This window comes from Thermobia domestica, chromosome 4 (assembly GCF_964235325.1).
Source record: "Thermobia domestica chromosome 4, izTheDome1.hap1.1, whole genome shotgun sequence".
In the NCBI taxonomy this organism is placed as follows: Eukaryota; Metazoa; Arthropoda; class Insecta; order Zygentoma; family Lepismatidae; genus Thermobia; species Thermobia domestica.
In genome coordinates, this window is record NC_137457.1 from 224,474,760 (window position 1) to 224,596,655 (window position 121,896).

General features: G+C 35.9%; 1 protein-coding gene across 3 annotated transcripts; it reads right to left on the bottom strand.

The window, feature by feature from the left end:
- Positions 1-16,283: 16,283 nt before the first annotated feature.
- On the bottom strand, positions 16,284-121,458 carry LOC145683875 (solute carrier family 25 member 32). Of its 3 annotated transcripts, none has more exons than XM_081755501.1 (7): positions 121,036-121,457; positions 113,493-113,646; positions 67,295-67,432; positions 66,178-66,298; positions 58,482-58,595; positions 54,074-54,219; positions 16,284-17,262 (listed from the first exon to the last, which is right to left on the bottom strand). In XM_081755501.1, the coding sequence occupies exons 1-7, from the start codon at positions 121,187-121,189 to the stop codon at positions 17,118-17,120; spliced, it is 972 nt and encodes a 323-aa protein (XP_081611627.1). In that variant the 5' UTR covers positions 121,190-121,457; the 3' UTR covers positions 16,284-17,117. The 3 variants fall into 3 exon arrangements, with proteins under 3 accessions (XP_081611627.1, XP_081611628.1, XP_081611629.1); XM_081755502.1 differs by lacking the exon at positions 121,036-121,457 and adding an exon at positions 117,287-117,524; XM_081755503.1 differs by lacking the exon at positions 16,284-17,262 and adding an exon at positions 42,388-52,708 and having other exon boundaries at positions 121,036-121,458.
- Between the last annotated feature and the right edge of the window lie 438 nt (positions 121,459-121,896).

Here is a 121,896-nt window from a genome sequence, read left to right on the forward strand (position 1 = left end):
TAAATGAGCAAATCCAAAAGATTGACCGTCTTTTAAAAGATCTGCGACAAGATTTCGAACTAATATTGCAAGCGATTATAAATGCTCAAAAGGGAATTCTTCAACCCCATATAATAACTCCTGCTGAGATATTTCGCCAATTGAGGCGAGTGCCACTAGTTTACCCACTGGACTAAGTTTATCTTTTCCAACTAATTTGGCATATGGATACTTACTCCTTAAAGTCATGTCTTTAGATGTTTTCATTCATGATAATATATTGGGTTATGTAATTAGTTTACCCTTAACTGAACACTTGCAATTCGATATGTATCACATCATTCCTTTGCCTATTAGAATACAAAATACTACCAATAAATATATTTATGTACAACCTACCAAGGAATATCTGTTACTTGATAACACCCAGCAGTACTATGCTAAGTTAAGTGAAGTAGAATTCTCTAAATCTAAAATGTTGCAAACCAACCAATATGTATGTAAACAAAGTTTTCCAATTATGTCAACCCATTTACATGAAGAATGTGAAGTAAATTATTACAATATACTAGAGAATTACCTGAAAATTGTAATCGAAGAATTGTTCACCTTGAACAAACATTGTGGACACAATTAGATAAAAACGAATGGTTGTTTATTAGTCCCGACAAAGAGAAAATAACAATTCTGTGTCCAAATCAAGAACCTTATGACCTTATTATTACTAATTTAGGTAAGCTCATATTAGAACTAAATTGTAAAGGTTATGGAAAACAAATAATGATCCAGGCACATAGTATTTATGAATCCAATATTACGTCTAAGGAATTAATACCAAAATTGAATCTTACCTATGATTGTTATGATGTACATGGACAAATAATAAGTTTGGACGAGATACAATTAAATGTACCAATTAAGCATGTAATTAACAATTTTAATGATCTAAGATACGCTTCTCGTAAGATTGATAATATTGAGCAGGCTATAACTGAACAGGAATGGAAACTTGCGTATTCTTCTAAAATATCTAAGATATCAATCTTTGCTTACATTATTTCTATTATAGTGTTTTTTATTATGATATTTTGTTGTTGTAAATATTGTAAATGTTACAAGTTGTACACTAGGTGGACTAAAGATAATAGTTGTTACAGGGCATTGTGTTGTTTCAAGCCAACCATAATAAATAAAATTCAAACTGACCCACATAAGGCAACTGTAACCCCAATTGCGTTCTCTGACCTTAATAAAAGCGAGTCAGAATTGTTAGAGTTAAGGGAAGTTGAGGATGCATCACGCAATATTTCCCAGACGAGCAATCCAATGGGAACTGTATCTAGGTTGTCCAGCAGAAAGGCACTACCTAGAACAAAGAGTCGCTGATCTCCTTTCAGCTCAGCCATTTCTCAAGTAGTCTCAATATTTTTATGGTATAAAATAAAGATGGTGTGTCTATGTATCTAATTAAAAAGAAATATATGTATATGGCATATAATAAAAAAAGCGTTAATGTAACACTTTTTTTATTATCTTAAGGGGGGATGTGTCGTACCTTGGCACCTTTACCTACCTTTTGGGTGTATCATCTTTTTCTTTTATTTTGTTTTCTTAATTTTCTTTTTTCACTGATAAGTGATTTATACATGACATGTAAATGAGTCCACTAGTGTCAATAACTTTCATGACAGAGACATTGGAGAACGTAATATTCTCATTAAAAGATAAGGAAAAGTCGCATCATAGAGCAACAACCTGATTATGAAGAAGCAACGACATTAGATGTATGTATGGTTAGTACTATTGACCGATGTATGCGAAAACATTGTGAAGGACTCAAAGATAAAAGGTGCAATGTTCTTAAATTTCTTTGTTAAAGTTAATACAAAAAAGATGGCAATGACATGTATCAAAATCATGTGATGTACGAACACTGGACTCTCACATGAGGCTTACGTCAATGATATCAAACTGGAGAGTATAAAACCTCCAGAAGGGACCACTTTTGTCACCCCTTCTCTCTACACTGAATCTCGGCTCGTCAACTTCGTAAATTTCACTTCATTAGAAGAGGTCCGGTCTGTCATCTGCGGTTGTGTCTAGTTGGACTTAGGCTGTCAAACGTTGTACTATTCACGTATTTCTCTTAGTGAGAGTCTGCGTTCAATCAGTCTGTGTATTTTCTTGTGAATCTTTATTTCTCTGAACTGTACATCTTCTTCAACTAATAAATTCCGACTACAAACAAGTTCTTATCTACGTTTCATTCCTCTGGAACACTGTGGTACTCTACCTGAGAGTCGAACTAGCGATCGTCAGCCGACGCCAGAAGAGACGCCGCCCAAACCGCTCGGGGCGCTACAATACAAATCTCAGAACGAGTTCAATATTTTCTTCATCTCTTCCACTTCGTGGTCGTCCGCTTCGCGGTAGATCATATACAAAACCTTAGCTTCGAATTGTTACTTCAGGTTTCCAATGGCTTCATCTGATGGTTTCTTACCTGTAAATCTGAGGTCTGCTCTCACCACATTTGTGATTTTGTTGCGTTTCCACCAAGCTTGTAGCACGAAAATACGTTATTCCATTAGTAACTTGCCATTCATCTCAGCATCATGAACAACCTAACTCCTATGAACAACCTAACTTATTAAATAATTCTTAAACAAAACACTACGAAAACATGGTTACCAGTCCCAGCCACACTAAGAGACACAATAGTACCAGTTCAAGTACCAAAAAACGCTCGCAATTGTTTGCTTATTTACTTACTTGTTTTGGGAAAAACGACTTTATGCCCCCTCCCTTGTATATCTGGTAACTTGGCCTCTATTATCGTCTTGTTATTTATAAGCTGTAAAATAAGCTTGCTAGTGTGCTGGTGCAGTTGCCGCGAGATGTTATATCAATAAGAATAATGAAGTATAGTGAATCTTGAAATCGACAGAAATTTCCATTAAATTCCAGGAATACAAGATAATCGTATGTGAAAATTTGGAGTTGATTAGTCCTGGCCCAAAACATCAGATCTGAGAAACAATAACCTTTCTTTTCCAATCAGAATTCAGCAAATGATGATAAAGAGGAAATGCGACGTCATAATACTCAAAATTTCAAGAGGGAATTAAGGTCATCCCCCAAAATCTAGTTTCAAGGGTACATTAACCTTAAGATGCCCTTTTCTTCCTCTCAAAATAATGATATGAATGTTCTGTCAAAATCACCAATTAGTTTACTAATCTTGACCTTTGAACCTTCAAAAATGATCAAATTCATACATCTGACAATAAATCTTTACCTTAGAGATTAGGAAAACCAACAAAATTTCTATATTTTATAATTTTATAGTCACTAAAGAGAACGAGAGGTGATCAAATGTCAAAAAATAGACGGGTTAGTTCAGGGTCATGACCCTATTGTCAAACAATTGACCTCGATCTTTTGACCCCAAAATTTAATCTGGTTAATGCCAAAATTTGACCTTGACCTTTGACCTCCAAACTTTGGCCTGGTGTCTTGTATCTATTCATATGACCACATAACATATAAACTATCATCAAAGAGGTGGATAATTGAGATCAATAACCTATCATTTCGGCATTTTTTTTATCCATAAACAGGAACGAGATGGATCACTCAAACCTACAGAGGTACAGTCCGCAGCAAAAAAACTGCAACATGAGCATGTAAGTTTATTGTGAAACGACGAAGTCTTTTGCTCCAAAATAAGCGTGCAGGGAAGGACAGTGAAGAACCTCCTGGCGTGATTCACGCCACTTAGACGTTATTTTGATTCCCTGCGCTGTTATGCGTAGTTTCACAATAAAGTTACATGCTCATGTTGCAGGTTTTTTGCTGTGGACGTTGTAGACTGTACATATTATAGTTCTATACTACCATATCAAATTTTAAAATTTTCAAAATTTAAGAATATGCACAACCCTCGAAATTTTAAAGGTGTGCTAACGTATGGACATCCTATAAAAATAATGGGACCCTATACTCATTCATACTACCGTGTAACATTCTCAATCTTCATTAAAGAGGTTGCATGAGGTCAAAAGCTTTCCAAATTTATATTTTTGGCAATTTCTTCCAAATGAAAGGGACAAAATACGTCACCCAAATTTATGGACGTACACATCATAGCCCTATACTTCCACATTTGCAATTTTCAATATTTAAGGGTAGAGCCGATATATTCCTCTCAATAATTCTCTTGTCCTGGACTCCTACACTCATTCATAACATAATAAACCAACACTAAGGAAGATACATGCGGTTAGAAACCTCTAAAACGGAACGAGATGGACCCCCAAATATCTAGAGGTATAAGTTCTGTCCTATACATACCTTTTGAGGTGGTCCTATAAACATGGCCCTTGAGCCAAGTGAGGTGTGGTCTAAAACCATGTGACTCATGACGGCATATCACGCGACTAGGCGGCGGATTAATTTTGAATTTCCCGTGGTGGCGTGGCCTAAGACCACGTGATCTCTTATAACCAATCAGATTCGTCACGCGATCAAATCTGCCAAACAAAGTGAAATAAACCATAAACCTGTCAACTACTTATTTTGTTTTGCTTTATGGATAACATTAACAGAGATTAAACCTATTCCTGGGACGGCTGAATCGATTGCGAACAGCCGCTTCTCGATATCTCTTACCGTTTTGACTCTGGTACTTGTTGAGAGACTGACAAAGTTGTTCTTTCAGGTTATCTAAAAAGTGTTGAGCCTTTGAAGATCAAAATCAGGAACACATTTATTGTCATTTGAAAATAACATTATAAAACCAAATGTACATTAACTATAGAACTTACACGTGGTTTCTGTCACAAAATTGTGACATGTAGAGTTCACCGGCTTCTTTTGAAACTAACGCAATTCAGGAAGATCCTGAAGAGACCAAAACAAATGATCAGTTCCACATTATACGGTGGACGGATTAAAATTTCCCCGCCAAGTTCTCAATTTCTGACTTCTATAAAGATGTATACGGTGACATTATGTCAACGTAGTATACGACACCCTTTTTGTTCACCAATTCCCGGAGTTTCTCTTGAATTGCTCGGTGCACTCGCTCTGATTGTTGACAGTACAGGTACTAATCTATCCTTCTGCCCAGTGGCAGCAGCTCGTGATGCGCGATCCTCTATCAATTATAGCAAATGCACAGAATAATTCTTTATCTTCAGCGTGGGCTTCGCCATAGGCTGTGAAATTTCTGCTTGCTTCGACCACGACCTTCGCCCATTGTTGTTGTAGGTTATCTGTTTTTTATCGCTTGCGATTAGGCGCTTCAGAAATGGTTCGGGTTTGTTAGAGATTCAGAGACAGAAATTCGGTGGAGTAAATGCTTTTGAGTCAGATCATGTGATATCGAACTATCCAGCTTCACTTTGTATCCACCTTTCTCCAAATGGTTTAACACTAGTTAGTGATGGATGTTTAGAATACTGCCTATGTCATGATTGCTTACATCCTGATCTTACTCTACTTTTTCTGATTGGTCCCTGCTCTGAGGAGCATCTTAGACATCGAAATTTTCAGAACAAAAGCGACTGAACATCTTTTGGGTGTTGTTTCTGATAAGGTATCTTGCCCATAAACAGCACTAATTTCTTCATAAGTCTGTGCAGTATTTGGGCCTTATTCGGCGTGAATTCAGATAATTCAATGCAGAGATGGCGGAAAGGATTCTATCTTTAGCATGGGTTGTTGGTGCCTGAACCGGTTCAAAAGCGGGTCAGAGTCGGTTATTTTTCCACCCCTGTAATCAGCTGTGGTAGTGCAATTCAGCGAAGCGGCCGGTGTCAATCGTAGTTGCTTACCACGCATTTTATCGGCTGCATCTATTTGTGGACCTTAGAGGCTATCCAATGTTCTTTTTTCTTCTACTCACTTTTTAAATTGAGATGGATGTTAATCTAATTGTTAATCAAAATGTTTGTTTGTTAAATGTTGACATGACACAAAAAATGAGTGGTCACTGAAGGGATCCAATAAAAGTAAGGGAGCGTTAAAATGAACAGGAAAGAAGTAAATGATGTCAGCATTCGCTCTCACTTGGATACATTTCTGTATCATACTCTTTAGAATTCCATTCAATGCATTCTGCATAGGCAGAAAATGTATGAGGGGAGGCCAGATTACCCTCACCATGATAAGATGTGCTAGTAATATAAAAATGTATACAATGATAGGAGTAGTAATCGCGGCACCTGAGGACACTTTTTGGCCCCTGGGTCTCTGCCTCAGGACCCATGGTCCCTGGCCGGGGTCAATGACCTAGGGGTACATAGGACCACCCCCTCTAAATTTTGGCAGGGGTACCTTGGCCCACCCCCTAAATTTTGGCAGGGGTACGTAGGACCACCCCCCTTAAATTTTGGAAATTGCCAAATCTAAAAATTTGGTATGGTAGGGTAGGACCATAGTATGTACCTCTATCAGTATTGGGGGTCTATGTCGTTCCCTTTCATGGGTAAAAAATTGCCAAAAAGTCAAAATTTCGGGTGTTTTTGACCTAATTTATCCCCTTGGATGAGGTGTTATTATCCTATATGGTTATATGGGCGTATACAGGGGTCCATTCCCTTTCATAAGACATGGGTATATTAATGCACCCCTTGAAAAATTTCGGAGGGGTACCTTGGCCCACCCCTTAAATTTTGGAAATTGCCAAATCTAAAAATTTGGTATGGTAGCCTAGGACCACAGTATGTACCTCTATCAGTATTGGGGGTCAATGTCGTTCCCTTTCATGGGTAAAAAATTCCCAAAAATTCACATTTCGGAGGTTTTTGACCTAATTTATCCCCTTGGATGAGGTGTTATTACCCTATATAGTTATATGGGCGTATACAGGGGTCCATTACCTTTCATAAGACATGGGTATATTAATGCACCCATTGAAAAATTTGGGAGGGGTACCTTGGCCCACCCCTTAAATTTTGGAAATTGCCCAATTTCAACATTGGGTATTATAGTATAGGACCCTAATATGTATTATGATAAATTTGGATGGTCCACCTCGTTCCCTTTTAGGGGTACCAAATTGCCAAAATATAAACGTAAGCAATACGTAGTACCACGTGTTTGGTTTTGACCTAATTTATCCCCTTGGATGAGGTCCTATTACCTTATATGTTTATATGAGCGTATACAGGAGTCTATTACCTTTCATAAGACATGGATATATTGGTGCACCCCCGGGAGGGGTACCTTGGCCCACCCCTTCAATTTTAGAAATTGCCCAATTTAAACATTTGGTATAATAGTATAGAGCCCTAGTATGTATCACTATAAATTTGGGTGGTCCACCTTGTTCCCTTTCATGGGTACACAATTGCCAAATTTTAGTACAACCACGTGTTTGGTCTTTTGACCTAATTTATCACCTTTGATGAGGTGTTATTATCCTATATCGTTATATGGGCGTATACAGGGGTTCATTACCTTTCATAAGATATGGGTATATTAATGCACCCCCAGGAGGGGTACCTTGGACCACCCTTTAATTTTGGAAATTGCCCAATTTAAACATTCGGTATAATAGTATAGGACCCTAATATATATTAATGTAATTTCGTTCCCTTTTAGGGGTACAAAATTGCCAAAATATAAATGTAAGCAATACGTTGTACCACGTGTTTTGTTTTTTTACCTAATCTATTCCATTGGACGAGGTCCTATTACCTTATACGTTATATGGTCACGTATGGGGATTCATTTCCTATCATAAGACATAGGTACTTTTGTGCACCCGGGAGGGGTACTTTGACCCACCCCTTTAATTTTGGAAATTGTCCCTTTTATATGTTTGGTATTATAGTATAGGACCCTAATATAAATTACTATAAATTTTGGTGGTCCACCTCGTTCCCTTTCATGGGTACACAATTGCCAAATTTTAGTACAACCACGTGTTTGGTTTTGGCTCAATTTATCCCCTTGGATGAGGTCCTATTACCTTATATGGTTATATGGGCGTATACAGAGGTCCATTTCCTATTATAAGACATGGGTACATTGATGCACCCCGGGAGGGGTACCATGGCCAACCCCTTAAATTTTGGAAATTTTCCAATTTGAGCATTCGGTATCATAGTACATGCCTCAACATGTATCATGATAAATTTGGGTGGTCCACCTCGTTCCCTTTTAGGGGTACAAAATTGCCAAAAATATAAACGTAAGCAATACGTTGTACCACGTGTTTGGTTTTTGGCCCAATTTCTCCCCTTTGATGAGGCTCTATTACCTTATATGGTTATATGGTCATGTATATGGGTTCATTTCCTATCATAAGACATGGGTACATTGACGCACCCTTTAAAAATTTGGGAGGGGTATCTTGGCTCATCCACTCGGTTTTAGAATTTTTTTAATATAAGCATTTGGTATCATAGTACAGGACTTCAATATGTACCACTATAAATTTGGATGGTCCACATCGTTCCCTTTCATGGGTAAAGAACTACCAAAAATCAAATTTCGGAGGTTATTGACCCCTATTTAGCACGGTATATGGGTATGTACAGAGGTTTATTACCTTTATATGTTTATGTTCCCTTTTAAATTAAATAACAAAATTCGGTAAACGTTTTCTAGGACCCATTGGTGTTCCTCTTATGACCAAATATTCAAAATTTAAAGGTTATTGACCGGCTTTATTATTGAATAAGTACAGGATTTATTACTTTTTCATAAGACACAGGTGTATTTGTGTACCAATCTTAAATTTTGGGAGGAGGTACATTTCTTATTGTCATATCAATAATTGTTAATTGGATAGTATCTCATTCATTGGGTAAATCATTATGATCACGTGATCAGTTATTAACCTATGATGGAATTAGGAGTCCAGAACATTGGTACATTGAAACTTTGTAGGATAATTTGAGAATGCGTCATTGGTTTTGATTATTCCCGCCAAATATAAACGTAAGCAAGACGTTGTACCACGTGATTGTCCTTGATGAGGTAGTGTACAGGGATTCATTTCCTTTGTTGTGGTACTTCTTAAGTTTGAGTACACACACACTTCTAGAAAACAGTTGGTTCTACTCAGGTAAACAATTGACGGACATTATTGATCTTATTGAACATATAATGATATGATTAACTCTAAGACTTAGGTATATCAAGAGAAGTATTCTTTAAATTTGGGAATGGTGATAAACAGAATTTTAATATAAGGTGCGAAATTTGAAACAATACATTGAACTTTAGTCACAGCTCATAGTCTAAGATCATTGGTGGTGATTGATTTGACCTTGAGCTTTAGAAATCTGATAGCTAACCTTATTGAATCTTATGACTCATAGACGAAAGGCAATACATGCTACAACAGTTTGAAATTTAATCATAAGGTGATGTAATCTGACACTAGCAAAGTTATTGTTAATGCAATTTGATTGGATGATCACTATCTTTCCTGCAATCTGATTGGTTGATCACTATCTTTCGTGCAATCTGATAGGTTGATGAGTTTTAAATCTTTTTCTGCATTCAGTTTTGTTTTTGCAATCTGATAGGTTGATGAGTTTTAAATCTTTTTCTGCATTCAGTTTTGTTTTAACATTTAAAAAGTTTTTGAATTTTTTTTTTGTTTGAAACTTTGGTTTGAAATTTTTCGTTTTAAAAATTTTTTGTTTGAAAATTTTCAAAATTTTGTTTGGGATTTTTTCGTTTGAAATTTTTTTGAAAATTTTTGTTCGAAAATTTTGTTTAACATTTTTTTGTTTGAAATTTTTCGTTTCCAAATTTTTTGTTTGAAATTTTTTGTTTCAAAATTTTGTTTGAAAATTTTTTCGCTTCAAAATTTTGTTTGAATTTTTTTCGTTTCAAAATTTTGTTTCAAAGATTTTTTTGTTCTAAATTTTTGTTTCAAAGTTTGGTTTGACATTTTTAAAAGTTTGTGCACCCATTAGTAAAGAACCAGAACTGTTTAGAGCAAAAACCTCTGACAACATTGTGGTGCAATAGTACACATCAGAATATGGGGTTGTACTTGAAATGAAAAAAAAAACACAATTCATTGAAATGGATCATTTTATTACACTCCACATACATCCATACCAGATAGTGGTTCTGGATATTGTCGATACAATGTATTTTGAACTTCTTCCACTAGTTTGTCTTTAGCGTATAATTTTAATTCCAGTTGAAGTCTTTTAAGGTCTATTGCAATATCAATTGGTGGGAACTCAATGTCCATTTGATCACAAATAAACTGTTTATCAATACAGTTATGCACCCACGAACGATGTTGACAACCATCACAATATCTAGATACATGTTGTACAATATGCATAACACATTTTTCAAAATAGTACTTTTTCAGGAATATACTAGTTTTGTTGCACACTTCCACTGCATGTTTCACACACTGAAATACGCCGATGAATTTGTTCCATTACGTTTGTGTTAGATGCGAGGGACATGGAATGTACTCTTTTTACGTAACAGCACCATCTTCTCTTCGAGGACTGTACGCAGCACCACTTCAAGATTTGAGCCTAATGATTTGACTATGGTCACATTTAGCTCATCATGAAAATAATCGTTCATTTGGTCGATTCGTGAACATAATATTTGCCATTCTTCACAGGTCAGTTGTACACCAAATTGTTCTGCTTTGCCCAATCGAATCACAGGTTCAAATGTTCTAGCACTGATACCAATCATCACATGTTTTGTTTGAAATATATTTATTGGATAATAGCTTGCGAAGATGAACTCTTTATCGTTAGAAGTACACATCTTTCCTCCTGAAAAGCACTTGCTCAAATGATTTCGTGGGATGACACTGTATTTGCTGGTTTATAGTTATTGCTGACGTCATTGGTAAGGAATGTGCTGACATTTGAATTCATGATTTCATCACAGTTACTGACGTCATGCCGACCAACCAAATTCATACAACTACGTCTGACGTAAAGGAATGTGCTGACGTTTGAATTCATGATTTCATCACAATTGCTGACGAATCTGGCTGTGTACTAAATTCAAGTTGATGTCTTCGACCCAAGAATCCTTTGTAACATAAAGATACAGATCCAGAATTTAAGAAACGCAGCAGTTCTTGTTTTGATGCTTCCATGGGTAAATATCTTGCTGGTAAAATTATATTCTTATCATTTTCAAGCTTCACTACGATTCTTAATCCAAACTTTGTAGGGATCATTTGGCTAGCTAAGATTCTATAAGGTACATTCTGTTGTAAATCAGTAATCTTGGTAAATGATTTCATCACATCACGCGTGTTTAGAAACTGCAGACAAGTAGCCATGATGATGTTATCATGAATACGAACTCGAACGATACTTATATATGATGAAAAACTGATGACGTTGCATTATCATGTTCTGACGTGTACTATTGCACCACAATGTTGTCAAAGGTTTTTGCTCTAAACAGTTCCGGTTCTTTACTAATGGGTGCACAAACTTTTAAAAATGTCAAACCAAACTTTGAAACAAAAATTTAGAACAAAAATCTTTGAAACAAAATTTTGAAACGAAAAAAAATTCAAACAAAAAATTTCAAACGAAAAAAATTCAAACAAAATTTTGAAGCGAAAAAATTTTCAAACAAAATTTTGAAACAAAAAATTTGGAAACGAAAAATTTCAAACAAAAAAATGTTAAACAAAATTTTCGAACAAAAATTTTCAAACAAAAAATTTCAAACGAAAAAAATTTTCAAACGAAAAAATCCCAAACAAAATTTTGAAAATTTTCAAACAAAAAATTTTTAAAACGAAAAATTTCAAACCAAAGTTTCAAACAAAAAAAATTCAAAAACTTTTTAAATGTTAAAACAAAACTGAATGCAGAAAAAGATTTAAACTCATCAACCTATCAGATTGCACGAAAGATAGTGATCAACCAATCAGATTTCAGGAAAGATAGTGATCATCCAATCAAATTGCATTAACAATAACTTTGCCAGTGTTGTAGCATGTATTGCCTTTCGTCTATGAGTCATAAGATTCAATAAGGTTAGCTATCAGATTTCAAATCAATCACCACCAATGATCTTAGACTATGAGCTGTGACTAAAGTTCAATGTATTGTTTCAAATTTCGCACCTTATGTTAAAATTCTGTTTATCACCATTCCCAAATTTAAAGAATACTTCTCTTGATATACCTAAGTCTTAGAGTTAATCATATCATTATATGTTCAATAAGGTCAATAATGTCCGTCAATTGTTTACCTGAGTAGAACCAACTGTTTTCTAGAAGTGTGTGTGTACTCAAACTTAAGAAGTACCACAACAAAGGAAATGAATCCCTGTACACTACCTCATCAAGGACAATCACGTGGTACAACGTCTTGCTTACGTTTATATTTGGCGGGAATAATCAAAACCAATGACGCATTCTCAAATTATCCTACAAAGTTTCAATGTACCAATGTTCTGGACTCCTAATCCCATCATAGGTTAATAACTGATCACGTGATCATAATGATTTACCCAATGAATGAGATACTATCCAATTAACAATTATTGATATGACAATAAGAAATGTACCTCCTCCCAAAATTTAAGATTGGTACACAAATACACCTGTGTCTTATGAAAAAGTAATAAATCCTGTACTTATTCAATAATAAAGCCGGTCAATAACCTTTAAATTTTGAATATTTGGTCATAAGAGGAACACCAATGGGTCCTAGAAAACGTTTACCGAATTTTGTTATTTGATAATTCCCAAATTTAAAAGGGAACATAAACATATAAAGGTAATAAACCATATAACATGCTAAATAGGTGTCAATAAGCTCCGAAATTTGATTTTTTGGTAGTTCTTTACCCATGAAAGGGAACGATGTGGACCATCCAAATTTATAGTGGTACATATTGAAGTCCTGTACTATGATACCAAATGCTTATATTAAAAAAATTCTAAAACCGAGTGGATGAGCCAAGATACCCCTCCCAAATTTTTAAAGGGTGCGTCAATGTACCCATGTCTTATGATAGGAAATGAACCCATATACATGACCATATAACCATATAAGGTAATAGAACCTCATCAAAGGGGAGAAATTGGGCCAAAAACCAAACACGTGGTACAACGTATTGCTTACGTTTATATTTTGGCAATTTTGTACCCCTAAAAGGGAACGAGGTGGACCACCCAAATTTATCATGATACATGTTGAGGCATGTACTATGATACCGAATGCTCAAATTGGAAAATTTCCAAAATTTAAGGGGTTGGCCTGGTACCCCTCCCGGGGCGCATCAATGTACCCATGTCTTATAATAGGAAATGGACCAATATATACATGACCATATAACCATATAAGGTAATAGGACCTCATCCAAGGGGATAAATTGAGCCAAAACCAAACACGTGGTTGTACTAAAATTTGGCAATTGTGTACCCATGAAAGGAAACGAGGTGGACCACCAAAATTTATAGTAATTTATATTAGGGTCCTATACTATAATACCAAACATATAAAAGGGACAATTTCCAAAATTAAAGGAGGGGTCAAAGTACCCCTCCCGGGTGCACAAATGTACCTATGTCTTATGATAGGAAATGAATCCCCATACGTGACCATATAACGTATAAGGTAATAGGACCTCGTCCAATGGAATAGATTAGGTAAAAAAACGAAACACGTGGTACAACGTATTGCTTACATTTATATTTTGGCAATTTTGTACCCCTAAAAGGGAACGAAATTACATTAATATATATTAGGGTCCTATACTATTATACCGAATGTTTAAATTGGGCAATTTCCAAAATTAAAGGGTGGTCCAAGGTACCCCTCCTGGGGGTGCATTAATATACCCATATCTTATGAAAGGTAATGAACCCCTGTATACGCCCATATAACGATATAGGATAATAACACCTCATCAAAGGTGATAAATTAGGTCAAAAGACCAAACACGTGGTTGTACTAAAATTTGGCAATTGTGTACCCATGAAAGGGAACAAGGTGGACCACCCAAATTTATAGTGATACATACTAGGGCTCTATACTATTATACCAAATGTTTAAATTGGGCAATTTCTAAAATTGAAGGGGTGGGCCAAGGTACCCTTCCCGGGGGTGCACCAATATATCCATGTCTTATGAAAGGTAATAGACTCCTGTATACGCTCATATAAACATATAAGGTAATAGGACCTCATCCAAGGGGATAAATTAGGTCAAAACCAAACACGTGGTACTACGTATTGCTTACGTTTATATTTTGGCAATTTGGTACCCCTAAAAGGGAACGAGGTGGACCATCCAAATTTATCATAATACATATTAGGGTCCTATACTATAATACCCAATGTTGAAATTGGGCAATTTCCAAAATTTAAGGGGTGGGCCAAGGTACCCCTCCCAAATTTTTCAATGGGTGCATTAATATACCCATGTCTTATGAAAGGTAATGGACCCCTGTATACGCCCATATAACTATATAGGGTAATAACACCTCATCCAAGGGGATAAATTAGGTCAAAAACCTCCGAAATGTGAATTTTTGGGAATTTTTTACCCATGAAAGGGAACGACATTGACCCCCAATACTGATAGAGGTACATACTGTGGTCCTAGGCTACCATACCAAATTTTTAGATTTGGCAATTTCCAAAATTTAAGGGGTGGGCCAAGGTACCCCTCCGAAATTTTTCAAGGGGTGCATTAATATACCCATGTCTTATGAAAGGGAATGGACCCCTGTATACGCCCATATAACCATATAGGATAATAACACCTCATCCAAGGGGATAAATTAGGTCAAAAACACCCGAAATTTTGACTTTTTGGCAATTTTTTACCCATGAAAGGGAACGACATAGACCCCCAATACTGATAGAGGTACATACTATGGTCCTACCCTACCATACCAAATTTTTAGATTTGGCAATTTCCAAAATTTAAGGGGGGTGGTCCTACGTACCCCTGCCAAAATTTAGGGGGTGGGCCAAGGTACCCCTGCCAAAATTTAGAGGGGGTGGTCCTATGTATCCCTAGGTCATTGACCCCGGCCAGGGACCATGGGTCCTGAGGCAGGGACCCAGGGGCCAAAAAGTGTCCTCAGGTGCCGCGATTACTACTATAGGTTGGCATTTCACTAACACATGTACTAATTTGTGTCTTTACATGCACAGTTGGATTGATGTTAGTAAAAAAAAACCTAGATGGGGGGCCTCATATTCAACATAATCGGGCATCGAGTTGTGATTAGTTCACCAATCTTCCAGGAAAATCGACAAAAATGATACACGAAAAGATGGCGTGGGGAATGCCTATCTTACGACAAAGTGAAACGCTGTAAGAGAAAATTCAAATGTGACCGCACAAGTCTACAGAACGACGTAAAGAAGGCTGTCGCTCAATGGCTACGGACTCAAGAGCGGTAGTAAAAGTTGAGCAGCTAGTACTTCAAGATAGACGTGTAACTATTATTTTGTCTGGAAGGTGAATAGCTGTAGAGTGTCCTTTCACACAATATTATATGGCATTCTGCGTATGAGCAAGGTGGCGGCAAGATGAGTTCTTCAATTGTAGACAACTTTTCAAAACAGCAACGTATACAATGTGCATAAAGCATTTTGGACCTATGCTAAGGATGTTTTTGTCAACATATTTGTGATTATGGATGAATGCTGAATATTATCTACTTAAACCTGAAACTAGGGAAATGAAGACGACAAGGAAACATCCCCTACTTTAAAAGAAAGAAAATAAGTAAATTCATTCAGCAAAATTATGTCCATGTTTTAGGATCATAAAACTGTGGAGTTTAACTGATTACCGGTATTTACAAAATGGAACTACGATCACATGAATACATTACAGGAACGAGGAACCTGCTGCAAAAGTTACAGAGTACTATGAAAGCAGAAAGAAAGGCATGTTGCTGTTGGCGAACTGACACACCAAGGAGCAGAAACACTCACTTTTGTGCGCCATTATAGCTACGAATCTTTGCCCCATCCACTATATTCACCTAATCTGACTTCATCAGATTACTTTCTCTTTACAAATATGAAGAAACATTTGCGTCGGAGGCGTTTTGTGGATGATGAGGAGGCCATTACTGCGGTGGAAACTTAGTTTGCCTCCAATTCCGGACTTCTTTTTTTTTTTTCTTTTTCAGATGGCATTAACCATAGAAATAAGAAACGTAAAAACACGAAACTGCAGATTCTTCGCTTTACCACAGTGAGGGTGAGAACTCTCTGGCTTCACCCCATAGAAGTTAATTTTCAATCACTTCTCTCATATCTAAAGGCACAGGTTGTTTTGCACTAAAATGCATTTCATTGTGAATATATTTATTACCACTGTTCAAAAGAATGTCCAACTAATACATCGTTCAGATTGTGCACCTGTGTATGCGCGGTTTAGGCTAAATGATATACCCAAATTTTAAATTCCACTGCTTTTTAGAATCTTTACTACATAGAACGAGACTTAGACTGGATTAATACAAAGGCTTCTTTTGTACACCTAATTAGTTCATCATGTAATACATATTACAATTGACAGTAAGTAATGTTTAAATATTTCGGATGTGTATACATAAAGAAATTATAAAAATCAAAATTAGAAATGGGTGGGTACTTAAGTATATTAATAACCTACTGTATAAATGTGCTTAATTTCATTCTGAGATCCATCCCTTGTATCCACTATTTTATTGGAACTTAAAATATTGACTAACAACAATCTGACTGTGTACTGTAACATAATAATTAAATTCTAACAAATTATCCTCATAATATATGTCTATAACTAAAACATAAAACAGTACTCTCCAAATAACAAAAAGTTTCTTTTAACAATTTGCCCATATCACAAAAAATACTATATATGTACATGACTATCACAGTTTTAATTCAACAGGAAAAAATAGTATAAAGCTACATATGGCACACATATAAAGATGAAATTTGAACTTCATATTCCTCATGTATTATTAATTTCATCTGCATACACATTCTTTGTGCAAACACACATAAATGTACACAACATAACTGTAATATTGTACTTAAGAATACTCAATGCTCAAGCAATAACATTTTGTTTCAACCACATAATATATGAAGCCATCCATCATAGATCTCTTTGCCTAACAACGTACTAACAGAATTAACCTGGTTTCGCTTCAGGTGTGCCAAGACTTAACAGAGAATGTGATAAGTGTTCATACACAGAGATAGTGATGGCTGTAGCAGGTGTAACTTTCAGCAAATTGGGGGCAAGACCTTTGTAAAATCCTCGAACTCCTTCAAACCTAAAATATAAACAAACATGAAAGAATATTATTTCATCAAGAAAATCACAAACTTATTTTCTAGGTGTAAGCTTATAACTAAATATTGAGGAATGGATCGTGCAACCATTTCGGAATATCGATAGTTTCAGGTTATACAAGTATATATGTACCTAGGTAATATCTGAGGGGAGCAATTTAAAATTCCGGATAACCTTTCGCAAAATTAAATACCCCAAACAATTGTTGAATAATGTAATGTGTAAAGAACTGAATATGATGTATGGCCAAATACGATGTCATGACCTTAGATAAAAAGCAAGTCTTTTTCTTGGAAGCATAGACAAATTGGAATAAAACAATAGAAAAACGTTACAGCTCCAGTGATATGAACATAACCAAAAAAAAAAAAAAAAAGAAGTTTCGAACGAGTAAAATAACCTTCAGCATCCGTCGCAGATGCAGATATTCTTGGTCCTCAAAAGCTAATTGGCACTCTCGAACATGTATGCCTGTGTGATGTTTCAGTCAAGAATATCCAATATATCTTGCGGAAGACTTCATATTTCTGTACGGCAGTCTCTATGAACTGTCGATTTGGTTGGTTTGGGTGAACGGCGAGAGCTTCCTTCAGGTGTCCATACATTGTCAATACAATTGAGTTCAGCTGAATATGTGATTATGGTTATCCAATGAATTTTACGCCTCTGTAGAACATGTCTGATGATTAAGCAGTGAAGATGGACGTTTATCATTCACCGGTGTGTACGTCAGCGGAGCTAGTCAAGAATTTCATCACTGTATCTCTGGAACGTACCCCCACACGAATTCTGTTGCTGTGTGCTGGAGAAACTGCAAAGCAAGATAATGTACAATCCTACTGATGTGTGTCCAATTCCTATCTAGTTGTGTTCATGTGACCAACCTGTAAGATTATGCTTAATAAGAGCCACCATTATGAGAGACCTCCTTCATTATGCATTCCAGAAATCAATTAGGAGCAATGTATCGAAACATTTACTCCTGATACATGTACGAGTTCTTGGTCCAGGTGCGTAGCATTGAGTTTCAGATTGTATCAAGCCGTCAACAGCATATTGTATTGATCCTATTGCCTGTTGCCTTATTTTTTGGCCTTTTAAGGATAGACATCCACAGAACATGTCGCACGTCCCTTTTATAATCTTAGAGACATCGCTCCAGTCCACAAGCCTGGAGAGTCATCCAGAGTTGCCTAGTCGAGGCTAATCTATAATCGTAAAACGATTTTGGCTGTTTCATCTCGAGTTAATAGTTTTTAAATGTATGCAAATGAGTGAAATGGCTTAATATATGTCTGACAATTTCTGAAAAGGTGAAAAAACAGCGACTGTTCTCGACTCATACTTAAAAGCAATCAATCAAAAAAAAAAAAAAGACTGAAATAATTAAGCTATACATTGAGAAAAGCATTGATTGTACATCCATTAGCAAAAGTTCGTTTCCGGTTTCATAAAACTGTAGAAGCTGATAAGACAACTTCGCAAAAGCAAATAGTATCTATAAAAACGAAACCGGCTTTTAAATTAAACTTACGATATCGAATGCACGAGTGGACGTGGAATGAAAAGTAAACAGATTAACGGAGGGCTCGAACTGCGAGGGCTATTTATTTAATCAACCTCCGTTACGTGAAATGACGAAACGGAGATAAGACAAATTATTTATTGGACTCGCCCATCCCCACCCTGACAGATAGACTCAATTATCCAATCACTACAGAGTAGCGAGCGTGTAAATATATGTAAAATCGAAGCGCACGCCAAGTGTTAACTACGTGACGCTAAACTAAAATCAACTCAACAACTCAAAGTGTTCTTTATTTTTTATTTATTTATCTGTGTTTTTGCAATTTTACAAAGGCCACGTTGCAATATCTACAAGTACAGATCAAAAAACGGTATGACGAAATAAACCATTTCTTAGCTTTGAGACGAAATTGTAACTGTTTTGTTTTTCTTTCCCTGTTTCAATTAAATAGCTCTCATAAAAAGAACCGGTCTGTAAGTTTATTTTAGAATTATCCGTTATTTGAAGGTGGTTAACTTAACGAGTATTTAAATATATGGTCTCATATACAGTATGTGCAAGGTAGTTATGAGAACAAGAGTAGTATGGGATGATTTATGGCTCCTTGGCATTGATTGGTTAAGAAACATCAGGTAACCTTATCCCGTTGTGTGCTGTCATAGGGGATCAATGCCCTCTTGATTTTGACATAGGTACCTTGGCCACTTCCTCAATTTTAAAAAGGGGTACATAGGTCACCCCTTAAATTTTGCAAACTACCAAATTTAAAAATTTAGTATGATAGTATTAGGACGGGTTAGTTAGTTATATGTTGGTCCATCTTGTCCCCTTTCATGGGTACAAATTTGTCAAAAATGTAAATTTTGGAAGATCTGGCCTATTTTATCCTCTGATTAGACTATATCAAGTTCATGGTTATAGGGGAGAGGGATTGGGACATTGCTGCGATTTTTACTTACCCGAGATTTTAGAACTTATCGTCAGCTTGAGAAACATGATTTTTTTTCTACTTAAACTGTGATTTTTTAGCTACATTTATAATGTACAATATTGTTTCTACTAATGTCCTACTTGGAGTAAATTACATTTTACGAAAGGTATGCAATCTGTACCAATCTTCCCCATGTGGGGGCAGATTGGTACTTGTTTGGGGCAGATTGGTACGAACAAAGTGAAATATCACACAGACTTTTTGATAATAGAGATAACGTAATTTTTTTGTTTTATTTTTCCATGAAATATTTTGAGACATAATATTCAATTAAACTTCCACAAACTCAAGTATTTTAACAACAGATTTGACTACAACTGCAAAATTGCAAAATAAAATCATGTTTCATAAAAAGAATGTGAAGATTTGTCAGAATCTTTAGTAATTTAATAGATCTAGTTCAACCTGTTACAAAAACAATAAAATAAAATAAAATAAAAGACCAATGCTTGCTTGTATCATCAAAATTTAAAAGTTCCGCACACGGGCGTAAATAAGGGCCCCGCAGACCCCGCATTGTGGGAGGACGCCAAGACATCCGGGGGCCCCAAATCGTAAAGTAGGACGTAGAGAAGGGGCCCCACCCCACGCTGTCTGCAGGAGGGCCCTCAAGCCTTTAGTTACGCCACTGGTTCCACAAGCTATTTACAAAGATAAAAACGTACTATAAACGAGGTTCTGTCTCAATAAGGAAAAGTAGAAGTAAATAGTCCAAGGGCTACCTACAGTTTACAAAATTTTGAAATCTATCATACCTCAACTACTAACTGGAAAAGATGTTATAATTTTGGTTCGAGCGTCCCCTTGTCTCCAAAGGAGGCAGAGCTTTGTTATTATAAAGGTAACCAAGAAAGTTCTGTCGCTTTTTCACCTACAACCTTCGAACATCGATATGTCACCTAAGACGTACCTAGAAGATCAAAAATAGTCCCACCCGCATCGACGATCTTCTGCCAACGTTCTGGAAGGCCATGGATTCCATCGCGGTAGAACAGGTGGTAATCGGATGGTGCAAGATCCGGGGAGTATGGAGGATGCATTAGTTTCCCATAAAAGGCATAGAATGGTGTCCCGGGTCATCCTAGCCACGTGGGGCTTAAAGTTGTCCTGTAACAGGAAGACCCCTTTAAGATTCAGAAGTGGTGGCTCCAGAGTTTTGAGTTTTTCTTGGACACGGCTCAAGTGCTGACAGGACACAGTTGCATTGATGCTCTGACCAGCTGGTAGCAGTTCCCAATGCACGATGCCACGAGCATTCCACCAAACACACCAAACACACCAAACACACAGGAGGACCTTCTTTTGGTGCAATATTGGTTTTGGCAGTTTTTGCTTTGGAGCTTCGTACAGGACCCAATTCTTATCATATGTTAACACCCTTCCAGAAATTTCTCCTTCCTCAGACAGCAAAGAAACAAAAAGTATCTGCTCGCGTTGCGTTCTGGCCCAGATCTAATCATGTGGAACCCATCGACCCAACTAGTAGTGCTTCCCAAGTTGATGGAGGTGCTGCCGAACGGTTTCTTCACTCACACTGAATTGTAGTCTCAGTTCCCCACATGTCTGGCAACTGTTCGCCTTAATTGCTCCCTGAAGATCTTCATTTTGTACATGTGTTGGTCTTCCGGCACGTGGTGCGTCTTCCAGTGTTTCGTCACCGTTTTTAAACTTGTTAAACCGCCGTTGCACTGTCCGCTTAGTCACTACAGACTCACAAAAGACCTGGCATATCTTCTCCCTTGCTACAGCGGCGTTTGACTCCAGTTTGAACTCGTACACCACTCGCCCTTAGGGCTCTTTGTGGAGGTCTCATGTTCACTCTGTTCTTACGCAAGTTCACTGTAACTGAACTGCCAAAATCAGGTAGTATGTTTGGTATATCCACACCAACAATTGACCTTTGCCTTATCTCTATTCGCATTCAACTCACAGTGTGAGGGCCAATTGAACACAGATCTCCACGAAAAGCGACCAAACTTTCATGGTTACCTTTATAATATAAAGTTTCAAGAACTTCGCCGAATAACTTTCAAATAGGTTGCTGAAAGTCGAATAAATATGTCGCTTACTATACGCTGTCTTTTAGCGTCCATGTACAAATATATATTTGAGGCTGATTTTGTTCGACATGTGCCTATTAAAATCACTCGTATATTATGATCTGGGGAAAAGGATCTTAAAATTTTCGTATCATGGCTCCTAAATGGTTAAACAATCTTTCATTCGAAAGTTTGTGTACCTATCAGCTATACCTATAGATCCAAAAAGTCGGAAATATAATAATAGGAAAGTTTTCCATATTATTTTGGTTAATTTATTTTTATGCTTTGATTATGGAAATCAAGCGATCACACAAGAGATAGCCTATATTATTAGTAACTTTTTCTACTTGATGTTAATCACAATGAAAACTGTAATACACGGGAAATGCACAAAGAGTAGTCCACTCTTATAATTACAAATGGAAGGGGTAGATGGGTACAGAACAGTGGGGGCACATTGGTCCGTGCCAATCCACCCCACATGCATATGTATTAATGTGCCCCAATCGAATTTTAGGATCATTAATTCCTATAACTGAAAAATTGCTCCACGCATGGCAATTTTTGAACATAAAGGAAATTATTTATAAAGAAATACACTTTCATGCAACATACATAAGTTTTCAAAAGTCCAGTGCTTATTACAAATATAAGCTTGCAAAGACATAAGCGGAAACTTACTTTTGTTGTAAGAAATCAAGTATTTTTCTGCACAGAGAAAAGAACGCTGCGTCCATCCATCAACTGTGCCTCACGATGTTCGTTTGTCACCAATGTTGCCAACACCAAACTGTTGTCCATTTACCTCTTCACAGTGATAAAATATCTACTTCGTACATATGTGCCCCGTGTAAAAATGTCCCCCTCTCTCACCTACAGTGGAGTACAGGGTCCACCCTCTTTCGTAAGATACAGGTACATAGATATGCTCCCTTCTCAAAATTTGGCAGAGGTACACACCTATGCTCATTAAATCTTGCACGTATACTGTAGAGCACGATTTTTCGCATTTACTACATTCTCTTTCGCCTTTGACTAAAGATGAACGATTAGTAGGTGGAGATGATAGAAAGCGTTCCTTGTATAAAAAGATTTCCAAGATATATTGGAAAACAATAAAAAAAATATAAACAAAAAACAAATTTATGATCAATTGAGTGAATCGTCGAGGCAATCGTCTTACTGCGGGATTTATGTATTTCCGAAGGAAAATTCACAAATTTTCGGTAAAGGATATTTTTAACCACCTTTTGAAAGATAATAAAATTTTGAATCTGTTTAAACCCAGTATCTATAGTGTCTGCCAAACATATATTAGCTTCTGTAATCAAGATTTCATACGTGAATATAGAAACAGAAAAACTATTCTCTTGAGCCTCAAACCAATGTTGGATAAAAAAGTTCAATGTTTGGCATAAAGTGGAAACAAAGTCCCCATGGATGAGTGGGTCGAGTAAAAAACTATACTCTCAAAGCATTTTGACATCAGATAGAATCCCATCCCTTCTTTCTTGTCTTTTTTTTTTCTTTAATTTTATTTCATTTATTTATTTTTTCATTTCTTTTAGGATAGAAAGATACCTGTAAGATTTTCATATGAACTGACACTACATACTAAGTAACTGTTAAGTTTTTCCTTTGCTTAATGTTTACTCAGAGGCAGATTTTATCGGTAATAGCTCTTGTATACTTCCTCCTCCCACCCTTTCCCTTCGTTGCATAGCAGACAGATCTATTTCGATCTCAGATAAACAGACAAAGAAAGTGAGACATAGACACGTCGCAGTCGTACTACCGAGAATTAAAAAGAAAAAGTTGTAGTCATCAAACCAGCCGATGGGAAATTAATCCATCTAAGCTTCTGAACACTTCAGCATGTTTTTTAATTTTTTTTTCTTTCTTTGTGAGGGTGTACTAAGCAAGAAGTGTAATCATATTCAAGTTTGGCTACGGAGTAAAAGATAATTTTTTAATTAATAAATAAATTCTATAAGTTTTGATGAGTGAAATAAGAGTACTCCGAAAGAATAGCATGCATATGAATCAAAATTATGCTGTTCTAAAACAAAAAAGAGTGAAATACTGATATTGAAATACTACAAAGAAAGGTGTTAGCAACCTTTCCTTTCTAGCGTGAGAACATAATAACAATGTTCCATTATTATTATTATTATTATTATTATTATTATTATTATTATTATTATTATTATTTATTTTCTTTTTTTGAGTAACGAATTATCAACTTCGTGTTGGTGTGTATTTTTTGTTTCAACACATTTTTAAAGTTTACTCTTATTCACAACATTGCTGACCAAACTGAAACGAAAAAGTTCGATGTGGCTCCTTGTGGCCAGGTGGATAAAGAGTATGGTCCCGGATTTAATTCACCGTCGGCGTTAATATTGCGGCGTAAGAAAGGAGTATTAAACGAACAAAATCGAACCAGTCAAACAAACAAAAACATCGTTACGAGCATATATTATAAAAATACTGTTGATGTGACTGAAATGTCCTGTTGACATGTGCAACTTTCAAAAGTGAAAAAATAGAAAACTACAATACCAAGTTAGTGAATAATCTCAAGCTAGAGCTACACATTTTTCTCATCTCTCAACCACAAATCGGATTCCATGAGGAAAGAAATCTGAAGTCTGCAATGCGAACAAGTAGTGAACCATATGTTACACCGTCTAGTCATCAGGGAAGTTTTTTTCCAAACAAAAAATGATCGAAATACCGAACGATGTAGTCGATGGGAGAAACGTCAGGAGAATACTGTGGTTAAAGATGGATCTTATACTGCAGGTCATGGGCAGTTTGCCCCGTCCATTGAGGGCGTGCATTGAAGTTAAACTTAGAACATTGTATCTGTTGACCATTATTGTTGTTTGCTTGCGGACAGGTGTACAGTGCATTACACGGAGTTCAATATTGTAACGATCCCCAGTGATGATTTCATTTCGAATGAGAGGGACATGATGCTACTATAGATTACGATACGAAACGAAACCTTTGCTTGGAGGGATAGTTATGGAATTATCCTGGACATTAATCACGATCCAGAAACTGTCCTATTCTTTTACGATTGTCGTAAAAGATCCATTTTCATCAGAAATGACAGTATAGACAGTAAACCTTTCCGGTTATTCCGTATTCCGATACTCAGAGAATTTCACACCTTCAAATGGTGGTCCTGTATAGCTAATATCAACTCATGTGACAAGCATGAGCCCTACGTTTCCATCTGCGGAAATTCCTTTTCAGTAACAAAGAAAACCTGGCAAATATGATAAATTATCACTTACTGAACATCCAGATAACCGTTTCGCAGAACTATGATAACTAGTTTGGAAATGGCTAATACAAGATTTTGTTTTTGTTTCAACTTGTGTAAGGTGAGGGTAGGTCTTCCATCTAAAATAATCTCACATTACCATAAAATTCAGTGAACCTAAAGGACATAATTTCACTTGGTCAATCATACACTAACTGGCTTATTTCTAAGCAAGAAGAAAATTCCGAGTTCATGAATCTGGTACGGCTAGTACTCACCTTTTCTACTGTCGTCTTATTTGCAAAGATTTAACTAGGAGTATGGAAACCTAAGCCTTTAATTTTTCAGAAAAGTAATATAATGTCACACATACGGTTGTACCAAAGAATGAACAACTAGCTTTATTATTTAACGAATTAAAATGAAAATACGTAAACTGGAACATTATCACTATGTTCAGTACACTGGATGAAACAGTTTGAAGACACAGCTTCCTCTGGTTTATTCGCTAGATTGATATCGGATTTATCAGAAGAGCACACAGCTCTCACCACCGACAATACTTGAATGTTTAATGGCGTTACAGAGCAGTCGACGAAGGTGATCACGGTGCTTGCCTGCAGCTAGGCAGCAAATTGACTCCCCTCCCCCATAAAAGTGAAGTTTTAGAAAACGCAACTCTTACTTAGCGAGGTATAAAAGGGAGAGAATGGCTGTTCCGTCTGCTCCATGGAGAAATCTCCACTGACAACGAGGTGATATCAGACATGGATCAATGGAACCACCGGAAATCAAACCCGAGATCTCGTGTATCAAAGAAGCCACTAGACCAAGGAAGGCAGTAGGTAATGTACAGTAGAACGGTACTGCGTGAGAAAATTCAGGATAGATAATTCTAAGTTTTTTTCTGAGGATATTTTGCTTGACTGAATTGACTGCGAATGAGACTGAGAGAAGGTTTAATTAATTTATTTACTTGTTTGATTATTAGTCCCACGATTTAGTCATGGCAAAATGAGACACCAAGAAATCAATTGTGAAAAGACAATACATAACGCATATATACTGAGCGCGACGAGCAGACTGATCTTGCGATCGCCAGCCTAACGTCTTATACCTCTCGACTACACTGACCGGTGTTAAAATTAGGTGTATCTGTTTGTGAAGAGCTGACATGATCTTGAGGTGCTGTTAATGGACTATGTGGTGAAACATATACGAACAGCCAAGGTATATGACAGGAAACGTTTGAGGTGGTGAAGGTAAAGATCTCTTGAAATACAGATATTGTATACTTTTGGTAGGTTTGATTGTATGTTAGTCTCGAGTCATCCATTTTGAGACCTGATGTAACTAAAGATAATGGAATAATTGGGGAACAATCACATTAATCTGAGCACTTGTCATTAGGATACTATAGGAACGGTTCCAGTAGTAGTAAATCGCAGGTTCGTATTAACGGAATGTCTAGGAATCGAAGCCAGAAGAAAGGCTGGAGTGATTACGAGCGGACAATTCGTTGTTTCAGGCATCCAAAGGATAGATCGTTATACGACAGAGTCATGTGAATGTAAATGTTAAATGTTATTGTCAAATGTTAAAACGCACATGATTAGAACAAGCTGAGTTAACTAGATTAGGAATTGCGTGCTGGGCTTCTGACGTTTGGGGTGTGTATTTGGGAATCCTTCATGGGCACTGAGACTTTGGGTGAGAAGTATATTGGTGTATGAGGTAGCACGTGCTAAATGTTGGAGCATATAATGTATAAGTGGTTTGTATTTGATTCGTATTTGTATTTGTATTTGAGTTGTGATGGAAGAGCTAGACGTGAGGTTGTACGTAGTAGTCAAAGAAAACGAAGACGTCTGGTTTAACGCCTCTGTATGATTCCAAGGCTATACAGACAGGACCTACAGCTTTATATCGAATCAGAATCAGAATAAAATTAAATCCTTCCTCACATGCTGAAGGCGCCTCCGGTGAGGCTGCCAATATTGAAACAACCGATCTTAATCGGTTCTTGGGTTTTAGGTAATCGGTGGCTTTGGAGTAAGGTATGAGATCTTAGTTTGTCGCGTGAAATATAGATGGTTAGGTAAGACTTGAGTTTTAGTGAGATCATAGATGATTAGAAGAAAGAGATCTAGAAGCAGGTAAGGAAAACGAAAATAAAAACTAGAGAATATTAAAAACATTATCACACAACACTTAGTAAGAATATTAAAAACATCTCTGTACATGTATGCTGCTTCAATATGGTATTGCTATTCATATCTATCCAAATACGTTGACAAATATAGCCGAAAAGAAGGAACAAAGATAGAATGCTAACAAATTTGACTACAAAGGAGTGACAATCCCCAAGCAAGTTTGGTTTGATTTGAATTTAACGCCACTTTCAGCAGCGAGGCTATATAAGATGTGGGCCTACAGCTTAACGTGAGATCTGAACCACATGAGCTCCAACGGGATTCGAAACGTGTCCAGTGCCAAAGGCGCGTGCGCTAACCGTTTAACCACAAGGGAGCTCTGGTGTGAGCAAATACAGTATATATAAAATGTTGCCTGCCATTAAACCTCAAAATAATTTACTTTGGTTGTCAGACTGATTAATCTAGTCCGCTTAATGCGCAGAAATAAGGTACATTAACGGCAACTACAATCTAATATCAATTTGTTTTATTTTGTATTGCAGTTGTCAATAGTTCTTAATAATTTCCATGTCTGCTCTCAAGTTAGCTTAGAAATATTATATGTTATTACAATCAGTGTTTTCAAAGAATAATCATAACCTGCCTATGACATATAAAGAGTGGTTCTTATTTTTCGAGTCTCGAGGTTTGTCTCATTTCCTAAAATGGTTCCATATCAGGCCCGTGACAAAAATTAGATCAATTGAATAATATTAAATGGCGATCTCACATTTTGAATGCATTTATAATATACAATAACAGGCACAGATACATTGTAAGTTTGGAAAAACAATTGTAAGTTAATAATGAAGGTAATAACTATTAAATAATTGTAAGTTAATAATGAAGGTAATAACTATTAAATAATTAAAGATAACTTGGAAATTATGTTAGATGTGTCTATCTGCAGTGCAAAAAATTCCAAAACGATATGTCACATGACCCTTCCTATTACAAATTTTGGGACTGAATCGAACATGGTGGAATTCAAGACAGCTGCATGATGGTACTATATAGTAACAGATGTGGTTCTATCACCATTACTCCTATTCAAGATATGGTATCACTCCCTCTAGCCCTTGCTTCATATTGTATAGTGCAATATCCCGTCATATTGGTGGTGAACACCAAATGTCTCATATTGATAAACAAATTCACGTGCATTACTAGCAGACGATGTATATCATCGTCACCGACGGGACACTAATAGGACCCACTTCGACACCCCTTCACGAACACCGCCAAGGATCTCTGAAGATTGGACATATACGAACGTTCCAAGGCAGAAGACATCAGTTTTCAACTGGTCACTCCTCACCTAATATCTCTAGCTACAACGGGCAAGAGATACTCCTTTCTCTCCACGCTGCAATGGGTGGGAGTCTTTTCCAATCCTATCTCCGTGCTACAATGGTCAGAGTTACGCAGTAAAAAGTTTTTCTTTAGCCCTAGTGATAAATAATTTATTTTCTGTTCTTCAGTTGCTTGAGGCAAAACTTGCCGAATAACTCTCAGTTTCCTAAGAAAATACGCATCTATTGGCTCGTTTTCACCTTGTTGGACTTGAAAAATTTCAAATTCCGCCCGATATGCCGATAATTTTGGTCTACTCAAGTCAACTAATTTATCTTTTAATTGTTCATAATTCAGCGCATCTAACTGGTTCTGGGCCTTTAACTGTAGGACTAAATCAAGTGCTACGTCTTGTACGTACATAGGTAATAGTTCTTTCTTTTCCTGTTCATTCCACGAATGCAACAATGCAATGGTCGAAAAGCATAAAAAATCTATCAGAATCCTCCGTAACGTGTCCCGAATACTTAGTGAGCTGTGGTATATTAAAAGAAGGGCGCGAATTTTGCTCCATATTTGTACCGTCCTCTGGGAAAGTGTTCTTTCCTGTTCTACTTTGATGCATGCACTAAATAAAGTCAAGTCCGATTCACTAATTGAACACTTAAGAAAATCACATCCTTAAAAAAAGAGTTAACTTTCAAGTTAATAAAAATACTGTCCGGTAGGGGAGTATTTAGACAAAAACTGAGCCGGTCAAAGCCTCTACCATGTAAAACTTTGTCTCATATAGGTTGTAGGTAGAGCATTTAATAAAAAGAGCGTCCGGAATCGACTCCCACTACCAGTTTTATTATAAAAGCTTCCACTATAAAAGTATTTTCACAAAATACTATACAAAATAATCTCTCTAATATGAAAGGTTAGAAATAGGTCGTCTTTAACCGTAAGGTCGCAGACAGGATCACCACAGGGCCCCGTAGCAGGCTAAGCAGAGAGGAATTAAGGAACCAATGCTCCGTAGCAAGCAGAGGCAGGTTAAGTGGCCAACAGAGCCCCGTAGCGGGCTCAGCCAGGAGATAGGATAGGCGTAGTCCCGTAGCAGACTAGAGGAGGGTCACCAGAAAACTGGCACTGAATTGCCTTTGTCCATTCAATTTATACGGTTCCTTGGGTGGCGGTGGCGCTGCTGCTCTGATGTCGTCTTCTGCTCCGTGGGAGGGGCCAGATGCCGTCGTCTGTATGTGACTGTAGATCCATCTGGTGGGAGATCCTCTTGCCGAACCACGTGGTGGTGTTCGTAAACACTGATGCGTGAAACTGTTTGTTTACAACTTCACATAGGCTATTACAATATATATATATATATATATATATATATATATATATATATAGAGAGAGAGAGAGAGAGAGAGAGAGAGAGGGAGAAAGGAAGAGGGAGAGAGAGGAGGCGGAGCGTCCAGAAATTTTACACAGCAGTATTCATAAATACTGCTTTACTGAATAACACAATATCCAGTAATACGAATTATGTGGACGATCAGGTTTTCTAATATATATATATATATATATATATATATATATATATATATATATATATATATATATATATAAAATAAAAGTATAAAAAACAGTTAACGTTTAGATCATAGTCAAATCAGGCAAAAATGGCATTCTTTAATTTCTAACAGCTGATGAGAAATTGAATTAATAATGATGTTACTACAAAATAATTTATCAAATAAGCTGATAAATACTAGTTATTAACATTACTAATAGCTTACACAACTAACATCAGCATGACTTCCATCTGTACAACCTTTATTGTAAAATTTCTAGTATTTTTTATTTAAGAAAATCCACTTAATGCATTTAATACTGTAAATTGTACTATTACTAGAAAAAATGACGCAATATTTATAAATCCTTTCCTTAATTAACTTTCCTTAATAATATTTAGAAATCCAAGAGTAATCAAGCATATGTCAGCATAATGATAGAATACAGTCGAGCAAGGAATATTTTGTTTTCCATTCATACTTCATGTATTTTTAGTACATATTGGTTTGTTGTTATATGTAACTCTAGTAGCTGTACTTAGTAATTTTCGTTCATTTCTACACTTTTTATTATATACTGAATTGCTAATCAAATTAAATTTTCTTTGAAAAATGGGAAAATAGTAGTAAGAGTAAAAATTTCCATATTTATTTTAATACTTATTAAGCTACGGATGCGAAAACTGATACAATGAATATCAGTAGACTTGAAAACATAAAAGCAAAGCAAGCAAGCTTTGAAAACGAACAATTTCTGATAGAAAAGAGGAAGCCTAATATGACAGATGGTCAAGTACCGAAAAGTATTAAAATGAAAATTTGCATGTAGAAGAAAAGAAAAAAAGAAAGAAAAAAAGAATCCAGATAATAAGACACTTTTCTTGCCAGAAGTCTACTTCCGAGTCGGGGTACATAAGTATCGATGACACCAATATCTCTCGTACCAATTGTATCAAAAATTATTGAACATTGCATGAAAGAACAACTAAGTCTGTACTTTGAAAATAACAATCTCATTAACTGTGCACAATATGGGTTTCGGAAAGGTATGTCCACAATTAAAGCCGTTGAAAAAGTTGTATCTGAGATAATTGATCCCTTTGAAAACAATTCATTCGCTTGCGCTTTTAGATTTAAGTAAGGCTTTTGATACTGTTGCACACGTAATATTCATTCAGAAATTACAGTATTATGGGGTGAGAGGAACTGAGCTCTTATTGATCAGGTTCTATCTAGAAAGTAGAAAACAAGTTGTGTGTGTACAAAATAAACAGTCAAACATTCTTGAAATATTAACAGGAGTGCCACAGAGAAGTGTCATTGGACCTTTCCTATTTCTGGTATATATTAACGATTTACCTGACTACTTATTAGAAACCACTGTTATGTATGCCGATGACACTACATTTATAACGAAAGATAATAATATCAATGCAATACACACGAAAAAGAATGAAGCAATAGATAAATCTACTATTTGACTGTTCCACAATAAATTACATTTGAATAACAATGAAACAGAGAAGTTATACTTTCATCTCAGCTGCTCCAGAACTGATACAGAAGAATGCTCCTCAGTTAATCTATTAGGGATATACTTAGATACGAAATTAAACTGGAATGTGCATACTATGTAACTACGCAAATTAAAAATATCTGTAAGTAAAAGTCTATTAATCACTGTATATTATGCTTTCTTTCATCTGTCGTATGGCATATTATTATGGGGTCATTCTTCCGGGACACAAACAGTACTTAAGTAGCAAAAAGAGCGATAAGAACGATAGCAGGAATTTCAGAGAGAGAATCTTGTAGACATTTTTTCAAAGATTTTGAAATAATGACCATCCCGTCCTTGTACATATTATTGTGCCTTATGTATATCAAAGAAAACTGTACAAATTATGTTACTCGAAGTAATGTTCACTCACACAATACAAGGCGCAAAAATGAAATAGATATTCCCCATGTGCCGTTGTGCAAAACGCAATGTAGTTATAAATATATAGGGATGAAATTTTATAACATATTGCCATTTGTATAGATTAATTATAATTGTAAATATTATATGTACGCAAACTTAAATTTTGACGTTGTCTATTACATCATGCTGTTTAACGACAATAAATAATTCTCATTCATCACGAACTGAAATACAGCTCAAAAATGTTCGAATACAACAGATTGCAGTGACCATTTACTGAGCGTCTATTATTTTGGCACGAAAATTTGGCTGCCTTATGTCAGAGGTGCCCCCGTTGAAAGCATAAAATTTGGCAACAGTTAGATCGGGATCTGAAATATACTCCAGATGATATACTTAATTATAAATCTTAAAATGGACACACACACACACACACAAAGAAAAAAGAAAAGAAAAAAAGAAAAAGAAATTTGTAATAGATATTGCATCATATAAACAAGAGTGTGGAAGTTAAGGTAATACTTAGGTTTGCTTGAAAAATGTATACATACGGGATCAATGTCATGACAGGAATTCGAAGGAAATTATTCGAATTGGCAGTTCTATATATCTTGTTGATATGTAACGTTTTAATGCTAGAAATGTCATATTTTGAAAAGTATTTACGATGGCTTAGTATGCTTTATTTTTGCTCGTTGAAATAGCTATGAGCTTAAATATACACTTACACTGAGTGACAATTGAACACAGAACGCCGTACACAGGCCGTCGTAAACACTTTTCAAAAATACGGTACTTTTGACTGTTTAAACGTTAACATATTAACAATGTATAAAGAACAACAAAGCATGTAAAACTTGTTTTCCTTCCGAATTTCTGTCACTGCATTGACCTCGTCTTTCAAGCAAAAATAATGTTATCTTATTTCCCGTGCTTTCTTTCATACTATGCTATGCATATATCAAGTTGTCTTTTGTGTGTTCATTTTAAGAATTACAGTTAGATATATCATTTGGAGTATATCTCAGATTCTGATTCAACTGTCGCCAAATTTTATGCTTTACACAGGGGTACCTCTGACAAATGGTAGAAAAGTTCTCGTGTCAAAATAGGTGCACAGTAGATGATCACTCCAATCCGGATGTTCGAAAACTTTTGACCTGTAGTGTCAACGTTTAAAGATCTCAATAGGATTCAAAATTGAGAATTACATTTCTATATTTGGATAATTTCATTTAAGCTTGCATTATTCAATAACTTAATTAAAATTTCATGGAATATGAAAGTAAACGCAAAAATTGAATGGTATTCCAGTACACATACTTTGATGAAGTGTTTGCTTCATTTTTTTCCTGTACAGCTGCGTATTTTTCTAACCATAACTTCTACTACTACCAACTCGAACTCGCAGATTGAGCTGAGCTGTAAGCGCGTAAACATGACTGGTTCAATTGATGCTCTCGCCAAGTGTGAACTGTGCAGTATTAATCACTTTCTTCAAACAGAAAGGGACAGTAGTACAGCAGAAACTCACCGAAGAATGAGCTTAGTATATCATGATGACTTAGTGATGGTGTGCGTGAATAGGTAGAAAATTTAAATACAAGCAAACGACATGAACGATAAAGGGGAGCAAGGATGCAAATATGTTGCAACTGACTGTTTAACGAGTTACCGAAGTGGTTCGAGAGAAACAAAGGTTTACCATAAGAGAATTGTGTGAATTTCCTGAAGTGTCGAGATAATCTCTTTACGCGATCTTCACTGATCACCTACGATACAGGAAGAAAAAAACTGTGTATTCGATGGGTTCCAGACCAATGAGAAGCTTTAAAAACAGCTTTCCAGACCATCTCACATCACTAGCTGCAACATTCTTGAAGAGGGGATCGAAAAGCAAGTCCACCGCCACGATAAATATCTGAATTTTCACGGTGATTATGTAGAAATGTAATCATGTTTGTACATAACTTTCGTATTATAAAATCATTTTGATCTTTGCTCGATTTTTTTTTTCGGTCATCGGAAGCTGAAGAAAACGGCCCTCGTACTTAAAACTAGCCCATGATTGCAGCATTAATGTGCTCGTTCTAAAGTTGTCTATGCAATGGTGCAAGGCTCACTCATCGATTCCGAAAGGAAGGAATAGGATACGCCCATTTGCGAGATATAGCTCATCTCCCAGCTATATCTACTGATGTAGGAAACTATCACAGCAAGTAGGAGTCGACTGAGATCACCAGTGTCGTAATTGGATAATCACAAACTCACATTTTTCTTCTGGTGTCAGAAGGCGCCTCAACACCGCTAGGTACTGAATCCCCTCTGCGTGACCACAACCTAGCAGGTTCTAATCTATCGCCAAGACCTTGGAAATGAAGGAGGCATTACTGTTCCAGAGCTGCCCATCGCAGATTACAACACAGGTAATAGTGCACTGATCCAATGAGTAGATGTAGATGACAGCAAGAGATCTCTCTTGTTAATAGAATGTGCTTCCTGGACCGTACAAAGTAAGGCGAGAAATGCATCTACATCAGCTAAAGAACAAACAGCAACAAGGAGTAGCAATAATGCCCACTGTCTCAATGCATCCATTTCCACCATCTACAGCAAGAGCACCTGTGGTCAAAATGTCACATGAAACCAGTAAAACTGCGAAGCCTCCATCGCAACTTTAAAATACACTGAAAATTAGATAACATATGAAGAATGGAAGCGACACTTATCGGATGCAGAAGTTTAATGCCGCAGTTGATGATAGAGTACAACATAGACGAAGAAACAATATATAGTTCAAATGATCATATGACGCAAATTCATACACATAGGTGCAACGATGAACGTTTCTTCAGACAATCTCCTCTCGTGTACACTGAAGAAAGCAAAGAAGACTATTCTGGAGCCAAAATAAATTAAACATTACATGACCGAAAAAAAAAACATGTTGATCTTATGCGGAAAGATATTGAACGAGTGCTGCAGACTCTCATGTTGTATTTAAGATAGCAAAAAGCGATGACTCGACATAAAATACATCTTTGTCAACAGGTGAAGGCAGTGGATTAATTTTGTCAATGGTTTGAATGTGAATTTAGCTTGCATGAGTTGATCTTGCGACATTTTAGCGCACACACGTGTTGTTAATAATCCAAACGGCGACTAGTTTTGGAAGTTGACACTGAACCATGAGTTTCCAAGCGAGCTAACCTTTAAAAGTTCTACTTTTAATAGGAGGTCACTTGAAGAAGTGCTCGAGTAATTAGAAAGTTAACCTTTTAAAAAAAATAATTTTTAATGGAAGATCACTTTCTACAAACAGTACAACAGAATCGTCGATCGTAAATAATATTTACAATAACTGCAATTGATCCCCTTCCCAGTAATCTAGTGGTTAACTCGAGAACCCAAGTTCAATTCTCAGTAGAAAGCCTTGAAATTTGAACGCATTACTGTGGTTCGAATTTCATTTTCAACTGTTGGTTCAGGTCTCGTATAACCTCGGTGCTGAAAGAGACGTAACGCTGCAATCCAATTAAATCATACGATTTTTTCCTTTGTTTTAGATCTTCGAGTTTTCCAGTAATACGATATTTCTTCCAACTTTGCATAAATTCGCTATTATTATTATTTCCTCTTTAGTGTTTTTGTATTCTTTATATTTGTACTATCTTCCTAACATTAGTATGTACTTACCTTACGTAGCTGGAAATAATATCAGATGAAGGTAATTAAAAGAATAACTAATAAGGAGTTGCTCAATTGAAAATGAAATGAAATCTTTGCGTTTTACGTCCCACGGTTATGTCGGTTAGGCTAAAGGAGACGGTGATGATAAGTAATGAAGGAAATGGTGGAATGAAGAAAGTGGGAGGAAATGGGAGAACCCCGAGAAAACCCACGCACACGGTGTTTGTCCACCACAAAGTTCACTTGGCGGGGGCAAGTTGCTCAACTGAAGTATTCGATAGAGCGTAGGTTAGAAAGATAATCACCAACCAGACTAGCCTAAGGACATTACAAATATTCCCATATTAATACCTTCCGTCTATTATCCAACCAACCCATTAGTAAGTGTACAGGGTGGCCAGAGTCTCTTAACACTTGCACTTATTTTATCCCTACATTAATAATACTTAAGTCATTTATGCAAAAGGTTTGTATTTGCACCTCTATTATCCATGCACAGCTTAATATGCCTCCATTTCCTCCTACTCATCCGCTTTAGCAGCTGCGGCATCACAAGCTGGAAGGCCTCAAATACAGTTGCCTGCGAAGTATCACTGTCCATGTACCGCTTCTTCCTGACGTGTAATTTGTGATACTCCACAGGGCATTGTCTGGTGTCGTAAGGTTCGGACTTCGAGGCAGCCAATGATAAGGGACTCGTGAATTTGGAGATCCACGTCATATCCACTGGCCAGGGAAGAGTGCGTTCAGGCATTCACGAACAGCAAATGCGAAGTGAATGGGTGCTCCATCGTGTTGCTAAACAACTGTGTTCTTGATGCCTAGATTCTGCAGCTGTGGAAGAAATCAGTCATTCAATATATATTCAGGTAAGTAATCTGGGTCACAAAACCCTCCAGAAAGTACAGACAAAAGATGTGTTGTTCAGTCATTCACACCTAAAGCATGTCGTGCGGAGAACTGTCAATTTTTTGATTAATATATATTATATATATATATATATATATGGGTTTTCCTTTGTCCATATGAAGACGTTCCTATCCCGCGACTGATAAATAGTATATTCATCAGAGGAAAGAACACACTTCCGAGTAGGACTGATGGAGAAGGCCTCTACCAAGGTCCTACGTGCTTCCTGTCGGCGGTTTAAGTAATCGTCGGTTAGTTCATTGATGGCCATTGGCCGGAAAGCGTGTAAGCCTAAGTCCATTTTCTTCTGGTCAACTTGTAGGGTCAACGCATCACTGACGCACTAACTTCTGTACACGAACGAGGAGCATTCGTAACATTTCCCAGGTGAAAAACTTTCTTCCCCCATGTGATCAAAGTCTGACGACTTGGTCGCTCCTTACCGAACCGTTCACGAAACCTATCCATCACCTGCGACATAGAAGTAACCAAGAAAGTTTTGTCGCTTTTTATGGTCTGTGTTCAATTGGCCCTCATACCGTGAGTTGAATGCGAATGGAAATAAGGCGAAAGTCAAACTGCTGGTATGGGTATATCCAACATACTACCTTATGGCAGTTCAGTTACACCGTGAACTTGCGTACGGACAGAGAGAATATAGGACCTCCACAGAGCGTTAAGGGCATGTATTATATGCTGTACAAGTTCAAAACTGGGGTCAAACACCACTGTAGCGGGGCGGATGATATGCCAGGTTTTTGGTGAAGGTCTCGTGACGACGCGGGCAGTGCAGCGGTGGTTTATAAAGTTTAAGGACGGTGACGAAACAATCGAAAACGCACCACGCGCCGGAAGACAAACACACACACAAAATGAAGATCTTCAGACAGCAATTGAGGCGAACAGTGGCTAGACACGTGAGGAACTGAAACTACAATTCAGTGTGAATGGAGAAAGCATTCTGAAACACCTCCATCAACTTGGGAAGCACTACAAGTTGGGTCGATGGGTTCCACATGATTTGAGGGTTTGACTTATGAGAAGTGGGTCCTGTACAAAGCTCCACGGCGCCGTCATCTTTGGGTAGCATCCCATGAACTGGTTTCAAAACAGACGAAACCAGCACTGCACAAGATGGTGGTCCTATGTTTCGTGGATTGCTCACATCATCGTACATCGGGAACTGCTACCAGCTGGTCAGAGCATCAATGTAACTGTGTACTGTCACCAGTTGAGCCGTGTTCAAGAAAAACTCAAAACCGTGGAGCCAGCACTTCTAAATCGCAAAGGGGTCTTTCTGTTATAGGACAACGCTTAGCTCTATGTGACTAGGATGACCCTGGACAAGATTCTACGCCTTGGATGGGAAACACTATTGTGTCATCCAACATACTCCCCGGTCATTGCATCGTCCAATTATCACCTGTTCCATTCCTTGGGCAATCACTTTAGAGGACGCCAGTTCAAATCCCTAGTAGAGGTGAAAAATGCACTTGATACCTTCTTCGCTTCACGGGTCCACCAAGTTCTACCGCGATGGAATCCATAGCCTTCCAGAACGTTGGCAGGTGGTCGATGCTGACTATTTTTAATCTTTCAGATACGTGTTAGGTGACATATTGATATTCGAAGGTGGTGGGTGAAGAAGCGACAGAACTTTGTTGGTTTATATTTTCCTTGTTGTTTTTCTTCATAGACCCACATACTTGCCAATAAGCGCTCCTCCAAAGTGAAGTCACTGGTATCTGCCATTGTTGTTCAAACACGGAAAGGCGACACAATGAACTAGTCAGCGTATAGACTTTATTCTCCTCCATCCATGGATAGTCACGCTGCAGTACCCGGCAATCAATTCACGTGAGGAAAACTGTTGCCATATCAATGATCAGAATGGAAGATTCAAACTTTAAATACCTTAACAGCTCACATTTCTAGTTCGGATATAAAGTAATTTTCTGGTAAGTTTGTGTTACTGTTGTTAAGCAAAGCTGAGTCAAACTGGAGCAATGACAATTAGCAGACATATATATCCATTTAATTTATTTGTTTTTGCTCTCTGGATTTGTAGTAGATTAAGACTAAGTTTAGAAAATATACAATTACTGAATCACCATACGTGAAGACGAAGAGGCTAGCGAAAGACCGTGGAGCACGCAAGCTTCTCAGTTGTGGAAAGTGACCTGCCTTTGCAGAATACCTATGATAAGAAAAAAACTTATGCACGAAGGAGGATTCATGCAATAGCAGGTACATTAGTTGCTATACACTATACTAGTTATTGACGTTTCGAAATCCTCAATAAAATTTGAAAGTTAGGCATATTCTATGTGAATGAACATTGATCAATCATGTTAGGCATCTAGAATTATGCAGTTTACTCATTCTTAGGAATAATCGAACAGTTTCCTGAATTTTCTATGAAGTTTCTTGCGTCGAATTTTCAAAACTTAAAAAAGTTCGCTGCAACAATTGTACAAAAAAAGCTTTAGAAGAGAGACAATTGTACGACAGTGATAGAACTTCTGCAGTTTGTCCAAAATACTCCAACAGATATGTTCATAGAAGTTCAGATGCAATCTACAGCTCGGGCTTTACAGTTGTACAGTTGGAACAACACTAATTACTGTACAGTTATACAGTTGGAATTGAACAACAGGAATCGACTTGTCCTATAGCGCCTGGCATATTCAATCAAGACTGTGTTATCATATTCAGGGTGTCTACTAAAATTTCAAAATGAAATTTCGTGACTTTTCCTTTTAAAAACCATAAAATTTTGTAACATTCTCAAGAGTGAGTTTGGGTGCAAATTAGGCCGAATTTTCATAAACGTGATAGAAGCATGCTTTGCTTGCGATTTGGTAGCGTCTATAGCCGCCGATAGACATTTTTGGCGGTGAATTTTGCCGTTTTATATAACAAAATTTTCCAGTCTGTACTTATATTTATACAGATAAAAAAAATCGTGACCCAAAAGCTAAATTTCGTGACTTTTTCTCGACTTCCACGACCCTTTTCTGATTTCGTGACTTTTTCATGACTTTCGTGACCAATAGACACCCTGATATTACACAATAAGGCACTTCAAAATCTCGTGCAAATAGATTTACAAGAAAGTCTTATGGAACTCTACAAGGATGTAGACAATTAAGGGAATGTAGTTTTTCCTACAAGTTCAGTTTTCCTTCGAAATGTACGGAACAATGATTCAAACTGGTTTATTTTGAAATAAAGGAACGTATCGAAAGAGAGGAATCCCAGGACAGTAAAAATTTTTGATTGTGTATATGGAATACGGCAGTAAGACGAAGTGATACATCAAAATGTATGCTGGCTGTAATATAAATTGTAGAAAACAGGCCTTATTGGTAATGGATTAAATCACTGTATGTCGCACTGCAACTTCGTCTGCCATACATAACATTACGGAGGAGCTGAATATCCATCTCTTAGGGGAATGTTGGTCATGCCCCGTCAATGGGCAAAGTTCACTGCCGCTGACTATGACTTGTTTCATCGAGTTTTAAATATGATTGATTCCAGAAAGGTTATTTTAGCTGCACTTGCCATAAAAGCTGGCAAAAATTATATAGAACACGTTATATCTCACTTGTTATACCACAATGGAAGCTTCTCATATGCTGGAAAAGCATTTCCTCCATATCGTGTTCCATGATTAGACATATGCAGCAGCAGTCTATTTCTTGTCATGAACACAAAATGAAAGTGAATCACAGGCACTGAAACCTTAATAGTCTTGAATAAGCAACCACTATTTGCTGTTTGAGGTTATAGCAATTACTTACTTCATACATCTTGCAAATCATTATTTAAAAAAGCACTTAAATATTGTGAAAATACTCCTGTTGAAAGAATTATTTTGTGTTATGTCATAAAGATATAATATGAAGTCAGTTTTAAGAGTCCATGCTTAACTGTCAATGCAAATACATCACTATTTATTATTGTAGTGCATTAATGTTAGTACTACTAGGAATGAATAAAGAAAAGAGTGCCTCCTTCCCTTAGTAGTGAATATTGGTTCGCCTAGTAAGATTCGCAAGTAGCGAGTATTTATCGGAACGTTAAATGAAGAAATTTAAACTCAGTTTGTGCAACTATTGGCTTTCACAGTTTTCGTGAACATTACTTGCACCACCTACAACTTGTAAACAAGGAGTTTTCTGGCTAATGTATACGCTGCTTTTATATATCTTTTCTTCTGTTTTGAAAATCCTAACCCAAAACACTTTCGTACAGGTTTATTATTATCAATATTATTCATTTAAAATACATAACAGAAGATACCATCAAATGTGTATCTCGAGTTAAAGGTAAGGATTGGTAAGGCCCATTTTTGCCTATGATAGACTTTTTTTCGAATACTCTTGATATATTTTTAGTAATTGCAGGATATATGCTGTATAATTGTATAAGAATATTTGTGTTAACACGTTAATAGTGTAAGTTAACTTTTTCTGTTTATACATGATTTACGCGCGAGATTGTATGTGTTAATTTCTTGTTTGTAGAGAATATATTTTTAAAAGTAAGTTTTGATACGCGAATTCAAAGCATGAAAAAAAAAAAAAAAAAAAAACTATTGGATACAACACCGCTGCACGTAAGTTTGATCTAAATGTAAGAATGACTTTCATGTTTTAGTATGCCCACATTAAAACAGTCTTTAGTAAAATGGATGTCTGAGTATGTTTGCTGTCAATCAGCAATATAGCACGAGTATGCAATAAAGTTTTTTTTTTTTATGATGAACTTCATAAGCAGATAAAATTTACCTTCATTAGTAATAAATATCCTAATAATTATACAGGGTGTTTCAAAACAACATCGACAACGTTTGGGAGGTGATTCTTGACACCAAGATAAGACAAAAAGTATAGACCAACCTGGATGCAGAAATATTTCATTTCAGAATTAGAGGATGCCGAAAACATGGAAAGATGAACTTCAACGGTCCATAGCTCCAGAACTACGGGACCTACCGTTGTCGGGTCAAGACTTCACTTAGGAACTAATATGTGCTCTATAAAAAATTCATGTTTCAGAATTCTAAGGTACTCACGCAACAATTTATAGAGGAAATTTAGTTACGGGAATATGATTTGAAGTACTCACCAACTCTCTCTATAAAAATTGTTGCGGAAGTACCGCAGGATTCTGAAACATGGCTATTTGGATAGGGAACATGCTAGTTCCTAAGTGAAGTCTTGACACGACTATGTTAGTTCCCATATTATGGGAACTAAGGACCTTTAAAGTTCATTTTTATTTTATGTTTTCGGCAGCCTATAAGTACGAAATGACGGATTTTTGCACCCAGATTGGTCTACACTTTTTATTTTCGTGTCAGGAATCACCTCCCAAACGTTGTCGGTATTTTTTGAAACACTCTGTATAATTGTATTCCAATTATGTAAGTATATACTCCCTATTTGCTAAAAATATATCGAAATCATTCCAAAAATGATTATATATACACACACACATCGTCCCATACGCGAAAAATGAGCCTTATCAAACATCATCCTTTCATTGTTGAATTTAAAGTAACTTCAACTGAATTTAAAAACATTGTTGGCACTCGTAAATGATTCTCGAACCCCAGTTGGATTGCTGAATCTCGTAATGTGCAAGGAGTATACAGTACACAGGCATTGCTAATGTTGAAAAAATGAGAGATTAATGCTTCTATACAGCAAACTGGAAGAAATATTTATTTGAAACTATTTTTCAAGAACACCATGAAACACGTGTCACTTACAATTCACTGACACACATACACAAAAGCAACAGACCAACTAAAATTTTGAATTTTTTTCGAGAATTTTTAATTTCGCTACTACATAATTGTGCTGAAAGATGCGTAACATAAATCTAGGTAAATTCACCAAAAGGGAATCTACATACACATATTTCTCATCGTTATAAATTCACAAGACATTAAAGAACAAAGCACATGTTCTTCCAAAAGATTTAAGTAGCGAATAGAGAATTCTCACGATTACGCAACAAAAAAATGTTAACTATTAATGTACAGGAGTGACCTTTAATTCAATTACACTAAATAATAAAAGAAACACGACTTGAGATCATTCTCGGGTTTTTCACTTACCAATACTACGATTCAGAATATATTATTTCATAACAATAAAACTATAAATATAACATCACAGTTTTCGCCTTGAACCAGCAAGGCACTTTAAAATTAACCCTTACTATGCCAAATATGCACTACCAATCACTATCGACCTCTTCACACACTCTTATTTTAAAGATATTTCGATTTTAAGCAAACAGAAAAAAAGCAAAATTATTTATCTCATAAATTATCTTAATTACGAGAAAAGGACTAATTTTTCTGGCAGCTCGACAGCCTACTTAAATAACTAAACATTTAAATGTACATCAAAAATAGTTTCCTTTGACACTGTTCACAATATACTTTAATGTTACGCTTCGCAAAAATTTCAATTACCAGGCTAGTCAAATAAATCTGCAATATATCCATACACAAAGAAGTTTTAACTAGTAGAAAACTTTCAATGGCAAATAGCATACAAGAGATAAGACACTGCATACTCAAGAGATTTATCAAACGCATCGTTTCCTAATCATATTATAATTTTAAAAATCAAACCTACTGAAGAACATATGAACATCAAGTGTTGAACATACACTTTGCACTGGAATTACGACAGCAATACCTCTATTCCGCTATTTCTACTCGTCAACAAGATTCGAAGGATTTCATTTCATTCTCCACATTCAATTGTGTGTATTATAAATATGTAGGAAAGTTTTTCAGAAAATAAAATACAAATATTATTTTAATAGCAAAAGATGAATGGTTGAAGTACAGACTCAATATAAATATACTTCGATAAAAACACTACAACAAATAACTTGCAGTGCAAATAGTGTGCAATAACTTATTACATTACTTAAAATTTTCATGCATTTAACAATTTACAAAAGCAGACACTGTAATTATTTCTAAAACTCCAAAAATTTACGCACTCAAATTCACATTAAATGTCTCATGAGAGAAAAAGTGCAGCTTTTACTGACGTTATTGACTGCATGAGAGGAAATTATCCCAGATACATTTTTGTCCCAAAAGGAAAAAAAAAAACTTATTTTGGTATCTAAATGAATTCTACGTCCTTATGTCACTTTGTGACTCCATTCAAGCTAAAAAATACTACGACACGAAATCAGTTTCCTCCCATGTAACTACAACGAGTTCAATGGGTTAAATATCTTTTTCTTGCTTTCTTGGAATAGTCCTCTTTCTTTCACTACTGACAGTTCACAGATTATGTCTAATTCCTTCCCCAAATCATACGTTTAATGTTAACACACTACAGTTTATGAATCTTACGAAATTGCTACAGCGATTTGAAGGGAAAAAGGGCTTAAAATACTATATAAACTTTAAAAAAATATCAATTCAAACCATCTTAAAGCACATGGCATAGTAAGGGCAAGTTCAAATTATTCAACATAAAAATAAAAACACTTAATAATGTATTTATATCACAATAGTCACGATACTTCTGGAAACTTCAGATAATATCAATCAATATTACACACACCAGGCAGTATACATTTACTCAACTGTTATTTTCAATGCAAAGTAGTCTGCGACTAAGAGGTTAAAACAGTATTTGAAGGAAGTCCGAGGCTGTCTAGTATACGAAACTATAAATCATTACTGACATCCTACGATAATTTGTATATAACATACGCAATAAACCAGAATTTAACGACTTGTTTCATACTAATATATTACTTATGTTGTATTCCTTATTCTATTATATATTTCAACTATGCAGTCATCGACTGACAACATAAAACGGAAAAAAACAAATATCTGAAAAATGACAGAAGGAAATTTCCAGCGAATTATGCACTGAAAATGCTTTTGAAAAATTTAAAGGAGACAATAACATATACTTTTCCTTGTCGTATTCAAATAGAACTTTCAAGATTAAATGCAAATTAGAGAGGAAAGTTACCAACTTTTCTTCCAACAGCTTATAAAAAGCTCATATCCTTCGAAAATATTCACGATACTCGTGTATCTGCATTTATTGAGTCAGTACCTTATTAATAAAGCCATTGTCAGGAAAATAGTTATAGTAATTAAATGGTATAGTCATTAGTGCTGTGCCTGTATTACTACATGTACTGCGCCAGCGAGTATGCTATTTATTTACTATGCCAGACACACTCATTATTATATTAATAAAATTACGTTCATGAATTTGTGAAAGACAAATATGTCAAGTAGAGCAAGGAAACAAATTCCAAATGATATACAGAAATTATAATACATGTAGAAAGAAATCCTAAATTGCTTTCCAGAATTTTCTAGAATTAGAGACTTTTTCAATGTTAATGTTATTAATTATTCTGTGTTAAAGCCTTCAGATAAGTTTTCACACACGTACATAGCTTCATACACACAAAAGAACTACACGTTTTTCTTCCTTTTTTGGCAAATTACATACTCTTTGTTAATGTTACTCCGTATAATTTAATATTAGATTTTGATTAATTGAAATAAGAGTATTCCAAATTCAGAAGTACAGATATAGCTTGTGCAAACTTAACAAAACCTACGCCAAATAAATAAGTAATAAAAATGTCAAAAATTTCCATCTCATTAATATGAACTCATCCCTCGATGCCATTCTCCTAAGTGAAAATATTATAAACTGAAACCAAATACTGACACAATGTAACTATGAAATAAGAACTGAGGACCCCCTGAAACAGACAGGAGCACATAGTCTTCTAAAACATTATGCTCATGCAATGGGTTTGCATCAAAAGAGCAGAAACATTTATCCGGAATACTTAAATTTTAACACTGCTAAACGTACTATGAAAGTGAACCAAATTAAATATAACATTTGATCTTTCATATTTTGATACAACTTTGAATTTTAAGTTATGATTTAAGTCTCACTTAAAATGAAAAAAAAAAAAAAAAGTTCTGTAAACGTTCTGATTTTGTGTTTACAAAATATCTTGGTTTTGTTAGACTCAATATTTTATCTTCTCTGAATACAAATTATTAAAATTACCTTCCTAAAATTGCTTATGGAAAAACAGTTATATTTGGTCAGAAGTCTTTATCGTAACGGAGACAGATTGCCACGCTGCTGACGTCTCCATTAACCCCCCCCCCCCTTCCCACTCAATCAACCAACATCGTTATATTTATTTACGGGAACGTTTTCGACAGGCTCCCCTGTCCTCTTCAGCAGTGTTATTCAAAATATCAACCACTAGATTTCACTAAACTTTGCTATTGGGTATTTAGTTGAAAACTCAAAACCTTAGGGGTACAAGGTAAGATTACTAGATTTCACCCTTATCTCTACTGCTAACACAGATTCAAGTATACTTCTACACTTTTACATGTACTAATCAGATGTGCTGAACCGTTATCACCTTGGTGAATGAAAAATGGCAGTACGGCAAAATACGGCAGTAAGAAAAACCAATCCTGAATTATCTGAAAATTCAAAATGACGTAGAATTTTGTGAGGAATCTGAATTTCACTGAAATTTTTCTTATGCTAGAGAAGCAGTTCATAATACGAACAGAAATTTTTATTAATCTTAATTTTTGAAATTTTTAAGTCTATATTGAATATTTTGAACTTCATATCGTGGTAAAAGTAATTATTTGACGCTGCATATGAGTTAAAATTAACAGTTACTGTTTTAAATAACATTGATAATAATAACATGGAAGCGTATCGAAAACGTTCCAGTAAATAAATACCGCGACGCATTACAAGGTAAGTTATAGCCAATGCTTTCTTCAAAATTTCAGTTAAATTTAATCTGAAAAATCCAATCAAAACGTATTTAAATGCGGTATCTATTTTCTGTAATTTATATAAGGTTTGTTTTCTACAATTACATACAATTCTGTAGAAAAATGTCATTAAAATACTAATTAATTCCAATTTCTATATTTTAATCATATGAAATCATGCGATTCATGTACTTTTGACACTTTTATAATTTTGTGGATTTGTGAACAAGCATAACACACAACACAACAAACAGTATGTAAAATTACCAAATAAGAAATTTATCTCTCCTGTAACATATTTCTCCCTATCACAGAGCAAAGCAGTGCATTCTAGTGCAGTTGTTGGAGTCTTACTAATTCAGTTCTATGTAATATTTTGAACAGCATGATCATCATTTTAAGAACCACATATCATGAACAAGACCAAAAAAAAAAAGCCAACATTAGAACAACATATAATGAACAAGATCTAAAAAGTCAACATTATATGACATAATTTACAGTTTTCTAAAATTTACTGTACAGACAAACGAAAATGTGATGTAGTCATAAAGGTGACGTTTTATAACTAATGTTTTCGGAATGAACTGATGATGATAGTAGATTTTTTAAACTTCAAAATTACGATCGGAGACTAAAGCGAGACGGTGATGGTGATAATGAACAAAATAGTAGAATGAAGAAAGTAAAAGGAACGGAAGACCGCCGAAGAACGCCACATGCACAATATTTTCTCCATCACAAAGCTCACTTGGCGCAAGATGGGTTAATTCGAATGTCGCTTTGTCAGCAAGGAGAAGAATGTGTTTTGTAGGTCATACAGAACACAATTTACTCAATTTTATCGCTTCACTTAATCTGAATGTAAATTCTCAAAATCTTGACTATACCATTCCCACTGAGTCTAAAACTCTACAGAAGTGATGAGCAAACTTCTTTCAGGAGAGGGCCAAAGAAATGAGGAAAAAAAAAAAAAAATCAGACAGGCCACAGGCCAATATAATTTATTAAATTGAACTTGGTAATCTACTTATTCTCAGAAGTGAAGTTAAATGCTCATCTGTCAGTCTGTTTCTGATACAACTCTTTCGAAGTAACCCGATTCTTCTTTACATTCGTCACATTAGGAATGATGTCAAGGCCAGACAGAACATTTTACTTGCAGCATCTGGCCTGCAGGCTATAGTTTGCCCATCACTATCTATAATATGCATCAGTGAATGACATTTTACTACCTTTTACCAAGGTTAACACCAATAATATTGCTTTCTACTTCACTATGTGAATTTCTAGGAAGGAAACCAATTAATTTTAGTGTGCTAAGTACGCTACACATAAACTGTGAAAATGCCATAATTTTACTGTAATTGCTAAGAGTATCAAAACTGAGTAACTCGTATGTTTAAAAACTGAAAATCAGTAAGTGGGATTTTAAGTGAAATTTCTAGAATGATTTATGAAAAACTATGAAGCACAGTTCCAAATCACCGCCATGCCTCTCGATGGTCTGTATCATGTGTGCCTTTGATATCTCTAAATATCTGATTTCAGGCAAACATACACTGAATTTCTCATCTCCTTTAGCATGTAAAGTACACTCTTTCAGTAATCTGTGTACTCTTCACTAGCCTGTCACGCCTCCTTCGAAAGGGGACATCCTCAGTTTGGAAACCAACTACATTTTAATCTATTCTGAGATTAACTTTAGATGACTAGGTGACAAAATATGTTATCAAAATAAACTTCATTTATTCAAACTAGAATAATTTCCATATTCTATGGGAATGCATATGTAACTCTCAATCTTATATGGGTTCTCTGTAATAATTCTTTTATTTAATCACAAACTAAAATGTTACAAGTGATTGCAAATATGTTGTTTCATAGAGTTAATAAGTAACTCAATTTTACTGTAATCATAATTTAATAGATTACCAAAAAATGGTACCCTTGAAAGAAAAGTAAGCTAAGCCTTTGAAGTGCACAATATAGTTGTGTATCATATAAAGAGCATACGACTATGTACATGTACCAGGGTTAAATTCGTCTAGAAATTATCGCCCAACATTAAGGCAAACGTTGCAATGGTTTGATAGTTTTTCGATAATGCCTGCAAAGTTGCACACTACTGTTGGAACAACCGTTTGACAGTATCTTTCACTCCCTGATTTTAGCTAAACCGATGTTCCTTCAATCGGTGAAAAAAAAAAAAGTCACAGGGAAACCGTAACCTGTAACGTAGTACTGTACTTCCAGCTTCCTTAAACAATCTGTGCAAAGTATTTTGTATAATGGTCTGCGGACTGGATTTAAATTTGATTCCGAGCACACGTACATAGTAGGTCTCGTCCTTCATAACCTTGATGCTGCATACGGATATCCCAGTATTGTATGGCCAGTCTATGTTTAATTTAATTGAATATATATTTTGTTACTGCTACTCAGATATCAAAAATACTGAATTAATTCTATCGTGGAAATACGCAACGCCAAATTGAATTTTGAAGAAAATGGAACAATGCTGTGAATTTTCAATGTGCTTGGGAGAAAAAGACTTCGGAAGTGAAAATTAAATTCATTCTTCAATTTCGGTGAGCATTTGCGAAGCCCCTTTTAATTTGAGAATCAAAATTTGCTAATGTTCGAACTGTGGACAGTGACAACGTATATTAACGACGAGGTTTATGAATAAAATCATCCCACATTAACTCACCCTGAAGAGAAGCCTAAATATTCCATTTCTTCAACATTAATATAAGACTCACCAATGAACAATATCACATTACACAGACGCTAGTGTAGAAGTAACAAGTACAGAGAAAATTTCCTTCCTATCAATGACAGGTTTAGCGGGCACGAGTTAATCCAGAATTTTTTTACTAGCGTCTTTTTTTCTTTTTCTTCTTCTTCTTCATAATAGATCCACTTAACGCAATTGTTTGCTTCAAGCTCACTCAGCTCAATTTTGACGACTTCCAATTCCAGACTAGTTTTACTTTCCGTATTTCTCTTCTTAGCACAGTAGCTACAGACATGAGAAACTCGCACATTATTATGGTAATTCAACCTACACAGAGACAACACGATCTCCTTTAATATCAAATTACAGATGCCAGACCGCTATACATTTCATTTAAGGGAACGTAAGATATTGCTGTCGGGATATTACTAATGGTGAATTATATTTATCTTGCAATTATAAGAAGTAGAACTAAATCACAGAAGAAAAATTGAAGTACTGAAAAAAAAAAATTGATATGGTTGAAGTGACGTGCACTTCGCACGTGAAAAAATGAACTAATAAAAATCGTTAATATTAAAATACGTTAATAGCCTGTAGGACGTAACTTGTAAAATCAGAAAAAGAGAAAAAGCGTGAAAGTCCCTAGAAAACCCGCAATGTTGCATCGTCTGGGATATTAGATACAATTTCGCGAACAAGTGAGCGATCTACAACTAAGCACTCATGCTTGCCAAGTTTCGGCAAAGTTCAAAATATCTCTATGTGTAGTTCATATTTAAGGAATATATTTTGTTCATATATGTTTATAATACTTAATTTAATTCGTTCTATACAATTGATTATTAATTTAAATTAGACAAAAATATTTACTGAAAGTCACAGTATGTCGAAACGCGAATGTAGCTGTACAAACTACACTACGAACAGTGTGATCGTCAATTCGCATTGATATTTTTATGTACTATCATTTAAAATAGAAAAGAAGTCCACAACAACTATTTTAAATAACAGTATTTTGGCATGCACTGGACAAACTATGGAAGGTCTCTGCTACTAGTAGAAGTTTAGCTTCCTTTTCAGCATCAAGGCTACATGAAACGTGCTTTCCCCACCAGGGATAGAATCCAGGACCATATGAACCAAAAGCTCACGTGCTAGCAATAGACCAATGGGTAGGGCTGGGAAGGCTTTTCTCGGTTTTAAATGACACAAAAATATTTTAAAAGTAGATCAATAAACGCTTCGTTTAGTAGCTAGTTTAAGAGATTTATATACGAGGTAGTTTATTTAATACCCACATATACATAAATATGTATTTTATCTGGATAAGTGGTCATTCAATACTGCTAGAGTACATGGCAATAACAACAAGGTGGATGTGATGGATGTGACAGACGCGATAGTGTAAAGGTGCCATCGGCTAGTCCCATCGAGTAGTGACATGAAATGTATCAACAGCGAATCAGCATTCATTCTGTGTCCAACTTGGTAAGACATCCTTACAAACAACTTACTGGCTGGCATAATCTTTGTTGTACGATTACAGCTATGGGATAAAAAGAATTTGTCACAATAAAAGAAACTGATCTCTCCGAGACCAAAGGAGACTAAGGAGGATTGTTCGAATAAATGGCTCATTGATTGTCTTTGTTAGTACGTACTGTCCTTTATGTACAACGAATTACCACCACTCAGGGGAACTTGTAACAATAAAAATAACTGAAGTATTTCAGCCAGCGTCTCTAGGAAAAATTTCGCTATTTAAAAAACTGTAAGCAAGAAACTGCAAATAAAAAAAAAATTACCAGAGCACTAGCAAATACTTGCATCAACGCTAGCGATTTCAATCTTGTGATCTCTCCATCCACTGATTTTGGCTTCTGTGATTTCTATTTCTTAAACTGAAAAACTCAGTTTTCCGGTAACTCAGGAGAAAGGAACACGAAATGATCTTTAGATCATTCAATTTCTTTCTTTTTCTCTTCCTTTTTTTAGCTTAACATCCCTCGATTATGCATCGAAACTGAAGGAAAACTATTATGAGACAGATGATAATAGTGGAATGAAGAAAGTGGAAAGAATCCGAGGAAACTCATACACTCACGGTGTTTGTCTACCACGAAGCCCACTTGACGTAAACTGAGATCCGACCGGGAACCATGAAAGAAAAATATCCAATATGCCATTCTTCAGTGGAAGCAACTTTGGACTAACTGGTAAGATGCAGGAGAAAGGAACAGTTACAACACTGACACTATTCAAAACACCCAAGATTTTTCTAAGAGTATTTAGTATCTGAATTGAATTAACTGCCTCGTATATACACGCAAACAAGAACAGTGGACATACGAAATGAAATACAAATCACTCGATTAACTTTCTCGAGGATGACATTAAAGCTTTTAAATCTGCAAAACCCATCCCCCATTCGTAATAAAACATGAAAACAAGGAGTATAAAAACGTAAGGAGAATGTCTCTTATATAAGAATAGTCTTTCCCAATAATAAATATTATCCAATAGCTTGATTAAGTAAACTGTATTTAACTTTACACTACTTTTAAAGACCATAACATGATTTCTTACAACTAAAAGAATACGAATCAGAAATTAACGAAGAAATTGAGTAAAAAAAAGTTGTTATATATATATATATATATATATATATATATATATATTAGTGAATCTTTAAAGTTTTAACTGATCATTATATCACTCTTTGAATTTGAAGCCCTTAGCTCAGGGTTCGCATATGATTCGACAGTACAGTGCATATATATTACTAGAGAAAAAAATCATGCAAAGTCCAACTACAAGACAGCTATAACGAAAAATGAAAACGCTGCTACACACACTTAAAATGATGGGATTTTCGTTTGGTTTGGGAGCGGAAATATGGAATGGCATAGAAGGAATGATCACAGATATACGAACTTAAGGTTAAGAAGGAGTAGCCATATTATAGACACGATTTTAAGAAAGAGTAATATCTCTCAAAGAGGTAACTAAATAAACTAGCTCTTATTCAAGACTTCTTTATTCAAAATGACATGTTCACCTACTACAATGTTTTTTATTTTTTCTGTTTCTTTCTCTCTCTCTCTCTCTCGCTCTCTCTCTTAGAACATCCATTCAAACTTTTAGATTTATTCATGGTCATGTCGCAGTCTCACTCTATTAAGACAAATCATTTCGAAGATTCAACATCGAATTTACACTTTACTTCACATTTCCTCTTTATCTCTATGTGTGTATGCTTATGATACGACTCACTCACTGATAACTGTCATATAATGAACAGTATAGATCCGCTATCACAGTATACTTTTTTTTCTTCTTTTTTGATAACAAAGAGAATGTTTCCAGATCTGTAGTGCTTCAATGTTTGTACTGTACAATAAAAATGCAGCGCGGTTCACCAGCTGGCAGTAAAATGTCAATATATTAGAGAGAATTAATCAAAGAACAGATTGTTTCATGATTTTCTAAGCATTATAATAATAAAAATATATTAATCCTTCCACGTATTATATGAGCTTCTAACGCTGTATATTGTCTAAAATGTGTACCAATGGAAGTCAATGCTGAGGTTTATCTTTGCACTACGAACTAAATAATTCACTAAATACTAACGTATGAGAAACTAACAGGTTACACGTTGTTAGTATGACGAGATGAAAAGGAACTGAACCTCAAACAAACATAGTAACGATGAAATGTTGTGGGCACACAATGTAAATTTAAAAAAATTAAAAAAGTGCAATGTTATCTGCTTTGTCACCTCCACCTAGTTACGTTTACATTATGCACCAATGCGTTGGGAAATAAACTATGACAAAACCACCATCACTAAAATTTCTTACAGATATGATTAGTATATCACACCACTAAAAATAAATACATATATAATAAACACAAAATGGTTTCTTTCAGCTTGCTAATCTCATGTTTATCCAGTCTTGAATAATGAGAGCCAAAAAATAAATAAATAAATAAATAAAATAAAATAAAATAAAAGCATTAAACTGGAAATAATGACAACGGTTAGATGATCTTCCATTCAACGAAGCCTTGTGAAACTACGAGATAGACAAAACTTTCGTAACTGAATGGCTTCGTACTACTACATTTAATCTCATAAAATTGTACTAGCTATAGTAGTATTGCATACAGATGGCAAAAATGCTTGTTACTTAAGAAAGCAAAAATTAAGTGTCAACTTCGTACTAATTAAAGTGTTAAGATTTAGGACTGTTTTCTTACCTACGCATTAAGTTCACTGCCCATTATTAAAATGTTTGTACTGTTGCGAACTTCACTGTTAGTTACTCCTTTAGAAATTCAAAATATCTAACTTCGAGAATTGATTTCATAACGAAGATTTGAAGCTGATTTACATGAATATTCAACTTTAACATCACCTTTACTATGTACGAGGTTCTACCTTTCCTTCCATCATATAATAACTTATGTCCACTTCAAGAAAATATTACACTGAGAAGAATTTTTTTTAATAAATAAATAAATGGATATTCCACGACAAAGTAAGCGAATCACAAGAGCACACAGAAAGAATAATGCAATTCTGGATGCAGTGCTCTGTTCTGTGCTAGGGAGAAAACAAAAACAATAAAACAATGTCCATTCTTCAATAAGCCTAAGAATCAGAATTACATCAACTATAACCTGTAAATTTCTCATAAATAAGAAGAACAAGACAAATATTTGGAGTCACGTGAAGCAGATAAGGAACTAATCCTTTGTAGAAACCTTTTACACTTTCGTACCTCCATGTCCTCTCAATACAGTCATATACTCCCTTGTAATCTTGATGTTGGTCTTGTAGTCGTGCTCGAACCACCTGATACGGATATGTGGCTGCAGCTGCAATGAGCTTCGACAGTGCTGCAAAAACGAGATACTCCATCGTTCCCTATAATTAAAACAAAATATTTATTAAATTGAAAGCACATGTTATTTGCCTTTATATTGAAATATCGTTTCATTTCTTTTAAGCATATTTCAATCATATGAAGAAGCTTATCGTCGGCGGCAATTCAAAACCTGCTATGTGCATTTTGCAGGAGAAGCGAAAAACAGTATCCTGGTTAGCTTTTTGGCTTTAGAAAAGTGATGTTATAAGTAATATTTGATGCTGCACGTAACTGGTACCTTCTCAAGTAACTTGAGAAGGTACCAGTTACGTGCAGCATCAAATATTACTTATAACATCACTTTTCTAAAGCCAAAAAGCTAACCAGGACACTGTTTTTCGCTTCTCCTGCAAAATGCACATAGCAGGTTTTGAATTGCCGCCGACGTTATGACGAATAAATATAATCATACGTAAATTATTACCTTCATTATTCTAACTACTTATTTTATGTTGTTTAATATTTATTATTAACATTTTGTTTACTCTTCCAGCTAAAGCTCTATATCTGAAAGATTATCAGTTGGTAATGGAAGATTTTCTAGAAGGAAGAAGTCAGACAAAATATAATAAAATATCATTCCAGGATTTGCTGAAGGAATTGCGGAAAATCTTTCAGAATGGCCAGTTTTATTTTTAAGTTAACGTCCGATGATTATGCACCGAGATTAACTCTTTGAGGTACGGGAGCCAGCGTTATTTTGTACCCCTTGATGAACGAAAAAAATTTCTTTTAAATTTTTTAAATTTTTCATTAATTCACATTTAGACAATCTCAAAACACACCAAATAAATTTAATTTTATTTTTTAGTTAATAATTGGACGAAAAAAAATGAATATCAAAGGTGGTAAGCACAACTTCCCACCGTGCCTCAAAGAGTTGAGAGAGATGGCATGATGAGATGAATAATAGTGGAATGACGGAAATGGGAACAAAACCCACGCACACCGTACCTGTCCACCATAAACCCACCTGGCGGGAGCTGGGAGGCCACGGGATCCTAGCATACTTGAGAGAGCTAATCGTTCATCTGTCAAACTAGTTTTTGCTGGTATTTGCATTTTTATATCAGCACAACAGAAATAACCAAACGAAAGATCGGTGTTCGAGTCCCCGCTAGTCCAACAGTTAGATTTTTCTGTTTTTGATAGGTTTGAAATTTCCCTTCTGTGATATGACTTTTGGATTCCAATAATTACATTAGAAAATGAAAGATATAAAACTATTAACATTTTTTTCTTACAATGTAACATTCAAAAGTCGTAGGTCCCTTTGCAACAAATGAAAAGCATAACAGGCTTAATCGGGCACTCCCATTTATTGACCATAATTGCAGCTACATTTATAATGATCTAAATGTACCTATACTTCCACACGTGTACTTATACAGAAGGCTTATGGTAGTGAAGTACAGATCCGTGCCCTAGGGCGTAAAACCCCGTTTTCAAGAGCGATCATGTTCGATGTGAGAGCCCCGCTGATGTACGATTGCACGACATCGTAGTTTCCACTGAAGAAGACCCCTATTGAGCACTGCCTGATCCAATTTCGCCCACTCCTCCTTGCACACTTTCCAAAGGCCACCAAGTGTAGTTGGACGACGCTTATTGAAGTTCCGTTTAAGGAGGCCGAAAGCACAGAAGTCCATAGGGGATGCATATGGTGACTTGACGGGGATGTCTCGAAATGGGATAGCCTTTACATCTGCCTCCTGTTCCATACGTGTCATGTAGGCCACGTTTGTTTGGTAGTATGGCTGTTGGCCTTGTCCTGATGGATGAACACTGTCAGTGTCATTGCCATACAAAGCCGGGGCATGTTGGCGATAGATGGGTTCCAGTACATGCTCGATATAATACGCTGCATTCACCTTGACATTTGATGACACCCGGTGTATTGGAAGCTTTCCTTTTGCACAGAAACCGGTCACTACCATAAATCCCTTTGGAAAACTCTCCTTGCAGGAGCGAACCCACTTTGCATGATCGGTTCCATCACTGCGGCGGTAGTAAATCGCACGCATCTGCTGGGACCCTGTCAAATAGACAAATGCTTCATCTAAGGTGATCACATAATACCATTTGTCACCTGCCAGGTAACCTTCATACAGCCTTTTGCATGCCCCCCGCCGTTCTGCGATGTGCGTTGGCTTCAGAACATGGACCCGCCGCTTGTGTGCACTTCTGAGTCCCAAATTGTCGCGTATGATTCGGTGTACAGTTGAAGCTGACCGTCCAACACGCCTCGCTATGTCATGTTGGGTGGGTGGATTCTCCTGGGTCACAAACCGGCGGACCTTGGCAATGACGTCTTGACTGCGTTGTGGAGCCGGTTGCTTCTTTTACCCCTTTTGACGACGCATGGCAATGGTTTGCTCTGGGTTTGCATTGCGATGGATGTCTGCATTAATTCCCTTATCAGACACTGTGAAACCTTTCTTCTTGCACTGTGTTTTTATTCGGCTATAGCTGCAGCCTATATCAGAAAGTGCTACGATGTAGTCCTCCCAAAAAGGGTCGATTTTCGGCGACATTCTGTTCACACACGCCTCTTCTCTGCAAGGCTTATACACAAATGTCTGGCTACTCCGTATTGCGTGCGTCACGTTGCTGACGCGAAACTAGCGCCTCTGGTGGCGACTGCAAATTGCTACCATAAGGATGAAACAGCCTTCTGTAATACAAATTAACATTTAACACACGAACTTTTATCTATACCCTGCTTATTACATAACATTATATCAACTTTTTACTAACATTTGAACCAAACAACCATTAGTCAATTAGTGGTTGAAATGTCGTTTGAACCACCACTACTAACTGGGAATGTTCATATTTCAATACATACTAAAAACATTATTCAAGAATCCCTGTAGTATACCCCTACAGCTGGTAACTTTTTCTTTACCATACTGTACCTAGTGCAATTTCCTATATTTCATCTTCTGGGTAATTCTATAGTGTATAGATTTTCTTGTGTCCAAATTAATGTATTAAATCGAATTATCTCATTAGAAATCTACTTATTAGGGAATAAAATTTTTATTTATGTCTAAATCACTATATTTCATATTTATCTTTTGCTTTCCGATATGCAAGTTAAATAATTAAAAGTTGCGGCTCTGACGTCATATTCAAATATAGTCCCCATTGGGTATCATTTTTTTCTTTTCTCAGAATTTCAGACCAATATAGACTTTTGCCAGGTATCTAAAACTCGTCTCATCTCCCTCTACAGCCTATCTTTACTCTTAGATCTGGTTATATCTGGTTTTTACCAAATTTCATTTGCTTTGATTTCCTCCGCGCCGAAATACCTTATCATGATTGGAGGATACCCTCTTCGTTGTCTGTTCTTGGCGCATTGATCTGGCTTTTTGTGGTCGACAGTGATAGCAAGCAGAACGTTGTTGCTCCGGCCATAATTTTGTGAGAGAATTTATTGTTTGCTGATATAATTCCAAGGTAAAAATAGGATTAATCAGTTTCTAAAGTCATAGTGATGAACTAGACGCGAATAAAGACTAATATTTCAGCGGAAATAGTGTTAAATAGTGAAATCCTCAAATCCAGATATAGGACCTTGTTTTGGAAACCGCCATATTGCTATAAACCGGGAAGGATAAAATCGTAAATATGTGCCCCTTATTTCGAACATGGAACTCAGTTAATATTGGATTAGTTTGCGACCTGTTTTAGGATAATTCTTAGTTTTCGTATAGTGACTGTAAAATTCTCTTTATTATTTAGTAGAATTGAAATTGAGTAGTTTCGGAATGTCAAGTAAATATATGAATATGCAAGAGTAGATTAGTTTCAGGGGGCCCTATTTTCTTCCGGAATTTAATATATTCTAGTGACATGGGTTAGTTAACAGTTGTAGTTAGGGTCTTTTTCCCCCCTCAGGAGAAAAAGGCCCCTCCCATATTCGTAACTACCTGCCCTTCAGGCATTTAACACTTGTAAATATGTGATTGCAGATTTTGCTAGGTCGATTTTGACCTGGATTTATCCTTCCGTTCCTTCCATAGCACGCAATAGAGCCGTTCATGAAATAGTTGTCATGACTTTTGCAATGACCCTCGTATATAGCAGTACTAGGTATTTGTCGACAGGTATCAAAGCAAAAATTTTAAAAATAATTACATGGCTTACAGCCTCTCTACGTGTTCTGTCAATATAGTAAAGAAATTAGTGCTAAGTATTTTATGCCTGATAGAAAACGGTTTGATAATACGAAAAGTACACAATATTCACTTACCAATTTAGTGTCTATTGGTGATTTCCTGTACTGATTATAAAAATTCTTCATTTCTTCGTAAGTCATGAACTGAAGTGCTCCATGAGAAACACCGAACATGCCAGGAACAAATCCCTAGATTAATGACAAAAATGTAAGTTAATCGTATTTAGTTATATTTGCAGTTGCCTTTTATTACAAAGCATACGACATTTGAATACATTTATCAGAATGGTTTTCCTTTGCATGGGGAAATGTAAAAAAAATCAGTAATTAATGAAATAATAATAAGTGACATTTGGTGATGAATCCTTTCAGTTTATTAAGTACATATATAGAGGGATGTGGACCTGCATCATTCCAACAATTTGTAGTAGCTTTTCATCAAGATTTTGAATTGCATATTATAAAGACAACCCGTTTACGTAACTTAAGATCAATTCCATTCAACCCCAAAAAGTATTCTAGTGTTGAAGGGTTTGTTAATGAACGTTACCATCAAATTCAATCGTTGGAAGGATTTGAAGATCCAACAATAACGCTGTCGCATACTATTGCACTGTTGGCAAAACGGTATCAACTTGCTATGATGAGTAGTATTCCCGATAACATTGACCAATTTATTGCTAGTGTTAAATTGATTGAAAGATTATCGAATTTAACAGAGATTTATGATAATTCATGCAGACTAAGGCGCAAAACAGTGGTGCAAACGTAAATGTAAACAATACTAATATACATGGAAGTGAAAGTGACGACGAAAATAGACAAGTTACGTCTCAGGTTTGGAAATAGGAATATAGAACGGTTTTAGAAAAATAATTGTAACAGAAATTTTCGCAGGTATAATAATGATAATCGAAATCTCAATCAAGGTTCAAATGATAATCAGCCTAAATATCAAACTCAAAGGAATGATAATTACAATAGTGAAAATAGTTCTGAAACTGCTGTAGTGGTCAACAAGTTAATAAAAATTGTAAACGTAACCGTTCTAATGTAAATGTAACCGTGGCCAAAGTGTAGCTAATAATGTGTCAAACAGTGATATGACAAATTGGTCTGTGTTTTCAAATTAGCAATAGTCCTTTGTAAACCCAAAGCAGAACACCAGACGACTCACAGTGGAGTATTTGACCCTAAAACCCAGACAAAAGTCGAAAAAATACACTTTGAAGAATACATGAAATAAAGTTTTTTTCTTGTTCTTCGATAACTGGCGGATCTTGTATACATAGATTCTATTATTAAAATATGAAATGAACGCAGATAATTGCTGAAGTCACTCAATTTTTCTGGCCAAGCAAATTTAAATTAGTGGGGCCGCACGTACAGTTTTTGAGGTATTAATTTTAGTAATATAATATAAAGAAAAAATAGAAAGTTTATAAGTTAAGAAGTGTTTTTGTTTATGTTCTGATCAATGATTCCTTTCGCATTTAAAAGTTAAATCTTTTGTTAGCTTAGTCCAAGAATAATATTTTGCCCGAAATTGCACCATTAAAATAAAAAAAATATATATAAATTATGTCTCATTTGGTTTTCACGTGAGTTCAAAGGGCCTTACAACAGTTTCCTGACATAAACCTATGAGTTTAATTTTTTACTTGATTGAGTTTATACAGAAAAGTAGAATTAATTTATTCAAGTAGGGTTTTATGCAATTAATTCTATAACAAATGACATTTAATGAGACTTTTAAGTTCATTAACTGCAGCAGGAATTACGATGCATGAAATTTGTTTTGTCCTTGTTTGGATTGTCTATCCTTCATACAAAGAGCACGTTTATCAAATCAATATTTCACTTAACCTACAAAATCCCTATTAAATAATGGCAAGGGAAATCAGAAGAGAAAACCATAGTTAAAGAGACGAAGTTCAAACCAGTTTCAGAGAAGAGATGGGTTTGTCAGTGCACGTCCCTACGCAAGGCCATATCAATACGAACGATGAGAACACTTCAAGTAGGATTTTTGCTGACCACGGAAATGCTGAGCGAATAACTGGTGTGGATTTGAACTTGATAAAAAAAAAAAAAAAAAAAAAAAAAAAAAAAAAAAAAAAAAAAAAATATCAAGATTATTCTGTAGGCAATTTCTAGTGGCCATGAAATAGACGTGAAGAAATTTCAGAACTTCGCTACTGCCACTGCAGAACTTTATTTGAAACTATATAATTGGTACCCGATGACTCCAGCCCCATATAAAGTTTTAATTCATGGCCAAGCAATCATAAAACATGCTATTTTGCCTATTGAACAACTCTGAGAGGAGGAAGCTGAAACTATAAACATTTTCGACTTAGAGGACACAGTTCAGCAATAGTAGCAGCCCTCTTCAATGACTGACATTCTAATCGCGTCCTCTAGCCAAAAAGATAATTTCGATTCTTTCCTCTCGAGTTAACATCCTACCTACAAGAAAGAAATAGAGACAGTCAGTTTCCGTCCATACAATGCTCCACACATAACAAAATTTAAGTCTGAAAAATAACATAACCTATCCTAAATTCATTTACTACTTCAAAACCGTTGCAGATTTTGGAAAAATAACTTTACCGTTGGATTTCTCTTCGAATAGGGATGTTGTTTAATAATGTCACATGACAATATTTCCATTTAAAATAAGCAAGTTGATTCCAATATGGCGGCCAACCTTAACCACGTTATAATGTTTCTCCCTACAACCAACATTACTCCCAACTGACTTCGGATCGACTGCATTTACAGTTTCTCAAATATTTAGTCCGGTGCAGAATTTTGTCCACGCCCTGTACAGTATATCTTAAAAAGTGTATTGCTATTTAAATTTTATTTTATGTTACTTTTTTAATCTATTATTTGATTTAGCAAATGCCAATTAATAACAAAACTAAGAATTTTCCCTTAAAATGTTTCAAAGTATTTACCATAGACAGTTTAAAGCAATAAAAAAATAATTATTACACAAGATAATATAATTTCCCTTATTTTCCTGACTGTTCAAAACTGCAGGACCAGGTTTTGGCTATAATGTATCTTTAAAATTGTAGGTAAACACAAATTAATTTAACTTAATCAATTATTTTATGATACTAAGTGGAAAATATTTTTGTCCGGGTTTCAAGAGTAAATACTCCACTGTGCGACGGTGCGAGAATGTCACAGAAAGAAACTGCGGGCCGCAGAAAGATTGTCTACTGTGTAAATAAAAATTACGCTGCAGAAAGATTTCCTTCTCTGTAAATAAAACACGATTCAGAACAATTTAACAATTGATACTCATGATAATATACTGACAAACCTGAGAGGTGCGAACGGGAAGAGTAAGCAATATGTACAGTTGCCATTGCTACAGTGCATGCAGCTGAGTGGAGAATCTCGCAGACGCCTGTCGGGTGGCGAGATGCTTGCTGAACTACTGCGCATTGCTTCGCGATGCTTCCGTCGTGGTTATAGCCCTAACATGATTGTGATACTTAGAAAATGGCTACCTCTAGTGATCGTGTAGATTGCTCTATTTGCTCGGAGGAAAATGTTCGTAAAATCTCATTATTCAAGACATCATCCAAGTTATCCAGTGAAGTTTACGTCCACCACCACCAAAAGTATGAGTACATTTCTTGACGGTTCCGCGGCGAGAGAAAGAAGATAAATGACGAAGATGAACTGTCTTCGGCAAGGCTAGGCCTAGTGTTAGTATTTTGGATACGATGCATAACGATGAGGAACACAATATGCCATCTAGGCCTACATCATGGAATAGTTATTTTCATTCTAATCAAATAAAGATACTTTTGGAGAAAGTAAACGGTAAGTGAAATAACTAAGGAAATAGAGGAAACTTTAGGATGTTAAGCACACTAATCTATTTAAGCAGAAAAGCCGCTTGAACTAATTTCCATTTAGGGTGCCCTTGTAATCAATGTTCACAAGCTGTCAGCTTTGCATCCTACCTAAATGAATACCTAGATGATAATGACCTTCCTGTTGGTATTTTAGCTGACAAAATAACAATCAATCACAGATCTAAACACATTGTTGGTATAAGAGACCCCATTTTTGACATTTCATGTGAACACTTGTTCAACTGTATTTATTTAGGGCGCAACTTTGCTGATTATATCGGGATAGAATTCACAATAAGCATTTTGAGTACATATACCAAGTTTGGATTTGATGCACCATTTTTAAGAGCTATCTTAGTTGATATTGCTTTCGATGGGAAATACATTCAACTAGGTGTAGTAAAACACACAAAGATGAACTTGTTTCAGAAAATGTTTCTGTTTTCTGAGACAATGCATAGAACTGAGTTCGCTGCGAAACATTTTTCTGTTCCTCATTTAAATCAGAAGGGTCACATTGATAAAGTTGTGAAAGAGTTCCCTACAGGAAAAAAGTATGACCTACTTTTGCAGTCAGTTTATTTTTACAAACCATTAAAACCATTAAATTTGCAAGCTATTCTGAGTGTGTTTGAATCTTTTTTTTAGAAACTACATGTGTCTAGTTTGCGCAGTAGAAAAGAGCCCAGGAAATTTTGCCCTGAGAGACTGGCTGCTTTGAAAAACAAATATTTTCTCTATTCTTTTACTAACTGACACTCCATTTTTTTCTTTCTTTATTAAAGAAAGTTCAGTCCAGCTATCATTTACCTTGGCAGCATGAGCAGTGCATAAAAATACTGAAGCACAGTTAGAGATCATAATTAGATATGTAAATGATATTTTCTTGGCCAACTTTAGGAATAGTTTGTGTCAAACTATAAGTGAACTACCAGAAGCCTTCCTCAAACATACAAATTGTTTTGTGAGTTTATTATGGATAGGACTTTTAAAAGTGTGCTTTTACCTGATATTCCCGTGAATACCAAAAGTTTAAGATTACTTTCTATTCCAGTTGGGAGCGTAGTAGTACATGAAATTGTAAAATGTTCAAGAATTCTTGAAGTTTTTAGTGTCACTCAAAGAGCAATGCCAGACTTACCTGAATACAAATGAATACCACAATCCACTATCAAAGATATTAAAATAACAGATTTTTTTGTTTAACTTGAACTACCTGATATTTCCAAGAAACAATGTAGCTAATGACAAAACAAACGAACGTTTCGATTCTTTCGATGCATTTTACGACATGGTTAGTGTTTGTTCATACTTACTTTTGACAACTGTTGATGAAATAAAACTATTTTTTGATTACAAGCAAGTTAAACAACTCTGAATGTTTGAAAAATGAAACTCTGCAAGAGCAGTGGAAATATACTATATTTCAAATATTTATTCAAGGGAGCAGTAATGGACCTTCCAGAAAAACATCTTCTTGGTATCAAATTGCTGAAGTGGTTGCTCAGTCCTCGGTATCTGAAGCAATTTGTGAAAGGTGGGAGGTCTCTATTTAGCAACATTATGACTAAGTGCCCTGCAGTCAGTGATTTTTCGTTTCAAGAGATTGGCACAACAGATGTGTTGACTTACATTCAGATAAATGCATCTTCTGCTAATTACAAGAGAAACAATCAGTTTCTTCAAACTGGCTTTATATCAGAAATTTGATAATCAGTACCAACTTCAAACTTGTAAGAAGAATACAAGGAGACTTCGATTATTCATTGCCATGTTTTAAGATGTTAAAAAGAAAGTAAACACCTGTAAATGCTTTTTGAGTAAATACACATGAGGATTTCTTGATTGGTTTCTTATTCAGTTATTATACAGTCCTACAAGCCTCCTGTATATTTCTCATAAATAATAAGCCTACAAAAAGTAAATAAATAAATAAATAAAAATAAAAAATCAGAAAATAGATTTTTTTCGCTTTTAAGTACTTGAAAATTTTAGTTATAACCTTACTACGCTATTACTAAAATGCTTGCAGAAAGTTTTTGGGTTTTCGTAAGCTGTCACAGAAAGTTGAAAAACGTTCTGCTTTTAGGCTTTTGTACAACCAGGTCCATCACAACGAAATGGCTCTTCAAACTAGAAGGGTACTCTTCCTTTACGTAAAGGGGATAGGATTTTTTTCCCCCGAATCGTGAAACGTGTGTTTTCCACATTTGTGTAATAGTGATAAGATCCAAGGTGAAGATGACATAACTGTATTAATGATAATGAAGAAATTGTTTGTGAATCAGATCAAAGTACTATGCGTCTTAAGATTTTGTTGAATGATAAGCCCAAAATATGTCTGTTAGATACTGGACTGAGGTATGTCTGGTTCCGAAATGGTGTTTTTAGTGATGTCACCAAGTGCATTTCTAATGTACGGTTACGAAAGGATGAAACTATTGTGTTGTGCGACTTCTTAGGGAAAAAGTAACGTGCTGTTAAGGGAAAGGTATTGTTATCAGTACAGATTGATAATGTGGAGGTATTAGAAAAATTTCTGGTATTAAATTAGCTTCATGAAGATGTTATTTTGGAAGCTAATTTTATGGAAAAATTTAACAGTGTTATAGATTTTCATAATAATAAACTACGAGTTGAACACGACGGCGCATGCGGTGCAATTCCTTTCATACAATGAAATAGTGAGAATGATGTTATTGTGAGTGCACAGGAAGTGAAGTGTAGCTTCGTGTCTATTGTTACTATGTCCAACGTAAGGGATCTTGATGAATTTTATAAGAAGACAGTAAAGGTTTTAAGAAGTAATTGTAATTCACGTTAGTACGAAAGTGGTGTAGAGGTAAGAGTGAGTTTTGAAATATTTTCTCAAGATCTGTATTTCAGAGCAGAAGAGATTATGGATGCTGTTGCTCGTGCTATATTGTCAAAGGAAAGTCAGAAAGCTCAACTGTTCAAACTATTAATGAAACATCGTAAAGTGTTTGCGCATTTTCCTGGTGTCATGTCATGTCTTTCAGTACCGTTCTGTAATTAAACTGTATGATATACCTTATATACACCACAGAAATATAAATGTGTTCGAGAAGAACTACGCAGATTGTTAAAGTGGGACATAATTAAGCCTAGTTTATCTCGTTATCTGCTGCCTATACATGCAGTGTAGAAAAAGTCAGAACAGTTACGAACTGTGGCTGACTGTCGTGCTTTGAATGTTCGTGTCAAAAATCCAGCGTTACGTGTACAAAAGCTATTTGGTTTGTTTGCTATATTTAACGTTAAACCAGTGCCTGGAACCTTAGATTTTACATCATACAACCAGTGCGGAATCGCAGAGGATTCTATGCAGTATTTAGAAGCAACAAGGGAATTTCAGTTTCATTTTAAATATGTACGATAGAACATGAGTGCTTAAGTGGTATTTTAAGTAGGAATACAGCTTTAAATGGAGGGAAAAATTAATAAAACCAGGGTGTCTACTGAAATTCCAAAATTCAATTTCGTGGCCTTTTCTTTACGAAACTATAAAATTTCGTAACATTATCAAGAGCGAATTTGGGTGCGAATTAGGCCAAATTTTCATGCATGAGATAGAAGCGTGCTATGCTTGAGATTTGATAGCGTCTAAAGCCGATTACAGACATTTTTGGTACTGAATTTTGACGTTTGATAGGACAAAATTTTCCAGTCTTTTCTTTTATTTGTACAAAAAAGTTTGTCAATTCAGTACTCACTAAAATCATTCTACCTAAAATAATTTTTGATGCAATATCAACATTACATTCAGTAAGCAATATAAGAACAAACTCACATACATTTCCAAGCATTTCATTAAAAACAAAAACAAAATAATAATAATAAAATAAATAAATAAATAGTGCAGTACTAACCTTATACAGCCCTCTGATTCCTTCATACTTATACACTTTTATCAGAGCATCAAGCATACCTGTGTAATGCTTACTACTACTGAGCTTCGTCCGCTCAATTCTACCATACTGAAGGCACAGTCTGGAAAGAAAGAGGATTTTAAAATAATGTAATTACTTCAATGTAATAATAATACTTCAAAAATATTGCAATAATTATAACTGGTTACATTAGAAACTTCCAACTACATAATACTCAATTCTTTGTATCCTATTCATAAAATTTAATTATATGACAATCAAATATAAGTATGTAATTAACAACGTTTTCATTGAAATTTTAACTTCATTCCTGAAAACGTATCTGAAACTAATCACACACTCCTTTGGCAGAACTGATTGATTGGAAAAATGTTTCTTTACAGAATTAAGGCTAAGACATAACCTACTAATTAACCACCTGCGCACGAGGAAAGTCAGTCCATACGTTTTTATAACGTCGCACATAAATACCATAGGCGTACCTGTGTACGTTCGTGGTATTATTGCATAGACTTAACTTTTTTCTACCTGGTATTCTTAAACCTAGTGTATAATTGTTATCTGGTATTCTAGGCAGTAATTGTTTCACGTCTGGATATTTTTAGCCTTCATTTACACTCGCTAGATGGCATTAGTAGTCACTGAATTCCTGAAAACATACTACGTGGCGTGTTTATGAACGTTAGTAGATGAAGGTGGAATTGTACCAGTACTTAAACTATTTAAATAGCCATAACAGGTGAACAAATTTATTAAACAGAATGTAATAATTTGGAATTACGGTTCTTTTATAGATAAATTGGCTTGGTGCGCAAGGGGTTAATGTGAGATCTTACCACTTCTCTGGTTTATATGAAACAAGTATCTCCATTGAGATTCACACTCGGAGCTACTTCCATTACACACGTGGCCACAAATGGGCAGGATTCATTATGTACTATATACATAAAGAATAATATATGAAAAAAAGCAACCACGCCTGATGTAACTGTTTAAAGAATGGATAAATACAGCTCAGCAACATAGCTGCTGAGAAAAATGCCCCTTTTGTACTACACAGTGAATTTTAAAAAAATAAGAACGTATCATCACTAACCTAGTTTTCACAACCCAAATCGGATTTGTCATGGCAAGCGTCAGAATACCAGCTTCTGCAGCAGCTACCATATGTAAGGTTGGTCCTAACGGTTTCTTCGTGTTTCCACCTTGGATCCAAGTCTTAATGGCATTGTAGCTGAAATTTAAAAAAAATATTTAAATTAAAGTTTCTTCAGAATCCTAAACTCTGGAACGAAATCAAATCTTTAGTTTGTGGTTGCGCTTTGTAGGTTAAATGAAAACAATGGCAAATGTAAGTGAACGATTACAGAATAATTGGTAGAGTAAGAATGAAGAAATATGAAGTTCTAAAGTTCAAGAGAAGTTATTCATTTAGCCCAAAGGTGTAACTATATATCGGGGAACAATCGCTGTGTTAAGAGCTTTTTTTTTATTTTTTTTTTATGATTTTCGAAATACAGTTAACAAAGACTGATATCAACACTGACAATTACGATTTCTAAACATAGGAAACTACAATTTCTTAAACTAATTCACACCTGTAACTAGTGATACACAGTATCATATTTATCACGAACGTCAAAATTGTGTCTGTAAGCAACGTTGAATTAGTAGTTAAAAATTCTGTTGTTGTTTTATAAGGTGTTTGCACAATGATACGAACCTATGATTATTCTCCAACGCATAGAAATCTGGAAATGAAACCCCGAGGGATTAACTGAGAGAAACATATAGTCATTGAATATTACCCGGTACCTTGGAGATATAGTTATGTAAGTGCCAGTACTCACGAAAAAATTATAGAAACTGTAATAAACTTATTTGTGCAATATTTTTGATGGGCCCAGCTTAGACAATTTATCCTTTTATTTTAAACGCTGCTACTTTTTCACACATAGTATAACTAATCGTTGTAAGTTCTTGCAACGGATATATCAGCAACCAGGCAGACGAAGCAGCCGACGGCCTTGGCCATCTACAGCAGCCAATCACTGTCCTACCTGTGCTTACGTCACTTTGGTAGGTGGGACTCACATGAGCAGCGGGGACAAAAAGGAAGCTGCGTGACGTAGCCGGCATTCGGCGCAGTGATGCCAATTGAAGGGAAATTTCCCTTGGCGCAGGGAAATTTTGAGTAAATTTTGGAGAAAAGGGAAATTGCTTGTAATCTCTCAATATTGCAGGGAAATTTGAACCTCTCTTTAATATGGGCGAATACTGGGACATTAGTGTATGTGTGTTTGTGTAAGTTTACAAATTTTCTGGTGACTGTGCGCAAAGAATTATAAATTCTTAAGAATTCCGCATTTCTAAACTTTGATTTAGTTTGTATTGTGCTTACGAACATTCCTCGTGTACAGCCAAAGACAGTAGCAGCTAGAGTTTTCTTTGTAACTGTTGGTATTCGTTTCAGTAAATACCGGAGTGCTGTTCTTAAGTAAGTACATACCAAATATATACTTAATATTTTCTTTGTACCTTAGGTTACATTAATATTAAAATCTATCATGATATCTAGGATAAAAATTAAATTTACATAATATTTATTTTATATTTTTTATGATTTATTTAGGTTGTCCGTCCTGACCGAGGTATTTGTAGGGTTTTTCCTCAGTCACGCCAGGCAAATGCAGAGATTGCACCTTTAACATAGGTCCGACCTACACCTTTCCATATCCTTTCCCCTCCACTATCGCGACGCCTTAGATACCTAAACAACAAATCAAGTTCAAATTCTGCGTAAGCTCAAAGGAAGGCTGTCAGGTATCTGCTTGTATGTGGTTATAAGATTGCGGTGAGTGGGTGGAAGCGAAAATGATTAATAATACGATTACTAAATACAGTACTTGAACGGTTTGGATGAAGGGAAATTTTGTCCGGAAAAGGGGAATTCTGAAGCTTGTGAAGGAAAAACGGCTCTGAAGGAATTGGCATCACTGATTCGGCGCCAAGACTCCTAAAAACGACCAGCACTTCACAATAGCTGCTCGAAACAATTCATAGAAAAATTAGCAAACATGGGAATCCAGTGTAAATTTTATGTATCTTGTACATCTACACATTTTAATAACTTTAATGTAATTTCCTTATGAAAGGTAATGTAAGTATAAAATTATTCAAAATACAGCATATATTTTATTCGTAATATGGTGTCAGTTTGATTATGTATTGCAGCCTCATGTTATTCCATAGTGCAGAATATATTAATGCTAGTGAATTATTCTTTTATGTTCTTTTTCAGTCCAAACGATGCTAAAGTTTCATTCTGTTCACAAGTCTAAGGTGGTTGTTTGAATTTTTGCCTACGTGTGGTTAGCGGTGAAAGAAGCGATTACTCTAGTGATAACTTGTTTCGTCGTTAACGCTCGGGCGAAATATTCGACCAATGACTATCTAATGTAATGCTTACTCCTATAGGGTAAACATCACAAAAATGGTGCCAGGATATGTGTCGAATCAGTAACCTTTCTCAGTGTTTGTGTTAATTGGTGTAGGCCTAGGCATTCATGGTGATTGAAACTTGCTGCGTAATATTCGCCGCCATCTTGACGTGTTACAAGGTGCATGAAAATTTCGTGGCGAAATCCAATTCAATCACATTCATCCTAAGCTTGAATAACCTAAATTCCTTTTCTAAGTTTAGAGAATTATTTTTTTTTATAATTAGCAACTTTAGATTTCTTAGAGAATTAGTTAAATTGTTTGTGTTAGCAAATTTGTTGTCTTCACGTCGTCATAGCAGAAGGTGATCTTAAAACGGTCATACTCGCTACACAGCGAGAATTGACCACAGCGATCAAGGAAATTAGGGAGATCAGAATGAATTGAGTGATAATCAAAAACGTGTGAGTGAAAGTGTTGTGGCGATGAGTGAAAAATCACAAGAATTGCGTAGCAAGTGGCGTGAAAATATATCCCAATGCAAAGAAGGCCTAACTGGTCAAATTAACAAGGTGAATCAGGCAATGCAAGAGGAAATTAAGAATTGGAGTGAGTGTATTTCAGCAGTGCGTCAGTAATTAATGGAACAAATTAAGGCAGTGGAGCTGAAATGTTTTAATACAAGTGAAAAAGTGCGTAGAAGTGTCCGAGAATTAGCTGAAGCGAAGCAGGATGTACGGGGCACAGTTGAATAAAATACGTGCCAAGTGAATGACCAACAACGGCAATTAAATGAATGTCGTAATAAAGTGAATAATTACGAGAAGAGATTGCGTTTGGTTGAAAGCTTGGACAGCTTCCGCGAAAGTAGATTACAAGAGTGCGAAATAAGGCAAAGTGAACATAACATGGCAGTACAAGAATGTATTCAAGTGTGTAATGAGCAAAGAAAGTTAAGCCACCAGTGCTACGAAACTTGTTTGCGTGCTAGTGAATTGGGTGAACAGGTCAAACGAGAGGTAGATAGACTAACAGAGCGAGTGTCCCGCATAGAATTAGTAAATGAGCGCCAAGATACAGAAAGTGATAAGTCGCAAAGAAATACCGGCTGCGTTCGAAGTATGAAACGTGAGAGGAAATCGAGCAGTGAGCCTTAAACGGCGTCCGATACTGAAGTGGAAAGTGATACAATACGGAAGACTATGTCAAAATTAAAAATTGAAAAGGAAAGCCCGTATACTAAGCGTGCACGAAACAGTGAAGTTAGTGTAAGGCGTTGTTCGTTGCGGTTAGCCGATATTAAACAACTCTCGACATTTTCAGGTGAAATGATGAAATAAAGTGCAAGTGCCTTTTTAGAGAATTTCGGTAGAGAAATGTCATTCGCAGGAGTGCCACAAAGTGAATATTTAACAATTATGTCGCTCATTCTCAAGATTAGTGCGTTGAAGTGGTATGATTTGCACGATAAGAAGTGCTAAACCTTCCAGGAATTTGTAGTAGAATTTCAGAATGCATTTGAAAGTCCGTTGGTGAAAGCTACGCGCCTGCGAAATTTACGTTCTATTCCGTTTGATCCAAAGCGTTACAGAAGTGTTGTTGATTTTGTAACAGCGTTTTAGCCACATTCAAGCTTTCGAAGAATACGAAAACCCGACCATTACGTTGTTTCACATCACTCTCCTGCCCATGCGGTACCAATTAGTTATGATGGGTTCCATGCCCGACAATATCAATCAATTTCTTGCAAGTGTGCAGTCTATTGAAGGATTGTCAGGTATAACGAATATGTACGATAATCAGCGTAATAAGCAGAAACAGCAAAGTGGTGCCAGTGTTAATGTAAATAATGTGAAGGCAGAAATGAACAGAAGTGAGCAGTGATCAGAATTCGCGTCCGAATTTCAAACAGGGTTGGAAAAATAAATTCTATAAACGTGGACACGTGGTAATTTTAATAGAAATCATAATGCGAACGGGGGTAATCATTCACAAGGTAATGCGCAACAGAACTTAACTGTAAATGAAAATGGAAGTGATATGCAGAGTGCGAGAGCACAAGAGAATCAAGCTAATGCACAAAATCTTCCGAGTACTTCGAATCAGAACGGTAATTGGTTTCTAACGTTTAATAAAGGTTCCAATGGGAATAACGCGAACAATCAACAACGTCAGTATACGTACCAACAGGGTGGACTCTATACACAGAGCGCTATGCCTTTAAACTAGTAGCGTTCTCCCACTTGGTTGCAAAGGGCAGGGATTTCAGTAGTGTAAACAGGATTACTTTTCCGCACATGTGCAACGAAGAAGACATACAAGCGGACGATGACGTAGACATTATTAATGAAGAGGAAGTAATTACGTGTGAATTAGGTCGCAATACTATGAGAGGGAAAATTTTGTTAAACGAACAACCCAAAATTTGTTTATTAGATAGTGGATCGGAACTGTGCCTGTTACGATGTAACATTTTTCGAGAAGTAACTATACTAAAATTCACATTTAGTTCGGAACAAAGCGGAAGTGAGGGGAAGCGAAGTGCAGCGTTGCCGCTGCTTAACGCGAGGAAATGGTGTCGTCTGCTTCAGACCAAGGAGTTCCAATGTCGAGCACTGAACAGGCAGGCAAAAAAGAAGGAAGAGAAGAAAATAGTTTCATTGTTTTGTTTTCAGATACTAAATTTTAAAAAATATATATAAGGTCAAATAATATTGATTACGTTCCCACTGTAACATTAGTTTCATAGTAAGTTATCTAACGTGAACTATGAATTTCATAATTTAATTGCATACTGTGAGAAAGTAAAGCAAATTCATGGAAATAAAATGAGAGAAATAAATTCGTCGAAAAACTTATCATGTAAGGTCAATCTTGTAGAATACTAACTCCGAGATCCTGTTCGTCTTCCATTCCTTCGTCCACTGCATTATCAATTGTTCCGTCCCAAATGCCACAATAGCCCTCCTCTTCAGAAGTAGTAGACGTGTCACTCTCGAGATTTATTAATATCTTGTCGTGTATTATTTTGATAAGACCGTCTGCTTCCCACATTTCCTTTTCAACATTTTTTACGCAATCAACAACGATTTGTGGCCACGTTTTATAAATTTAAACCCCATATCAATGATGAATCTTCGAAGAATAGGAAAGAAAACTTCTATAGGTCACTATGTTCATTTATAACGCGCTGAATTTTCGCTAAAGTAGGGAGTTCGTTTTTTCTATACATGTTATGAATTTTGTGCCGTATTGCTGCTTGTGTAAAGGTATCATATTTCTGTAGCCGAGTCACTTTCCTATCATTCGGTCTCTTCTTCCTAGGAGTAGACACTTGACCATTATTACTCAAAAATTCCCGCTTTACGTTCATAATAGTGGAGGGAGAAATGAGAGTTGCTTCAGATGTTTTTTCTCAAAGTCTCTCTAACAGTTTCCATGCCTTCTTTTCCCCATAATTACGAAAGTATGTATACACATTTAACAACATTCTTTTCTTTCCTGTAGTGGGAGGTTTACCTTGTTTCTGCTGCTATTTGTAGCACTGAGGAGAATTTGAAGCCATTGCAATTTATTCGCAAATTGAAAATCAAGAATAACAACTAAACACAACAAAACAAAATGTTAAACACTACCGCAAACTAATATTAAAACAATATAGATAAAACACTTGGCACACCACCGCTCGATAACTACAAAGACACCAAAATGTCAAAGTGACAACCCGTGGCAACGTCTCCGGTCATAGTTGTCGGATTTCCGCAAAGACTGTGTGAATGCATTAAGGTTAATTTTCAAAAGCCATATGTCACACACAGCAACACGGGAAATCCGACAACACTGACACCCACCCCTACCAAGGCCTACCCTTCTGTCAATGAACGGTTGCCAGTGCATGACCATCCTTCTTAGAATTCGGCTAAAAGGGTATTCTGGGATTCATCAGAGATTGCCTTACTAGGACAGTGGGGTATTTACGGTTTTGTTTCAGGCGGCTTTGCTAACTTTATTTCTTGAAATGTGAAAATTGTAAACCTCATATTCATGCACTAATATCTTTCGAGAACTTGTACTTAGCGTTGTCTAGTACTGGGGGAGGAGGCTGCTTTCTCTTTCGTTTGTGAAATATATACCAGAAAAAAGACATAATTATGTATTTGTATGTTATTTAAGAGCTAAAACACTAAACATTTTTTTTATTCCACATATTTCTGAAAATGAAATGCAAATGTTGAAGACAGCCCTGCTCCTCTGATCCTCCACAACACTGTTTTTCAACTTTATAAATATCTTAACCACCGCTTTTTTTAAAAGTAGATTATGCGAACGCCCTTACCCGTTCCATCAATGTTAAAAACATATCTGCATCCATAGTACCATATAAAAACAATTTACAGCGGAAACGTTCCCATATTATTTACTATACATTTGTCGGAAGTATTTGTACCGCACGATCTTAATTGCCCAGCAACCAATGCTAGAGAAGCTCTATATAATAATAATAATAATAATAATAATAATAATAATAATAATAATAATAATATAATTTAATAATAATAATAATATCCATAAGATTGAAACACTTTTTTTTTGTCAGTTGCAGTTCACACTTCAGGTTGATATATTTGGGAAAAAGGAAACTTTTCTTGATCTGCTATCTCAGGGCTAAGGAATTCAGTTGTAATTCAAACCGATTCCATTTAAATGGAATGAAATCTTGGAGTTTTACGTTCCACAGTTATGTCGGTTAGGCTAAAAGAGACGGTGATTATGAGAAATGAGTGAAATGGTGGAATAAAGGAAGTGGGAGAAAACGGGAGAACCCCGAGAAAACCCACGAGAACGGTATTTGTCCACCACAAAGTCCACACGGCGCGAGCTGGGATCGAACCGGACCCCAAGCACTGGAGGTGAACGCTCTACCACTGAACCACCGCCCGTCCCCTTCCGATTCTATTTAATCTGGGACAAAATGAAAGGTCGAGTGCAAATCACATCACCAGTTCTGTGTGATAGTTATTTTTTAGTTACATCTTGAAGAATCTCTTTCAATGTAATAACTCGCATATTGTCTAAGAATTGAATGTCAAAGTGGTGCAGAGATTATCTCTGTTTCTATAGTAGATGTATGTGAATCAAGTTCCTCCGAAGTCGCACGGCATTTTGGCAAATGTCATGACATGGAATTGAGAAAACTGCAGATCCGCTTCTACATAAATCAAATATAAGAAATAATTTTAAGTAAGTTGTAAATATATCGACAAAGCATAATCCCAGATATAAAATAATGTTTATTTCTTGTAATCTCTGATATCGTTCAAAGCTTAAAGTGACACTGCTTCGTTTAATACTTGGTACAAAGAAAACTACCGTTGCAGTTGTTATGTTTATTCTTCTTTCAAACGTCTACGCATAATTTGACACATCTAAAGATCATTGTGACGAAATTGAAAAAGAAAAACTAAGTGGATGTCCTGTGGAACTAATGTAAAATCATACTACTGTACAGAAAAGAAATACATATATATGCGTATGAAATCTTTGCCATCCGCCACATTTCATTTCTGTATATGCCTAGCTTGTTCTTCCTGCTCTAAAGGTTTGAACACGCTCACACACTAAAATAAACAACATATTCTACCTGACGTACTGGCAACCCTGCTAACTGTCGTCACTTCCGTTCTGATCCTAATCTGAGTTTTTGTATAAATGTGTAACGAATGTGCATTTGCAAAAATGAGAGCATATTGTCTTGTGTGATTTTCTCGGAAGAAAAAAGAAAAGTGCGAAAGGAAAGGTCATTCTACCGGTACGAATCGAAAATGTAGAGGTGCCAGTTGAATTTCTCGTACTTCCAGAGTTAACACTGAGATGTGATACTTGGTGCAAATTTCCTTGAGAAATTACACAAGTGTTATAGATTTTAAGCGAAGTAACTTGCGTGTTGAATTTCAAGGAGTTAGTAGTGAAGTACCTTTAATACAGAGAAATAGTGAAAATGTCACTGTAGCTAATATTAGTGAAATTCAGTGTGAGGTAGCCCCTCTTATTGTGTTGTCTGAAATAAAGGATCTTAATGAGTTTTACACGCGAACACAGTGCACAGGGTACGAAAACAGTGAATGTGTTTCGCAGTGGGTGCGCCGAAACAAAAGGAATATGAAGCTAGTGACCAAATGGAGGACTTCCCACCAGATTTATACTTCACCGTAGAAGAAATAAGGGGTGCAGTTACATGCGCTGCACTGTTTACCGAGAATGAGAAAGAAGAATTATTTCAGTTGCTATTGAAACACAGAAAAGTGTTCGCTCATTTTCCTGGCCTGTGTAATAAATTTTAGTACCGTTTAGAAGTAGATACAAGTGAACCTATTGTTGCTCGTTAGGGTGGAGTGAAAAGAGGCCAAAAAGTTTTTTTTTTTTCGAAATTCGATTTTGGATAGGGGGCAAAAGTTACATCATATCGTAGTACTTTACCATGCAAAATTTCAATTCTCTAAAATAATTTTTAGCCGGGGCGCAATGGGCCTTAAGTTTGATAGAGTTTATAAATGAGTGAAAAGAACTCAAATTTTTATTTTTTTAAAATTCGAATTCGGATATAGGCAAAAGTTGCATCATGTTGTAGCACTTTACTACCGGAAATTTCAATTCTCTAAAATATTCTTTAGCAGGAGTGCAATGGGTTTTAAGTTTGATGGTTTTGTAAATAAATGCACGCTTATTGTTCATTTGTATAATTATTAGGCAGCTCTTCGCTTGAAGGAGACTGTAATTTGAAGGTATTATGATTTGTTGTCGTGTCCAGGTAGATTTCTAAAGCTATCGAAGTTTATATTCCATGTTACAGGCTACATCAACCCAAAACTCACCACACGGAGGTGGCTATCGTCGAGTTCCATCCCACTTACCCGCCAGTATTAGATTGGATGTTTCATAAATTTCATTCACGTTTTTAAGCAAAATACTGCGACTTTATCTGAAAAGTAGTCATGTATTTTCTTAAGTCAAATTTGGAACGAATAAAGAAATCTCTCCTCGCTCACATACTGACGAAGAGCCTTCACTAAGTATTTTCACTAATCTTTCCACTGCTTGCGTGTAACATGGAAACTCAGGGATATCAATATTTGTACTTTCTCAAGAACAAATTCTCGCAATTTGTCATCTGTGATATGAGTCAGTATTGGCGGTTCTGTTGTTACACCCATTTTAGTTTATCATTTCTGTGTAATTACTAGCCTCGAAGTTTAACACTGGCACTTGGAAGGAACGAGCTTCACGTTTACATTGTTTTCTGGATTGGGGGATTTTATCGGTAGCAAGGATTCGCGTAGCTGATCTGAGGCTAGTCACCAATCGAGGCAATAAGAATATTTTCAGAATTCGCATAGAATGCATTTCTGGAAATTACTTTATTGACAAAAGTCTTGTATGGTTCTTGCAAACATCTCGAAAGTCTTATGGTCAAGAACAAATGTTTAGCTCCGTATTTGGCAAGAGGTTTCAGTTTTATGCTGAATCACACTGGTACATATACTTTTACTACAAATTTAACGAGAGTTTAGAGCTTCTCTGAAGAATTTGGCATTGATATATATAGACGCGCAAGTCTACAGCCTTTGTTAACCAGCGAGTATGCGCAAGTTTCCTATGTTTCTTATCTGCTAGGTTTTTATCACAGTCTCCTCTTACGACAGACTGACATATTTCATACAAATATCTTTGATCATAACTGAGATGACGCACGTTTAGGTATGTAGGGAGTTGTGAAGAAATCTTTCCGAAGCTGCACATTGGATTCGTCTCAATTCACCAATGATCTAGCAATAGGACCAGACAAAGTACCAGTAGTCACATCATCGATTTCTTTCAGTAAATAATGAAGTAGTAGTTCAATGATGTGCAATAAACGTATGCATCACTGCAAGGGTCTCTCCAAATGGTTTTCGAGCACTCTAATCATCATCCTTTTGACCCAACATTAGTATTAGAACCATCGCAGCCAATAGCTACCATATCTCATAGGTCCACATTATTTTCTTGTAATTCCCGGCAGACGGAATTAGCAGTATTCTTTGCTAACGCTGAAACGGTCAAAGAAGCATGGCTGAGAAATTTATTACCCGGTTCTTCAAGGACACAATAATGATCTTTCCTCTTCATATTTCTATGACTTCCGGAGCCGGACATTGCGAGTGTTTGGTCTTTCTTACCATCAAAATAGATGGTACAAGGTTTCTCTTTATTAACAGTCACTTCAGTTCTTACACTTTTACAATTTTTCGCAATCTCTCTTTGTATTTTACTTCTATCAATTATGTTTTGCAGCTGCTCTGGACTTACAATATTAAAATCTTCCAAAACTTCAGTAGCAATAGATGCAATTTTTCTTCCTGTCACGCCGGCTTTCTGCTTCATTTTTGCTAATGTTGGGAGGAATTTTCTCATTTCTATGCATTTAATCTGTGATTGCTTTCTTGTCTTTAAAGGATACTTCCAACTAAAATCAGGATCTCCTCCAGCTTTAGCGTGTTCTTTATTGTCTTCGTTTTTTGTTTCCAAAGATGACGAGGAGTCTAAAGATTCAATAATGTAACTGGTACTATTTTGGTTGAAAGTTTGACCGCTAGTTGCTTTTTGGCTTTCTTTTCTTCTCTTTTTTTTTTTTTGTCCAAGTAACATCAATACAACCGATTACCATTTTTCTACTTATCCTTTGGTCTGATAAAACACCCTCTCCGATTCAGGCATTTTGAGTGTCCTGTGCAACGACACACCGTGAAATCTAAACACTTGCAAGCTGCTATATCAAATGGTTTATTGCCCTGCTTCTTCAATTCTTGTAATTTATTTCTTCTTTCATGCTCCCTCTTACTCCCAATTTTAAAAATATTTTCAGTTTCCTGTGGTAACTGTTGATCACTATTGATACACAGCCGAGCGGAACAACAGGAATTGAAACACGTTACCAAATGTCTTCCACCTTTTCTGCTACCTTCGTGGAAACCAGTCTCTGCTGGTTCTTTACTTCCGCCCCCTTCAGCTGCTGACGCGTAAATAAATAACATGCAATAACGTCTTCGTAAGTTGGAAGCGTTCTCCAGTCGCGACCTTTGGCACTACGAAACATCTCTTGTGCTCTTGACATATTCTACCAGGTTGATTTTGCCATCTTTCTTCTTTATAGCACAAAACAAAAACACCAGATGTTAGGCTATAATACAGTGGTAGATAATAAAGCTATCAGTAACTGCAAAAGCGCAAAACTAATCAAATCTCTAACGTAGCAACACGGCCGCTAACTAGACACGTGCCCCCTAATAACACACAGGTACAACACACTAATAACAATCGTCAAGCTGCGAAACAGTTGCACAAGACTTTAGCACCTGCACGAGCGCGCGCCCTGATTTTGTTCTGTACCCTCTTATCTCCACCCACCAAACAATTATACTAATGACTTAGTACTGCCAACAAATTCATTATACCAGAAAAAGACTGTTACTAAATAGGAAAAAAAACTTCTTTATGGCAAACTAGCAAATTGCTTATAGTTGATCACTTTTCGTCTAATTATTCCCACATTTCAGGGCCATTGCGCCCCGGCTAAAAATAACTTTAGTGAATTAAAAGTTATTGTTGTTATCTACTGATACAGGATGCATCTTTTGCACCCTATCTACACTAAAACTTACAGTCTGCTTCCAGCGAAGATCTGCCAAATAGTTACATAGTAAATGGAAATTGATTTACAAAATCGCAAACTTAAGGCCCCTTGCGCCCCGGCTAAAAATTATTTCAGAGAGCTGAAATTTTCTATTGTAAAGTATTATGATATGATGCAACTTTTGCCCCCTATCCAAATTCGCATTTCGAAAAAAATTTTTTTCGCTCCACCCTATTGCTCGTCCTTACGATATTCCAAACAAATACAAGGAAGGAGTGCGTGAAGAGATCCGAAAATTGTTAAAGTGGGGTGTGATTCGACCTAGTTCATCGTGTCATCTGTTACCGTTGCACGTAGTGTTGAAGAAGAGTGGAGCACTGAGAACAGTCACGGACTGTACGCCTTTGAACGTGCACATTAAGAATCCAGCTCTTCGTGTAGAAGTTATCCGACCTCTTTGCTAAATTTAGTGGTAAACGTGTATTAGAAACTTTTGATTTTACCAGTTCGTATCAACAGTGTGGTATTACGGAAGACTCCGTACAATATTTAGCTTTCTTGTTTGAAGGAACGTTATACGAATACACATGTATGGTTTTTGGAGTGAAGAACGGATCATCTGTACTGCAATTGTGCTTAAACAAAGTGTTCCCATTGCCATTACAGGGCTCATAGTGGTCTGGTCTCTTGTAAATAGTTGAAAAGTGACAAAAAGCACACGAAAAAGTGACCAAAATCTTATCGTACCCCCTTTTCTTTTGTCAATTTCCCCATCACCTCTCTCTCTCTGTTTGTTGTTTTGTTTAATCTTTTCTTCTTTACTTCTTCTTCTTGAGCTTTCTCCTTTCTTGGGTTTTCTGTGTTGGCGCAGAATGCTGCGCATATCATGGACCGAAAAGAAAAGGAATGAAGACGTACTAAAGGAAGATAATGAAGGACGACAGATCATGAAGATAATAGGAAAAACAAGGAACAGCATGCTTGGCCATCTTATCCGACACTCCGATTGGATCGCTGCGCTGATAGAGGAAAAGGCAGAAGGAAAACCAGGAAGAGGAAGACCAAGAATAGAATATCTAGATACAGTTACGAAGAAGAGGCCTTATCAAAGTATAAAACAGCTCTCCCAAGCGAGAGAAAAGTTTCAAAATTTTCATGTTGCCCATCAACCTATGGTTGAGGTGAACAAGAAGTAGTATACTTTGTAGTTACGGTAAGCAGACTTAGCAGATGTAAGAAGCTTCTGAGTAAGTGGAACCAGTTCTGGCCTATTTCCGAATTTCTTCATCTCAGACATTATATGTAACTTAGCACTGAGAGTTCCCAAAGCCGTGAAATATTCAAATTCATCACCTACTCTTAAGAAGACCATACAAGAAGTATAACACAAGACGAACATGATGAACCACACACACTCACCAACGTTGAGAGGAGCGATAACTATTACGAGAGAAAACTAAGAGACTATTGTGATAGAAGAAAGAATAGACACAGAAGGGTTCTCATCAACCCACCTTGAGAGCTTAAGCATCCACTGTGCTTTAGAAAGAATAAAAGCTGAAGTGAGAATAAAGCTGACTGTTTTGCCACCTTTGGCAGCAAGTACTGAAGTTTTCAGAAGAGTAATGAGTAACAAGTTTCTGCCTTTTTTCCATTTATTTTTACATTTTTCTTAGAAAACTGCCAATACAAAACACAAATCACAAGAAAAAGTCACTTTACCTCCTAAAAAAGTAACTTTTAGTGACAATTTTTTTTAAAAAGTATTATTTAGTGACCAACTTGATAAAAAGTAACTTTTAGTTTAAAAAAGTGACTCGCTATGAGCCCTGCCATTACGAGAGAAATTAATAAGATATATGGACGACGTAGCCCTTGCATGTGAAACAGTTCCTGAATTCTTACGGCAGTTAGATCAAGTGCTTAGCTAGTTGAGTAATGCAAATATGACAAATTTAGCGAAGTGTGTTTTTGGTGTAAACGAAATCAATTATTTAGACTATTACGTATCTTCCGAAGATATACGAAAGGATCCGAAATCAGCCGAAGCAATCGAGAAGTTACCAGTGCCGAAAAATCTAAAGATGTTACGTTCATTTTTTGGTGCGGTTCAGAGGCATTCAAGAACGATGAAGTCATGCCGTTATCGCTCAACCTCTTTAAGAAATTTTAAAGGAAGAACAGAAATGGAAATGGGAGGATGAATATAAAAAGGCATTTGAGTTATTAAAAGCGGAATTAGTGAAAGACATGAAATTACACCTCAGTTCGATAAGCCGTTCTACCTCGAAAGTGATACGAGCAAACTTGGGTTGGCTTGTGTGTGTTACCAAATTATATATGACGAAAAGTGTGTTAGAATATGCAAGCCGTACCCTTAACAAACACGAACGAAACTATTATATTATTGAGCTCGAATGTCTTGCGTTCGTATGGTGTATTCGTTAAGTGGCATGTTTGGCTGAAAGGATCGAAAATATACATACGAACTGATAAGGGATTGGTACAACTAAGACGCATGCGTAACTGGAATGCAAGACTTATGCGGTGGTCCCTTGAATTGCAATTTTATGATTATGAAATCGAATTCATCAATGGCAAATCTAACAAGTTAAGTGACTGTTTATGTCGTATATTACCAACTCAGGAAGATTTAAAGGTGAGTGTGAATCCCATTCAGGCTGTTCAAAATAAAATGAAATCTTTGAGTCTTACGTCCCATGGTTGTGCCGGTTAGGCTAAAGGAGACGGTAATGATGAGTAATGAATGAAATGGTGGAGTGAAGAAAGCAGGAGGAAACGGGAGAACCCCGAGAAAACCCACGCACACGGTGTTTGTCCACCACAAAGTTCACTTGGCGGGGGCTGGGATCGAACCCGGGACCCCAAGCAGCAGAGGTGAACGCTCTACCACTGAGCCACCGCGGCCCCTTCAGGCTGTTCAATCAGAAGTGTTCGACTTAGATTCATCTACAATTACGAAATTACAGCAGGAATGTGACGAATACCGTCCTGTTATTAGTTACCTACAAGGAAATACGAGTGAAAGTGAAATTAACGCAAATAAAAGTTCTTTCCGTAGTAGTGCTAGAAATTGGAAACAAAATTACACTTTGAAAATGGTATTTTGATGATAACAGATTTTCATTTTCCAGATAGATTGAAGTTGTGCGTACCCCTATGTTTAGTGAAATATCCTGATTGGCTATCATGATCATTATGGACACTTTGGACTCATGAAATGTTTAATATTATTTTACGTATGTTTTATTGGAAAACCATGCGCAGTGACATCAAGTCGTACATTCTTGATTATGAGGTCTATATGAGAACAAAGGTCGACCATCATCCTGTAAAGTGTTTAATGCAATCTGTGCCAGCGAGAAATGTTCGTTATCTAGTCTCAGTAGATTTAGTGGGCCCTCTTCCTCGAGGTAAACATGGTGAAACTTACTTGTTAACAGTGTGTGACGTGTACTCTCGTTATTTAGTGGCATATCCGCTTCGCCGTGCAACAAGTGCAAGTGTAGCGAGATGTCTTACTAAATCGTACATGCTTCATCTTGGTAGATAATGGACCGCAATTTACTGGCAAAGAATTTGTGCAAGCCATGGAAGCTTATAATATCAAAATACATTATACTACGCCTTACCACGCACAAGGAAATGTTATCGAAAGATTCCATGCTGATTTAGAAAGAATTTTGCGTGTGTTGTGTCGTGATTCTCATTCTTCATGGCCAGAATATATTGTGCAAGCTTGTATGTAGTTGAATTATACTATTAGTTGTTGAATTATAATATTAGTTGTTGAATTATACTCATTTCGCTATAAATCTCATGTGCAATTATTATTATTATTATTTTGTCTTCTATAAAACTCTATGGGGTTTCCTTAGCATAACTTCTTTTTGTTAAGCACATCTCTTGTGTCTTCGTGGTCGTACTTATAGTGGGTAGGTTTATTTAGTTATTGTGGGTTGACTCTTCCTCATGTAGTCGTCAGACCATCCCTAAGATGGATACAGGTTGGCATCTGTAGACATCTGACATTGCCCCAATATAAGGCTCTATCATTCGAGTTTATATTGGTTTATTTCCCTCTTCATATTAATATCCATATGGTAGTCATTAAGATTATACTCGTAGGCCTATTGTGTTATCTATATATTCTTATTCAGCATCATATCCTATATACGTATATTTAAGTATCAAGTATCAATATATTGTGTACCATGTATTTATTTTGTGGAGTTGCATGCAGGTGGCGATGATGGATCATGTCTGTCACTGTGATGCGCGTAGAATGAGTGTAGGAAATGAAGAAATACTTACGTTTCTTTTGCTAACTCATCACAAGTCAACTTCCTTTTAACCATGGATACGTTAATTTACCCTTATTGTAATAATCACATGTAACACTTAAAGGATATACATTTGATATACATACACGAAGAATATAACACAAGGAAGAACACATGTAAGTCCAAACAATAACAATATTTCATTCACTTCCAATTAACACGAATGCAGGTGCAGCGGCAGCAGAATTAAAAAAAAAAGACGCAAAATATAAATCTAATCAGTCTCAGCGCAATAAAGTACAGTACAGTAAAGATAAAATACAAGCGTTGGCGCGCTACATTCGAATACAAAAAAAAAGGAAGTACTAAATTAAGGTAGGACAGAGAGGAAAGCAGAGAACGTCAAGAGCTTCCACCGTTGGACCTAGGCCTATTCAATGGGAAGAGAATGGACGAAGAGGACATTCCCTTAAATTGGTGGATAATGTGGACAGTATTTAGTGTGCAGACAGTAAACAGTATAAGTATTGTGTTCTGTGTGAACAGTGAAATTTTATTCTTCAAATATATATGTGTGACCAGTGAAATTTTATTCTTCAAATATATATATTCATTTTAATATTTATCTTTTATTTTTCAATCAATTGCAACGAAAGTGATAAGTGTTTTATAATTTGAAGTTTATTCACTATTTGAAGTGTTTTCTCATTTTAATCATTTTATGTTGCAATATTTTAGTGTATGTGTTTAACCCTTTTAAATTCTTGCCTTTTTCGGCGTTTTTCTTGAGTCTCAGATAAGAGGCGACAGTGTTATCCTTATTTAACCTAGGATCATGGTTCATACCTCGTTTTTCTCAGAATGGAACAGCCTTTCAAACTGTACCACTTACATGTCCCAATGATGTACCAGAAGGGAATTATTTGAGGAAAAATCGGGATTTTTGAAAAAAAAAACTTCTCCAAAGTTTGGGGCCCCCTGAGGCTCTACCGGGTCTGCACACAAACCTCCAAAAATTTGGAAAAATACTACGTAGTGTACTAATTACTTGTGACAAATTCGAATTTCCTGTCTTGAATAGTAAGGGCGGGAAAAGTTTTTAACCATGTTGAGAGAGCTTCAAAAAACGCCCAAAAACTCCCTAAAATGCACCCTACAAATTAAAAAAAAACTCTGACACGTCCCTAATGATCGTAAAATTATGGTTCATACGTCGTTTAGTTCAGAATGGAGTAGCCTTTCAGATGGTATCACCCATATGCCCCTCGGACATCTCTGAGGAGGAGAAAAATGAGGAAAATAGGGATATTTGCTGGAAAAAATCCCTTCTTCCCGGTTTGGAGCCCTCTGGCACGGCCCTGGGTAAACATGGAGATCCAGAAATTACTTACAAAAATACTACGTAGTGTACTAATTGCTTGTGCCAAATACCAATCTCCTATCTTCAACACTAAGGACGGGAAAATATTTTCCTCTTCTGCGAATATTTTCGAAATTTCTCAAAGATACTATACAAAGTTCAAAAATTATCTGACACGTCCCTAATTATCGTAGGATGATGATTCATGCGTCGTTCTCTTCAGAGTCGAGTAGGCTTTCAGAAAGTACCACTCAAATGTCCATATCATGTAGCCGAGCGGAGCAAGAATCGCGAAAGTGGGATTTTTTGTAAAAAAAAAAAATATCCCTTTATTACCCTTTTGTCCCTCTGAACCCCCCTTCTATGTTGACGAAGAGACCCGAAAAAAATCTCATAAAAACTGATTGTTTATGGAAAATTTTAGGATTCTAGGATTAAAGAGAAGGTCACCAAAAAATGTTGAAGTTAGACCTCAGTAAAAAATAGTGGGGGAATTTGTAAATAGATGACGTCATACCCCCCTATGTTCTGACGCTCAGAAGCGTATAGACCCTTCCAAGGCTTTCTTGAATGCCTCCTCTCTTGGAAAATTAAAAAAAAAACGGAATTAAACTGCATTCTTAGTTCTCTTTTAATCCAATCTTCAAGACACTACAATATCGGTCGAAAACGATCGAAAAAACTTAAAAGGGTTAATACTCCTTTCTACAATTATTAGTTAAGTGAATTTGCATTTGGACTATTATTATTATTATTATTATTATTATTATAAACACGTATATATATATATATATATATATATATATATATATATAATGTAATTTATTCGTATATCATATAATTCTGGACTTTTTTTAATACAATTAAAATTTATTCATCGTTGGGTCAGAGAAGTAGCTGAGGGAACCCGTAGTTCTTTTACTCGCACATACTTATTTCATTATATATATCACAATACACTAAACAGTAATCTGGAAATTTACTTTTGACAGGAATATGCAACAAATCCTGAGTATTACTAGTTAGTAACCTGTATTCACTTTAACGAGGTTTGTCTATAAATTCTATCCTTCGTCGTTACACAATTAAATTTCATACATCTTCGTTCTTTTAATCAACAACTATTTTATATTATTTTTTTTCCTTTTCTTCTAACAAGTTACTTCCTAAGACTAATATCATAAATGAGAGGAGAGTGATTACAAAAGGAAAATTTCGTCCAAAGCTTTTCCCGGAGGGAGAGTTCCTAGCATCGCTGCTACGTTCCCTCTTTGCACAGCCATACTTATTCTTTGTGTAAGATAGGATGAAGCTCAGGTGTCTCCTGTGTTAATAGTTATGCGGTGTCCAACTTTCTTAATGAAGTTTAGAGCTTCCTGACCCCAGGACCCACAAGTTTCGATGGCTATGGTGACGAAGTGGTATTTGTCCAGTAGGTTGTTATATTTTCGTCTCTTTTCATGTTCCCTGCGAGTTGCAACCGTCCCAGCTTTTGTGGAAGATGAAGGAAGATTAGAGGGGGCTAGGGTATCGGTACAAGTAAAATCCCATATTAAAGCCTTCCCTCGTTTCCAAGGCACCAAAGACATTCCGTCAGGTCTCTTGCCATCAGAGCGACTACATCCCATTGGCTCTCTCACGGAAGGCGTTCCAGAGGAGATGAGGGCTCTCATAATGAGATCGTTAACAGTGGAGTGTCGAGAGTATCTGCCAGCACTGTGAACACATGATAGGCCATGTATACCTTTCTTATCCACTAAACTTCCGCAAGCCGGGCACTGCTGTTGTTCACAGACATCTGCTCCCAATCTGGACTGAATAAACAATTTATATTACTGAGTGCAGTGTTAATCCAAGTGCATGTGCAAACTATGACTTACCAGTGTATACTTCAATAACATGCAGTGTGTCCCATTCATACGCAAGTATAAACGATAAGTGTTGTCAGGGTTCTTAAGGTAAAGGTATCTCATCAGAACTTTACCTATCGGCTGTTCGGAAGCCATTTGTAATAAACTTATTTGCGCATTATGTTTGATGAGCCCTGCTCAGACAATTTAATTCTTTTATTTTAAACGCTGCTACTTTCTGACACATAGTGTAACTAATCGTTGTACGTTCTTGCAACGGATATATCAGCAACCAGGCAGACGAAGCAGCCGACGGCCTTGGCCATCGACAGCAGCCAATCATAGTCCTACCTGTGCTTACGTCACTTTGGTAGGTGGGACTCACGTGAGCAGCGGGGACAAAGAGGAAGCTGCGTGACGTAGCCGGCATTCGGCGCCAAGACTCCTAAAAACCGGTTGATCTGTGTAAAAACGACCAGCACTTCACAATAGCTGCTCGAAACAATTCATAGAAAAATTAGCAAACATGGGAATCTAGTGTAAATTTTATGTATCTTGTACATCTACACATTTTAATAACTTTAATGTAATTTCCTTGTCATGAAAGGTAATGTAAGTATAAAATTATTCAAAATACAGCACATATTTTATTCGTAATATGGTGTCAGTTTGATTGTGTATTGCAGCCTCATGTTATTCCATACTGCAGAATATATTAATGCTAGTGAATTATTCTTTTATGTTCTTTTTCAGTACAAGCGATGCTGAAGTTTCATTCTGTTCACTAGTCTAAAATGATTGTTTGAATCTTTGCCTATGTGTGGTTGGCGGTGAAAGAAGCGATTACTCAAGTGATAACTTGTTTCGTCGTTAACGCTCGGGCGAAATATTCGATCAATTACTAGCTAATGTAATGCTTACTCTATTTGAATCTTCATCCTATAGGATAAACATCACAAAACTCGTAAGAAAATTGTTGCAAAATAAAAACGGGCGATGTTCATCGAAATTACACACAAGCAGGTAGTTGCCACTAAACCTAAGGGTACCAGATGACAAAGCAATGTATACAACTAGTGCAGGACAGATGTCTGAAATACTAATGTTCTGTGTGGAAAAATCCTTGAACAGTGGTGCCTTAATGATTACACTAGGTCGTAGAAAAGTGTTGACTTAGGGCGAAAAGAGGCAATAAAGAAAAGCCGCTCTTCTAATGAGCCAGCAGGTCTACTTAGGCAAAACTCGTGTGTTCTGAGCAATTTTCTGAGACTTGATACACAGTATGGGACCAATGAATTCCCAGCAAGTATACGGAAACTAAGCTCCACAACCGGATAAAGACGTTAATCAGACGCTAAGTAGTGCTGAAACATCTCTAGCATAGTTTTCATGTGAGCTTTGCATCCGTATACATAAATCTACGCTATCAAGAGGCGTGCGACGCAACATGATTTGCACTGACCTGCCAATTCCCTAGGTATAAATCCGATAGAGAATCCGCAGGGTATTTTGTGTTGATCGGAATACGCCACAGTAATCACATCAACAACGTTCAGGACTTCCAGGATGTCATCTTTGTCTATGGGATCAATCACTAGTAAATTTATTGAAATACCTGATAGACGGCATGTCTGATCAGGTACGTCAAAAAGAGTTACGCTATCCCTCTTTCACTGGCTATTACAAGTGGCGTTCTTATTTCGCAACAGTTAACTTTTATGAGTTTCTCTTCTTTCCACCGTAATTCTCTTGCAAATAAATCACATATGGTATGTATATGTGTCTCTTCTGTATAATTTTGCATATCATATATTTGTTGAGTTCTAAATGTTTCGTAAAACATCCACATACACGCAGCGTTATTATTTCAAAATGGACCTTACATATATGTAAAATGTAATTTTATATCATGTTAATTTTGATTTATTTAAAAGTCTTTTGAAAAATGGCATTAGTGGTTTACATTATATGAAAAGTATTGAAACAGAAGTAAAGTTGGTGTTAAATTCCATGTCTCTTTATTGTAGGGTAATGCAGGATGATTCAAAATCAGCAGTCGAGCTCAAGCATCAGCATAACACCGTTAACATGATACTTCTAAGCATGTATTCTTAATCACAGTTTTGAAGACTGTGAAAGCTATTTCATATTTAGGAGATTTTACATACTGAAAATACTTTTCAAACTTTTAATAATTTTATTTAAGACTGACTGACAAGGTGAAATGAAATTTCTAGTTTTATATTCCACGGTTATGCCTTGTAGCCTAAACGATACGGATGGTTACCTAAAGTAAATTATAATGAAAGAATTGGTGGAATGAGAAAGAGAGGAGAAAGGGAGGACTCACGGACACGATTTTGTGCACCACAAACTCGCACGGCATGGGATCGAAAAGAGGCTCCTCCACTAGAGGTGAGCGCCCTATCACTGAGCCACCCCCAACCTCCAGCTCGCCAAGGTCTTTTACCTTAGGATTTTACTATATACACTGACCAATCGAAACATTATGAGCACCAGCTACTTTTTGAACGAAGTCGTTGGGCTGACGTAGGTGTAAAGTACGGAACACAACAGAATCGCTCGCCAGACGGTGATAGGGATTTCGCTCGATCAGTCAGTGTGATGCTTATGCGTAGAATGAAGAAGGATGGCGATATATTAAAGTTTGATAGAGGAGATTTTAACAATGGGCAAAGCACAAGGTGTCTGAGCACATGGGTCACTGTACACTGTTAGATATGGACACCCGCTGTCAACGTCCTACAAGTGTACTAATATTAACCATACAGCCTCATCGGTAATGAATGGAATGAGCAATTACCCATCGTCATTGTAATGCAGAGTACTGGCACAATGTTGCATGATCCGATGAATCACGATACTACTTTCATTACATCGACGAAGGGGTCACAATCCGTCGTCTTCCACGGAAGCAGTTGCTCGAGACGTGCACAGAAAGATGATGACGGGTTGGTGGTGGCTGATGATTTAGTGAACCTTCACATGGTCATTCATGTGTCTGGTAGTGTGTGCAGAGGACGCCATGATAGCTCCTAACTGTCGGCAGGTCATTACTGATCACGTATATCCAGTCAGATCAGACATATTTCAGCTGGGAATGGCATATTGCAGTAGGACAATGTTCTTTGTCACAAGGCTAATGCTGTACTGCAGTAGTTCGAGGTGCAAGGTGGTGAATTTCAATTGCTGCAATTTGTTTAAAACTCACTCGATCTTAACTCAATTGAACACCTTCGGAATGTCACTGATCATCAAATTTGAGTCCATCAGCTCTCTCCGCGAATTCACAGGAATTAAGTGACATGTGTGCAGATGTGATGTGTCGCCGTACCTTCTGCCACTTACCAAGACCTCACTGCTTCCATACCAAACCGCAATGCTGCCGTCTTGCGAGCCAAAGGTGAACATACTAGATATTAGGTAAGTAGTCATAATCTTCTGGCTGGTCAGCATATATATATCATTCAAATTTTAAAACTGAGCAAGTGAAAACCCAGAACATATTTTCCTTCAGGAAAGTGAAATATCAATTTGTTGTTACCACAATATTAAATCGAAGGAATATTGCGCTGAAGAAAATAATCTAATATAGAAAGGTAAAATCGGTTACAAATGATGATGTTTCGAACATCCAGCATAAAAATACTTATTGAATGCTTCCTGAAACATTTCTACGAAACTATCGTCTGCCAATAATCTACAATTTTTGTCGAAATTTGTAGCCAATGAAACGAAAATGTAAAATTCGGAACAAATTTGGAAAATTTTCCAATATGAAAAATACGTCTGGAATTTCTAGGTAGTTAAAGACACTGACTTTCAAAAAACCTTTATAAAAATACGCTCTATTCTCGGATCACACGTTAAACTATGGATCCGTTATCTCATTCAGTTGCAACGTTGGGAAGATGCGCTATCTCCAAACAAATTCCAAGAAAGAAGTATCACACATAATACCTTAAAGAACAGATTAATTGACTCATCCATCTTAGTGTAACAGCTGGTAAGGAAAAGAACTGAATAGTGTAGCGGTTAACTTATGGAACTGTAAGCATAAAACACAGGATTGATCTCCGGCTAAGCCACATACTAGAATCGATTTTTTTGTAAATGTCTTTCTTAAGTCCCAGACTAAACCAGAATTTTTTGAAACTCGCCCCTTGAGGAGAGGAATGATTAAAAATCATACATGTTCCTTTGATCCTCTCGACATGCATGAAATTCCGTAGATGGGAGGCTTGTGTTTCACAGAATACAAATAGCTTATTCACCTACATGAATTCAATACAATGGACACAGGGCGAGACTATATGAGACATGGATTTACAGTTTAAGATGGAATCTAAACCACTGTAACGCGTTCAATGTTCTCCAACCGAATATCGAACCCGGGATTCTCTGCATCAAGGGTAGGCGCGATAACCACTAGATAACGCGGAGGGTTGCGTGGTATGAGGATGCATTTACTGATTTCTTGTAAAACTCAACTCACCGTTTCATTACTAAAAAAAAAACAAAGTTATATTTAAATTTCTATTTATTGTTTGCCCAAAGGTCATTTCTCAAAACAAAATTGGGTTGAAAACCAGTATTCTTATCGTAATCGTGATGCAACAGTGAATTCTTTGTAACATTTCATAATTATTATTAGACTATACAGATATACTAATTTCATCACATGAACTTTGAAATCATTTATACATTATCACTTCATGCGTCACAGAGAGAGAGAGAGAGAGAGAAAAGCATGCACAGAAGGAGTAACAGTTATAACAGTAACAGCGAGAAGCGTGTGCTGTTAAAAATAGAATGAAAAAATTAAAAATATTTTTCCTGGATTTTTATTCAATTTGTATTTCCAAGTCGCAGCCAGTCACTAATAGGGTGAAATGAAACAAAGTGAAAAATACAGGAAACATTTTATTCCTTTTTTAGGATATAACCTTGATATCAATCCAGCCTATTCCGGGAAATGAATCTTGAACATCCCGATGCTAAGCCAAATGAGCTTTTCGAGTTAAGAGGACTTAAGATACAACCACCACCACAATGTGGACGCTTCTATACAATTAGTTTTAAATAACTTCCAACGGTAATTAAAATTAGAATATATGTTCCTAATGCTTAGATCAGAATGCGACTTTTTCCCATCCGATATTTTCATGGGGAGAAACTGTGTTGGTGAGTGTACTATTTTTCTTGCTTCTACACATCATACCATATAGTAAATGTATGTGTAATAGTTTAATGTTTGTGATTCTGGCTCACGAGCTTTGCACAAAATGCGTTAAAATCGCCTCTGTTTTCGGAACTTAAATTGTATCTTCCGTCCATCTTTGACTTGAAACATCAGTGGATATGCTAAGTCAAAGGAAAGGGACAGTGGGCAGTGACTCTACAACACTACCACATGCAACCACTTGCTGAATCCCCCGCTGAAAGTCTCACGTCATCCTCATCTCTCAGTTTCTGCCCGGGCAACTGGTTTCACAGGCTGCGAAAGAGAGAGTATTGGTAGTGGGGATCTGTGGGGATTTTCTTCCAGCCATATTCTTCGACCTTAGCATAGATCTTTCTCGCCGTGTGGGCGCGCGTTACCAACATGGATGAATACTCCTTGTAATGAACTAGAGCATAATGTTCCTGCAACAATGTACCGAGTAGGTTCAAGCGGCTGACCAGCAGCATTAGCATTGATTGTGTGGTTACGTGGCAAGAGCTCAAAATGGATTTCAGTTACTTTGCAGAAGAGCAAGTCCTTTTATCACACAGTTCCTACGGCCTCCGAATCATGTAATAAACTGTTTTGTGATTGCAGGAGAACTTCTTTAACAAGTTCAAACTTGATGCGTGGAGTTAGTTATGAGAGGTGTTGCAATAAATAAATAAATTCTTCTTTTCATTATTATTATTATTATTATTATTATTATTACAACTTACACAGACGTAGTTTTTATTCGACACTTTGGTTTTACTATGATGGCAAACATCAAGTGAAATTCACACTTAATGTTGCAAACTATCAAGAACGCACGATAAAACCTTTTAATGAAATACATGGAAGTTCTCGAAAATTGTAGTGATGTGGGGAAAATTATGCTTCATGTGATGTTTACAATCATTAATGAATACCAAATATCATATAAAATTCACGTAGTGTCATTTGGAAACAAATGAAAGTTCTACCAAGTTGCCAATATTGCCAACCGAATTGCAACGCATGTAAAAATCATCATATTCATATATAAATCAACTTTCTGAACTTTATCAAAGCTTTAACACACTGTTTCTGATTTAACGGGAAATATATATTTTATTTTCTATTGTCCCGAGCCGATTTTGGGTCCCGAGTTGGAAACCCTGTAACTCGAAAACGAAGCGGAATTCTACTCATGTTTATAGGAACTTTTCTACTGGATGTGATATCAGGATTCATCTCTCAAAATTTTCATACCCCCTTTCAATTCGCCTTGTGTATAGGACCTAAATGCCCATAGGAAATATTTATATTCCAAGTACAAGAAGCGAAATTTCAATAATTAATTGCGAATGTTAGGGGCTACAGCCACATGAAGGTTAACGGATATTAAATACTTAGGTACTTCTCCAATAGTTGTATAAAAAAAAAAAAAAAAAAAGATTTTTAAGTGTTTTTTTTCTTTTTTTTTTTTTTTTAGAAAATGGCAGCCAAACATGGCGTCTTAATGAACTTTTCCGCTTTTCATCATGCTATAACGTGGAATGTAATAATCAGAATCTAATCATCAGAATCAGTCATCAGAAGAATCAGAAATAAGTCCTTTACATTTTCAAGAGACTTTATGGAGTAGATTTCGATGCTAGAAGCAGATGGTTGATATTGCTCGTGAGAACAGAAAAAAAATGTTTGAAGTTAGCAAAAAATTCACTAAAGTTGGCGACATTGTGAGTGAATTGCGCAATTCCTATTGGACTAATAGACGAATTTTGGCCCTCCACCGAAACATACAACTTTATACTCTTCGTGCTATTGCGATTATGTTACTAAGTACACTAGTTTCTCTACAATAAAATTTTTAAATTGACATGTTTTTCAGTTTTTCGAGCAATCCGAGAGGAGGGTAGCCATTTTGGAAGGCTGTATATCGAAGAAAAAAATTTTTTCAGCAAAATGAAAAAATATGGGTCTAATGATTTTATATGTAGTTTCTTATTTTAAAAAATAAACTAAATCTGAGACTGTCGTGTGGACAACCCTGGACGATTTGAAATGGAATCACTTTATTGACGAAGTGACGGAACTGAAACAGCATATCTACATTGTACCGAGAAATCGTTTGTCTGTTATTTCTGTTTGAAATAATGTTATTTTTTTTGCAAAAAGAATACAAAAATTTGTAGTAGACTGAATGGAATATCTACTTATACTATACTCATTTTCCCTACTGTTTTGTTTTCTCAAGATGCTAGTGTAATTTGGTAATGTTCATTGTGGAACGTACATATCCGGAATTTTAATATTTCTTGCGGGAAAATTTAAATCTCAATTTTGATCAGCTTGAAGTTCAAATAAATTGAACGAACTGAATAAAACATTTTAAAAGATTCGTTGTCGCTTCATGTACACAAAATGTGTTCCAAAAAGTAAGTCTAACAAGAAGATACATCTGCTTTTATTACGAACGAATATACTCGTAGTTTTAAAATCGGTGATTTTCAAATACCTAATTCGGGCCTAAATTTTAGACAGTTTTAGTAATGTTTGCTCCCACGTACCTCTCTCTTCAACGTACAACAAAAATAGCCAATTAAAAAAAATATATAAAATTTGGAACGACTTTTCCGAAAAAAAAAAATATATAAGTTAAGCGGTTAATATATACGCGCGAGGTTGATACCTTCTCTTAAATCCGTTGATGCCCTTGAACATGCTTCGATCTTTTTTCTTTTACTATTATCTTCAAGTTCATTAATTTAAGCTTTAAAAATAAATCGCGTTTCTCTCTTCTAAACGTTTTGGAAATTTCCCGTCTGGTGTCAACGACATTTAGTGTAGTTATATCGTTCGAATTTTGTAGCCAACGCAATTTCGCCCATTTTTCCTTCTTTGTTAGTTTAGTGCATTTCTAGTCGAACTATGATTTGTTCCTATGTATTTCCGTGTGCCCCAATGTTTCTATAGCTGAAATGTTAATGCTATCCCTAATCTGAACCCAAGTATCCTCGACATTAGTGCTCTCAAGCTTCTAAAAACGAGAATCTATTACCCTTCAATCTGGTATTCGCCTTTCGCCTGGTTCTTCTCTAATTTCTTTAAACTAAACCTCTCCGTTTCCAGATGTTGAATATTCTCTTCATTCAACGATGATCTCTCTCTTGCTACCAGGTAGTGATCAGTGTCACAGTCGGGTCCTCTGAACGAGCGAACATCAATTATGCTAGACTATCTTCTTCTATTTACTCAAACGTGATCAATTTGATTATGTGTTGGGAAACAGATTTTACAAGGAAAAAAATGGATAACATAATCTAATATGTACTAAGAAGAAAAACTATTAAAATGTTTTTTTGAAAAAACAACCTAGCCTAAGGGACAAGAGAAACTTCTTAATTATTAAAAACATAATTAAAGTGTAATAAAGACGAGGGATATAAGGAAGATACAGGCTGGCAAAAGGGCGGACGGAAGCAGCCAAAGATGAGAGAAGAATTCAAAGTCATGTGGGTGAGAGGACACCTTATACTCATGTAAAACCTTTTTCTATTTGTAAATCTTAATTTTAAAAAAAATCTAAGCTAAGTAAAGTCTCTTGTGTAAAATATTTTATAGTTACAAATTTACATTTCAATATAATTTTATTATTCTTTACATTCTCAAAAATCTCTCTCAGTATAAGTAAAATTTGCTAACTTAAATAATCCTTCCGGTTCTTTTACTTACTTCCATAAAAAAAATAAAATAAATAAAAACCAACATATTTAAATTAACAGCGGCAAATACTCATCACTACTAATACTAAAAATTCTTTCATTTATTAATCAATTATATATTCTTCCATTTGGCGAGGTCCATGTGTATTTATGAACGTCACGATGTGGAAGTTTTGTACTCTTCACGATAAGGTTTTTGGATGTTCCAAAGTTCACGAAACTAACGCCGTTGTCATTACTTTCCTTACAGACTTTCTTTCCCTATAGCCGGTTTGAAAATATTGTCGCCCTATCTTCGCATTAAAATCCTCTAATAGAATTTTCATATGGTATCGCGGCAATTGGTCGAATACCCGTGATATTTTTTCTTAAAGTCTCTTTTATATCCTCATCCTTATCTTCTGCTGGGACATGTACATTTAAAACAATATCACACCACAGACCCTTAATAGAAAAGAAAGTCTATCATTAACAAATTCAGCCCGTTTAATTGCTGATATTAAACGAATTGAAATTAAAATGTTATTTGTGTGGTCACTTAGGGAATAAAATTACAAATTTTTACAATTAATACTGGAAATTAATGCTGCCACCCATTTCGAACATTTTAAAAGCACACAGTTTCTAATGGATTGAAATTTGATTTCTTATAGATAATACGAAACGTTATAAATAGTTGTACTGCAAATTTCCATAAGTGGATTTGTATACCTATCAAAGATAGTTTTATCAAGTTTAACAAAAAGTCCAAAATAAGCCTCTTGAAAACAGCTCTTGTAAAAGAATACATAACGATCGCTTTTGGCTGTTACAATGGTCTTCCCAAGCAGCTTGATAAAAAAGAAATCAACATAGCGTAAAATAATAATAATAATAATAATAATAATAATAATAATAATAATAATAATAATAATAATAATAATAATAAAGGAAAAGTTTGGTGTGTGAGTAGGGAGGCGCCGAGATCTCTAGCTACGACTCTGAGCACTACGTGCTCCTCCGACAATGTTAGGGCAAACAGAAGGTACAATTCCAAAATGTGGAGTACATCATTCTTCTACACACTGCTGCACAATAAAGTGCCCTATATGATACAGCTATGGCATGTGTCATCTAGTTCACTACGCTCGTCAAATGGTCTCACTGCAGTGGTCATCGAAGACAGACATTACTTATGACATGAGTTGATACCAAGTACTCAAGAGATAAAAACTGTTTCTACATTGTTTCTGGAATCCACGTCAGGGTTGTGGTTTAATATGATTACTTTGGGCAGCGCGGTTATATGAAACACGAACCCATAGCTTAACATGAAATCCAAACCAAATGAGCTCCTTCCAGGAATCGATTCTGGGTTTGCGTCGATGGGTTCAACTAGTTAACCATATAGCCAACGAGGTAGCTCCCACATAACGTCCATACGAAGAGGGCAGGCTCACTAGCACGTGGTTACCGTGCTACCTTTTGCTTCACATTGTGCCAAGCTTAACTGTCGGTGAGGGCTTTTGTATTCATTAGTGAATAACTGAGGGATGTAATATTAAAATAATAATAATAATAAAATAGAAAATAAACTTCTAAACAAAACTCTCTTGCATTCAATCCGAAATCATTTTAACAAAATAGTAAGTTCAAACTCCAAGTAACAAGTTTAGCAAGAGGTGTTTAAAGATCACAAATGTAAATATAAGTTAAGCAAAAAATAAATAAATAAATAAAAATAAAAAATAAATAAATAAAGAAAATAAATAAATAAATAAAAAAAAGTTTGCTATCGCGTAATATAAATGTTGCAATAAAACAAGCAGTCATGATAAAGGAATGACGACATATAATGACGTTATTAACAGTGACAGATAACGGATTTAGAGCTCTGTACGTAAATAATGATTGCAACTCTTATGATAATATGAAGATTATTTTCATAGTTGCACATCTACATCTAAAATATTTTAAAAGACATGAAAATAAATCGCTCTAGTTAATGTAAACTTATCACGCATGCAGACCCAAGATTGAACTGTACAAAATACATGACTACCGTATAAAACAAAACATATTTTTAAAGAACCTAATAGAAGCAGCAATGCTCCAGTAACTTTTTTTTTTTTTTTTTTTTAATTGTAGCCATACATTTGAACATCATGATTCTAGAAGTTTAACTCTTCTTTTCATATAGGATGATGTTCAAGGTACATAGTGTAGGTTTGGATATTCTACTTTTGTTTGTATGTTTGTCTGGTATACAAATCCACACCAACGGATGATTTAAAATGAACTTTTTGAAAACACTTGGGTCGACTTCCGTTTTTATTACTGATTAAAATAAATATGATAGAAGAAAGAAGATATTTAAAATGTATGCCAAAAATAGAGTACCTCTAATACACAATGGGAAGGTGAAACTACGTACATGAAATCTTTAACGAAAATATATGTGTCAAAGCTATTCGAGAACTCCGCTATTGAAGGGAAGAAGGGGGTAATTTATATATTTTAAGTTTCTAATTTGTATTCATAAAATACTGGAAGTGAGAAACCCATTGAAAACAATATTTTGGACATACGTAATACTTTTACATATACGTATCATCATATTTTGATTGAAATGTGTATTGTAAGGAAGGAAACGAATTCTGAATTTCTCATAAAATTAACGAGTACACTGTTTTATATGAAATTTTGAACATATCACTTGGGCTGAGCTGAGCTTTTATTATTTAGTTTCGATTCAAATCTTTATCCTAAGGAGAAAAAGCGGATTCCTATTAGGGTGGGAAAAAAAATCATTTTTGTTCATTTTTTTAAAATTTAAATCGATTTTTTTGATTTAAATCAAATCTTTCTCCTCGTATAATGCAAGTCGCGAACTGACGAAAAAGCATTAGGAATTAGTATTAAATGCTAATAATGCCATTTAAGTGAAAGTATTTGGGTCGAATTTTGAATTATCTCCAATAGTTAACCTATATCAATCCCAAACAATGTTTCTTAACTCTTTTAAATTGTGGCTCTCTCTAAAGGTAAACTATAGACTTTCAGTCAAGCAGCTACAGCATCATCCCTATTTATCCTACGATCATGGTACATACATCACTCTCTTTAGAATAGAACAGCTTTTGAAGCGGTAACATTCACATTTCCTTACCATATCCCTGAAGCGGGAAATTTTGAGAGTAATCCGCATTTTTTTTTAACTTTGTTTTTTTTTAAAATTTCGATCCCCTCTGGATTCCTCTGTGTTAACGCACAGATCTCAAAATCAACTGGTAAATACTAAGGGGTGTACGAAATGTGTGTACAAAATTTCAAGCTTCTATCTTGAGTAATAAGGGTGAGGAAACTATTAAACAATGAGCTAAGAACATTCCCACAATGCCCCAGATGACCCGGATGTAATATAACAATTTACTCAGACATCCCTATTTATCCTAGGATCAGGGTTGGCAAAAACCATGATTTTTATTGAAGAAAACAGAAAACTACAGTTTTTTTTTTTTTTTAAATAATTTGCTCTACGCACTTATACCATATATAGACAGAAACAAGTTTTTTTTTTTTTCCGCCTTGGTGTTATTATGCAACAACCGGGTTATGCTACAAGGGGTCACATAAGCCCAAAATGAAATCCACACCGCTTCTCGGCTTACATCCGAGAGAAATTATCCTCCGTCTGAACTCTGAACCGGGACTAATTGACCACAAATGCGATACGTCTTCCGACTGACTCACGAAGGACTCCTGATAAAAAAATACATTGTACTAATCTTTACATACTTGTTAATATATCTGTCAAGATTCATTTCAGAAGGAAAAAAGATAATCAATTGCACAAGTGAAACCATTATACAGAATTACATATGGACAATGTCAAAGTACTGCAGAGTACAGAAGAACTAATTTAGTCCAAGTTAGTTCACTACGGCTTTTATTAGTCCAAGTTAAAGAAATACAACGACTTAATTTGAAGTCACACATATCAGTAAGAAAAGTGAATAAACATACGAAAAGAAATACAACAACTTATTTGCATATCAGTAAGAAAAGTGAATAAAGATACGAATTATTTGAGTCCACTTTGGCTCTGACACATTTATACATAAATAGACACAAAAGGTACTTCTGATTTCAATAAATGCCTCTCGTGGGGTTTGTATACCCCCCAGCCCCAAAGTACGGCATTTCAATGTATTTTATCAATAGTAAACATTATTAAAACGAAACAAATTAGAATTTCTTTGATTGCAATTGCCTAACAATAATAAAAAACTATTAAAAAATCACAAAAGAAACACTCATAACCTTATATATTTAAAAAAAAATGGCTTTTGTACTATAATCTCTGAGTAATGAATGGGGAATTTAGGTCTGAGTATAATACGAATAATATACGAGAGTGAAACGTGATAACCCACGAATGTGTGTTTATCAAGATTTTACGAACATTTTTCGTTTTTTGGTTTAAACCACCTTGGTTTAAACCAGCCAACTCTGTCTAGAATCAAGATTTGTACAACCCGCGGCAAAAAACCTGCAACATGAGGATGTAAGTTTATTGTGAAACTACGCCTAACATCACAGGGAATGAACATAACGTCTAAGTGGAACGAATCACGCCAGGATAAACCTCGGCCTCCTCCAGTGCACACTTATTTTGGAGCAAAAGACTTCGTCATTTCACAATAAACTTATATGCTCATGTTGCAGGTTTTTTGTCGCGGATTGTACATTATTCTCTTCAAAATAAAACAAATTTTCAAACGGTACCCTTCAAATATCTCCCATCATGTATCTGGGGCGGGTAAATCATGAAAAAAGGAATTCTTTGTTAAAAATATCTTTTTTCTTTAAAAAATTTTACCTCTGTGGACCCCCCTGTTTTAAGGCAGAGATCTGAAAAATACTGAGGGGTGCACTGAGTAAATGTGCAAAATTTCAATCTTGTAGGTGCAAAAGTAAGCCCGCGAAAAATAATATTCCCCAAATACCCCAGATTCCCGTATAAAACAGGATCTCAGGTAACAGTTTCCTAAGACATCCCTATTTATCCTAGGAGCATAGTACGTACACAATTTTCTTCCGGACAGAACAGCCTTTTAAACGGTACCATTCATATGTCTCCATCTGAGGCGGGAAAATCACAAAAAAAGCTATTTTTTGTTAAAAATATTCTTTTTTAAACATTTTTGCCCCTCTGAACCCCGCTGTTTCCACGCAGAGATCTGAAAACATCTGAAAATTATTAAGGGGTGCACTGAACGAGTATGCAAAATTTCAGTCTTCTGAATCCAAAATGTAACCCGCCAAAAAATAATAATAATACGCATAACAAAAAATATATTTTTAAATTTATGACGTCATCTCACACTATGCCTCAACGCAGAAAGGCATGAAAGCACAAGTAACGTGTTCTAAAATGCCTCCAGTCTTGAAGAAAACCAAGTAAAAAGCCTTATTGGAACATTTTTAATCGAATAATGAAGATTCTACCCTAACACCTAAAAATAGGTGATACAATTTAAAAGGTTAAGCATTAAGGAAAAAGTACAGCAACGTTTATTACAATGACACTTTTTTTTCCACAAAAGTTACTTATATTTGGCAGGGGCCTATTTTTAAAAACTCAGAGCTAGCTTGCGACATGAAATACATAAATTTCGCCTAAAGTTATAAAATAAAAAAAAATTAAAAAATTGGAGAAGGGATAGGATCCCTCTAAATACGCCCTATTATCTGGGAACAAAGAGGCACGCACAAAAAAGAATTTTTGTCTTAAATGCCGATGGTGATTTCCCCGTTGGAATAGTTAACGATTTTAAAACCCAAACCCAATGTTACGAAAAGAAGAAAGCAAGATTGCTCCGTCAACTATCTTTCCGTGCGAAGAATGGCTATTTCAGCTAGTTTTTGGCCAATTTTGCAAAACATTAGTGAACCATTAAATTTCCCAGATTAAAGTTAACGGATTGTCTCTATTAACTGTTTCCAACACTCGAGTTATATAGGGTGGCTCAAAAGTAGGTATACAGTCCCGTCCCGTATTTTATATCATTTCTTATTGTTATCAAACAGGTAGAACTAGTTTCTTTATTATTTGTTCTTTTCACTTATAACTTCTCTTAACGACTTTTCTTAACCTCTTTTTACTTATAACTTAAGCTTGGAACAGCCGAAGCAAATAAATCTATGGCAAAGTAGAATATTATGCTTGATCAATGCAGGGGTGTATCCTACTTTTGGGCCACCCTGTACAGTTCGTTACTTAAAAAATATGACCTATAGCAAGCACTGTTAAGTTTAATACAAAATATTATTTTATTCCCGACCGCTGATACACAATAATCTACCGAAAAATTATATTGTACAGTTTTGTCGAACAGTGCAGGATGATCGTCAAGTTACTGTGCACTAACAATTGGTGCTGTTAAAAGTATTCCAATATTCGTTATTCTATTACTTTTTCTGCTGATATTCAATATTCAAATAATAAGTCGAATAATTATTCGAAAAATGAAATGAAATCGTTTCAGTTTTACGTCTCGCGGTTATGCCGGCTATGCTAAAGGAGATGATGATGATGAGAAATGAAGAAAATGGTGGAATGAAGAAAGTGGGAGGAAACTGGAGAACCCGGAGAAAACCCACGTACATGGTATGTTTGCACAAAGCTCACTTGCCGCGAGCTGGGAACGAACCAAGGACCCCATGTACCAGAGATGAACGCTCTACCACTGAGCCATCGCGGTCGAATAATTAATTAATCAAATTTTAACAGCACTACTACGAGCGCATGCTCCTATGTATGTAATATATTACCTGTAATCCAAATAAAGTATATTATACGTACGTATATACTCTACAAAGTCTTCACTACACTAACCATTCAGAAGTTGACTGAATGATTATCCGTTTAGCGTCCCTTTTAGCAGCGATGCTACATGAGACGTGGACTTACAGCTTAACGTGGGATCCGAACTACATGAGCTTCCACCGCGAATCGAACGAAGGTCTTCCACGCCGAAGACGCGTACGCTAACCGCTTAGCCACAAGGGAGCTCGAGTACAGAAGTGTATGAAGACATGTCTGTACAGTCCGAAAAGGCCCTTTTTTAACATTTTTTATGTAAACATTTCAGAATGGTGTTACTCTTCGTGCATAAAAACTTTCCAGATATCCTGTATATTGTTCTGTTAAGAAAAATAAGAATATATACACAAACAAAAGCAAATAAAAAAAAAGACTAATGTAACAATTATAATAACTCTTAGCGTTTTACTGTATAATAGAATTGACAGCCTCAAATGGCGCATGCGAAATAATTATTTCTTTTCTAGGATTAGTAACTTCTGTTTGGTGCTCCTCTTTCACACCTTTCTGGGAAAGTGTTATTCCTCTCTCGAATTTCCAACCAGGAAACAAAATGCTGAAACCTAACAATAAGTACTTGTAGTCATTTGTTATAACAAGAACTTCCAACATACTATACCTTTAACACAAACGTTATATAATTTTAATGATTATCACTTTGATTATACCAGCTGATCTGAGTACTTTTTAATCAGACACTTTTAAGGAATGAAGTGGCAAAAGAAGTGCTCATTAACCATTGGTAAATACGCAATTACGTACCTTTCTAATGATTTTCATGTTTAAAAAATGAAGTTGATTAACTTAACGAAATCACGTTGACTAATTTTAGCGAAATCACGTTCCTACTTTCCAATTTTTGATCTATGATACAACGAATATTTATCACTTTATAAGCAAACCTCACCAGTCAAAAAATTACGATGTAATATCTAGTATGTCCATCTTTGGCTCGCAGGATAGCAGCAATCCGGTTCGGCATGCAAGCAATGAGGTATTGGCAAATAGCCAGAGGCCTGGCTTACTACGTGTGTACACATATTAGTGTAAATTCCGTAGTGGACGGGATGGGGGTAATGAGCTTCGATCTGACACTCAATGATATCGCAAAGATCTTCAATTGGGTTAAGACTGCGGCGAATGAAATTCACCACTGTACTTCTCTAACCACGGCAGCACAACACTGGCCTTGTGAGAAGGAGTGCTGTCCTACTAAAGATGCCACTCCCAATTCCAAGCATAGCCAACATAAATGAGTGTACATGATCAACAGCTATGACCTGCCGATAGCTAAGAGCCATCACGGTGCCCTCGGAGAACCGTGTGAAGGTTCCCAAATCACAATGGATCAATCACATCCTACTTTGCACGTCTCGAGTAGCTGTTTCTCTTGAAGACGACATATTCTGATCCGGACATCGATGTAATGAAAGCAGTATCGTGATTCATCGCGCTTTGCAACGTTGTGTTATTATTCCCACGACCCAAGGATGACGGGCACATGCCTATTCCAGTCGTTACTGACGATGTTGTGTGGTTAACAATGGTACACATGTGGGACGTCGGTTGTGGAGAATCAGAGTACAATGAACTGTATGGTGAGCTCAGGCACGCTCGTACATTATGCACTGCTAAAGTCTTACGTTAATTTGTGCCACAATTAGCACCTTAGTCTGTTTCACCAACCTCGACAATCTACGACGTTCGACATCTTTAATGAGGCGTAGCCGCCCAACGTCTTGTCGTTTAGTGTGGTTTCATCGTCCTTTCCCCACCTTTGAAGACACTATCCACGGGATATCACCCAAAGAGTCGCGATGTTTCTGATAAGCTCGATTCCAGCCATATGGCAATTACAATCTGTCCGCTATCAAATTCTGATATATTGCCGGCCTTTTTTCCACGCATAAGCACCACACTGACTGGTTAAGTTAGATGCCTATCAGCAGGTCTACTGTGACCTGCAACTGTTACGTCAGACCAACGTCTTCGCGCAGAAAATAGTAGTTCGTTATGATGGTTTGCAGGTATAACAGAATCAGATTTACTGAAGTTTAGCGTTCATTTTTTGCACCGACAGTACAAGAGCCTACACTTTAAGGTGAAACCCAAACCATAATAATGAGGTTGAATTTTCAGCATAGTGTCGGCAGTAAGTTTACAGATACTCACGACAAAAGCGCACAACTTTCATTTTATCAAGTGATTATTAGTAAGAAATTAGGTATCAGTATTGAAACTCATTGATGCTTAGTGGTCAATTGCATCTTATTGGTTTTTAAATTACTCGTGACAAGAACACGAACAATTTCCATTTCAGACACCAATTCTATTCAAAATACTGAAAATTCATTTTTATACTTATATGATAAATGGAGGAAACAGCGATATTATCTTATACCGATTCTTCTTAGGTTTACTTCAATGATATGCTAAAAAGTGAAAAATGTACGACTGCAACGTGAGTCGACTCGATTAGCGATGTGTCGTCTGAGACCGGAGTTCGATTCTCGCTCCAGCCGTGCATGTTTTCACTATGAATATCGAAAACTTCAATACTTTAGATTTTAAAAAAGGCTCTCGCGTTGTTTTCTAAACGCACTGTCATTCAATTTAAATGAAAGGAAATAAAACTTCTAATTTTACATTCCACGTTAGCCTTTTAGCCTAAGTGCGTTTGCACACGGCAACGATAATATCGGTGGAAGCACCGATAATGTCGGCGGTAAAATCGACTTCAATGTATTCAAATCGTAGCTTGCACACGCCACCGATATTATCGGCCGATCCTCCGACACGCAGATGCTGTCGGCGGTATCGCCGACACCGATGTTGTCGGGGGCAATGTTTTCTTATGATTGGATGCACACGCCACCGATAATGTCGGCCGGCCAGCGGGTTTGATGAAGAGAGTGAGTGACAAGGCACAGTGTATTTTTGTTTCGTTTCTTGTCTTTGGAATTTTGTTGTTTCCATTTTTTCTATTACAATTATATATTATTATTATTATTATCTTGTCCTATAAACAACTTCGGAACAGCTTATTATTTTTTTACAGTCTCTGTTTTGGAGTAGCTAATTCCCTTTATTAAATAAACATAAAATGTGGAAAGTCTGAAGAGTACTGGTTTCCCTCCAAATAGCTATTACCAAATAGAATATAGGAAATTTAGATAACAAATTTCTTGATTATTTTCCACTCCTTTTTTTATTTTTGTTCTTTCTCTCTCTCTCTCTCACACACACACTCTTTGATGGTATATTTTTTTAATCTATTAATGCTTTTAAATTTTAATACATTCTGAAAATTAATTTAAGCATAATTTTCGGTTTGATACACTGTGAACATAAGCATATGGAAAAAATCCTGATTATTACTACTTTCTTTTATTTTCATCAGAATTGTGTGTAGATCACTTTTCCCGGTTCCGCTCAACAAGCAATGATTGAATAGAATATTTGTTGACAAGTCAAAGTAGAATTATTATTTTGAAACGAAACCAGCACAATCAAACACTCTTTCCAAAGCTCCAAGGACAAGTTACTCATTTGGCATTTTCTTGATTGTGATCTCAACAATAGGGATGTGACTTCATGCTTCACTTGTTGCAGATTTTTTCTCTCACTTCCACAACTATCCCAAATCCCACTTTTTAAAAAATAATTTGTGGAATGGCCATTGAAAACAAAGACCAAAGCTATGTATCCAAGTTTTCCCTCTCCCCTTTGTACTGGGATCGAACCCCTGATAAGAGTTCTGCAGTTTAGCTACAGTGACTGAATGAAAAGGTTGTGTATTATTGCATTCATATCTTTCTAGTTTTGCTTAGATTTTTAGAGATAGCAGGAATTTTTCCATTCGATATTTAAACCCTTATTGAACTTGCGGAATGCAGACCTTGCATACGGAATAAGATAACAGACTCTTTCAAGACAGAATTGAAAAGCAACAAGCATGGCGAAAAGTTGATGCAAGCCTTGCCCAGGATTTTGAGTTCATGGACAAAAAGAAACGAGAGGTATGTATGCAACAGCGCAAATCTGTCTTCAACATTGGGGGGTGCGGGTAAGATCGTTCCCATATTATATATATAACGATGTACAAACTATTTCTGTAGTCGAGAAACAATGCTGTGAAGGATCAGGGGAGCAGAGTTGTCTTCAACATTGGGTGGAGGGCAGATCTGAGGCTTATTCTGAGTGGACATTAATTTCATCTCCTTTTCCTTTCTGGCGATCGGACACAATCAAATTTCTCTCCCAAAAAACACATTTCAAATCGGATTATTGAGGGGGACAATCTCCCCAGTTCCAAGATTGGAGGGGACATGTCCCCTTAACCCCCCGGGATTTGCGTCAGTGTATGTATGGAGCAATGTAAAACAGAATTACTAATTCGAATCTTATCATTTAATCTACTATGACATTAATGTTAATTGCATGGAAAACAAAATAATATACATACAATATGTAACAGTGTTCCAACAAAAATTAAAACTAATATAGTTTGCAATCTACAGCAGTATCAATTCTCATCGAAACGACAATAATATGTTTACAGCATCTATTTAAAACGGCACTGTTAAATCTAAACATGTTTAGGCATAGGACTATTTTTTCTACCGTCCTCCACACCTCTTCAGAACAGTTTTTGTAGTCCTTGTTTTAAAAAATAATTTTCCCAATTATTATTATTTTTATTTGTTTTCATATATGGAGAAGATTTTTGTGTGTGTGTCGCTTACTTCGCTCATTACCGGCAACGATATTGTCGGCGACGTGTGCAAAGTACACCGATATTATCGGGGTTTCCTCCGATTTTGTCGGTATCGTGTGCAAACACGCTAAAGGACTCGGATGATTAATGAAAGTGAAGGACTACGATGAATAAAAATGCAGGAGGAAACGAAAGTGTTAGCTGGAAAGACAACTACAAGACTACCTATACGAGAACTTTCGTTCTTCCTCTGTACCAGTATAAGCTACGCCTTTCTTGAAAATCGAGCGCTTAGCTCTGTTACATGAAGACCCTGGTTCAATCCCTGGCTAAGTAAATCTGCCGTGGGTAATGTTGTGTCCGTGAATGTCGGGGTGCTCCCGTTTCCGCCAACATTCTTATTCCACTAATTCTTCCATCATCATTTACTTGCCTTAATCAGTCTCCCTTAGCCTAAAGGACTTAAACGCGGGACGTTAAACTGGAAGATTTCATTTTCATTTCAAACTAATCGAAAGACTGTTAACTCGACAAGGGACATTACTATTGGTTTCATTGAAAAGGTCTTCATTAATCTTACAACCTTCTCGGAAACTGTAAATCTCTCCAAAATGAATTTTTCAACAGGGCCGTACCCTTTCTTAAAAACTGAATAATTGATAAACTGTAATGCCGAATTATCACTTCTCATTCGTCACTCTAGTTCTTAAGAAACAGTTTAGTCAATCCGCCTGCTCGTAACAACACGTTACACACATTTTCAGATAACGTTTCGGATAAGATAAATATATGTGTTCTATTAAGTTCTTTTTTCGTTTCACAGTTCTAAACACACTAAATACTGATTGTTTAGGATCAAGAATACAAGATGATATGACCTTTAGTTTACAGAACTCATTGCCGACAGTATGGTGTAGAACTGATATTAATTTTATTATGACAATGACCTCTTATCTCTAACGCAAGTTTTATCTAATCTCACCTTTTTACTTCTTCAAAATGCTGAGAACATTAACGTAAGAGTAAATAACTTGAGTCGCAAGATGCTTAGATTCTTTCATCTCCTTCAGAACGAATGATGTAGTAGGGGCCAGTGAAAAAAAAATGAATTTATACGCTAGAAAATTTATTCTCTGTCTATAATATTTATTAAGAAAAACATCAAAAGAAAAAAAATGAATATGTTCCTTAATGTGATAAACAAAATGTGAAAAAAAAAAATGCACAACTAGGAAACAGAATCCACGTCTCTGGCTTACCGTGTCAATGTGTTACCCACTACTAGGGTCAGCTCTGTAATGTAGGACAAAGTCAAATGCCTCCCCATAAACAACGTACGACTCTGTTTATGGATATTTATTCCTGTATACAAATGAAAAACGACCGAACAAAAATATTAGTTATTTTAATATAGAATCTGCAACTATGATGTAAATGAGAGATTTGGCAACACAAGATAAGGCACGGTGCTCAGTGCTACCCTCTGTTCAGGTGTATAAACTTGGTTCTTCCTCGCGTTTGTCTGGCGCGTTGGCGAACACATATCGGCAATTTAAACGCCTGTCTTCACGTATAATACAATCACATTTTTAACGTGACTGAAGAAACATGTTTTTCACATATCTCCTTGCGGCGGGCAGGAAAAGGAAATAAGGCGGAGCCCCTCAGTTCTGTGCTGACGTGATGTTAATGAGTGAGATTTTTTTTATTCTCGCAAAAGAAAGACTCTTCCATCCTGTTTCAAAAACAAGAGACTTTACAGTGGATTTGCATGCTTTGCGACGCTCATACACACATTATGAAGCCAGAAACAAAACAGTTTTTCTTAATGTACTTTACAATGTCAAAATTTAACTGCACCTGAAATTTAACTGCAAAATTTTAATTGATTTACCTCTGAAATATTACTGTGAAAACACGCATGAGAAGCCACAGACAAATATGTGAGTGATACACCTGTTCAAGTAAATAATTACAAAATATTTGTTGATAAGCTCATTAACTCTAGTCTTCGCGAGAACAAGAACTATAATAGTCCACATCCAATATAATGGATCCTAAAATGTTAAGCGGTGGTATGTTATAGTAAAAAATAATCTTTATTTAATTATCTCCACTGGAGTCGCAGCATCTTATCATGTGACCAACATTTCTTCATAAGATGAAATACATCTACCTACTACTAAAGAAGGATAGACGGGAATACTATCCGAAATACATAGTTAACACAAGAGATCATAGCGGATATGAGAACAGATTAATAAATTAGATTATGTAAACAAGTGTTCCTTATATGCAACTTTCTGTGGCGTTGTGGATGGTAATTTTTATCCGTCCTTCTGATAAATATCAGTGGAAGTGGAAGAACTGGAAGGACGTGCAAATTATCCTATATGAGTGACGAAGAAGCATTTGTCCTTAAGGGTAATGTCACGTGGAATGATGCGATTCGACAAACCTTTATCTTCAAATTTAATCAGTAAATTGTCGCAAAAAGACATGCTTAGCTGGATCATCAGGCTTTAGATTTTTGTACACTTCTGGTCACAAAAACAGAGGGTGCTCCCCAGAGACTCTCCAAAAAATGAACTTGATCGTTAAAAATTTCCTTAGGTGATTTTTTTAATTATTATTATTATTATTATTATTATTATTATTATTATTATTATTAAAGATAGGGTTCGAGAACGTAGATCAAAACGCAGCAACCGTACAGAAAATTAATTTAACTTTGAAGTCATAAGTTTGATACTTAATTTAACTTAAAACCCCAAAATATATCTTTAGAAAAACTATATTTTATTTTCTGTTACATTGTTATTGCAATATCAAAAATAATTTTCGAGACGTCAAACTACAAGTAAATCTGTAGTGTTTATTGACTTTGGATTGGATGCGAGTTTAGCATACCGTTCAGCAGTGAGGATATATGAGACATCGATCTATAGCTTAACGTAGGATCCGAACCAAATGAGCTCCCGCCGGACTTCCCATGCCAAAGGCGTGTGCGGTATCTACATAGCCACGAGGGAGCTCGTATCTAATTTCTGTTGGAAATAAAACATGTAAACACTAATATGAAGAAATCTTTAAAATGAATTTTCATTGTTTGTAACCTCAGTTTTCAAAATATGAACCAAGACAATTTAAATTACTACTTAAAGACAGCAGCATACGTAGAATTTCATCAAAGGAGGTTTCACAATTCCAAGTTCAAATCATGTCAATATTTTTATACATATGTTTTAATATAGTAAGCTTTTTCCTTTTCGTATCTTGTTCAACGGGAAAGTTAAGACCTAGAAACTCCCTTTTGCGTACGCCACTTAGCTAAATTTCGTAGCAACCCTACCTTTTGTCAGAAGATTAATAATAATTTATTTATTCTTTTTAATTCAAACAATCAAGTAAAATAAACAAATAAATACATATACGTTGGTCAGTCAGAAAGTTAGTTGCACTTCTTCGTAAGTATTTTCGGTCAAAGGCTATTTTGATGAAACTGTGTGGCAACACTGCAGACATGTAGCTGTATCGTGTAACGTAGCGGATTTCACGAGGCCAAGTGGCGTCCAAATTGTAAATGCGTGCAGTGATTCGCTTCTTTTGAGCGAAAAGGTGTAACTGCACTGAAGTTAATCGGTAGTTGCATGAAGTGTCAGTGAAAATGCAATATTACGTCACGCTATCGCGAAGTGGTGAAACATGTTTGAGAACAAACGTACAAACATTGACGATGCTGAGAGCGAGGGGAAACAAAACGTAGCTCTCTGCTTATAGCCCAGACCTTTCACTGTGTGATTTCCATGTGTTTGTTCCCATGAACAAACGAGTTTTCAAAGTGATGATATCACTCGGATGGCGAGGTGAAAGCTACAGCCCAAGAATGGTTATCGGGCATTGGACGGGATTTGTTTGCAGAAGGCATAGAAAAACTTGTACCACGCCACGACAAATGTTTAAATAACGGAAGTAATTACGCTGAAAAGTAGAGATTGTGAATCGAACTTTACGATAGAAATAAAGTTATTGTAAAATTTCTATCATGTTTTATTTTCTTAAGCAGTGCAACTAACTTTTTGATTGACCCTCGTAATAAGCTTTCTTATTCTTTTCTGTTTTAAACGCTTTATTATTTTCTGCTTTTCAGTGCTTTTAATATTTTCCGCTTTCTAGTTAAAGTCCGTATATATTTTTTAAATATTTTATTTTTTTGTTTTCTAGTGTGTTCTTGAAGTATGTTGCTTTTTCTTTTAAGTTTGTTTAATTACTCCACTTTTTACGTTACCTCAGTAGTTTAGTTAGATACCTGAACTAAAGGTATGTCACCAACTTCCTATAAAGCAGGTCAGCGTCCGAAACACGCGTTCACAGCTTCCCGCTATCAGGTACCATTTTCATAATATAATGACCTTATAACGAAGAAAAAGGGAACATTTCTAAAATATTAAAGTCTTTTCCTTCTTTATTCACAAAGAACCCAATAATGGGATTTGCTTAAGTTGGAAGAGTGATCTTTGGTACACAATCTGTTCATTAAAAATACATGATTGAGCATGTTTGAAAATTCCAAATCTGAAGGGGGAAAAGGACACTTTTTACAATATTTAAATTTCTGGTTTTACATTTATTACGCCTTATTCTTCCCGTACGCAGAGGGAATCCTTCTTGTAATATAGATTTTATTTATTTATTTTTTTAACGATGATTCACCTTACGCGAAATACTAAAGAATTATATTCTAGGATGAATATCTTTCCATACTGCTTTCTGTTTAAGAGTAAACAGACTGCTGTACTGAGTGGAATCCGGACCATATGGCCTCCCGGCGAATATCAAACATGGATCACCCACGCCGGAATAAACGTTAGAGAAAAGAGAAGCGATATAGGTGGCACGGTAGCTCACAGGTAGAGCGCTTACCTCTGGTATTTGACTGGGTTCGATTCCCAGCCAAGTAAACTTGTGGTGGACAATATCGTGCTCGTAGGTTCTCAGGGTAGTGCCGTTTCCTCCTATTTTCTCATTCCACCAATTCTTCCATTATCATTCACTTGCTTTAATCGTCGTCTCCCTTAGCCTAATGGGCATAATTTTGGGACATTAAAGATTTAATTTTTCCATTTTTTGTTTATTATATATGTTCTAATATACCTAGTACTATATTACATAGCACTGATATCTATAAATTTCTCACATTCAAACATGAATGCTCTTTATCAGTTAAGTGCTGATTCTTCATTTAAAAACAGCTTGTACAGACAGGATTCGAACACTTGTTAAAATAAACATTGGTACACGAACCCGTTGTTATACACTAGACCAAGAGTGCATGGATATTAGCCTCCTGCGTTTGTTTGTTATTGTTCTGTTGGTGCTGTACTTTCCACAGACTTTAATCTCGTATTATGTAGTATGACAGTTTTATTTTTTTTTTGGGGGGGGGGTATATTTTTATTGTTTTTTACATGTCACTTGAATATCTACTTGCGGCAATGCCTAGATGGTCTATTTCTATTAGAGAATAGCCATGTTGCTCTGTAACAGAATGAAGGGGAGTTTTCTTGTAAGCAGATCTGAGAAATGTAAGAATCTTAGTTCAACTTTTTTTTTTTTTTTTTTTTTTACAGACTCTGGAAGGCAGTCTCGGGTTTTGTGATCGATGTGTATCAGTTCCAGATTGTACAAGTAGAATTGTAAATCATTTTAATAGAATACTCTTTTCTGTTCAATTTCAGACGGACTCTTCGCGCAGATTTGGAGCTCTGAGTACATGTTCAATGCATTTTTCTCGAGCGTCTCTTCGATAACAGTTGGCCCTCCCGCACGTCCTTTCCTCTGATTACAAATAAATCTTACTCAGCCCTAAAGGATAATGTTCACGTTTCCTCAACTCCACAGACAATGCAGTTATTACAATGGCAGACCAAAACTGCCATCCACAAATGTCAACGACGACATTCTACAGATGGTTTAGAAAGAATGAGTGTACTAACGGCTCAACTAAAGTTCACTCTTTCCAATGGTATATACTTTACTTTCTCTCTTCAGTATTACTGAAAATATTGCACAAAATCCAAAAACAATTTCATAATCCATGAATAATTCATAAGTAATTGACTAGTTATAAGAAATTACTAGAGTACTTACAATAAGAAGTAGAAACCCCATGCACTGCCGGATCCCCAAACGTTTGGTGTAACTCCTCTATATAATCCTTTAACCCCTTCCTGTTTGACAATTGTCGTTACAGCATTAAGAAGACCTCTGTATTGAGGTCGTGAAGCAGTCCTCCCATCATTCACTGTAACAAAGAAAAGATAGAATTACATACCTTACTCGCCACTTCAGGAATACCTACAATCTTTGGAATCGTGTTCAGTCATCGAGAAAATAACTTTGTATTTTATATAAAAAATATATTTTGTTTCCTTGCAACCAAACAGTGTATAAATTAAGTCAACCTGCAAACCTAATTGCCGCCGGAGTCATATGCAAAATATAAAAATTTGTATTTCACTTACTCTTCACTTCACTATAATTAAATATTTATTTCTGCAACCAACTATAAGAGAATCTACAGTGATCCAGGAATTTATTCCCCTATCTATACACACAGTTTACAAACTCAGACATAACATTTACCAGTACATTATACTTTTTCTAAGAACCCTACTTCAGTTGATTGATTGGTATAGACTTGTGTACCTTTCAGCACTAAGGCTATATGATACGTGGATCTCCATTTCTCAGTACAATCCGAACCATAGTAATCCTTTCAAATTTAAAAGCTCTCCCTCCTGAAATTAACCCCGGAACCTCGTGCAACAAAAGCGAGAAGCCTGTTTTGTTGGAAGTGTAGAAAGTGGTCAAAAGTTTTCAGGAATTTTCGTTATTTCTTCGCTGACAGGAAGATTTAATAACAGTATTTAACACAGAGTTCAACAGAAGAAAAAACTGGTTTTACAGGGTGTCTGCTCAAATTCCAAAATGAAATTTCGTGACCTTTTATTTACCAAATCATAAAATTTCCTAGTATCTTCAATGCTAATTAGGCCGAATTTTCATCCATGCGATAGAAATGTACTTTGCTTGCGATTTGGTAGCGTCTAAAGCCGACGATAGACATTTTTGGTATTGAACTTTGATGTTTTATAGCACAAAATATTTCAATCTGTACTTACATTTGTACAGTTTAAAAAAAATCGTGACCCAAAAGCTAAATTTCGTGACTTTCATGACCGTTTTCTGATTCCGTGACTTTTTCGCCACATTCATGACTTTCGTAACCGATAGACACCCTGTTTTATAATTTCCGAGGATAAAAGTTTTACTATATTTTTCTCGGATACTTCCATAAGATGACTGTGCCTAATAATATGTCCAACTTAGCAATTTTAAGATGTTACTAGAAGTGGCAGAGTGCACTGAAACTGTCCAAATGAATCACTTAACTTGAGATACAAGATAAAACAACGTCCTATTAAATTGTATAGCCTGTAGATTACGGTTGCCAATTTAGCTACTTTATGGCTAGATCTGGCCACTTTGAGAACTTCGCTTTGCCACAAATTTTCCAAAAAGCCACTAGGGCTTTTCTAGTCATATGCTTTCGGCCTTTAGCCATTTTTTTATATATATATTGTGTGTCATTTTGCTATTTTCTGAAGTTTGATGCGTTCTCTGAGTGGTAACATTCTAAATCCTACTGCTAGAATTGTCCCCATAAAATACAGCATTGATGATTATATTGATCCCTTCACATATCTTGGTTACGCAGCAGAGAATGGGCTCAAAACACGAAAGTTAACTGCAGACGGTGAGTAAAATTTTCGAGGAAAACGTGTAAGTTTTAGTATATATATATATATATATATATATATATATATATATATATATATATATATATTTAAAAAAAACTCTTTAAAGAAATTCAAAATAGACTTCAGGATAACATAAACAGCCTTCGGGGTCGCTTTTCAGTGTCAATAAGGATTTAAAATCAGTGAAACAGTCTTTTACTGATTTAGCTTCAGCTTTCACTTGAAATTTGACGATAATATCAACAAAATTAAAAATAAGTGGCGAACATAAATTTCATGAAATAAATAAACAAGTCTTCAATTGAAGAGCTTTTGCAAGAAGTAAATAGCTACAGATGATGGAGGAGAGAATCTATTTTCAGGTTTTTTTTTTTTTTTTTTTAAATTCTAATGCTTCCACATTCGAACGCGGAAATGAATCGTGTATTCAATGAATAAAATAAAAAAATAAAAAAAAAGACAAGAACAGGTTGAAAACGAAAACACTTTCTTTAATTTTAATATTGAGTTTTGGGTTGCGCCGTGCCATCCACAGTTTTGCAACTAGTTGAAGCAAATGCAGCCCAGTAGAAAGAACCGAGACAAAAGAAGTAAAATTCATCGCCTCATCCTGAAGATGATGATATTTATCTCTGTGAGGGTAGTTCTGTTTTAATTTTGTTATTAAGGATTCGGATTTATTCGTCTTTGACTCAGCGAGGAAGCTTGTTTTTTCTAGCAATTTTCAGCTGTTGATTTTAGCCACTTTTTCTCGTTGTGTTGGCAACAGTATTGTAGATGGTGGCATCTATAGAAAAATATTAGATACAATCTGAATAATAAACAATGGGATTTCATTCAATAATAATACAACCAATAAACTCTGACACAAATACTCTTTTGCACCAAAATTATAACAAAAATAATAATAAATTTTAATTACAGAGAATTATGGCATTAAAACATAGACGCTTGCATTAAGAAAGATCAAGCGTGTACCTTACATTTTCGGATATCTGTACAGCCCGAGTAATTTATACATAAATTCAGCGATATTTAGATTACACTGCTGTGTTTAAGAAAACAAATCAATTCAGGAATGAGCTTTCGTTTTCAGTAGAAGTCGGAGGCACGGTGGCTCAGTGGTCGAGCGCTCACCTGTGGTGCGTGGAGTCACTGGTTCGATTTCCAGCCAAGTAAGTTTGCTGTTTTGTTTTGGTTGTTGGTGGTATTATCACTCTTCTGTGATGATTTATGATATTAAAGAATCATAATTGGTTGCTAGCGTAATGTTGTTATCCGTTGTGTCTGTGTGGTTGTGAATTAAACAGTTACGAAATCAGTTAGCACGTAGTTTTTCTTCTACTGTTTATCGGAGTTAGTTGTTAAATTTTGTGACTCTTTTATTTATTTATTTTTCTGCTCTCTTATTCGTAACGTACAGTACATGAGTTGAGATCAGTAATATGGATATTGAAATAGCGCTGTTTCAATGTATTTTTGGAAGGTAATCGATGAAAATTAGAGAATAAACGGTTATGCCGTAACCGTGTTGCAATCTTTCGTATTGTGCTTTGTATTCTAGATTTTAATTCATAATGGTAAAATGAAAGATTACTAATATATATATATATATGGGTGATTCCACGAAAAAGGGAAATTTTCACTTGGAACCGGATCACATGAATCGATTACAATTACTAATACAGTGAAAGTAATGTACGATGTTAAGAATTATACTATAAGTACAAGGGCCACAATGTTACAATACGAAGTTAAGAATCATACTATAAGTATAAGGGCCACAATGTTACTAAACATCAATTCAGGTGAAGCGGTGACTATGAATTTTGAGATCTACATGGGGGGCTACCGCCCCCCAAACCCCCCGCTCAAGTACCATAAAAACATCCAAAATAATAATAAATAATCACACCACTACTATAAAGCTAAGATAAGAAGGAAAAAATTTTAAAAAAAACACTCGTCTCTAATCATAAATCAGTGCATGACAAAGAAAAAAAAATACATCTCAACAAGACAATAGGACAAGCAGCAGCAAACCAAATACTTTGCCTAATACTCAAATGCAAAACAAATCAAGAATAAAAATAATATGAATTAAAAAAAGAAAACACTCACCATTTCGCCATAGAACAACACTCATGAATAATGAACTCATAACTGCTGATTCCACACACGAAAAAATAAGATACCAAGAACACATGCGCAATACTCAACATTACTGAAAAATGTTCCTTTCCGCACACACGTCGTTTTATTAAACCGAGCACACTTGCTATTATTACAAACAAGAAAAACCAATAAACGTCCACTTTTACCATACGTCGAAAATATCTTCAGCTTTAGACCACAACCATGATAGGTTTTCTCTAACTCAATTCAACCAATTCAATTACGCGCTTCCCGCATGCCACAAACAGCAGTACACACATACATGCACACAGAACGTGACATCACACTAACAAACTACCATATGACTACACAGACACCTAGTGGGAAAAATATGAACTAAGACGTCACACCAAAGGCACGAACAGTTCCAACAAGTGACTCACGCACAAGCACTTGCAGAAAGTGACTGAACCTATAAGAACCGATTAAAGTCACAGTTGGAGTCAACGTAAAGACTTGCCTAAACACCATTAATTTTTGAGCTTCCACCGGAAAACAAACCCAGAACCACAAACGAAAGGCGAGCATACTAGTCACTAGACCATAAACGAGCTTTATTTCTATCAATATATTGAAAGAACAAATATTTGGAAGAGCATGAGCATAATAAACACTATAGGATTATCAACTCCGTGAACTTGTCTCAACACCGTGGATTCCTTAGTTTTCAGATGGACATGGAGTTGAGAACCATGGAGTTGAGAAAATCGAATATAATTTATCTTTACCGGCCCACTTTTTAACCAGTACATGTGAGTAATTGTGTACGAATTTTTTACGTTAAGGCGTAGGTTCCTCAAGGGAAAAAAGTTATATACCATACAAATACATTCAGTAATAAATACCATGGTGTTGAGTATCAATTAATATACGCACCTGCTTTCCACACACAAAAATATTTTTCCTGTAGCTTTTAACACATGCACACAACTTTTTCTGTTCTTCAGTCAAACATGTCTGCCTTGTCTTCTTGTGGATGTTGCCAATGTGGACGACCATGCTATCTGTTGAGAGCAATGATAATTTTTTCTATTGCCATGGAGTTGAGACGAAATAGAGGTGACAGAAACGAAGCATAGTCAAGCTTTCGAAAATAATCGTTATAAAGGTTTACTTTCCACAAAACCGAAACATTGAAGTGTTCTCTTTCATTTAATTACCATTAAATGATGTTTGATTTGCGACTTCAGTTGTAATTTATTGATTAAAATCAGTCAACTGTAGTCTGTGACAGCCCACGGTGTTGAGAAATTGGGTAATAATTAATTTTTTACGTATGTTTCGTGTTATATTTGCAAACTGTTATACAATGGCATACCTACTTTGTGACGGTTACTCTTATTATCAGAATTAACAACAAAATGTAAGAGGGGTTAATCGTCTGAAAATATGATACTTTCAATCTAAAGTGAATGATTTTTTTCTTAACTGGACGAGGCGTTTGGACTATATACTCTTTATGCACCCAATGTTAAATGAAAACGCAATGTTACCATTTACCTGGAAATGAAATCTGTCTTACGTCCCACGTTTTGCCGGTTAGACTAAAGGAGACGGTGATTATGAGAAATGAATGAAATGGTGGAATGAAGAAAGTGGGAGGAAACGGGAGAACCCCGAGAAAACCCACGCACACGGTGTTTGTCCAACCATTTACCTGGATCCACAACATAAGTGAAAGTAGTTACTTCTTTTACGCTGTGTCGTTGGCCAGCCCCCATTTCAAACATTAACTTAATTTACTTATGTTGTGGTTCCAGGTAAATGGCAAGGTTGCATTTTCATTTAACATCGGACGCATAAAGAGTGTACAGTCCAAACGGCTCAAACAATTTAAAATAAAACCTTCACTTTAGAATGAAAAAGACAGTTTCTCCTCTTACATTTTGTTGTAACTCTGATAATAACAGAGTCACCCTATGTCAGGGGAGTTTCGAGCTTAGGGACACCATCCGAAATAACTGTTGAAGAATTATAATTCTTTCACTAATCCCCTTCAAATAATTTACACTAGACGACATGACATTACCCCATTTAGCATACACAAAATTCATATTGAAAAGGGAAATTTGTAAGTTTAATGTCCGACGATTACGCCCTTTAGGCTAAGGGAGACAGATGATTAAAGCAAGTGAACAACGGTTGCATGAAAAATGTAGGAGAAACGGAAGTACCTTGAGAAAATCTACGGACACGATGTTCTAGATCCCAAGCACCAGAGGTAAGCGCTCTGCCACTGAGCCACCATACTCCCCAGATGAAACTCAAGACGATCATCAGAAAGTATTGTTGAAAAATTACAATCCATTTACGATTTGCATATATATACTCAGCGTCGGAATGTGTGGTATGAACATCAATGCAAAAAACACAAACCAACCTGACACAGGTGGACAAAAAAATGCACGAATACTATCCAAACGAGTCAGAACACGGCACCGCGGAGTGCGCCCGAGGGGAGCAGGCGCGTCAGCGACGGTGGGTAAAGTGCATACGAACGTAGACAAAACGCGTGGGTTTTGGCAATGATAAATGTTCCAATAGCACTTGTGGTGGTTTTACCATAGTTACGCTAAACTTTTAAACAAAAAATACAGCTTTTCTACACTGTGCAGAAATACTCCGCCGGTGGAAAATAGTATTTAATACAGTCTTCCTTCATATGTACACACTCATCTTAACCATCGTAAAGCACTTATGATTATTTTACACTAGTAACTCTTCAGTTGCAAACCTGCCGCCTTCTGCAATTTATATTCTATAACAAGTCTTCTCTTGCAGAGTAGTGAATTTTAACTTACTACTAAATTTTGGGCAATAGTTTCCAATAGGCATTTAATTCAATTGAATCGTTCAAAGAACCAACGATTCAATTGAATGAAATGCCTATAGGAAACTTTTACCAAATTTTGCAACATTACGCCTTAAAATGGCCAGCATATTATATAGGGTCTATATGGTGCAGTTTTACTATACGGATCCACAGATTGTAAAACGGAACCCAACCAACCCCTGCAAGGCTCCTAACCGAGAAGGTTCATAGATCCCCCGATATAGGTTAGTAGCAAGGTTGGTTCCTTTCTCACCAAAGTTTAATAATTCATTCACATAGAATTGCCGAACGAGCGTGAGCGAGTGAAGGCGGGTTAGAGCCCTGCAGGGCTCGTTGTTTTCTGTCTTTATTACAGCTAAATGGGAAGGGGGACCTGTGTTCTAGAACCTTGCTCTCCTAACCCGTTCCCCTACTACTACTATTGCGTATACTATGGATCCGTATAGTAAAACTGCACTTGTTCTCGACATAAAATGAGCAAATTAAAGACTTGTCCATTTTTTCTGTATATTTTATAATCTGTGGATACGTATACTAAAACTGCGCCATGGAACAGTATACTAACTTGCATGCATTCTCACCAATTACAGCTAAACAGTGAAAGTGCCTCTAGCTTTAACAGCAGTTCGGAAAGTATGTTTTAAATAAGTAGATTAAGAATAAAACCGCATAAACCACAATGAAATAAATATATACTCAATGCAAAGAAGAACTGATTAATTAATTAAGGTGTTGCATTTCATAATAATGAAAAATTTTAAAAAAAAAAAGAAAAAAAGAAAGAAAAGAGAAACGCGCAAGTCCCGAATTTCCTTCAAGTTTCTAGTTTAAAAATCTGGAAAAAGTTGATGTAAACAAGTACCTGCAAATCTGATCTTGATTAAATCCAGTGGATGTAGAATCAGGGTTGATGCAACTCCTCCAGAAATTCCAGCCACCAAATGTTCATACTTCACATGACTTAAAAAATTAACATTAGTTCTCGATGCCGCTCGAGAAGTTTTCATCGTTGTCATTTCTGCTTGATTCTTTGAAACACTTAGTTCACCATTCCTCGAATTACGTTCTACCCTAAGCGGCTCCAGTGGGTATTTAACTTGGATTATAATGAACACTAAATACCATCGCTTTAAGTGAGAAATTTTTCAAGAATGTTATGTTCCTCTTCCGTAACATTTCATAGCAAACACGGATTTCATCATCCCTATCACTCACTTCCACTTGCAGAAGACCACAGAAGACTACGCAAATTGTTACTCACAGAGCTCACGTTCAGTCCAATTTCAGGTAACTTTCTTCATCTTCTTTTTCTACGAATTATTATCAAGAATGATCCAATATTCGCTCCCTTCCATGTACCGTAACTATCGTACAAATTTAATTTATGTTAAGACTAATTTGAAGGATTCTTCTTTATGTTCGTGGTGGCTAAGGTTAAGAATATTACACTTTGTAAAGTTTATAGGTACCCACATGCGCCAAAAAATTGCGCGTATACTGTAACTCACGATTTTTTGCATTTATTCCATTTTCCTTACGTTTATGGGTAAAATTCAGTTATTAGTATGTGGAGATAGTAGAAAGCAATCCATGTAAGGAGATATTTTCAAAAAAATTTAATAAGATAATAAAAATAGTTGGGTTATTTTAGTTTTATATTTCAAAATGCCAATTTGCTATATTTGCAAGAAAGATAAACTAGTTATCAGAAATATTACTCTGC

Bases quoted from the DNA above. Each gene is read 5' to 3' on its own strand.
- LOC145683875 (XM_081755501.1), bottom strand. From the start codon at position 121,189: ATGACAACGATGAAAACTTCTCGAGCGGCATCGAGAACTAATGTTAAT. The intron at 67,433-113,492 runs GTAAGTACTCTA...TTTAAATTTCAG, and splicing joins TGGGGTTTCTACTTCTTATT to CTACAATGCCATTAAGACTT. The intron at 66,299-67,294 runs GTTAGTGATGAT...CTTTCTTTCCAG, and splicing joins ATTTGGGTTGTGAAAACTAG to ACTGTGCCTTCAGTATGGTA.